This window comes from Suncus etruscus, chromosome 4, assembly GCF_024139225.1.
Source record: "Suncus etruscus isolate mSunEtr1 chromosome 4, mSunEtr1.pri.cur, whole genome shotgun sequence".
Lineage (NCBI taxonomy): Eukaryota > Metazoa > Chordata > Mammalia > Eulipotyphla > Soricidae > Suncus > Suncus etruscus.
In genome coordinates, this window is record NC_064851.1 from 76,134,699 (window position 1) to 76,256,594 (window position 121,896).

The 121,896-nt window shown below is 40.4% G+C and overlaps 1 protein-coding gene and 2 non-coding genes across 3 annotated transcripts; 1 reads left to right on the top strand and 2 right to left on the bottom strand.

Moving 5' to 3' along the window:
• Nucleotides 1-64,966: 64,966 nt before the first annotated feature.
• Nucleotides 64,967-121,305, top strand: CRYBG1 (crystallin beta-gamma domain containing 1). The gene is made up of 20 exons (XM_049771230.1): nt 64,967-65,835; nt 72,598-74,806; nt 79,936-79,983; nt 80,075-80,193; nt 83,005-83,170; nt 84,703-84,842; nt 94,522-94,648; nt 97,240-97,275; nt 98,251-98,405; nt 99,572-99,698; nt 99,975-100,120; nt 106,265-106,391; nt 106,773-106,805; nt 108,287-108,399; nt 110,281-110,410; nt 114,257-114,396; nt 116,405-116,528; nt 117,129-117,287; nt 119,255-119,417; nt 121,084-121,305. The coding sequence occupies exons 1-20, from the start codon at nt 65,120-65,122 to the stop codon at nt 121,170-121,172; spliced, it is 5,067 nt and encodes a 1,688-aa protein (XP_049627187.1). The 5' UTR covers nt 64,967-65,119; the 3' UTR covers nt 121,173-121,305.
• On the bottom strand, nt 76,285-76,391 carry LOC126008425 (U6 spliceosomal RNA). Its single transcript, XR_007495757.1, has one exon. It is a non-coding gene; the product is annotated as a U6 spliceosomal RNA (small nuclear RNA).
• Nucleotides 91,282-91,388, bottom strand: LOC126008380 (U6 spliceosomal RNA). Its single transcript, XR_007495716.1, has one exon. It is a non-coding gene; the product is annotated as a U6 spliceosomal RNA (small nuclear RNA).
• Nucleotides 121,306-121,896: the final 591 nt, after the last annotated feature.

A 121,896-nucleotide genomic window follows, 5' to 3' on the forward strand; every position in this document is an offset into this window, starting at 1 on the left:
GGTGGGTTAGCACACCCAACAGTATTTTTGATGAACCCCAGCTCTGGATTTACTCCTAGGGAGTTCTGGAGATTGAACTCAGGTTTGCTGCATGCAAGGTAAGCACCTTACCTCCTATCTCTCCAGTTTCCGTACTTAGTACTTTATTTATAAAAACACAGAGAAAATACTTTTCACCTAAAATTGTTTCCCATTGTAAAGGAGCTTGTAGGCAAGAACTATAATTACAGAGAAAAAACTAGAACCAAAAGAATGGCAGATAGAAATCAGTGTTATGAGTAATACTTTTAAAGAGACATTTCAGCAAGCTTAGGCTGTCAGTGAGTCCTCCAAGCCAGGCCTTGCCTTGTGAATCAGAACAGGATTGGCTCAGGCAAATGGGGTGATGTCCTAAGAGGGAAGGAAGGGCCTTGTGGGCCAAGTTACAGACACAGGTAAGCATTATATGTGCTTGAGCAAGCAGAGCCACATGGTTTGTGTCCATATACAAAGGCAGGGGGACTTGAAAGATATGAAGCTCTTGCACTTTATAAATAAATAAAAATATAAAGCTTGCATTGAAGACACGGATTCATCAGTACAGGCTTCTACAATGAAGATAAGGATAAAATCTGGGATTTGGAATGAACAAACAAACAAACAAGGGCCATATTCAGAGCAACTGGCAGGTGGAGACAAAAGATAAGCAGACTAGCAAGGTCCTGAGCACATAGGCCAAAGATGATCTCATGGGTATGACAACTTGCAGAGACATGCTTTCTCTCATAAAGTACCTAAAATATGTACTAATGGTATTTAGATCTGTCACCTATAATAAACAGGGAATAAATGATTGGTGATAAAAAATTTTTATAAATAGAATAAAAAGTAATGTATGGAATGTAGATGGTACAGGTATTAAGTCACTTGCCTTGCACATATCTGGTCACAATTTGATTCTCAGCACTATACATGATACCCTGAGCATGGCCAGGCATGATACCTGAATACAAAACTAGAAGTAAGCCTTAAGTACAGCCAGGCCTATCCTCATACCCCTACTTAGAAATAAAGATAGTGGGGCTGGAGAAATAGCACAGCAGTAGGGCATTTGCCTTGCAAGCAGCTGATCCAGGACGGACAGTGGTTCGAATCCCAGCACTCCATATGGTCCCCGAGCCTGCCAGGAGTGATTACTGAGCACAGAGCCAGGAGTAACCCCTGAACACTGCTGGGTGTGACCCAAAAATCAAAAACCAAAATATAGAGAAAGAAGTAAAGATAGTGTACATTTTCTACTTACTATATCCATATACCATGTACTCATAGTATTTATTATGTGATGTTTATCCAACTGCCTCTCTAATGAAGTGCGAGTAAGCACCATCTCACTCCTACTTGAAGTTGATCAGGTCTATTCCGAAGTTCAGTTGAATGCATGCTTTTTCATATGCATCAGACCCTGAGCATAGAACCAGGGGTAGTCCCTTATACCATAAGGGATACACTTCTCCTAAGGAAAACTTTTATTTGGTGGAATATTATTATATTTACCTGTTCTATACAGAACAAAGGAAAATGTCACTAATGCCAGATAATGAAAATATATTATGTTTTTCTATAAAAATTTCACATGGAAGGGCTGGAGTGATAGCAGAGTGGTAGGATGCTTTGCACAGGCCAACACAAGACAGACCCAGGTTTGAATCCCAGAATCCCATATGGTCCCCTGAGCCTGCCAGGAGCAACTTGAGTGCAGAGCCAGGAGTAACCTCTGAGTACTGCCTGGTGTGACCCCCTCCCCCCAAAAATTGTCACATAGAAGGCAGGGAGATGGTTCACAGGAGTGCACATATTGTTTACAGGAGGCTCAGACTTAACCCCAGTACCTGGATGATCCCTGGAACACCAGGTAGTTCCTGCCTTTAGCCCTGTGATTCAAGAACAAACAAAAAAGTCCTATGGAGGCTGGGGAGATGGGAAAGGGCCAATATTCAGAATTTAAATGTGAGAGTCCCAGGTTCAATCTCCAGCATCTCAAAATCAAACATGGCTGGATATGCCCCAGTGCCCAAAGAAAGGTTCCATGTTGGGACATGGAATGAAGTAAAGCAGAAAAAGACCTTAACACCTGAACAATCTGTTCCTTGTTCTTCTGTGTCTACCACTGAATGCCCTGGAGCCTGATGCAACTCACCCTCTTGGACAGCTTCACTTATAGAGTAAATCCTATAAATTCAAAGGCTTGTTTCAGCTCTAAGGTTGTATAATTAAGTAACTTTGATCTGACACCAAAAGAACATTTTACAAAATGGATTTCTAAATCACTTTGAGTCAGTTGCTAGTTGAAATTCCTCATGGCTGCTTCCAAAGAATGACTCAACTGTGGACTTATCTGTGATTAATTCATAGGAAACTGGAAGTAGACATTTTTTAAGTGCTGATTGTATATCAAGGTTACCATGTTATTCACTGGGTGGAATTGTATCCCCCTCCTACTCATACTTAAAAATGGTTTTGCTTGCCAATGTAATTTGATGAAAGCAGCTTCTTGGGTGAATGTTTTTAGTGACTGCCCTTAGGGACATGGAGGGAGGCCATTTCCCTCTGTAGAACTAACAAGCACCTTTGCAGAAGCTGTGTAATGAACTGAATAAAAAAACATGCACTTTTTTAATGTCAACTCAATTTCAGTTCCAGGCTCTGCCTGTCACCTGATAACTGACTGGCTTTGGGCAAGTCCCTAAATTTTTCTGTCCTTCAGTTTACATACCTGTCTCATCAGGGTTTTGTGAAATGAAGTGAACGTATTACACATGAAGTACTTGAATTACTGTATACCACAAGCATTTGATAAAGTATTCTTTTATCTCTATTATTTATATTAGACAAGGCAAGAGAGGGAAAGATTTCAGAAGACATTTTGGCCCGTAAAACTGTAGACATAATGAAATTGAGCAATTAACTTCTTTAACATCAATTTGGCTTTGTTGGTGATATTTTTGCTAAAGGTCTATGGCAATTCTAAAGTCACAAAAATGACATTATTCTGATCCATATATAGTGGGGGAATGCATATTTACTTTCAGTGAGGAATGCTTTCTATAATTATCTGAAACCTAGAAAAAGACAAGCAGAAGAGAAGGAAGGAATTGGATTTTTGTTTTATTTCTTTATGGTTTTGTTTGTTTGTTTGTTTGTTTTTGGGCCACACCCAGTGTTACTCAGGGGTTACTCTTGGTTCTGTGCTCAGAAATAGCTCCCGGGCAGGCTCAGGGGACCATATGGGATGCCGGGATTTGAACCAACATCAGTCCTGGGTCGGCCGCTTGCAAGGCAAATGCCCGCTATGCTGTCTCTCCGGCCTTCGTCTTGTGATTCAGTGGCTACCAAGTATTCATTTTACTAGAAAGAAATTTTGCTATAATCTGAGGAGCTAAAATTTCAAGTTGATCTGAAACTGAGTTTTAAGAACAAGTTCATCTTCAATAAACATTGAGAATGGTCTTTTTTTTTTTTTTTTTTTTGCTTTTTGGGCCACACCCTGTGATGCTCTCAGGGTTACTCTTGGCTATGTGCTCAGAAATCACTCCTGACTCAGGGGATTCCGGGGATCAAACCAAGGTTTGTCCTGGATCTGCCGTGTGCAAGGCAAACACCCTACCTCTGTGCTATCCTTAGGCCCTGAGATTGGTCTTTAAGTACACAGTTAATGAATAACATAAGATGATTTAAATTAAGCTTTATTTGTTTGAATTTTAGAAAATTCCCAACAAAGCATCTTGCTCTGAGTCATCCATCCCCAGTAGCTTGAGCTGAGACCAAATGACCACAAAGAGAGCATAAAGGGAGAGGCAGAGGCACAGGGTCTTTTAGAGGCCACACCCTTTCTTGAGACTCTCACCCAGTTGTTGAACTATTTTCTGTCAACATTCCCTTAAAGAGTCTTTCTGTTTTTCAGCTGAGGAGCCATTTTTGAAACAAGTCATATCACAAGTGTCTGTTAATGTTTCCTTCCTGTCTGAAGGATCTCAGGCCATGAAAAGGTCTTTTTATTCTTGAGCCAGTTGATCCAAAGCAGAGCCTGGGCCCTTTAGAAGGGGTGTGTCATGGCACCAGTTCCTTCCCCTCAGGGCAGGCACAGCTTTGCACAAGTTCCTGTTGTCCCTCCACACAGAAGGCTGGGCTGCTTTTCTCAGCAGCTGACAGAAGTCAAGAGCACTGTCCACTGAGTGTGGCAAACAGTAGAGGGAAGATGATGTTTTCTACTCTTACTCCTTTGTATGTTGCTCTTTGATCTGTATACTTTAGAAAAGCTTCAAACAAGAGTACAGAAAAATAAAAAGAAAGGAATGACAGTGGACATGTTTTCTTTTATGCTAAGAAAATTAGATCTGTTGGTGGCTGGAGAGATAATACAGGGACCAAAGTACTTGCCTTGCTAGTTTCATCCCTGGCACTACATATGGTCTCCAGAGCATTGCTGGGAGTGATCCCTGAGCAGAGATAGGAATAAACCCTGAGCACAGCAGGGTAAGGCTCCAAAATAAACAAAAAATAAACAATAAAAAAAGAAAATCATACCTGTTTTCTCTCGTTCTTAACCTTAATTTCAATTATGTTAGTCACTAAATAAAAGCTGGATAAAGTTGTGGTTTGCAGAGGCAGAATGATAGCACTGGACTTTAGGTGCCCCTGCAAGTGGCTACTCTGGCACTACAAAGTCACGTGAGCACCACTAGAAAAAAAATCTCCCTAGGCACTAATTCAGAATAGTTCCAGAACCCTGAGAATATGGTCCCTAACATCTCCAACTAAAAATAATAATTATAAACTGTGGCTTGATCTGTAATCAATGACAGTCTGGAAACTAAGGCAAACACATTGAATGAGATTATCTTGGGCTGACAGGAATCCTGTTGGAACAATGCCTGTAGGTGTGAGTTGGGTTTTGGAGCATCTCTAAACGTAAGACCATATTTGACAGAGTAGACATCCATGAAAAGTGGGCTCAAATCAAGTATATCTCTGGTGCTACCATACTACTCATAGAACACTGTATGCTCCACACAGTTCTACATTGTGTGGACTGACACCCTACTCAATGGCTCTCTGGAACTGAAACCATCCTTCCCCTATTTTTAAGGGAGGCTTGTTGTAATCAGCATGTACTTTTAATCACACCATAAACAGGATAAACTTCCCTAGTTAATAGCGGGTACTCTGCAAATTTTGGGAAATGTGCTTTTCTTTTCATCTTTATTATTTATGTTTTATCAATTTGTTTTTTCTTTTTTTGTTTGTTTGTTTGTTTTTGGGCCACACGCAGCGGTGCTCAGGGGTTACTCCTGGCTGTCTGCTCAGAAGTAGCTCCTGGCAGGCACGGGGGACCATATGGGACACCGGGATTCGAACCAACCACCTTTGGTCCTGGATCAGCTGCTTGCAAGGCAAACACCACTGTGCTATCTCTCCAGGTCCACCAATTTGTTTTTTCCTTTGTTGATGTTATTCATTAATGACCAATGTTGTAATAGGCCTAGCTACTACTCAGTGAATAGGCACATTCTAACATTGGGCCTCTGTCCTGTCTGTTGTATGACCATCAGCTTTGGGTCAGAGAAACCCCAGCCTTCTCCCCCCTTTTTTTTGTTTCTTTGTTTGTTTTTGAGTTTTGGCTTTTTGGGCTATACCCAGTGGCACTCAGGGATTACTTCTGGCTCTGCACTCAGAAATATCTCCTGGTAGACTCAGGGGGTCATATGGGAAGCCAGGTATCAAACCCGAGTTTGCCATATGCAAGACAAATATCCTATTTGCTGTGCTATCGCTTCAGCCTCAGCCCTCTCCTTTTTGGTGGACAAGGATTCTTGGTAAACTGTGCCTGGTTGTGGTTCTTTCAGGGCAACCACTTCAGTTTGCACACTTGACAGTCTGCTCCCCATAGTGTGCACTTCTCTCTCTGTCTCTGTCTCTGTCTCTGTCTCTGTCTCTCTCTCTCTCTCTCTCTCTCTCTCTCTCTCTCTCTCTCTCTCTCTCTCTCTCTCATCCTCTCCTCACTCTCCCCTCCTTTTCCCCCCTTCCACTTTCCCCACCTCCTCCTCTCTTTCTCCCTCCTCTCTCATGCCAGAAAATGCTCAGGAATTACTCCTAGTCTGCACTCAGGAAATACTCCTGGCTGTGCTTGGGGGTGCTGGGGATTGAACCGAGGACAGGGTCATGCAGGCAAATGTCCATCCCACTGAATTATTGCTCCAGCTCCTCACTCTTTTATAGTGTCCTTGTACGATATGGTTGTGGTATTCCTGGGGAGGTGGGGCAGGAGGATTCTGTGATGATTGGCAAAGGTTGTACTTCCTGGTCATGGCTGGCACTCACAATTCCTTTAGTTAAAGTAATCATAGGAACACCCTTATAGGGGTACTCAAACATATTGGACTGTGGGTACAGTCAGAAATTGCTTGTGTTGATGGGAATCCGAGAGAGCATAGTTGTTTAGCTCAAAGAGCAGAGCTAACTGGATCATTCTCCACACATGTGGAACACTAGGGATTTTAACTCCTGACCATATGCTTACAAGGAAATCTTTAAGCCACAATGATATTTCTCTAATCCTCAGTGAATGTTTGAATGAATATAATTATTGTGGGCTTTAACATCAAGCTCATATAATTTATGGAAAATCATTTCCATCAGTTAAAATATATGCCCTTTATGGAGTTTTACACATACTCTATGATTGTATATCTACTATTTTCTCTATTTTTAAAAATAAAAAAGTATGAGGATTGCATATCAGGAATTTGAACATGTACAGACTTTTGGTCCTCTAGGGATCTCATAACTTTTCTCCTGAGAATTTATTTTATTTGTAGATTTCTCATGTCCCTGTCACCTTTTCAAGCTGGAAGGCTTGCGAATTCAGGCAACTTTCTGTATTTTAAGGATCTTTATTTATGAAAGCAAAAATCAGTTTTTTTCTTTTTTAACCTTATCCCTTCAAACACATTCTACGACCCATTTCTTTTCTGATAACTTTATTTAATCATGCATTGTAGGAACTCAGGATAGCTCTTAAACAGCAGAGTGGATTAGGGGTATTGATTCCTTCCAATATTGAAAACCTGAGTTTAAACTTTGGTCAGATGCTATTCCTCCCAAACTTAACTGCCACTGTCCCTTAATATTCATTTCCAAAGACTGGTTTGAGTACACACTCCTGAACCTCCACCATCTATAGCAAAAGCTACCACTGTTTTAGTTTTTTTTTTTTTTTTTGTCTCCCCCGCTCCCCAGCACTCCAGCCCTCAGTGTCTTCTGGTTTTGTGCCCTCAGATTCAACCAACCACCATCCTTGCTTGGTTGAATGCATGAATGCCAAACTTAGATAGAAAAATACATACTTTTAAATGAATGCTTGGGAGCATTCCCTTCCTCAGAACTCTCTAGTAACAATAACATACCACTTCAGTGATAGGAGCATCTCCAATCTTGCTTTTGGTAGCTTTGACTCATGTCTGTTCACGGACCAACATCTGTAGTTCACCAAGATTAACAGACAGAAACTCTGATTTCTCTGTAAGTCATAGTGCTTCAGACTGGCTTTCCTAAAGTTCTCTAGGTGACATGTGTCAGATGTTACTTTGTAGTGATGCCTGCTGCTAGCATGGCCTAAACCTGGGTGCTTCCATGTGGCTGATGTGACTGTGTTCTTGTAGTATTTAGCTCTCCAGGAATTCTTTAGTTTGGATAACTGTTGACTGGCAAAAATAAAGTACAGAGGCCTCTGCTGAGAGGTTGCTTTGGGGTTTTGTTTGCTTGTTTGTTTGTTTCCTGGATAAAGTAGGGTTCACCATTCTATGGGTTTTTGCTAGAAATAATTTGTCTTCCTAGTGGCATATTGTTGAGACTGAAGGGGAACTAGAAAGCTTCTAAGGCCTTGAAGCAAGAGATGGCACATAAGCCTGGTTTGTATGAGTCTCTGGATTCTCTCTGGCCTCCTCAACCCCACTCTAGCACCACTCTGTGTAGCCCATGTGGCCCCAAAACACTGCTGGGAGTAACCCAATTCTCTCCTGTCTCCAAACACTTCGCAGCTTTGATATATGATTCTGTGCCATTTTCTGGTCACAGGGACATCAGCAACATTCTAAAGACTCAGACAATTTTGGGGGCTTGTTTTTGGTAGTACTCAAGGTTTACTTCTAGCTCTGAACTCAGGAAAAACTCCTAGAGGAATTCAGGGGACCATATAGGGTCTTAGGGATCAAACCTGGGTCAGCCATATACAAGACAAGTACCCAACCCATTGTACTCTTCTCAGGCCCTCAAGACACATACATATTAAAAAGTATTTAGTTTTCTTCATTTTCCAAACTGTTTACTTTAGTTTAGGGTCACAGGTGGACCAGAAACTATCCTAGCTTCATCAGGAAGAACCCAAGGAGAACAACTTTCTACTGCATCTGTAGATGTGTACACACACACACACACACACACACACACACACACACACACACACACAGGCAGACCATTTAGATACACTAGTGATCCTTGTCTGATTCTGGCCTGCATATCTTTGAATGTGGGAGAAACCAGAATATGGAGGAACCCCCCCCCCAGATGCAGATGGGAGAGAAAATGTAAATGCTCCACAGACTGTGGCCCTAAGTGGGTATTGATCTTTTATACTTATCAATGATCTAAGAAGAATAATGTTGGAAGGAATGATATTATTCGAGGTCTTGCAGTCCTTTCTTTCTCGCATGATCTGCCAGACACATCCCAAGGTTCCAGCCAGTCATTAATGTGCTGAACAGACAGTACTTCAAGTGTTTTCCTTTAGAAAATATTGGGTAGATGCACTTTTATTTCTCAAAATATGTTGGTTGTCCTGTAATGAGACAGCATTTTAGATAGCGGGAATTTGGGGTGAGTGAGATGGGTCAAATCTTTGCACTTAAGCATGTTTAAAGGAGAGAGAGAAAGAAAGAGAGAGAAGAGAAGAGAAAGAAAAGAGAAGAAGAGAAGAGAAGAGAGAGAGAAGAGAGAGAACGAATATTAGGTAGCAGAAAGCCTCTTCAAATAGACTTGAAATAAGTGGTGAGTCTCCTGTGTTTATCTGAGAAGTGGATATTCCAGAAGAGGAGAGAAGAGGAGAGGAGAGAGGAGAGGAGAGGAGAGAGGAGAGGAGAGGAGAGGAGAGGAGATGAGAGGAGAGGAGAGGGGAGGGGAGGGGAGGGGAGGGGAGGGAAGAGAGGAGAGGAGAGGAGAGGAGAGGAGAGAAGAGAAGAGAAGAGAAAGAGAAGAGAAGAGAAGAGAAGAGAAGAGAAGAAAGAGAAAGAAGAGAAGAGAAGAGAAGAGAAGAGAAGAGAGAGAAGAGAAGAGAAAGAGAAGAGAAGAGAAGAGAAGAGAAGAGAAGAGAAGAGAAGAGAAGAGAAGAGAGAGAAGAGAAGAGAAGAGAAGAGAAGAGAAGAGAAGAGAAGAGAAGAGAAGAGAAGAGAAGAGAAGAGAAGAAGATGTAGAGTCAAATAATGATGGTGCTGGATGGAGATGGATGGAGGCCTTTCTCTGCCATCCCAGGCCACGTGACTCCGCAATCCCCATTCAGCTGGCGGGTCCCAGGTTTAGGTGAACGGCGGAATCAGATTGTGCTGGATGGAGAAGGATGGAGGCCTTTATTCTTAGGCCATGGCCACGTGGCTTCATCCCCCATCAACCAGCGGGTCTGCGGTCCAGGAAAGTGACGGGTATTGAACTCACTCACAGACAGGCTTCAGGAAACATCAACTTTATTCATGCCCTATCCACCACATGTGTGGCCTATATCATAACCTTTTAAGCATTCAGCCATTCTTAGCTAGCCCTGCATCTTAACTCCTTTCAGCCATCTTCCCTTTGACCTCCATGCTGGCAAAAGACCAAAAGACCCTAATCCCCTCTGGTCAAAGCCTTATCTACCTTTTCCAAGACCCCTCCCAGGAAATGGGCGGGGTCTTGCAGGTAAGGTCAAGTTACCTAGGAAGAATGGGGGGGGGGGGAGAATGAGGCTTCATGTCCCTGTTTGGGCACCATTTGTAAATTATCTGTGCTGTCAAATCCTTTGTTGGGTATTTGTGAATCCAAGAACAGTCCCCAGAATGATAAATTACTTCCCATCCCATTGTCCCCTTTCGGGGGGAGACTTTGGTAATATTTATCCGCAGCAAATAATAATCCACGCAGACAAGAAGGATAGGGTGTAAAAGATTGGGCAAAGAGAGTGAGAGAATCCTCTTGCAGCCTGCAAACAGCTTTCACAAAAGGACCCCTCTCCCCTGTCCATCAAGCTATTTATTGCCAACTCCACAGCGCCCCCACCTGGAAGGGCTAGGTGGGGCAATAGCCACAGAACAATCCTAAGAAAACATTTTTATATACAACAATTCCAAGAATAATCTTATGGAAACTTTTTCATATACTACAAGAAGAGAACAGAAGAGAACAGAAGAGAAGAGAAGAATGGAGAGAGAGAAGAGAGAGAATGAATATTTGGTAGCAGAAAGCCTCTTCAAATAGACTTGAAATAAGTGGTGAGTCTCCTGTGTTTATCTGAGAAGTGGATATTTCAGAAGAGCCCATTGAGGCCCTTGGTTTGGGAGTGACACAGATGAGGCTGGGGGCTGGAGAGAGGCAGGTAAAAACAGTTTTTTGCTTATTAATGAAAGAAATATCCAGATTTCTCAATATGAAGAAATGTGAGCACATATCTCACATTAATTTATGTCTACATAAAATAGAGCCTTAATACTGACATATTGATATTTTTTTCTGCTTAGCCTTTTCTGTTATGTAAACAATTGTAAATTTATTTGCCATTTTAAAACTTCAGTATCAAGTTTACATAATTTTACTAAATTTACTAAATTTACACATCTTCTCAGAGCAATTTACAGTATTAAAATTAACTAGCTAAAGAACAGATTCAACAGAAAACTATGTCCAAAGAGGGATAGGAAAATAAAAAAAATAATAATGGTAAGAAAAATGCAAACTAAGGTAATAGATGATGATTGGGAATGGGTAATCACAAATGGTCACAGAACATAGGTCAGTTAGTAAGTTCTGCAAAAACTTACACACTTCAGTCAAGCACATCAGTAAGTAGAATGAATTGGGAGCATAATTTCTTTGGTCACTTGTGATTTTCTCTGAGTGAAAAGAAATCTGTAGACTAACAAGGTGATCTACTTCAGCCCAGCTGATTCATATGCACACTGTTCATATGAGGTGCCCAGGTTCCAGTCCACACTTTGTTTTCAGACTATAATTGAGGCTAAGAAGTTTAGACCATGGAAAGCAAAATTGTGGATAAGTAAAGGGGACACTGTTCATTTGAGGACCATTATTTTCTGTGACACTTGAAACCATCTTAATCAGGGAATTTTAGGAAGGATCCACAGTATGGGGGACATTAAATAAGGGTCCTCCAGCACCATCAGGGATAGGTTAGGTTAGTAATGGAAGTGATGTTAGAGGGAGTTAGAGGGAGTGATGGAACAATAGTACAGTGGGAATGATGTTCGCCTTCCTTGTCAGAGATTTAATCCCTGGTATCCCATGTGGTTCCCTGAGCATTGCTCAGAATGATTTCTACATGTAGAGCAAGGAGTAACCCCTGAGCATCACTGAATGTGGCACCAAAAAAAAAAAAAAAGAAGAAGAAGAAGAAGAAGAAGAAGAAGAAGAAGAAGAAGAAGAAGAAGAAGAAGAAGAAGAAGAAGAAAAAGGAGGAGGAGGCAGAAGAAGAGGGACAGGTGGAGGAGGAAGAGGAAGAAGAGGAAAAAGAAGAAGGAAGAGGAGGAAGAAGAAGAGGAGGAAGAGTAAGAGAAGAAAGAGATTGAAGGAGGAGAAGAAGAAATTAGGAGACAGAAGGTAGAGGAGGAGGAAGAAGAAGAAGAAAAAGATACAGGCTGAGGTTAGATCATGCAGGGATATGGGGGAAATGTAAAAATTTTGGTTTTCTCTCTCAAGGAATTGAAATCCATGGAAGATTTACAGTTGGGGAGGGACAATCTTAATTCATCGTGTTTTTTAAAGCTTTGTCATTCAGTGTGATCATCAGACAGGAAGGGTTTCTGGATAGCCCTGCTCTCTTCTGTTCTTGTGGCACCAGACTCCTAAAACATTCCAGGAAGCTGAGCTCCCCATCGGGGCTATGAACGGGATGTGTTTTATAAAATGGGGGGCTCTGCACCAGGAGAGGGGGTAGTTGGTTGTCCCTGCCCAGGGTAGAAGATGCACTGGGGGAGAAAGTGGAAACATAAAAGGAAATTAATCTCCAAAGGAGAATCACAACTTTCTAGTTGTGACAGAAACAGACCAGCTGTCCAGAAAAGCAAAGTATTTCTTGGCAGAGCAGTGAGGTTAGAGCAGAATTTAGGTAGCAGCAGCCAGAGAAAGAGGAGTTGCTGGAATAAGTGATAAGGAGTCAGAGAGCCTGGGGCTTGCTTCTGGGCACTGATGATTGGCTCTCACACCCTTGGGCAAGAATTCCACCATCCCTGAACTTTTTTTCTCCTTTGAAAAGGGAGGAACGAGCAAGTGTCTCTAGATTAATGAGATCATGTATATAAAGTGCTCAGCAAAAGAGATGAGACATAATTAACAAAGGGTTGAAGGTCATAAAAATACAATGCAAATATCTGACAACACCCAGTGTCTCCAAGATTCCAGCCATCAAAGAGCACCCGTTTTTTAATGTCCTTTTAAAACTTTTCCCCTTTTTGTATGAGGTTTGTTTTTGTTTGGGGGCCATACTGGCTATGCAAAGGGATCACTTCCAGCAGACTTCCAATACCTCATGTTGTGCTGGTGATGGAATCAGGTTGATTACATGCAAGGCAAGCACTCTGGACCCTACCATCATTCTTTTTGCCCCTTTATGCCCCTTTTAGAGGGAAGCCCAGTTCACATGCACAGCAAAACTGATCATCAGAGCCACCTCATCATCTCTGACCTGTTTCTTCTCGAAGTGGCATTTACTTCCTCTTTCCAGGCTATACAGAACCCAGTCTTCTTCTTGGTTTCCCTAAATGACATCTGTCTTACTGAGGACTTGGCACAACTTGTCAAACAATTGGAGCATATTGATTGCTTGTTGGTAAAACTTCCAGAACTATTAAGTGTTTTGGAAAAGTCTGACTAGTATTTTTTTCTTAAAGTTTCAAAACTTTTCATTGTCTCAAGGGGATCTTTTTTTTTTTTTTTTTTTGGTGGTGGGGAGCACACCCAGCAGCACTCAGGGGCTACTCCTGGCTCTACGCTTAGAAATTGTCCCCGTCAGGCTCAGGGTACCATATGGGATGCTGGGATTCGAACCACTGTCCGTCTGCATGCAAGGCAAACACATTACCTCCATGCTATCTCTCTGGCCCCAAGGGAATCTTTTCAATTCCCTAAATCTCAGAGGTTATTTTGTTTCTGATATAAATATCTATATAGAGAGAAACTCTCTATTAAGACAATATATCTTTCTTTGGATCATGTCTTTAAAATATAAACAATTTTGTTTATCTGTTTTGGGTGGTAATTAAGGCTTACTCTTGGCTCTGAACTCAGAAGTTACTCCTGCAGTATTGGGGATCCTTGAAGTCCTCAAGATTGAACTGGGGTTGGGTTTATGCAAAGACATGGGTATCTTTTTTTTTTCTTTTTTTTTATGTTTTTATTTAAGACTTTATTTCTTTTTTTAATTTTTTTTAAATTTTGAATTATGAGAACAAAAGATGCAAAGAAAGAGGACAAGGTAAAGTTACAGTGAAAGGACAATCAGCCATAACATAATTCTCAGAAGAAGTCCCCTTGCTGATATCTTAACTTTGAACTTTCAGCCAAAGAACATTAAGATAAATAAAACAGAATCCATGTACAATTACTGTGTCCCTCAAGTCCCAAAATTGTAGCACATTATAATATTTCTTAATAGCACACAAGGCAATATAAAGCCATAAAACTTATGTAACTCCTTAAACATTAGAGGCATAGTATTTTTTACATTTCCATGTACATGCATATTAGCTTAAGTTAACCTCAAATTTTAAGTGGGTGCATTTAACCTCAAATTTTAAGTTGGTGCCTTTTAAGGATTAGAGTCAAAGGAGCACAGTAAAAACAGTGTTAGAGTGGCAATTGTTGTTTGCATAGGCCCACCAAAATATGAGAGGCATGGAAAGGAATAACCTTGGTCTAAATACAAAGAGATCCTACCCCTGAAGTTTCCTGGCATAAGACCAACTCTAGGCTTCAGGCAAGTTATCATCCGATCCAAGACATTGTCTGTAGTACCAACACACTTTTCACACAGTCTCTGTTGTTGGTATCTTGTTTCTGTATTAAAGATTCTGGAATCTGCATATCCTAAATTGAAGTCATGATGTGGAGTGTCTTCTCGTTTCTCCTCACCATGAAAGGGCAATACAGGAAGCCCTGTCCTGTAAGCAGGTCTGTTGTTAAGTCTTCTCATTGTTAAGGGAAGTCTCTTTTGAGCAGGTCGATGTCTGAGCAGTGGTAGGGTCTTCTGTGGTAGAGGATTGCTTCCAGGTGATGTTAAAGACAAACCTCACAATTAAGGGGCAATACAGCAAGCCCTGTCCAGGAAGCAGGTCATTGTTTTTGTTAAGTCTTCTTAGTGTTAAGGGAAGTCTTTTTTGAGTAGATCGATGTCAGAGGAGCTGTAGGGTCTTCCCTGGTAGAGGAATGCCTCCAGGTGATGTTATATACAACCTTGGATGTTTTGTAGATGTCTTTTCTAGATCAGGGGTGAATGGAGAATGCCCATTCTTCTGAGGCCTGTACCAGGTCTTTATGTCAATGTTCAGGGTGTAAGGTCTCATTGCACTACAAGATTTGTGTGTTCCCATCTCTATTAGATAAGAACTTATTGGTATGTATAGTATTTTCCCATTTTAGCGTGCCTAAGCAAACAAGAAATAAAGCCACGTGGTGCTATCAGATATATGGGGGCGTAAGAACATTTCCAACAATACCCATGACTTGGTTCAAACATAAGCATTAAACTGAGGGATTCTTTCACATCAAATTTCATATTGAGCAGTTCACAAAGAGAAGATAAAAAAATATGGGGGGGATCATCACTGTATAAGAAAATATTCAGCAAAAGTTATAGCAATCAAAGAAAACACCCATAAAATGATGAAGAAACATAAGTGTCCTTTTTATGCCTTTAAAATAGTTGGGTGGGTGTTAACTCCAGGGCACCACTTTGATCTGTGACTTAGGACTCCACAGTACTTAAGTTAGAAAGGGTAAATGAGGAGTAATGATGGTAGGAGATAAGGAAGTTAAAGAGAAATATGATCTTATGAAGGGGTATGCAAAAGGGCAGAGTACATACTGGACATTCTGCATATATAAAAACATAATTCAATGATAGTGAGTACTATTAATGTTTCTTGTGGGCGCGGGGCTATAGCCCCTGCGCGATTTTGAAAATATAGACTGCACAGAGATTACAAGTGACTTCAAGAAGCTGGGAGGCCAGAAGTTCAGGGCCCCACCCAAACCCTCCCTAAGGAGCTGAATGGATAATGGGGGAAGCCTAGGGTACCTTTAAGCTCCACCAAGGGGCCCAACTCACCGGCTTGCCCAGGCATGTGGCCCGGGGAAGCCCTGGAGATCTGGAGCAAGGTGGTAGAGGGGTGCTGGGGTTACCCAAGTCCCGGACCCCCACTAGGCCTGGTTAGGGAGGCCTCTGGCATGGCGGGAGCCTGCCAAACCCCCTCCTGCTAGACTCCCGGCTCCCAAGAAGGAGGGATCCTTCAAGAAGCTGGGAGGCCAGAAGTTCAGGGCCCCTCCCAAACCCTCCCTAAGGAGCTGAATGGATAATGGGGGAAGCCTAGGGTACCTTCAAGCTCCACCAAGGGGCCCAACTCACCGGCTTGCCCAGGCATGTGGCCCGGGGAAGCCCTGGAGATCTGGAGCAAGGTGGTAGAGGGGTGCTGGGGTTACCCAAGTCCCGCACCCCCACTAGGCCTGGTTAGGGAGGCCTAGACATGGGTATCTTACCTGCTATACTATCATTCTGGATCAAAATATAAATAATTTTAAATATAAATAATTTTTAAAATTCCCTGCAAAATCAAAGATTATCATATTTTAGATCTCTAACCTCTGACATTTACATTAAGTTTTGGCATTATATTCCTTTTGGCATAACTTAATTATTATTGAAGACTGGTTACCAATATATCTCTTAAATGGCAGAGTGTTATGGATATAACAATTTGCTTTGTTTTATTTTGGGAAAACATGCCCACAATGCTCAGGGACTACTCCCATATCTATATCCAGGGTCACTCCTGTTGGTATTCAGGAACCCATGTGATACCAAGGATCAACCTCAGGGACTACTCCCATATCTATATCCAGGGTCACTCCTGTTGGTATTCAGGAACCCATGTGATACCAAGGATCAACCTTAGCATCCTGCAGGCAAAGCAGAATATACACAGCCTTTTGAGTCAGATTATTCTGCTGAGTGCAGCCCTTTCACTCCCTACAGAAATAATTTGTATCAAAGAACAGAAATTTCCTGTCTGTTAATAAACAAGATTCTTGGGACATTGTACTGGGGTGGGAGGGAACCCAAATATTTACTGAAAGCATAAAAAGAGAAGCAGGGGCCCAATGCATAGTACAGTGGATAGGGTGCTTGCCTTGCAAACAGTTTACCAAGTTCAGTTTCCTGTACCCCATATAGTCCCCTGAGCACTTCCAGGAATAATTCCTGTGTGGCAGAGTCAGGAGTAACCCCTGAGCACTGCTGAGTGTGGCACTAAAACAAACAAAAGAAAAGGGGAGCAGAGGGGCTTGAGAGAAAGTGGGAAAGGCTCTTGTCTTGAGCACTGGAGACCTGAGATTACTTCTATTATTCCATATGGTCCTCTGAGCCCTTTCAAGAGAGATCCCTGCACACAGAGTCAAGAATAATATAAAATATAAAAAATAATGCCCTTCTTTTTTTTTTTTTACCAGTGTAACATTCCCACCACCCCATCTCCTTCCTCCCCTTATCTCCCTTCTTCTATTCCCTCCTCCCCCATCCCTGACAGTATTCAAGACAGGCATTCTATTTCTCTCATGCACTTCCATTATCATGATAGTTGTTAGTGTAGTTATTGCTTTAACTGAACTCACCACTCTTCGTGGCAAGCTTCATATCTTGGACTGGACCTTCCAGCCTTCATCTCTATTGTCTCTTGTATTACTACAATAATGTTTTTTACTTTTCTTAAAACCCAGAGATGAGAGAGACTATTCTGTATCTATGTCTCTCTTTCTGACATAATAGATTTCTCAACATAATAGATTCCATGTACATCCATGTATAGGAAAATTTCATGACTTCATCTCTTCTGATGGCTGCATAGTATTCCATTGTGTAGATGTACCATAATTTCTTTAGCCACTCATCTGTTGTCAGGCATCTTGGTTGTTTCCAGATTTTGGCTATTGTAAATGTGCTGCAATGAATATAGGTGTGAGGAAGGGATTTTTATATTGCATTTTTGTGTTCCTAGGGTATATTCCTAGGAGTTGGTATAGCTGGATCATATGGGAGCTCAATTTTCAGTTTTTTGAGGAATCTCTATTTTGTTTTTCCATAAAGACTGGACTAGAAGGCACTCCCACCAGCAGTGAATGAGAGTTCCTTTCTCCCCACATCTCCACCAACTCTGTTTTTGTTCTTTGTGGCGTGAGATGGTACCTCATTGTTATTTTCATTTGCATCTCCCTAATGATTAGTGCTGTGGGCCAATTTTTCATGTACCTTTTGACCATTTGTGGTTCTTCTTTGAGGAATTGTCTGTTCATCTCTCCATTTTTTGATGGGGTTAGATTTTTTTTCTTGTTAAGTTGTGTTTCTCAGATAGTTATTGTTTGTTTTGTCCTTCTAAGTTGCCTCTATTATAGTTCCCAGTAAATTTTCTTTTAAAATATATTTTTGGGTCACACCCAGCAGCATTCAAGGATTACTCTTGGCTCTGCTCTCAGAAATTGCTCCCGGCAGGCCTGGGGTACCATATGGAATGCTAGTTATTGAACTTTGGTCTGTCCTGTGTTGGCCGTGTGCAAGGCAAACAACCTACTGTTGTGCTATAGCTCCAGCCCCAGTTCCCAGTAAATTTAAGTTCTTCAAATATGTGAATAAATCCATACACTTAAAAATCCATTGCAATGTATATGACAGCACTTAGTGCTTGAAAAATGGCCTATAAATACATATTGACTATTGAAATAGTTTTCTGTAACTTCATACTAAACGACCATACATTTAACTGATGAGAACAAGCCAATTCTTATTTCAGTTTTCCTGCGCTCAGAGTTCTTTGTCCAGTCTTTAGCTTCTCATCAGATTGTGGGCTGGGTTGCAGTCTCCCCTCTGCTTAGTTCCCCTGGTTATTTGCAGAATTAACCTTCTTATAACTGTAAAATTTATAACCATATTTTTATTGGGGGAAGGGCATTAGTGCAACACTCCATGAAGCTCAGAGACTGTTCCTAGCTCTGTGTTGAGGGGTCATTTCTAGCAGTGCTCAGGGGACCCTCTATGGTGCTGGAAATCAAACTTGGGATTGGCTGCATGCAAAGCAAGCACCTTACCCCTATACTGTTTCTCCAGCCCCATCGCTTGCTTCATTAACACCTTTGGAGAGATGGTTTTGATGCTTTCAACTTTTTGACCTCTAGATGCCTCTTTCAAAGAACTCACATGATTGGATCGGTCAACCAATAAGAATTTCCTTTTTTAATTAACTCCAAGTCAACTCATTAGGAAACTTTATTACATCAGCAGAATCCCTTCACATTTGCCTCATAAAGTGCCTCATCATGAGAGAAACACCAGTAATATCCACAAGTTCTGCCCGCTCTCAGAAGTAGGGAAGAGTGGTTCATACAGGTCATGTACATCTGGAAGTATTCCTACCTCAAGTATATTTTGAGAACCTTGGTTTTAATAGAACATTTTAATTGATTTTGTAATAGTTTCAAATATGCTTCAAAATAGTAGAAAAATATGAAATTAATTATTGTTTTAATGCATGTCTTTAAATAATTTCTAGCAAAGAATAGAAAATTTCCCATTGCTTTGGGTGGTGACATATATTAAAGATTTGATTTAGTGAAAATCACTCATTTTGGTTTAGTATAACATGATGTTGAGGCATGGATATTAACTTTACTCCACCTAGAAATAAGAATACAAAATAAATTGGGTAGGAACAAATCATACCCAGTGATGCTCAGGGCTTACTCCTGGCTCTATACTCAGGAATAACTCTTGGTGGTGCTTGGGGAACCATAAGAGATACAAGGAATCAATCCCAGGTAGGCTGCATGCAAGACAAGGTGTATTATTGCTTTGGCCCCACAAAACTATCTTATGTATGAGATAGACTATATTTTCTGTCTAAAACAAACATACACTGAGGAATCTGAGGATCTTTAGAAAGATTTAATTTTCTGCAGGGAAACCAATGTCTCCATTAGATAGGAAAAGCCAATTCTTAGCCTTTTCCTTTGTATCCTCTATTCTTTGTATTCACATTACAGTTGTTGTTGTTGTTGTTTTTCAGAAGTCTGTCTAATTTTTTTTTTTCAGAACTTCTTTCTTTTCTTTTTCTTTATTAGTGCTGAGGGTGATACCCTCAGTTGTGCTTCACAGGCCATGCAGAGCTGAAGATCAAGCTCAGTTTCATATATATAAGTCATCTATTTGAATTACATTCCTGCCTTCTCTCGGGTTATTTAGAATCCGTGTGTGTTTTTGAAGGACATGGGGGTTAAGTCACACCTGGTAATGCTCAGGGCTCACTCCTGGCTCACCACTCAGGAATTTTTCCTGGCTGTGCTTGGAGGACCATCTGGGGTGCTAGAGATTGAACCCTGGATGTCTCTATACAAGGCAGTCCCTACCTAATGTATTATCTATCTCTCCATCCCTGATTGGTTTTTTATTTAAACCATTTTCAAAGTTGGTAGGATTTCAGTTTATGAATGCAATTGGGAAAACTCTTGTTTACTTTGATGTAAATGGAGGCTGTTCTTCTATAAAGGTGAGAGCCTGGAGAGTGGGGGTGGGGGAGGGAGGGGCAACAACCATTTTTAAAGCAGAGTTATGCTTGGCATTAGGTTTGCTAATGAAGTAATAGAACAGAAAAAAATCCTGTAGAAGTTTAGGAGGACTATATGACCAGGGGGATTATAAAATAGAAACTAACTGAAACAATATAAAGATTTTTTGTGAGCCAGAGATGTAATTTAGGGCTTGGGGAACTTGCATGCAAAAGACCCCAAATTGATCTGTGGCACCAAGAATGATTCCCTGAACACAGAGTCATGAGTAAGTCCTGAGTAAGAGTAAATCCTGTTGCCAGTCTGATTCAAAAGTGCCCCCCCCAAACTATATTTATTCTTTGGGACCTTTTATTTTGGCTGGGGATTGCTCCCAAGCACTGCCATGTGATGCTGGGGGTGGAAGTGGGGTCGGCCACATAAAAGACAAGCACTTTAATCCATATTTATGGACTGTTATTTATACAGTCATTTTTTTTTTTTGCAGAAAAATGTTCAAGTTAAAATACTGCATTTTTGCACTGGGAGGATGTGTTGGGCCCTGTGAACACGTGCTCTCCCATTTATTCCTGCGCACATGGCCTGTGACTAGTAGCTGAAATATGTTTATGTATAATTCTCCCCATGTAATATGGAAGGGCAGGGCCAATGGCTGTGGGAGGAAAGAGTCGAGAACATCTTGGCTTTCCTTTGTATCTAGCCCCACCTCTGCTGCAGAGACACCAAGTCCTGGAGACTAGGCAGACATTGCTCTGGCATTTCTGCTGCAAAGCATAGATGTGTAGAGTGAGGGGAAGATAGGGTATGAGTGGGAAGGCCCGATGTGGAAGTTATGGGTGGGGTAGGATTACTAGAGAGGGGTATGTAGAAGAAGAAGGTAAGCTAGGTTCTTATTTATTTCCCACACCCTGAAAATAACTCTGTTCCTAGTGGTTAGGATATGACACTATTTCCATCTATATTTACAAAAGTCCATTGAGCTGAGAGATAGAATAACTGGCTAGAACCCTAGTTCAGTACCTGGCACCACATTGTACAGTAAGCACCACTGTGTGTGGCCCCTAAATTATAAATAAACAAATAAGTGAAAACTCTGTACTGGGAAGGAAGGGAAGATAGCTCAATTGGTAGATGGCATATACCTACACTGTGCAAGATCCTGAGTAAAATTTTCAGCACTTCATGGTCCCCCCATGCCTGGTACACCAACATCATTAACTGTGGTCCTGGTGGCTTCTGAATACCTGGGTAATCACTAATGAAGAAGTTCAAAACCTGGGTGAGATAGCAAGTAGAGAAAACTTGAAGTTGTTTATCTCATCTCTGTACAGTGCTTATGGAATGAAATCTCTTATGAGGATTTCAGTCGTCTAATTTGCTTACATTGGCCTTGCAATTTGTGCTTATTAAACCACATTAAAATGTGAGCTATTGATTGTATGTAGTGGCATTAACATAGTAAAACCAAAATTACAGGGCTAGAGAGACATCTTAGTGCCCTTAGTACATAGACATTGTGTGCAGGAGACTTGGTGCCACAGATCAAATTGGGGTCAGTTGCAGGGAGCCAGGAGCAGTTATTGAGCACTGGATGGAGCACAAACAGCAAACATAAAACTCAAAACACAGAACTATAGGCTTCCTTCTTTTATTTCACTCATTAGGAAACACTCATCATAAAGCAAAAACTTTTTTTCAAACACTATTTAAACAAAATGATGAAATAAGCCACAGGTCATGTTAGAGTAGTTATTACTTATGCTGATTAATGAACTTCGTACTACAAAGGTGGTTCGCATGAACTTGTGGAACGGCTACAAGCCAAAGAACTCCTCATCAAAAACTGGAAAATGCTGATGGAGCTGGAGACAGATAAATGGGGCTTTTCATGAGGAACCTGTGCATCTGCTGCCCTTGATAGAGCCAAGGAGCTTGGAGGGAAATGGTCCCATTCTCTTCCCTATCCAATCATGGTGGGATGTGTGACAATCTAGAATTCAGAGCAAGAGTAGATGTACAGCTGTGATTGAAATCTCATGATTTGAGTTCCAAGTTATAGGAGCTGTGGCCTTGCCAGTTTGAAACAGAAGTGATTTGGAAAAGGCAGCTCTCAGTGATTCAAATTGAACCCTGAGTGGGAAATAGTGCAGGGGTAAAGATACTTGCTTTGTACCCCTGATTATATATCCCTGTACTATATATGTCGCCGTAAGCACTACCAGAAGTTATTCTGAAAACAGAGAAAGGCATAAACCTTGAGTACTTCTGGACAAACAAGTGCTGGACAAATCAAAACAAACCAGGCTATACCCTTGAGCTTCTACGGCACTCCCCAGTGTTCTTCCAGCCTCTGGTTTACCTGGTTAACAGTTCTGTGTCACCACTCTCAGCCTGAATTCTTTCTGCAGGTCTTTCTTTCCTTCTCCCATTCCTTGTATTCCAATCCCTTAAGATTGTGCAGATCCCTGTCCACCTGAGCCCACTGAGCTTGTCCTGCCACTGTTTTGGAGCACATCACTTTTCTGCCCAGAAATCCAGAGACTTTTCCATGGCAACTCTCCTCTGCTCCTTGCTACACCCTGCTGTTTGTTTGTTTGTTTGTTTTTTCAAATTAGACTCATCTTATTTATGCAATATTTACTTCATCCCAGATCTTTGCCACATCTAGTCACTCTAGGAGCCCCACACCGCATGATGCCTTCCATGATTTTCTTTCTAGTCTTCCTGTTGAAATTCATTCCTTGACCTTTGCCTGCTGAGGTCTCCCCTTCAAGACCAAATGAGCATCCTTCCTGCTTTCTTCTGTCACACCCTTTGAGTTCTTTCTTTTTGAACACCTTAAGCATTACCAATGTCTCTTCTACTTACTTTAGCTCTTAATTATATGCCTTCATGCACACAGGTGACTGTTTTATGAACAAGTCTACAAAATAAATCTTACAGCCCTCACATAGTAAGAATATGGTGAATACTGTATTGAACTGAAGATATTAGATGTCTCATATTCTTCTGTCCAAGGGTCATTTTGAATTATGTTATCAAGTCTGAGTATAGGGCTAGAGAGATAGTATAGAAGATAAGTCACTTGTTTTGTGCATGGCCAACCTGATTTGATGTCAGCACCACATGTGTTTCCTTGAACACAACCAGGAATGACCCCCAAGCTTTAAACACCACCACCACACAAGGTCCCAAAACCAAAAAGAAAAAATGGTCTAAATATAGTTATAGTATTACATAATTGGGAAAGGAGAGAACATCTGGCTGTATTCCGGATTTACTTCTGAATTTGTGCTCAGGGATTTTTCCTGGCAGTGCTCAGGAGAGCATATATGATACCTTACCTGCTGTATTCTCTCTCCTGCCTCCAAATTTTTTAGTAAAATGAACATTACTATACTGATTTAGAGTAAGTTATAAGGATATTGGTAAATATAAGGACCAGTTCCAATACATTTTAGACAGGAATGAAGAAAAAGCCCAGGGCTAGGATATCTAGATTTTAATTATTAATTAAAATTTTATCTCTTCAGTAAAGCACTTGTTTTTCTACACAGAATATTTATGAATCATTTTTATGGTCATATGTCCTACATGCCATCTCTTTCTCTTTAAACTAAGTTCCAGTATTTTCACACATCTCTCCTCATTTCTTACCTTTCACCCCTCTATTTTTTCCTTCATGGCAGATCTCTTAGTCTATGAATTTGCAGAAAATGACAGAGAACTGAGAACCAATAAGTGCACATTGAATAAATAATAAATCTGTTTTGATGAACCCTTATGTGGTCTCGAGTGTAAAGTTTTATAAATACAGTTATGGTTGCCCAATTGACTATTGAGTATTTTTAGAAATAAATATTTTAAGTCTTTTTTTGGTTTGGGGCCACACCCGGTGACACTCAGGGGTTACTCCTGGATATGAGCTCAGAACCATATGGGACGCTGAGGATAGAATCGTGGTTTGTTCTGGATCAGCCACGTGCAAGGCAAAAGCCCTACCGCAGCGCTTATCGCTCCAGCCCTGTTTTAAGCCATTTTAAAACAAGTTTGTTTCACTTTTAGGATAATTTAATTTTTAGTTTTATTCAAATTTTATCTTTTGTGGTCTAGATTATTACAGATGTAATTACATTTGGGTTTAAAACAGGAGAAAGTTCATTGTTTCTTGTCTAGCATGACAAATTTATAATATACTCTAAAATTTATAATATACTTTATAGATGTATTATATACTTCTTAAGAGCTTTTCTTAAAAGTAATACCTTACTCAAAAACTATAAGATAAAATTATTTAATAATTTTTTTTCTGGTTTTTGGGCCACACCCGGCAGTGCTCAGGGGTTACTCCTGGCTATCTGCTCAGAAATAGTTCCTGGCAGGCACGGGGGGCCATATGGGATGCCGGGATTCGAACCAACAACTTTAGGTCCTGGGTCGGCTGCTTGCAAGGCCAATGCCACTGTACTATCTCTCCGGCCCCCCAAAATTATTTAATGTTTTTAATGAGCAAAGGGCTTAAATAAATATTTCTTTAAAGAAGATATATAGATAGCCAAAGCACATGTATAGAATACTCTACATCACAAGTTATTATAGAAATTCAAGTCAAAACTAGATGAATTAATATGGGCTGGAGAGATAGCACAACAGTGGGATGTTTACCTTGCATGCAGCCTACCAAGGATGGACGTGGGTTAGATTCCCGGCATTCCATTTGGGTAGCCCAGCCTGCCAGGAGCAATTTTCTGAGTGCAGAGCCAGGAGTATCCTTGAGCACAGCTAGGTGTGACCTAAAAACTAATAAATAAATAAATAAATAAAATGAATTAATACCACCTTGTACTCTTTAGGATGTTCACTAGAAAAAATAATAATAACAAATGTTAGGGAAGATGTGAAAAAAAAATTGAAACTCTTGTACATTGTTTATGTGAATGCAACATAATGAAGCTACAATGGAAGGCAGTGTAATATTGTCTCAAATAATTAAAATTAAAATGGCTGGAGAGACAGTATAGTGAATAGGGCACTTGCCTGGCATGTTACCAACCCTGGTCATGTCTTCAGCATACCAGATTACACCCCCAACACCATCAGGTAGAGTGGAGAGCAAAGAGTAAGCCTTGAGCATGGCTAGGTGTGACTCCTTGAACCAAGAAAAATCTGAATTAACAATAAAAATACCATAATATCCCACAAGTCCATTTCTGGGTATATCTATATATCTATATATCTATATATCTATATCTATATATATATATAATGGAAGGCAGGAGCTTGAAGAGATATTTTTATACCCATGTTCTTGCAGAATTACTCAAAATAGAAACAACTGAAGTTTTCATTAACAGGTAAAAAGAGGAAAAATATGCCATGAGTATAGAGAAATAAATTATTTCATATGCTACAACAGAGATAAGAGATAGTATGTCTTTTTATAACCAGTGTCTTTCACATACACATACTGTATGTCTGTAGTTAAATAAATTACCTAAACTAGTCCAGCTCATAGAAACAAAGAGGAGAAAGGTGATTTCCAGGACTCTGGGAAGGAAGAAATGCTTTTTTTTCTTTTCCTATAGGACATAGGTTCTAGAGAACTGTAGGTCTACAGCATGAATTCAGTTCACGCTACTGAACTATACACCTAAAGATGCCAAGAAAACAGATTTTGTTATATGTTTTGTACCATAATTTAAAATAGGTATTTTAGGGAAAACACAGTGGGTAAGAATATACCTTGCATAAGGCTAACCCCATAAACCCAGTTAAATCTATGAACTGCATCTACTCCTTTGAGCCAAGTCAGTATTGCTCTCTGATCATAGAGCCATGAATAAACCCCAAGAAGCCCCATTTGTGGACCACAACCTCAAATTAAATCAAAATTTAAAGTAGAAATCAGTCCTGAGAAATCAGGTAGGACACTTGCTTTCCATGTGCTGGATCCAGGTTTCTTCCCTGGCACCACATCTGGTTCTCCAATTTGTCCCACCAGGAGTGATCGATCCCTGAGCACAATCAGGTATGGCCTTAAACCAAAATATAACAGATAGCACATTGCACCCATATTCACCATCACAAGCATTGCTTATACAGTTGAGTCAATATATATTACTGATGCTGGTGATCAAGATAAAAATTGAGTTTTTCTCTGCATTATACAATATAATAATAAAGATAAGTAAATAAGAGCTTTAGTAGTGCCACTCTTTAATTGAAAATGGAACTTGAAGGGCTGGAGAGAGAGAGAGTACAGTGGGCAGAGTACTTACCTTAGTCATATTAGACCCAGGTTCAATTCCTGACATCACATGATTCCCTGAGCACTTCCAGGAGTGATCCTGAACACAAAGCCAGGAATAAGCCCTACCAAGTATGTCAAACACACATGCACGCACGCACACACATACACACACACACATACACACACACAAAAACAACCCCCAAATCCAAAACAAACAAAAACTCAAAAAACAAAAACAAAAACAAAGACCAAACAAAAAGAGAAAGTACCAAGTACCAAAATGTTCTTTCGAAAACACATCCTTATTTAGATTATACTGGTTTACAACATGAGTTCCAAATGTTCAGCATATAATCTGCCATCTGTAGTAATTCACCACTTATGCTCACCACTAAAAGTTTTCTTTCCAACTCTCTCACTCTCTCAGTACTTTTGGCCTCTTTATTCATTTCACCCACCCCAACTGCCTTCCTCTCAATACCAATGTGCTGTCAGTATCAGTATTACTGCTTTGTCTTGTTCACTGACTTAGATCTTCAGGTTCCCATTCCTGTAATGTCATACAGATTTTGTCTTTCTGTTCTCCTCCTCTCCACATTTTTATCAATAGCGTAATTTCAACTTGTTTATTTTTAACAGTTGACTAGTATTCCATTATGTGTACATACACCACGATTTCTGTATCTAGTCATCCACTTCTGATGTATTTCTAATGATTTCTAAATAGTATTTCTAATCTGAATACTTATGATATGACTTAAGACAAACTAGAGGCTAGAGATGTGGTGCAGCAATAGAGCAAACCTCATTTTATATTTGTGAGATCCTGAATTTATTCTCCGATACAGAGGAAAAAAGACACACAGACAAGATGTGCAGTGAAGAAGGCTTTGCAGGCAGCAAACCCAGGTTTTAATCACTGGCATCCCATGTGGTCTCTCAAGCACTATCAGGAGTAATTCCTGGGTATAGTACTAGGAATAAGCCCTGAGCATCATTGGCTGGAGGGCTGAAGAAATAGTACAGAGCCTTTTTGTAAGTAGCCAACTGTGATTTGATCTGCAGTACTGCACATGGTGAACCAGACACTATCAAAAGTGACCTGTTAGCCCAGAGCCAGAAATTAGCCCTAAACACAGTCAGGTGTGGCACAAGCCCCAATAAAGAAAAAAAAGCCTCATTATTAAAGAAAATTGACCTTATTTTCCAAAGATATAAAATCAAAGATAAGCAATTTTTCTTCCTTCCTTCCTTCCTTCCTTCCTTCCTTCCTTCCTTCCTTCCTTCCTTCCTTCCTTCCTTCCTTCCTTCCTTTCTTCCTTCCTCCCTTCCTTCTTTCCTTCCTCCCTTCCTTTCTTCCTTCCTCCCTTCCTCCCTCCCTACTTCCCTCCTCCCTCCCCCTCTTTTCTTTCTTTCTTTCTTTCTTTCTTTCTTTCTTTCTTTCTTCTTTCTTTCTTTCTTTCTTTCTTTCTTTCTTTCTTTCTTTCTTTCTTTCTTCTTTCTTTCTTTCTTTCTTCTTTCTTTCTTTCTTTCTTTCTTTCTTTCTTTCTTTCTTTCTTCTTTTTCTCTCTCTCTTTCTTTCTACCATCCATCCATCCATCCATCTATCTTTCTATCTATTTACATATCTCTATTTACCTACATATATATCTACCTTCCTACCTACCTACATACTTACCTACCTATTATCTATCTATCTATCTATCTATCTATCTATCATCTATATCTATCTATCTATCTATCTCAGGTAATCAGATTTCTCATATAACTTAAAGCAAGTATGCATGGAAACTTTCCCCAAACCACCTACTATTTCCATGGTTGTCCCTTCAGCAATTTTGGTTCAGTGTCACACCCAAAAAAAGGCACTCCTCCTTAACCCTTTCAACTCTTGACTCAAACACACACCCTTTTAGATGTGCATTTTGCATAAACAGTCAGTGTCTGTCATTCAGCTCTGGCTCTGGAGAAAGCCACTCAGCAGGTGAGCTGGTGAGAGTTTCAGAGGGCAGGCTGAAAGGAAGACTAGACAGGGCTATTTTGAGAAGAAGCTCAATATTGGTAATGCCTGCACAGATACATTCTACTTCTCTTCTCTGGGTGTTCCTATAGGAAGCAAAACCAGAGAAGCAACATCATGGTAAGAATCTGTCTTTTATTATCATTTCTTTCATTATGACTATATTGAGCTTTTTATCTTCCATAGTATTTGTTACTAATGATACCAATTAGTTTCACTATGTGTTCATTTCTTGAGCTGGAAAATTCTGGGATGTTAGAATTCTATGAATAGAAGGAATAATTGAGTACCGAGGGCCCTCAGGGGTTTTGGTTTGAAGTTTGATCTGCTGGCTCTTCACTTTTCTAGCTACTTTAAAAGTTACCAGGTGGTCATTAACAAGTAACTTGCTAAAGATATTTGAGTTGGTTCCATCTGAAGTGTCCATCTGAATGTCAGTTTCATAGACCTGTAACTCAGTGTTTTGCAAAGGACTTAATTCTTTATAATCTGCCTCCCATTGTCCCAGTTGATAAATCTTTTCACCCCATCCCTTTCTCATTTTAAATTTTCAAAGGCAATCTCAACCATTAGAGGAATCTGGTTGACAAACTGTGCAGTCAGGCTTGATTTCTTTTTTTCTTCATGAGACAAGGTAGACCTCAATTATACCTTCTTTTACAATGTAGGTTATCTTTCAAAAGTGTACTCCAGTGGGTGTTGGCTGTTGCTCTCATCAGCCCTTCCCCATAACAACTTATTATGTATTGCACATACTTTCCCCAAACTGGATTTCATTGGAGCATAGACATTTATGGGGAGAAATTTGGCTTCATGCAACCCTATCATTCAAAAAGTGCTATGGCTTAAAATGTTATGAAAAAAATAAAAGTAATCTTGTAAACTTTAAAACAAATAAGTTTATGTAAGGTCTATTAAACTTTGCTTTATTGCTGTGATCAGAGAGGACAAGAATAAAAAGCCTGAGTGTTGGGCATTATTATTATTTTCTTTGTTACTACTTAACACTTACACTTACTCCCCTCATCCTTCGATATTATGCACACAATATCTTAATGCCTATACTTGCAAATAACCCTTACCTAGGACATGAGGATAATATTTCCTTACATTTTTTTTGTGTTTCTTTTTAATTACTGCCACGCATTGAACTGTATCTAACACAATTCCTAACTACATACTCATACCCGGACGCCCCCCCCCTTTCCACATTTAGTAGGAAATTGAGAGCACATTGTCTAGTGGCATACCCTTGGTTCTGTGCTCAGGGATCATTCCTAAAGGTGCAGAGGGACCATATGATGTCATATGATGCCAGGGATTGAAACAGGGTCAGTTATGTGCAAGGAAAGTGTTTTAACATCAGTGTTATATTTCTGGCCCTTCCCTAGGAATCTTAATAGAATCAAATATTCATAGGAAATGCCCTTTAAAATGATTCTATTCATTAAAAAATTAGCATGTTTAAGATATCATGATTAAAACCTTCCCAAAAATCAATTTTATAGTTCAAAGGGCAGATAGTTCAAAGTTCTGAGTGCATATTTAGTTTGTGGGAGGCCCAGGTTTGATTCCAGGAGCCACCCCTGAGCACCAGAAATAGCCATCCAGCACTACCAGTTGTTACCCCCAAACTAAAAACACATACCATCATAAATAAAATTTATTTTCATCATAAATAAAATTTTTGATATTTTGCTCAACCATCTTACTAAGGCCTCATTGATAATATCTCAGGCTATGGTCTGCATATGACTTTAACCGTTCCCAGCCTACATTGTTAATTTGGGGTGTGGTGAGTGAGAACTGCTGGAGGAGATATGTTGGTGTATTGGCCCATCTGGGGATTGTAAGGTGAAGTTTCCTGAGATTTTCTCTGTTGTCTGAGAAAAAGGGGCAGGAAAAGCATCGAAGTGCTCAAAGCACAGTTGACTACAAGGCAACATATTCCTTTTCATTCACACTGTGCTTAGAACAGAACCCTGCTACCTGTGTCTCTGTTCTTAATCAGGACTCAGGCAGGGCTCCACCTGGGTGCACAGGCTTGTCTGCCTCAAGCCTGTACAGGAGCAGTGTTGGCAAAACTCACCCCAAATATACAAGCTGAGGCAGAGAAACAGCCTCCAAGGCCTATGCTCCTGCCAGGAACAGAGTGATGAAAAGTGATGCAAGTTTTACTTTTCAAAACTGAAGGAGCAGCAGCATTTCCTACCATCTTCCCATCCAGACCAGGAACTCAGACCTTAGAGAGAAGTTCTGGGGGATAAGTGATTAATATGATTGTGTGAAGGGACATGTTCTTGAGGGTAGAACAGAAGGAAAAGGCAGGAAAAGCTGAGTGTGTGCCCAGAATGGGATAGACCCCACTGGGTGTGCATTTCCCCTGTTTGGCCACTCTCTGGGCCTCTGAGCTGACACTCCCTGCTTGTTCTCCATAGTTCATTTCTGCCTCTGACCTGCTTTCCTCCCACCATCCTTAACATGATACTTTGTCAATTCTTTCTGTCTGAATGATCTGTCTGGATTGAATTTAAGTCTATGTACAGATGTATTTATGTATGTGACTGTGTGTGCGCAGTGTGTGTGTGTGAGTCAGGGGTAGTCAAAGGAACGGAACAGGAAATGTGAGAAAACAATGGCGCAAACATTACCTGGCAGTTTTCAGGTTCCACCAGTTATGCGTAACCTTGGGCAAATCGCTTTTCTCACAATGTTAAAAAAACCTTCTCATAGGAATCTGAGAAAGGCAATTTACAGGACTGTTAGGAAGTGTCAGACATGGGGTAGGTAGGCTCTTCAAAAAAATGTTAGTTGAAGTATATCACAAAGGAAGAAGAGTAAAAGCCAATTAAGTATATAAAGCATATTTAGTGCTATTCGAAAGTAAGGAACCAACCTTATTCTTGTAAAAGAACATGTATAGGTTGGACACATAGTGAGTGGGATGTTTGCTTCGCACATGGATAGTCGGGTTCAATCCCTGTTACACATATGATCACCCAAGTCCACAGAGTGATCTTTGACTGCAGAACCAGCACTGAGCACTGCCAGGTATGGCACAAAAACCAAATCAAATAACAAGCAAATAATAAAAAAAACCAGAATGCATATCAGAAAGTATCTAAAATATGACATAGAACATAATGAATGAATATAAATCAAAGCATCTATAGTATGAGGGCTAAGTCAAGAAATAGATTATTTATAAATAGTATTTCCTCCCTCTGAAATCTTCTGGTTTTTTTTTTTTTTTTGGACCAATCATACCTCCCTCATCACCAGAGCCAGTACTAGAAAGAGCAAGTAGGGCATTCATCTCAATTTCTTTCTTTCTTTTCTTTTCTTTTCTTTCTTTTTTTTTTTTTAGTTTTTGGGCCACACCCAGTGACACTCAGGGGTTACTCCTGGCTATGCACTAAGAAATCACTCCTGGCTTGGGGGACCATATGGGGATTGAACCCAGGTCTGTCCTGGGCAGCCACGTGCAAGGCAAACGCCCTACTACAGTGCAATTGCTCTGGCCCTATCACCTCAATTTCAATGCAATTTGTTGTTGCAACTTCTTTAAAACAAAATTTAAAACACACAAAATTCATAATGAGCAAAGTTTAAATAAAGATAAAATCTGTACCAAAAAAGGTGAAACCTCTCTTAGCTGGTAAGATCATCTTTGCATTGATTAATAGTTTTCTCACCCAGCCTATGACAATGCGAATTGAGTTTTCTATTCTGAAATTTCATACACATGGAATTGTATTGTTATTTTATTTCTGTATAGATTCTTTATGTTTATAAAATTCTGCTTTAGTTCACCCCTAGAGGGTATTTTACTTTATGGACACATAACAACGATTTATTGCCTGAAAGGTGATGGGGTGTGGGCCTGCTTTGTTTTGGGGGCTCAAGCATTGCTGCTATGATCATGTGTGTACTCAAGTTCTGGAACTTTCATGTATGAGGTTCCTGCCAGAAGCAGTCATAAAAGCGAATATGGGAAACTTTGTGTATTCCTGAGATCATTCAGAGGAGGATTTAATGTAAAACCTGATAATACACGTGCCTGCACTCAGGGGTTAGTCCTGGCTCTGCACTCAGAAATCACTCCTGGCAGGCTCAGGGGACCATGTGGCAGGTTCGGAGGACCATGATCAGTTCATACTGATGCTAAATAGATATTTATTATATTATATATTACCATATAATATATATTTACTGTATATTATTATATATTAAATAATAAATATATAATGACTACATTTTATATATATGGAGACTGGGACCACATGGGCTTATGCTTGGGACCTACTCCAACTAGTTTAATGCTCAAGGTTTCATGTGGTGCAGAATAAGGGGCTTGAACCTGGCATTTGCAAAGCTACAAGCCAGTTAACACTTTGAAACAGCTCTCAGGCCCATGCATTTCTTATTTTTTTTAGAAAGTTTTTCTTTTCTACCTCTTATCTCTTCTCTACAGAATGCACAGGAAGTTTTATAAACATGTTATTTGATCCCCAAAACAATCCAGAGTATAGGTATTAAAGAAACTAGATTTTGGGAGAATCATTTATGAAGGAGATGAAGGCTAGAGACAGGCTTTTGTTCCTCTCTAAGAATTGTTCCTTCAGGGTTTCAGGATGAATTCACTGGTCCCAAATCACTGACCATTCCATTATTGTCTGGCTCTCACTTATTGACATGTGGGTAGGAAGGAAAGTAAGAGATTTCTGGAAATTATGATCTATATGCTTATTTGAGGAAAACCTAATCAAGTGCCTATTGGAACCAAGCATTAAAAAGGGGCATTTAGGGGCCGGTGTGGTGGTGCAAGAGGTAAGGTGTCTGCCTTGCCCACGCTAGCTAGCCTAGGATGAACTACAGTTCGATCCCCTGGTGTCCCATATGGTCCCCCAAGCCAGGAGCAATTTCTGAGAGCATAGCCAGGAGTAACCCCTGAGTGTCACTGGGTGTAGCCCAAGAACCAAAAAAGGGGGGGCAGTTAGGGCTGGAGTGAGTAGGGTGTTTGCCTTGAACTCGGCCAACCCAGGACAGACCCTGGTTCGATTCTCAGCAACCCGTATGGTCCCCCGAGCCTGCCAGAAGTGATTTCTGAGCACAGAGCCAGAAGTTACCCCTGAGTGCCGCCAGATGTGAGCCAAAAACCAAAAGGGGGCCATTTATAGTGATAAAACTATATTGTTTTCATGAAGTTTACTTTCTGTAAGGAAAGACAAGGTTAACCAATAGCTAGAAGGTAAAGTGCTATAAAGTAAAAGAAAGCTGTATGGGTTTAGAAAGTGAAGTACTATTTTACTTCATGATTTAAATGTCTTGTTATCTAGTTGCATATCTGCCAGACAGTCTGATCCAGAAAAAAAAAACTTTTTTTTAAATGGGTAAATATAAAATAAAAAGGGTAGATTGTCTTTTTTTTTTGAGTTATAATACACTGGAAATGAGATAAGCAATAACACATACACCAAAGTTTACAGCCACATGAACTTTTTAATATTTTTTCAATAAAGACAATTTATTTAAGCTCTGTGGTTACAGACATGTTTAAAGTTGTATATCAGTCATAGAATATACACCATCCTTCACCAGTACAATTTTCTCACTATCAGCGTTCCTCATTTCCCTCCTCTACCTATCCCCCTGCCTGTCTCTGGGAGAAGCATTCTTCCTCTCTCTTTCTTCCACTTTCAATTGTCCTAGAAGTTTTCAGTATGGTTAGTGCTCATACTGCACTCACCACTCTTTGTGGCAAGCTTCATATTATGAGCTGGTCCTTATGGCCCTCATCTCTATTGTATCTGGGTATTTTTTTAGCACACTGTCTTTATATATATATATCCCACAGGTGAGTGAGAATATTTTATGTCTATCCTTCCCTCTGACTCATTTCACTCAGCATAATAGTTTCTATATCCATCATGAATAGGTAAATTTCATGACTTCATTTTTCCTAACTGCTGCACAGTATTTCATTGTATAGGTATAGCACAGTTTTTTTTAGCCTATCATCTGCTGTCAGGCACCTGGGTTGTTTCCAGAGTCTGGCTATTGTAAATAGTGCTGCAATGAATATAGGTGTGAGGAAGGTATTTTTGAATTGTATTTTTGTGATCATAGAGTATATCTCTAAAAGCGGTATTGCTGGATCATATGGGAGTGCAATTTGAGTTTTTTGAGGAATCTCCATATTGTTTTCCATAAAGGCTGCACTAGATGGCATTCTCACCAGCAGTGAATGAGAGCTCCTTTTTGTCCACATCCCCGCCAGTACTGATTGTTCTTGTTCATTGTGATGTGTGCTAGTCCCTGTGGTGTGAGATGGTACTTCATTGTTGTTTTAGTGATGTGATGTGGATGTGATGATTAGTGATGTGGAGCATTTTTTCACATACCTTTTGGCCATTTGTGGTTCTTCTTTGAGGAATTGTTTGTTCATCTCCCCATTTTCTGATGGAGTTAGATGTTTTTTTCTTGTTGTGTTCTGTGAGTACCTTTTATATCTTAGATATTAGCCCCTTATCAGGCTATTGAGTAGTTTCTCCCATTCCTTGAGTAGCCTTTGTATCCTAGTCACTGTTTCCTTTGAAATTCAGAAGCTTCTCAGTTCCATATGTTTATCTCTGCTTCTACTTGCTTGGCCAGTGGTGTTTCCTTTAAAGATGCCTTTGAAGATGCCTTTAATCTCAATGTAATAGAGTGTTTTGCCTACATTTTCTTCTATATACCTTATAGTTTTAGATATAGTATCAAAGTCTTTAATCCATTTTGATTTTACTTTGTGCATGGTGTTAAAGAGAGGTCTGGTTGGTTTTTTTTTTTTTTTTTTGCATATGGCTGATCAGCACCACTTGTTGAAGAGTCTTTCTTTGTTCCACTTTGTGCTTCTTTATCAATGATTAATTGATTGTATGTCTGAGGGCCCATCTCTGGAAACTCAAGTCTATTCCATTGATTGAGGGTCTGTCTTTATTCCAATACCATGCTATTTTAATTACTATTGCTTTGTAGGATGATTTAAAGTTGGGGAAAATGATGTGTCCCATCTTCTTTTTCATGAGGATTGTTTTAGTTATTTGTGGGTGTTTATTGTTCCAAATGCATTTCAGAAGTGTTTGATCCATTTCTTTGAGAAATGTCATAGATAACCTTAGAGGGATTTCATTAAATCTGTACAATGCTTTGGCAGTATTGTCATTTTAATGATGTTAGTCCTCCTGATCCATGAGCAGTGTGTATGTCTCCATTTCCTTGTGTTCTCTTTCATTTCTTGAAACAATGTTTTGTACTTTTCTTTGTTTATTTATTTATTTATTTGGTTTTTGGGCCACACCCAGTGGTGCTCAGGGGTTACTCCCGGCTATCTGCTCAGAAATAGCTCCTGGCAGGCATGGGGGACCATATGGGACACCGGGATTCGAACCTACCACCTTAGGTCCTGGATCAGCTGCTTGCAACGCTAACACCGCTGTGCTATCTCTCTGGCCCCTTGTACTTTTTACTTTTTACTTTGTACAGGTCTTTCACCTCTTTAGTTAAGTTGACTTCAAGATATTTTGAGTTTCTGTGGCACTATTGTGAATGGGATTGTTTTCATTGTCTTCTCTATCATTATATATAAGAAATCCATGGGTATTTTTTGCATATTAATTTTGTAGTCTGCAATTTGGCTATACAAATCTATTGTTTTTAGAAGATTTTTGGTAGAGTACTTAGGATTTTCTAAATATAGTATCATGTCATCTGCAAACAGTAAGAGTTTGACTTTTTCCTTTCCTATCTGCATGCCCTTGATATTTTTTTCTTGCCTAATTGTTATGGCAAGTAATTCCAGTACTATTGAATAGGAGTGGTGAGAGGAAGCAACCTTGTCAATGTATCAAATGGAAAGGAAAGACTTTCAGAGGAAAGATTTTAAGTTTTTCTCCACTGAATATAATATTTTCCCTGGGCTTGTGGTAAATGAACTTGATTATATTGAGGAAAGTTCCTTTCATTCTGTTCCTGTTGAGAGTTTTTTACCATTAATAGGTGTTGGACCTTGTCAAATGCTTTCTCTACATCTATTTATATGATTGTTTGATTTTTGTTGTTGTTATTGACATGTATTACATTGATTGACTTGCATATGTTAAACCATCCTTGCATCTCTGAAATGAATTCTACTTGGTCATGGTATATGAACTTCTTGATGAAACATTGGAAACTATTTGCTACAATTTGATTGAGGATCTTTGAATCTGTGCTCATCAAAGATATTGGTTTGTAGTTCTCTATTTTGTGTGTGGCATCTCTGTCTGCTTTTGTATCAGGGTGATGTTAACTTCATAAATACTATTTGGGAGTGTTTCTGTTTCTTTAATTTCCTGGAAGAGACTGAAAAGGATTGGCAATAGGTCCCCTTTATTTATTTATTTATTTATTTATTTTTTGGTTTTTGGGTCACACCCGGCGGTGCTCAGAAATAGCTCCTGGCAGGCACGGGGGATCATATGGGACACCGGGATTCAAACCAACCACCTTTGGTCCTGGATCGGCTACTTGCAAGGCAAACGCCGCTGTGCTCTCTCTCCAGGCCCAATAGGTCCCCTTTAAAGGTTTGAAAGAATTCAGTAGTGAATCCATCTGGGCCTGGGCTTTTGTTTTATGGAAGACTTTTGGTTACTATTTTAATTTCCTTAATAGTGATAGGTCTATTCAGGTATTCCAGATCATCTTTGTTCAAAGTTGGGAGGTTATAGGAGTCCACATATTTATCTATTTCTTTCAGATTCCCTTTTTTGTAGCATAGAATTTCTCAGAGTGGTCACCCTTTGAATTTCTTTGTGTCTCTAATAACCTCCCCTTTTCCTTTCTAATTTGGTTTATTACATTTTTTTCTTTATTAAATTTATTACGTTTCAATCTCTTTCTTTATGAGTTTTGCTAATGGCTTGTTAATCTTGTTTATTTTTTCAAAGAACAAACACTTGCTTTCATTGAGCTCTTGGATTTGGGGGAGGGGGATTTCCAATTCATTAATTTCTGCTCTGAGCTTTATTGTATCCTTCCATTACTATTTTTTGGTTCTTTCTGTTGATATTTTTCCAATCCTTTAAGCTGTACCATTAAATTATTTATGTAGGCCACTTAATCCTTCCTGATGAGTGCTTACAAAGCTATGTTGTTGTTGTTGTTGTATCCCACAAATTCTGATAATTCATGTCTTCATTCTTATTTATTTCCAGGAATCTTTTTGATTTCCTCTTTGATTTTGTCACTGACCCACTAGTTATTCAGTATTAAGCTGTTTAATTTTTAGGTGTTAAAGTTTCTTCTCTGTGTCTGTTTGTGATTTGCTTATAATTTCAGTGCAGCATAGTATGACAAGGTAGTTCTTAAAATTTCTATTTCTTGATTTTATGGAGGTATGTTTTATGACTCAATATGTGGTCTATCTTGGAGAATGCCCCATGTGCATTGGAGAAGAATGTATATTCAGCTTTTAGGGGATGGAGAGCCATCCCATACACACACACACACACACACACACACACACACACACACATATACACACATATCACGGTACCCTTTACCATTTCTTCCTTCAGTGCTAGCATATCATTGTTGTTGGGTTTTAGCCCAGTTGATCTATTGAGGGGTGACAGAGTGGTGTTGAAGTCTTCCACTACTAGTGTGTTGCTATTGGATGTCTTTCTTCAAATCTGTCAGCAATTGTTTTAAGTATTTTTTGACCCTCATTGGGTGAATAGATGTTTAGGAGTGTTATTTCTTCCTGTTGCATATATCCCTTGATTAGTAAGAAGTACCCATCTCTATCAATTATAGCCTTTTAAGTCTAAAGTCTGTATCATCTGATATAAGTTTGGTCACCCCAGCCTTTTTAAGCTTGAATGATTGTTCTCCAACCTTTAATTTTGAGTCTATGTTTTCTCTGACTATACATGTGTTTTTGTAGACAGGAAAACGTTGGATCTAACATTTTGATCCATTTTGCTACTCTTTGTCTCTTAACTGGTTTATTTATTCCATTGTAATTGAGAGAGTGAGTGTCATGGAATTTAGTCAGACACATGAACTGTGTGTGTGTGTGTGTGTGTGTGTGTGTGTGTGTGTGTGTGTGTGTGTGTGGTTTTTGGGTGACACCGGCAGTGCTCAGGAGTTACTCCTGGCTCCATGCTCAGAAATTGCTCCTGGCAGGCACGGGGGACCTTATGGGACACCGGGATTCAAACCGATGACCTTCTGCATGAAAGGCAAATGCCTTACCTCCATGCTATCTCTCCGGCCCCAGACACATGAACTCTTAAAAACTGCTTCTAACATAGCTACTTTCATGTCATTCTCACTGAGAATCATAAATCTTCTATTTAGCATCTACAATGTAAACTTGGGCAAATAACATCAGCAAAAATTACACTGCTAATTATGCAAACAATAACAGTCTTAGGGTATTTTTTTTTTTTTTGGTTTTTGGGCCACACCCTGTGATGCTCAGGGGCCACTCTTGGCTCTGTGCTCAGAAATTGCTCCTGGCTTGGGGGGACGGACCATATGGAACACCGAGGGATCAAACCTCGGTCCTAGGTCAGTCGTTTGTAAGGCAAACGCCCCACTGCTGTGCCACCATTCTGCCCCCCCCCTTTTTTGGTTTCAGTTTTAGGGTATTTTTTGCTTTTCAAAATATACTAACATGTATTATTCATGTGGATTTTTTAGTATTCTGTAACCAAGTCTTTCCCAAAGTGGATAGGTATTCCCTAGAGATGTTAGAATGATCCAGGGGAGCAGTTTTAGGTATAATTAATAGGTGTTTTCTGTTTGTTCACTTAACACAGGTACATTTGGGAGGTCACACTGATTTAGTTTGTCCTGAAAAGGGAGTGTAGTCTGAAAAGGAGGTAGTATCTCTAATAATCTTATTAGACGACCTCTAATAACCTGAAAGTAAGTTATCTCAGATCACTAGACTAGAAGGGCAGCAGGTAGCTTGTTGTATTGGAGAAGTGTCATTCTTGTTTATTCCTTTCCCTTCTATTTCTTTGTCTTTATTGGGGGATGTGAAGGGGCTCAGCGGATAGTACTCAGGATGTCTGGAAACCCCTCTTGATGATTCTGTCAACTATGCAGACAGTTCAGTGCAAGTACCAAAGGATGCAAAGCTTCAAGGAGTCTGTGTGCTGAAGGTGCCTTGGGCCATCTGAAGTACTCATGGGCCTCTAGGGCTTCATCTGGTGATGCTCTGTGAACCATTTAAGTGGGGATGCAACAGGCAATCCATGGTTTTCTTTCCTTTTTTATTCTTCCTTCAGTCCTACCTTTCCTCTCACTCTTTTTCCTTCCCTCTTTCCCTTTTTCGTTTTCCTTCCTTTGTCTTTCTTGCCTTTTCCTTCCTTTCTTTCCCTGTGTCTCTCTCCTTCCTTTTTTCTTTCCCTTTTTTCCTTCAGTCCTTCTTTTTCTTTCTTTACCTCTTTTTCTTCCTTTTTTATTAATATTCTTTGGTACAATACTGCTAGTGTTTTCTTGTGCATATAATTTAATAGCATGTTTTTTATTGGCTTTGTTTTGATGACCATGTGACTCACATTTAGTTCCAGTGCTTCTCAGGGCTGCTCACTTGGTTGTTCTGGGGAATCCCAAATAGCGAGGATCATATTTAGCATGAGGGGTGACATCACATTAACTTGAGGCCGCTCAAGCTTCATGCTTGCAAGGCAGGCCCTTTTGGCACTGACCTCTCGTGGGCCTCTGAAGCTTCCTTTTGTACAGTACTTCTTCCTCCTTATTAGTTTTCTCCTGGTCTTAGTTCCATTCCTGTGCACTTGACTACTGTTTTTGGGTGGTGGGATGTCAAGCATGTGGGCACCCTTCCTATTCTAAGCTGCCATTACCTCTTCTCTATAATAAATTCCCTTTCTTCCTCATGGCATTATTTATACATGAGTGACTCAATTGGAGATTAGTCATTGGCACTGAATACTTGGATTCTGAGTCTCAACATGCCTTTTCAGTGTTTTAAAATACATATTCTTGGGAAGGGTGGTGATGCTCTGTGGCTACTTATAGTGGTGCTCTGGGGACCATATGTAGTGCCAGATATTAAACTAGGGTTGGCTTTAATGGCCTAAATTCTTGTGACATTTCTCTGGCCCCAAGGTACATCATCTTCTCATCTTCCTTCTCCTCCTCTTCATCCTCCTCCTCTTTCTTCTCTTTGGGTTCAGCACATGAGTGAGTGCCCTATCCTGTATTATTCCTCCAGCCCCCAAAGTACATATTCTTGATCTTTACCATAAGTTATTGTGCTAGCCCCCCAGCCTTTTTTTTTTTTTAATGCTAGGGCTTCACACATGCAAGGCATGTGCTCTACTACCGGGCCACATCCCTGGCTGCAAATCATTCTTTTTGTTTGCTTATGTTTTCTTCTTTTTTTTTTTTCTGGGAGCACAACCAATATATTCTCAGAGCTTATTCTTGGCTTTGCGCTGAGAGATACTCCTGGTGGTGTTCAGAGACCTATGTGATACCAATGATTAAACTCGGAATGGTCATGTGCAAGGCAAATATCTGCTGTACTTTCTCTCTAACACCCGCAAGACATTATATTTAAATTGCATAAAGAAAATCCTTTTTAGGGTCAGATTCTATTTTTTAAGGTAATTATATTGATGGTTATTTAATATTCCATTTTCTAGTCTGGCTAAGTTTCTTCACTCACTTAGAAACCAACTAGTTAGTGATTTGATATAATAACCAAAGTGTAGATCCAGTCCTAGAGGTAGAAAGAAATAATTTATTATACATTTCAAATCCATGTATTTATCCTCTCATTAATTCATTATACCTAAGAGGAAAAAAAAACTTGCCAAATAAGGATTATAGCAAATAAATTTATCCTGGCAATTACTTTGTGGGGAAAATTTTTTCAAGGAACTTTGTTCAGTTTAAGTATGGAGAAACAATTGTGCACATTAAATACCGGTCAGAATCCCAACATATGGATTAGTGCACTCAATGTGGGCAATTGAAGAAAATAATGAGGGGCTATTTCTTAAGTGTGGGTAAGGTTTTAACTAAACCAGGAGAAGTGAAAGGTCACATGTCAAGTTTCTTGGCTCAGTAGGCCCTTTCCAAAGCCCTGTTGCTAATTATAATCCAGAAATGTGTGCTCTGTATATTACTAAAGCATTGCACCACCCCACAAAACCTAGTTCTGAAACAAAAGGCTGTAATGCTCTCATGACCATCATTTTTAGAATCTTTGGACCCCTGAGAGAAATAAACTTCCTACAGGTTGCCAGTTACATACTTAGTCATCCCCAGCCTAGAACCTGAGAAGTGTGGTAAGGTAGATAGCCCGCCTTGCTGCAGGCCCTCTTCATCATTTCATTCACGGCCTCATTCGCCTGAATCATCCATAACTAAAGGCAAAGGAGTCTGTTTCCAATTTCTATCATGGTCCGGGGACTGAGGTACAGAGACTGTCAGGAAGAATGAGTAAAGATATATTCAGTGGGGCCAGAGAGATAGCATGGAGGTAAGGCATTTGCCTTTCATGCAGAAGGTCGGTGGTTCAAATCCTGGCATCTCATATGGTCCCCTGAGCCTGCTGGGGGCGATTTCTGAGCATAGAGCCAGGAGGAACCCATGAGCACTGCCAGGTGTGACCCAAAAACAAAAAACAAAACAAAAATCAAAAGATATTCAGTGAATTTTGTTTATAGAAATACCTAATTCTAAAGTCAGCACCTCAAAAGTGAGACTTCATTTCTTGTTTAGTCTATTATGTGTTTTCATAATGAAGGTCTAGAATAAACCATGCCATACAGGTACAATACATTCTGTGCAGTTGGCACATTCAAAGAAGTATAATTGAAATCATATTCTAATAATATCTTATAATTTCAAATGGAAAATAACTTTCAGAAATTGTGTGAAATGTTACAAAGCCTGACTTTTTTAGGGAAATGGTTGAAAATTCTAGCAGAAAACAGGTTCTCAATAATATTAATGAAATTAATCAGTAAGTAGTGCTATTCCAATATTCTGTGGTCTTATCTTCCTTTCTGATCAAGTTATGAGTGTCTTTTATCGAGGGAACACACCCAGCAGTACTCAGGATTTACTCCTGACTCTCATGAATTACTCCTGGCATGGCTATGGGGATCATACAGGATGCTGAGAAATTGAATCTGGGTCATCCACATGCTAGGCAAGCACTTTACCTCCTGTACCAAGGCTCCAGCCTCCTGGCTTTAAACTAAGACATAAACCCAATTTTATTATTAAATGTAACTATAAATAACCTAAATAGTTTTTCCTTGAAACTGGTAATCTATTTTTTATTCTATTTTGTTTTGAAGTCACATTGGTGATGTTCAGGCCTTATTTTCTGGCTCTGTATTTAGGGTCACTCCCGAAGTTGGTTGGAGGACCATTATAGGGGATCAAAGAAGGGTTGACTGCACATAAAGCAACCCTGTACTATTTTGCTTGCCCTTGAGTGTGCTTTTCAGAAGCAACTGTTTCTGAGCCTGGAGAGATATTATGGTGTACTTGCCTTGCATGCAGTCAACCTGGGTTCAATATTTAGCACTCCCTTAGTCCCCAGAACCACCAGAAGTGATCCTTGAGTGATCTCAGTGCCCCCCAAACAAAAAAGCAAGCAAGAAAATTCATTACTCCTTCATTAAACCCTCTAGAAGAGCAGAAGATACTTTTAGAATGATGAAAATTTAGTTCTTCCATAAATTATGGCTTTTATATTCAATTCTTACTCTTCTGAAAGTAAAATCTAAAAGTAAAAAATATCTTTATGATAATAAAACATTTCTATACTGTTCTTTCACCCTAGACTATGCCTATGGTTTTATGTAACAGGATGCAATTGTCATGTCACTTACAATAGTTTTAGAAAAAAAGCAAATATATTAAGAAATGATAGAAAAGTATGCCACTTATCATCAGGGAGATGCAAATCAAAACAACTATAAGGTACCACCTCACACCCCAGAGATTGGCACACATCACAAAGAATGAGAACAAGCAGTGTTGGCGGGGATGTGGAGAGAAAGGAACTCTTATCCACTGCTGGTGGGAATGCTGTCTAGTTCAACCTTTATGGAAAGCAATATGGAGATTCCTCCAAAATCGATGGAAATTGAGCTCCCATACGACCCAGCTATACCACTCCTAGGAATATACCCTAGGAACACAAAAATACAATGCAAAAATCCCTTCCTTACATCTATATTCATTGCAGCACTATTTACCATAGCAAGACTCTGGAAACAGCCAAGATACCCTTCAACAGATGAATGGATAAAGAAACTGTGGTACATATACACAATGGAATATTATGCAGCTGTCAGGAGAGATGAAGTCATGAAATTTTCCTATACATGGATGTACATGGAATCTATTATGCTGAGTGAAATAAGTCAGAAAGAGAGAGAGAAAGATGCAGAATGGTCTCACTCATCTATGGGTTTTAAAAAAAATGAAAGACATTCTTGCAATAATAACTTTCAGGCACAAAAGAGAAAAGAGCTGGAAGTTCCAGCTCACCTCATGAAGCTCACCACAAACAGGGATGAGTTTAGTTAGAGAAATAACTAAGTTTTGAACTATCCTAATAATGAGAATGTACGAGGGAAATAGAAAGCATGTCTAGAGTACAGGAGGGGGTTGGGTTGGGAGGAGGGAGATTTGGGACATTGGTGATGGGAATGTTGCACTGGTGATGGGTGGTGTTCTTTACATGACTGAAACCCAAACACAATCATGTATTTAATAAATTTGTTTAAATAAAAAAAGAAATTAAAAGGAATTAAAAAAAAAGAGATAGGGCCCAAGAGATAGTACAATAGGTAGGGCACTTGCCTTGTGACTGATCCATGTTCAATCCCTGGCATCCCATGTGGTGCCCTAAACCCTTTGGGAGTAATTCCTGAGAGTCAGGAGTAACCCTGAGCACCACTAGGTGTGGCTTCAAAAAAAAAAAAAAAAAACAACCCAAAAAAGGTAAATGGTATCAACAGAGATGGAGTAGGCATTGGGAATGGTGACCAAGTTTGGAAAAAGCATGGTGACAGGTCAGTGTTTGAGACAGGGTCACGGTGACAAGGGAAAGGCTCTAACACAAAGGCTACCAGAATTACTTGGTTATTATTTGCTTTTCAGAAAAAAGAAAAAACCAACCACCCAGTACCCCCTAGAAATCTGCTTTCCTTAATTAAGCCAACAAAGAGAAATGTTCACTCACATCCTGGCAGCTAATACCCCAGATAACTACTACCACCCCAACCCTCTACCATTCCCACTCTCTCTTCCAGTAAATAGTTCCATTGCTTCCAAGGGGTAAGTATCACCTACACTAGAAAACTCAGGCTAATTTAAAAGTGTGTACCACATACAATTTTGGAAAATAGACGAATGTAGTTATTTCCTAAGAGGCCTGATAACTCCTTTGTGGTGTTAGACCTGGAGCCTTATACTCATTTAAGTCTTCACTCCAGTAACAGCCCTGGGAGAAATCAGAACAGAGATGGAGAGAGGTTCCCTGGTCCAGTTGTAGACATCACAAAGCAGATCAATGATATTTAGTATATACCTCAACATTTATAAGATAGGAAGAAGAGATGTAATTAAATATATATATATTATATATATATATTATATATATATATAGGTTTTTATGTGACACTTGATGGTGTTCAGAATTTATTTCTGGCTCTGCATTGAGTTTATTCCTGGTGGGGCTCAGTGATTTATGGTTCCAGAGCTTTAACACAGATGGACTATGTTCCTGACCTGCTGTATTATATCACTCTGGCTCCAAGGGAAAGATTTTAAAGTATTAGTTTTTCAGGTCAAGCTTTATTTAGGCATTTTATTTTTATTTTTAATTAATCTATTTAAAGAAAATGCATTACATAGTTGACATAACTGATAATAATACATTTTTAGGGAGACCAAAAGCAACATGTTTTTAAAATAAACTAGAAAATTGAAAGAAAAACTAAAGATATGGAAGAGAAAGCAAAGAATATTTTTGAAAATTATTAACTCACAATGAATTCATTGAAGCACCAGCAGAAGGTTTAGTAAACTCTTATTTAAAAAAAAAAAAGGATGAGTTAAAAAATACAGTAATAATGGTGTGAGAGTGGCAATTGTTGTTGTTTGCATTGGCCCAGCAAAATAATGTTAAATGAAAAAAAAAAAGCCTTAGCCTAAATACAAAGAGACCTTATCCTTGAAGTTTCTTGCATAAGACTGACTCTGGGTTCCAGGCATACTAGGTTGTCCAACTGCTAAGTCATTCTCTGTGGTCACGGCAACATTTTTTTTTTTTTTTTACATATTAGCTGTTGTTGGTGTACGGTTTCTGCAGTTAAAGATTCTGGTTTATGTACCAGAAATATTCTGGTTTCTGTGTGGTTTCTGTGTTTCATCAAAGTCAGGATGTGGAGCGTCCTCTAATGTCACCTCACCATTAGATGTGGGGTGTCCTGTCCTGCAAGCAAGTTGTTGCTGTTGCTGAGTCATCTGGTGTTAAGAGAACACTCCTTGGAGTAAAGTCAATGCCAGGGTAGCAGTGGGGTCTTTCCTGGTAGAGGTTTGCTTCCTGGTGATGTTGTAGACAACTGTGGTTGTTTCTGTAAATAGTCAATGGTTCAGGGGTATATGAGCAAGGCCCATTCTTCGGAGGCCTGAGCCAAATCATTATGCCAGTGTTCAGGGTATAAGGCCTAACTGTATTACAAAATTTGTGTTCCTATCTCTATTAGATAATAACTTGTTTGCTTATGTAGTATTTTCCCATTTTGATGCACCTATGCAAAAGAGGAACAATGCAACATTGTATTATTGGTGCCTCTGGGGAGCAGAGGGAATAAGTTCAACAATTCCCTTAACTTGGTTCTAACATGAATTCTAAAGTGAAAGACTCTTCTACCAGAATTCCTTGTTGAACTGATCACAAAGAAAGAAAAACAAATAAACTAACAAATAACAGTGGGCACAATTGTCACTGTATTAGGGAATATTCAATAAGAGTTATAGCGCTTGGGGCCGGGCGGTGGCGCTGGAGGTAAGGTGCCTGCCTTACCTGCGCTAGCCTAGGAGACGGACCGCGGTTCGATCCCCCGGCGTCCCATATGGTCCCCCAAGCCAGGAGCGACTTCTGAGCGCAAAGCCAGGAGTAACCCCTGAGCGTCATCGGGTGTGGCCCAAAAACAAAAAACAAAACAAAACAAAAAAAAGAGTTATAGCGCTTAAGGGAATACATCTAGGATATTCAAAGGAGATATGCATGAATCCTGGAGGCCACTTTGGTCTGTGATTTATCCTTCTGGAGAATGCAAAATGACTCCCAGCAGTTCCATATCTGGAAATGCCTTTGAGTGGGAACTAATCAGAAACCTAGTATGGTAGCAACCACAATTACATACTGAAGGAAGGTGGAGGACAGGAGGCCGCTGAGAGTAGGTAAGTAGGAACAGAGTACTGGTTTCTTCTCAGCCTGAGAGTCTAATGTTTTCACTTTGGTAGCTAGTTGGCAGCTACCTTGTGTAGGGATAATAATGTGCTTTGTAGAGAGACAAGAAGTGAGGGTAAAAATGTGGGGTAATAGGTGGTGGGAGTGAGGGAGTAAAGGACTAAAAATGAGCTTCTGGGTGGTGAGTCAAGGGGAGAAGGAAAGTATACAACATAGACATTCTGTATATGACCAAAAGATTAAACTCAATGATATCCAATTAACTGTCAACACATTATCGCCCTGGCATGTTTCAGAATGGCAGGGGTAGGGAGGAAAGTTGCCTGCAATTCCCTGAAGCCAGCACCTCTTGTGCTCTTGTGATGCAGTTCTCCATGCTGGCAAAAGCTCCCAGCTCCCAGAAAGAAAAGAGATCCTTCAAGAGCTGGAAGCCCAGTAGTTCATCACCCCAACCCAAACCCTCCCTCTGGAGCTGAGTGGGAAGTGGGGAACCCACCTCACTGGCTCCCTGGGCATGTGGCCCAGGGTTAGCCCTGGAGTTCTGAAAGAAGGAGGTGGAAGGGTGCTGGGGTGACCCAAGCCACACCCTTCCTAGGCATGTTTAAAAAGGTCTTTGGCATGTCAGAAGCCTGCCATTACCCTTGCTGGCAAAAGTTCCCTGCTCCCAGGAAGGAAAGAGACCCTTCAAGAGCTGGAAGCCCAGAAGATCACTACTCCCACCCAAACCTTCCCTCCAGAACTGGGTGGCAAATGGGGAAAGCCTAGGGTCCCCTTTAAACTCCTCACCTGGACCCACCTCGTTGGCTCAGGGGTAGCCCTGAAGTTCCGGAAGGAGATGGGAGGTTGCTGGGGTGACCCAAGCCCCCACACCCCTCCTAGTAGGCATTTTACTTTTTATTTAAAAGAATTGTTGGGGCTGGAGAAATAGCACAATGGTAGGGCATTTGCCTTGCATGCAGCCGATCTAGGATGGACAGTGGTTCGAATTCTGGCATCCCATATAGTCCCTCATGCCTGTCAGGAGCGATTTCTGAGAGCAGAGCCAGGAGTAATCCCTGAGTATCACTGGGTGTGACCCCAAAACAAAAAACAAAACAAAATTATGTTGCTTTAGGGATATAGCCAGTGGTGTTTAGAGCTTACTCCTGGCTGTGTTCAGGCAGACCATATGTAGTGCTGGGGATTGAACCTGGGTCAACTGAGTGTAAGTGTAAGGCAAATGCTTTAATCACAGTGCTCTCTCACTGGCCCTTTTTTTTTTTTTTATGTCTGCAGAATCAGGGAGCCATATCCAGATCCTCTAAATTTATTTCCTCTGTCTGGAAATTCTGATGTGATTTTCTGCTTTACACATATCCTAAGGAAAATTAATATTAATTTTAATTCTACAAGTATAAGGAGGTTTAGAAACTAATGAAAATCTCATTACTCATAGAAATCTTTCTTTCATTTATACTTCTTTATGTCATGTTTTCTATGTAGCTTTCAATCTTTTTTTTTTCTTCTCTCTCTCCCCCATCTTATTTTGTCATGGTCACAAGATCCAAAATTATTTCTTGTTTTTATTTTTTATGATTAATTTACTTTATTTAAAGAGCAGGTATCACATAGCTGGCATAGTTGATTGTAACACATGTTTACAGATAACTGGGAACAAAATTACCATATTTTTTGTACACACACAAACCCTTTCCCAAAAGTGTGTCTTATGGAGCAAATGGCACCTGGAGCTGAAGTTTGAGTGCAGGGGAGGAGAGCATCTAAAAACGATTTGCATCTTATGGTCAGGTGTGTCTTATAGAGTGAAAAATGTGGTATTTAAAAAAAGAGAAAATGAAGTACAACTTCAAGCAAATCTGTGAAAATTATTGTATCTCCAATGCTGTCATTATCAGAAGGTTTAGTAAGCTATTTTGTTACTTCATTTGTTTTTGAACATTAGGTGACTTCAGCTACACATAAATTGGTGCATTCCTAAGAAAATGACAGTTATTAAACAGAAATAGCGTTGTTACATTTGCAGCCATGAGGTCCAGGAATTCCAAGCACTATTGCCGATACTGTGGCTTCTGTGGGGTGTGTTTTCAGCTGCCAGGTCTTCTGGAAATACAAGAAGGCAGAGGGTGGGTGGGTGGAGGAATGTACCAGCACTCATTTGAAAAAAAGCCCTGGTAATATCAGCCCAAATACTCAGCATACCTGGAGTGTTGGTCAGATTGGAGACTGGTGTCTCTGCAGAGTCATAGAGGAGTGGTGAAGTGGTGCTCACGGGCAAAGCAGCCACTGTGGTGATGGGTGCAGCATGCATGGCTTCAGCAGGTTGAGGACTTGGCCCAATCTCTCCACATGAGATTACTAGTTTTCAGCTGCATGACTGGTGTATGTACCCATAATGTTTCATTGCTGAGTTTACACCTCTTTACAGAGTGATTCTATGGAGCTGGCTGGGTGCAGACAGGGCAACTACCAATATTTCTTCATTTTTATGGAACAGAATTTTTCAATCCTTGCTTTCACTTTTAAAGACTGAATGTCAATAATTATTTAAATATCTTCATTTTCAATGCTATACACCTCCTATTTCTAAGATCTATGCAGTAATGATGCTCATCAATGTAAACACATATACATGCACTATGAATCTGAAGTATTATGAGTATCATGGGCAGACACATTGTTCACAGCCTTCTTCCTTCTGAGGGCTGAGTTCAAATTAAGAACCTCGTCCCGGGGCCAGAGCAGTGGTGCAGCAGTAGGGCATTTGCTTTGCATGTGGCTGACCTAAGACAGACAGTGGTTTGATCCCCTGATGTCCCATATGGCCCCCCAAACCAGGAGTGATTTCTGAGCCAGAAGTAACCCCCGAGTGTCAACGGGTGTGGCACCTAAACCAAAAAATAAATAAAATAAAATAAAAAATAAAAAAGAATCTCGGGGCCGAGAGAGACCATGGAGGTAAGGCATTTGCCTTGCATGCAGAAGGATAGTGGTTCAAATCCCGGCATCCTATATGGTCCCCCATGCCTGCCAGGGGTGATTTCTGAGTGTAGAGCCAAGAGGAACCCCTGAGCGCTGCTGGGTGTGATCCAAAAACAAAAAAGAATTTCATCCAGCTATTCCAAGTAAGCCACTAAGAAAGCACAAGTGTTTCCCCCAAAAGAGTGGCTTTATTTTGGAGGGGAATATCAGTGAGCATCTGTTTGAGGTTGCACAGGTGACTACATGTAAAAAGATGATCTGTATCCTTGAGTCAGAGCAGGCTGACAGCTAGCAGTTGACTTGAAGAAATCCATGTCTGGGTGCCAGCAGCTGCTGCTTCCAGCAGAATTCTGGGGCAGAATTGAGCTGCAGATTCTTAACCACACTAAACCTTTTGTAGAGAAGATTTCCATTCAGTTTTGTTTTATTTAGATCTAATGTTTCAAGTTATCTCCAAGAATGTTGGTAACTTCCTTCTTCAAGGTAGGAATTAGGTGACTAATTCTTTAGTACCAGCGAACACTGCTAGTTATAACCACCAGTAGTTGGAAGTCCCCACATGAGGTATTAGGAGTGTAGCCAGGACATTTGCACTGCTCTTAGGGGCTTATTGAAAACAACAGAGAAACACAGGAAGGAACATTTTAAAATGGGGTCATTTTCCCCTCCCCCTCTCCCTCCCTTCTTTCTTCCTTTCTTCTTTTTTCCTTCTCTCCCTCCTTCCTTCCTTTCTTGTTCCCTCCCTCCTTCCATCCTTCCTTCCCCTGGAAATGTGCAGGGCTTACTCCTGGTTCTGAGCTCAGGAGTGTTCACTTCTGGTAAAGCTTGGACTTTCAGACAGGAGGGTACAGGGGTCAAACCTGGGTTAGCCACATGGAAAGAAAGAGAACAGAACCTCATCGTTTATATTTTATATATTTATTTGTTTATTTGTTTTGGGGGGGCTACACCTAGCAGTACTCAGGAACTACCCCTGGTTATGCACTCAGAGGACATTCCTTACGGTGCTCAGGGAACCTTATGGGAAGCCGGAGATCAAACTCAGGTTAACCACATGCAAGGCAAATTTCCTACCCACTGTGCTATATCATTCAGGCTCCTAACTTATAGTTTCAAATAATATGTTCAACTGTTTACTTAAATCTCAAAATATGGTTTTAGGTAAAGTACTTTTAATTTTAAAGCAATGGAGTCAATGACTCCAGTAGATAACCATAAACAAACAAGCAAAAACCAACAAATCAACCAATCAATTTTTTTTTTAATTTTTTTTTTATTTAAACACCTTGATTACATACATGATTGTGTTTGGGTTTCAGTCATAAAAGGAACACCACCCATCACCAGTGCAACATTCCCATCACCCAAGTCCCAAATCACCCTCCTCCCCACCCAACCCCCGCCTGTACCCTAAACAGGCTCTACATTTCCCTCATACATTCTCAATATTAGGACAGTTCAAAATGTAGTTATTTCTCTAACTAAACTCATCACTCTTTGTGGTGAGCTTCCTGAGGTGAGCTGGAACTTCCAGCTCTTTTCTCTTTTGTGTCTGAAAATTATTATTACAAGGGTGTCTTTCATTTTTCTTAAAACCCATAGATGAGTGAGACCATTCTGCGTTTTTCTCTCTCTCTCTGACTTATTTCACTCAGCATAATAGATTCCATGTACATCCATGTATAGGAAAATTTCATGACTTCATCTCTCCTGACAGCTGCATAATATTCCATTGTGTATATGTACCACAGTTTCTTTAGCCATTCATCTGTTGAAGGGCATCTTGGTTGTTTCCAGAGTCTTGCTATGGTAAATAGAGCTGCAATGAATATAGGTGTAAGGAAGGGGTTTTTGTATTGTATTTTTGTGTTCCTAGGGTATATTCCTAGGAGTGGTATAGCTGGATCGTATGGGAGCTCGATTTCCAGTTTTTGGAGGAATCTCCATATCGCTTTCCATAAAGGTTGAACTAGACAGCATTCCCACCAGCAGTGGATAAGAGTTCCTTTCTCTCCACATCCCCGCCAACACTGTTTATTCTCATTCTTTGTGATGTGTGCCATTCTCTGGGGTGTGAGGTGGTATCTCATCGTTGTTTTGATTTGCATCTCCCTGATGATTAGTGATGTGGAACATTTTTTCATGTGTCTTTTGGCCATGCGTATTTCTTCTTTGTCAAAGTGTCTGTTCATTTCTTCTCCCCATTTTTTGATGGGGTTAGATGTTTTTTTCTTGTAAAGTTCTGTCAGTGCCTTGTATATTTTGGAGATTAGCCCCTTATCTGATGGGTATTGGGTGAATAGTTTCTCCCACTCAGTGGGTGGCTCTTGTATCCTGGGCACTATTTCCTTTGAGGTGCAGAAGCTTCTCAGTTTAATATATTCCCATCTGTTAATCTCTGCTTTCACTTGCTTGGAGAGTGCAGTTTCCTCCTTGAAGATGCCTGTAATGTCCTGTAGTGTTTTGCCTATGTGCTGTTCTATATATCTTATGGTTTTGGGGCTGATATCGAGGTCTTTAATCCATTTGGATTTTACCTTTGTACATGATGTTAGCTGGGGGTCTAAGTTTAATTTTTTGCAAGTGGCTATCCAATTGTGCCAACACCACTTGTTGAAGAGGCTTTCCCTGCTCCATTTAGGATTTCCTGCTCCTTTATCAAAAATTAGATGGTTGTACGTCTGGGGAACATTTTCTGAGTATTCAAGCCTATTCCACTGATCTGAGGACCTATCCTTGTTCCAATACCATGCTGTTTTGATAACTGTTGCTTTGTAGTACAGTTTAAAGTTGGGAAAAGTAATTCCTCCCATATTCTTTTTCCCAATGATTGCTTTAGCTATTCGAGGGTGTTTATTGTTCCAAATGAATTTCAAAAGTGTCTGATCCACTTCTTTGAAGAATGTCATGGGTATCTTTAGAGGGATGGCATTAAATCTGTATAATGCCTTGGGGAGTATTGACATTTTGATGATGTTAATCCTGCCAATCCATGAGCAGGGTATGTGTTTCCATTTCCGTGTGTCCTCTCTTATTTCTTGGAGCAGAGTTTTATAGTTTTCTTTGTATAGGTCCTTCACATATTTAGTCAAGTTGATTCCAAGATATTTGAGTTTGTGTGGTACTATTGTGAATGGGGTTGTTTTCTTAATGTCCATTTCTTCTTTATTACTGTTGGTGTATAGAAAGGCCATTGATTTTTGTGTGTTAATTTTGTAGCCTGCCACCTTGCTATATGAGTCTATTGTTTCTAGAAGCTTTTTGATAGAGTCTTTAGGGTTTTCTAAGTAGAGTATCATGTCATCTGCAAACAGTGAGAGCTTGACTTCTTCCTTTCCTATCTGGATTCCCTTGATATCCTTTTCTTGCCTAATCGCTATAGCAAGTACTTCCAGTGCTATGTTGAATAGGAGTGGTGAGAGAGGACAGCCTTGTCTTGTGCCAGAATTTAGAGGGAAGGCTTTCAGTTTTTCTCCATTGAGGATAATATTTGCCACTGGCTTGTGGTAGATGGCCTTCACTATATTGAGAAAGGTTCCCTCCATTCCCATCTTGCTGAGAGTTTTGATCAAGAATGGGTGTTGGACCTTATCAAATGCTTTCTCTGCATCTATTGATATGATCATGTGGTTTTTATTTTTCTTGTTATTGATGTTGTGTATTATGTTGATAGATTTACGGATGTTAAACCAGCCTTGCATTCCTGGGATGAAACCTACTTGATCGTAGTGGATGATCTTCTTAACGAGGCATTGAATCCTATTTGCCAGGATTTTGTTGAGGATCTTTGCATCTGCATTCATCAGTGATATTGGTCTGTAATTTTCTTTTTTGGTAGCGTCTCTGTCTGGTTTAGGTATCAAGGTGATGTTGGCTTCATAAAAGCTATTTGGAAGTGTTTCTGTTTGTTCAATTTCATGAAAGAGTCTTGCCAAGATTGGCAGTAGTTCCTCTTGGAAAGTTTGATAGAATTCATTAGTGAATCCATCTGGACCTGGGCTTTTGTTTTTCGGCAGACATTTGATTACTGTTTTAATTTCATCAATGGTGATGGGGGTGTTTAGATATGCTACATCCTCTTCCTTCAACCGTGGAAGATTATAAGAGTCCAAGAATTTATCCATTTCTTCCAGGTTCTCATTTTTAGTGGCGTAGAGTTTTTCAAAGTAGTTTCTGATTACCCTTTGAATCTCTGTCATATCAGTAGTGATCTCTCCTTTTTCATTCCTGATACGAGTTATCAAGTTTCTCTCTCTCTCTTTCTTTGTTAGGTTTGCCAGTGGTCTATCAATCTTGTTTATTTTTTCAAAGAACCAACTTCTGCTTTCGTTGATCTTTCGGATTGTTTTTTGAGTTTCCACTTCGTTGATTTCTGCTCTCAGCTTTGTTATTTCCTTCTGTCTTCCTGTTCTTGGGTCCTTTTGTTGAGCATTTTCTAGTTCTATTAGCTGTGTCATTAAGCTACTCAGGTAAGCTCCTTCTTCCTTCCTGATGTGTGCTTGCAAAGCTATAAATTTTCCTCTCAGTACTGCTTTTGCTGTGTCCCATAAGTTCTGAGAGTTTGTGTCTTTATTGTCATTTGTTTCCAGGAACCTTTTTATTTCCTCCTTGATTTCATCTCGGACCCACTGGTTATTGAGCATGAGGCTGTTTAACTTCCAGGTGTTAAAGTGTTTCTTCTGAGTCCCTTTGGAGTTCACAAATAATTTCAGAGCCTTGTGGTCAGCGAAGGTAGTCTGCAAAATTTCTATCCTCTTGATCTTATGGAGGTATGTTTTATGTGCCAGCATGTAGTCTATCCTGGAGAATGTCCCATGTACATTGGAGAAGAATGTGTATCCAGGTTTCTGGGGATGGAGTGTCCTATATATATCCACTAGGCCTCTTTCTTCCATTTCTCTCCTCAGGTCTAGTATATTCTTGTTGGGTTTCAGTCTGGTTGACCTGTCCAGTGTTGACAAAGCCGTGTTTAGGTCCCCCACAATTATTGTGTTGTTGTTGATATTATTTTTCAGATTTGTCAGGAGTTGTATTAAATATTTTGCTGGCCCCTCGTTCGGTGCATATATGTTTAGGAGAGTGAATTCTTCCTGCTCTACGTACCCCTTGATTAATATAAAATGTCCGTCTTTGTCCCTTACAACCTTCCTGAGTATAAAGTTTGCATTATCTGATATTAGTATGGCCACTCCAGCTTTTTTATGGGTGTTGTTTGCTTGGATAACTTTTCTCCAGCCTTTTATTTTGAGTCTATGTTTGTTCTGACTATTCAGGTGCGTTTCTTGTAGGCAGCAGAAGGTTGGATTGAGTTTTTTGATCCATTTAGCCACTCTGTGTCTCTTAACTGGTGCATTTAGTCCATTGACGTTGAGAGAAAGAATTGTCCTGGGATTTAACGCCATCTTTATTTCAAAATTTGGTGTGTCTTTTGGGTAGTCTTGTCTTAGATTAGGTCTTTCAGTTTTTCTCTTAAGACTGGTTTTGTGTCTGTGAAGTTTCTGAGCTGTTTTTTGTCTGTGAAACCATGTATTCTTCCATCAAACCGGAAAGTGAGTTTTGCTGGGTATAGTATTCTGGGTGAAGCATTCATTTCATTCAGTCTTGTCACAATATCCCACCACTGCTTTCTGGCATTGAGCGTTTCTGGTGACAGGTCTGCTGTAAATCTCAGGGAAGCTTGCTTGAACATGATTTCCCCTTTTGATCTTGCTGTTTTCAGAATTCTGTCTCTATCTGTGGGATTTGTCATTGTGACTAGGATGTGTCTTGGGGTGGTTTTTCTGGGGTCTCTTTTGGTTGGTACTCTTCGGGCATGCAGGATTTGATCACATATATTCTTTAGCTCTGGAAGTTTCTCTTTAATGATGTTCTTGACCATTGATTCTTCCTGGAAATTTTCTTCCTGGGTCTCTGGGACTCCAATGATTCTTAAGTTGTTTCTGTTGATCTTATCATAGACTTCTATTTTCGTCTGTTCCCATTCTTTGACTAATTTTTCCATTGTCTGCTCATTTGCTTTAAGTTTTTTGTCCAATCTCTCCTGCTGTATGGAATTGTTATGTATCTCATCTTCCACAGCACCAAGTCTATTCTCAGCTTCTGATACCCTGTCCCAGAGCTTATCCATTTTGTCATTCACTTCGTTTACTGAGTTTTTCAGGCCTGTTAGTTGACATGTTATTTCAGTTTGGAGTTTTGTCATTTCTGCCTTCATATTTTCTTGGTTCTTATTAGTGTTCTGTTCAACTCGATCCATGGTTTCTTGGAGTCTGTTGAGCACCTTCCATATTGCTAGTCTGAAGTCCTTATCTGAGAGGTTGATTAGTTGTTCAGTCATTATCTGGTCCTCAGAATTGTCATCTTCATTCTCTATGTCTGATGCTGGCCTGCGCTGTTTCCCCATTGTCACATTTGTATTGTGGGTTTTTCTACGTGTTGTAGTGGTATTCATTGTCTATATGATGTAGGCAGCACACTCCTCTGGCTCCTCCCTTTCTGGATGGGCTGACTTGCCTCTAAGGGAGGGGAGTCCTCCGTGGATGAAGCCTCACACTGGGTCAAATCTTAGGCCCGAGCATGTAACAGAGAAGACAGTCCAGAGAGAAATGTTTGCTTCTGTGATATAGCGCCGTTCTTAGTGTGATTTTTCCTTCTTGTTGCAATGGAGTTCTTTCCTTAGAAAGAGTGCACGGCCGCGTAGCGAAGCGGAGCGGCCGTGCTCCTCTGAGCCTCTTTTTGCCCCACTCGCAAGAGTTTCACGCAAGAGGACAGTAGACAGACATAGACAGGTCACACTCACAGTCTTTCACAGCTGAGCCCCACTGGGCCGGTGTACTTTCGCGGATTTTCCCCGCCTGGTGTCACACACAGGGAGCCAGCTTTTGCAAAGGATAGCCGGTTTTTATGCTCTGAAGTCCCTCCCTGAAAATGGCGTCTGGGCGAGCGAGGTTTCTGGAGGCTCTTTTTGCCCCACTCGCAAGAGTTTCACGCAAGAGGACAGTAGACAGACATAGACAGGTCACACTCACAGTCTTTCACAGCTGAGCCCCACTGGGCCGGTGTACTTTCGCGGATTTTCCCCGCCTGGTGTCACACACAGGGAGCCAGCTTTTGCAAAGGATAGCCGGTTTTTATGCTCTGAAGTCCCTCCCTGAAAATGGCGTCTGGGCGAGCGAGGTTTCTGGAGGCTCTTTTTGCCCCACTCGCAAGAGTTTCACGCAAGAGGACAGTAGACAGACATAGACAGGTCACACTCACAGTCTTTCACAGCTGAGCCCCACTGGGCCGGTGTACTTTCGCGGATTTTCCCCGCCTGGTGTCACACACAGGGAGCCAGCTTTTGCAAAGGATAGCCGGTTTTTATGCTCTGAAGTCCCTCCCTGAAAATGGCGTCTGGGCGAGCGAGGTTTCTGGAGGCTCTTTTTGCCCCACTCGCAAGAGTTTCACGCAAGAGGACAGTAGACAGACATAGACAGGTCACACTCACAGTCTTTCACAGCTGAGCCCCACTGGGCCGGTGTACTTTCGCGGATTTTCCCCGCCTGGTGTCACACACAGGGAGCCAGCTTTTGCAAAGGATAGCCGGTTTTTATGCTCTGAAGTCCCTCCCTGAAAATGGCGTCTGGGCCTCAACCAATCAATTTTAACCAGCACATCATTTTGCCTTTATATGTAGGATTTCAAGTTCTGGTTCTGCAGTAAGGCATGCAGAAAGTGTCTGGTGTCTGGTATAGCGCTAACTATTAAGGAGGAAGCTATGATTGCATGAGTGTGATGTGAGAACGCCACCAAACTGGCACCCCGAGAACTCTAACCAAATCCTGGGTATTGGAGAGTGTAGCCTCGGGGAAGAAGTAGAAGACTGACAGCAGCCCTCTGACTCTTTGCAAAAACATACCTTTCCACATAGTTGTCCTTAAGGTTGAGGGCCTGTGGTGTGCCCATCCTATGTTAACCATTAAAGGTGCAAAGGCCTAAGTTAAGAAGGTACCTCTGTACGTCCTGGATAATTCTCAGACTGCATAGCTTTTCATTCTCCATCTGCCACTGTCTACTTTCCTGCAGAGATGAAATAATTTTACTGAAGTGAGTTGGAATGGGTAAAGTCTCATTCTGAATGGTGGAGATACAGGGAATATGGCTGTGCGCGTGTGTATGTATATATGTATTTATGTGAAATTGCACTTTATAAAAGAGGTCTTATCTATAGAATGACTATCATTTATGGGATATTTTTAAAAAAGACAATATTGCAATAATACCAAAGACAATAGAAACAAGGACCAGGAGCAGTGGCCCATGGTATGATGCTTGCTACAAAGAGCAGGGGAGTTCAGTTAGGGCAGAGAAGGGCAGAGAATGATAGTTAGAAATGATCACTCTGGATAAGAACTGAGTGCTGAAGGAAGGTAGAGTAATATTCATGATACCCCTTCAGTAACAATATTGCAAACAAGTATCTAAAAGTAAAGAAAGGGAGGGGGAGGGTAGAAAAAGAGAGAGAGAGAGAGAGAGAGAGAGAGAGAATGTCTGTCATAGAGAGGAGTATGGGGAAGGGTGGGAGGGAAACTAGGGACATTAGAGGTGAGAAATGTGCACTGGTGAAGGGAATGGGTTTTGACCTTTGTATGACTTAAATTCAATTATGAACAACTTTTTAACTGTATCTCACAGTGATTCAATAAAAATTTTTGTTTAAAAAAAGAAGACATCTTTAAAATGGCTCCCATTGATTCAGAACTCTGAAATATATACTCAAGCCAGATGGTATTTCTGTTTATGCCTTTCTCTGCTTCCCCACCTAGAAAAAAGCTTTATTTTAAAATAAACCTTATTAAGAAGACAATTTATGAAATTGTACCCATTTTAACTTTATAGTGTTGCTGAATCTTAGAAACTATATGTAATTTATAATAAAAAAATAGAATGTTGCTATTATTTGGGACCAGAACAATAGCACAGCACATAGGGCTTTTGCTTTGCATGCAGCCAATCTGGGTTCGATTCCTGGCATCACGTATGATCACCTGCGTCTGCAAGGAGTCATTTCTGAGTGCAGAAACAGGAGTAATCCCTGAGCACCACCAGATGTGGTCCAAAATCAAAACAAACAAACAAAAAAGAATATTGCTATTAACCCCAAAGATCCTAGTTGCCTCCTATTACTTGCAGCTATTACCAGTCACCTCCCTGTACACAAGCAACCACTGATATACTTCCTATGATCATAGTTCGAGTTGTGTGATCTAGAATGTCATAAAGGGAACTCTTCAGAATAGAACCTTTTGGATCTGACTTTTTTCCCCTCAGCATAATGCCTTTAAGATTCATCCATCTTACATTATAAAAATATACGGTTACGAGGCCGGGAAGGTGGCGCTAGAGGTAAGGTGTCTGCCTTGCAAGCGCTAGCGTAGGGTGGACCGCGGTTCGATCCCTTGGCGTCCCATATGGTCCCCCCAAGCCAGGAGCGACTTCTGAGCGTATAGCCAGGAGTAACCCCTGAGCATTAAACGGGTGTGGCCCAAAAACCAAAAAAAAAAAAAAAATATATATATATATATATATACATATATATATATATATATATACGGTTACTTAAACTTTTTTATTTTTGTCACAGTAGCTCTCACAAAAGGTTATTCTTGCTTGGTGCTAAGGGGATCATGCATACTCGGGACCTTCTGCATGCCTGTGCTACAGAGGAAATGTGGTTATTTTTACTGCTGTTACTTATAACTTATGTGAATAAGGGAGAGAAATGGTGGCAGACTATTGCTTTTCTCTTCGTCACCCAGAAAAGTGCCTGAGAAAGTTTGGAACTCACGAAAGTTTGCCACATGCAGCTGTGTGGTATACAGTCCTTAAATTTCACCCTAGCTTAACGTGGAAATCATCAAACTCTACCTGAACCACATTTGTGTGATTTGGCATGATATATTATTCCAGCCACTTGATTTCTCAGGGACCCATGGAACTAAGCAACTCAGGCTAGATTGGGAAAAATATTCTTTGCAGGAATCATTTCTACCCAGATTTTTTGTTATTGTTATCTTTAAAGGGGGTCATACCTGGCAATGCTTAAGAGTCACTCCTGGAGGTAGTTGGGAGACCATATGGGATGCTGGAGATTGAGCCTGGGTCAAGCGCCTGACCCACCGAACTATCACTCTAGTCCTTTTACCCAGAAGTTTAAAAGAATAACCCTTGTGAGAACTCCTGAGTCTCCCACTTTCCTCCTCAGTAAAGATTTTCAGGAGAAAGAGTGAAATAAGTTTATTTGGACTGGAGCGATAGCACAGTGGGAGGACATTTGCCTTGCATGTGTACAACCCCAGACGAACCCCGGTTTGATTCCCAGCATCCCATATGGTCCCCGAGCCTGCCAGGAGTGATTTATGAGCACAGCCAGGAGTAACCCCTGAGTGCCACCAGGTGAGAAAAAGTGGTGAGAAAAAGAATGTTGTACTCAAGGAAAAGTGAGTGGAAAGAAACCAGTGCATGTCCTAGGTAGAGAGAGTTGCAAGTGAATTCCCCAAATGGAGAAAGTGCACCATAAAAAAGGTCACACCTTAGGCAGATAATAACATATACCTTTATTTCTGCCAAGTTAATTTATGAAGTTTTCCCAAATTGCCACCCTCCCCCAAAATCTGTTGCTAGAGTGTGTGCAGAGGGGAAAGCTTGGAGCTCTGATGGTCTTCTTTAACTTTTTTTTTTTTTTTTTGGTGGGTGTTTTTGTCAGGGATCACTCCTGATGGGGCTCAGGACCATATAAGGTACTGAGGATCCAACCAGGGTGGACTTTGTGCAAGGCAAGTATCCTATAGGCTGTACTATATTTCTGTGCCCACTGTGTGTTTGTGGAAAACATTCTTAGCATGGTCTTTGTTCAGCGATGGAGATTCTCCTCCCAGGGGTGCTTAGAATTCTACATATTAAAGGTTTTCTGTCTTCCTCAAATGGGTCCTATATTTCAAAGTCCTTCATGTCTTTGTGCTAGTTTGAGTTCCATATAGTGTCTTCCCAAAACACATTAGTAGGCTACCCTATCCCACATCTCTCAGCCTACAACACTGCCAGGTAGTGTTCTGGTTTTATGGATATACCATATTTTTTGATTCATTCACCAGTAGATAAGCATTTCAATTGTGCATAGCTTTTGACTTGTATGAAAGAAGCTATCATCAATAGTCATGACAAATAAGATTCTGGAATTCTTGAAAATCCACAGAGAGCAGCTAGGATGTCCCTCTGGCAGGAGGAGGCGGCTAATGAGGAGCAGCTAATGAGGCCAGCAGGGAGTAACCTGTTCTGTACATGCAGCTGTTGCCAAAAAATGAACAAATTTTCTGTACTGAACAAAGTGGACTGCTGAGCAGGCATCTTAAAAGGCATGGGAAAAATGGATTGCAACATTAATGACAGGACAGAAGAATACATACACATAGCTGTTTTCTTTGGACAAGTAATGGAATTAAGCAAATGGACTCCAACCTATTTTTCTGGGCTAGTTCTCCAAGCTATGTCTGAAGGCCTGTCCAGGTAGAGACGCCCAATGGCACAATTCAGATGTTACTGGCTGAACAGAACTGGAGAGTAGATCCACAGAGCTGAGTTGGGAGGGGAGTTTGACTGGGGGGGGGGTGGTCTTTGGGATCTTGGTAGAGGGAAGAAGGTACTCTGGTGTAAGTGTGGAGTTGGAATAATGTATGCATGAAGCCATCATTAGAAGCATTGTAAATCACAGTAGCTCAAAAAAGATAATAACAAATTTAAAAAAGGCTTTATTAGCTGTAGGCAGGGAGAAGTCAACTTGATGGAAAAGACCTTATGGGCAGTTAGGAGGATTGGATAAAAATCTATGTAAATCAGTCAGCAAGTGTATGGCATTTTGTGGGGCTCAGTAAATATTAACTCATATTGAAAAATCATATAATACCCTTGACTTGCAGAAGAATCCAAATATACTCCCTGAAATGAATCATTTAATGGTTTGGATTGGGGGTGGGGGAGAAAGGGTCATGCACAGAAGTGCTTATGTCTTACTCCTGGCTCTGTGCTCAGGGAGTCACTCCTGGCAGGACTCAGGAGACCAAACGGGGTGCTAGGGATTGAAACCAGGGCAGACGCACACCATGCCAGCTCCTTACTCTGTATACTATGTATGGCTCTAGACCTAGAGTACTTTAAAATATTATACCCTGACATATCTATTAGCCTATATGATGGATATAATTATCAAAGAATTATTCATCAAGATTTGGCTAGATTTTAGGCACATAAAATTAGTTACCTGAGCATCAGGTAGTTGCTTTTCGAGTCCATCTTAGGCATTCACTGTGTAGTCGCAAAATTCCCAGGTTCTTAAATCGGAAGAATCCTTCAGGTGTTAGTAAATGTGGTTCAGGAACACTCCCAGGCCAATGGGAATCAGAGCCGGACCAGGGGGTGGGGGAGTGGGGGGCGTGGCCTGGAATTTATCCCAGGGGGCTGACAGTCTCAGGAATGCCCATTGCAGGTTCTCCAGCCCTACCCTATGTGGTCTAAGGAGATGGGTTTGAATTGTATCTTGGTTATTCCTACCCCAACAAGTGTTGCGTTTCTTCCTAAACTGCTACGAGGTAACCATATGATATTAATAAACTATTGTGTCAGTGTCTACACTCTCCCGATAAATACACTGGAACCCTGATGCCATGCATTCTCTTTTGGGGAGGGTGTTCAAACTCAGTCTAGGCTGTTCCTATATAAAATTTAACCTTATTATTATTACATAGCTCTGGTTCCGCAATGCGGGGAAAACACCCAGGCTACAGCAGCGCTCCACTCTGTGGAGCCTTGCAGTGCAAGGTATGCGCCCCTGACCCCGGAGCTATCTCCCTGCCCTTGTGATAAAGTCTGTTCTTTTTACAACCGTCTCCAAAGTTTGATCGCTTGTAACTCAAGTGAAACGCACTGTTTTGGGAAGCCACTCCCTATGAACAGTCAATATCGTGTAATAAAAAATCAAAACAAAACAAAACAAAAAAACAAAACCACACTCCTTCCTGGAAAGATAAGGGCTCTTTTTAGCCTCCCTAGGGCTCAGGCTGGTTCTCCAGGGTTTTTCAGTGCAAGGGTAATTCTAAATGACCGTACCTTGGTTAGGGGCTTTGATTCAGCAGTGTGGTCACTCCTTTCAGCTACGAGTCTAGGTAGGACTCGCAGCTATCCCCTCGTCGACGCAGGTCGGCCTCTTCCTCTTCCTGCAGTCCCCGCAGCCCCTTACCTACCTGCTCCCCGCCCGCCGCGCTCCTGGGCAGGCTGGCTTTTATTGATTTGTGCCTCCAAGCTCCTCCCTGGTTTCTGGCGCAGGCACCAGATGCGAGCCGTTTTGCTCGGGGCGAAGAAAGAGGAGCAGTTGGTTTTCCACCCTTTCCCGGAACGTCCGAGGAGGAGCGCAGCATCAGATCTTGGCCCCTAATCCCCAAAGTGTAAATACACCAGGAGTTCCCGCTGGTACATGGGGGAGCCCTGCGAGGCGTTCCCTGGCTAGACAATCTTGGGGCCGAGCTTAGCGCGCCCCGCACCTCCCCATTCCTAGTCCAAGTGGATGCAGGGGAAGTTGCTCTCCACCTTCGCCCCACTTCCTCCGGGTTCTCCAGGTGTTTACATTCCTGAGAACTCCTGGCGGGAAGTGGCGGGGCGGGGGGGGGGGGGGGGGGGCTAACTTGGGAAAGAACTCGGAAGTTGTCGGGATCGGTTGGGTGGAGTTGGAGTGGTGGTATTTGAATGCCCGCGTGCGTCTCCCATTGGGCGTTGCAACCTTATGGCTTGGGTACGGGCGGGGCGCAGGTGAGCAGGACTTGGTTTTCTTTAGGTTTGTTTGCACTTCTTTGAAGCTAGCTGGATTATTACCGTTCTAGTGGGGGCTGTTTTAAACTTCTTCCCCACTTCTCACTTACCAAGAAAAGAAAGGGAGGTATTAAAGATCAATTCCGCCTTAAAAAACCTTTCTATTTACTCTGCCATGTTTGACTTGCATGGAGGTTTATAATTGCACCAAGGTAAAAAAGGCGAAAAATTAGATCAAGGAATTAGGTACTTAGGAATTTTTCCTTTATACGTTCTTACTATAAAGGAAAATTAGTTCTAAGACGTGCCAGCACACTGGCACAGTTTAAAAATTCAGAATCATTGTTTTATTTTTGCAGGAATGATTGTAATGCCAAAAATTGGTCTGTTATCATTTCGGTTCGTGGTATCCTAATGTGCTTACTACTGAAGGGTGAGAAAAGGAAAACAAAACCCAGCAAAAAAACGGATTCTTACATATTATCTTCCCCGTCCCCTTTTTATTTTTCAGTCCAGAGCACTGCCGCCAGAAGAGACCAAAAAGAAGCCGGTGTTGGGGAAACTTGGCAACCTGTTCACTGCAGGAAGGAGAAGGAACACGAGAAACGGGTTAGAGGGTGCCGCCAGTGCAAATGCCAAGTCAGCGTCTCCCAAAGATGTAACCTCCTCCAAGCCAGTGGAAAGAGAGTGCGAGAAGGGCAAATCCCAGAGCAGCCAACCCCAGCCAACGAACGCGTGCGAGCCAGGTACCCCCCAAAAGTGCCAGGAGTCAGAGCCCCAGCCCTCGGAGAGCTGCTTCCAAGAACCTCTGTGTTGCACGGAGCTGTCACCTGGCTCGTGCAGCCCCGCAGCGGCGGCTGGACCGCAGTGCCCCGAAAGTGATTCACCCCAATTAGAACCTGGAGAGGCACAAGGAGAGACTTTCCCAGATGCCACCACCGCTGCCAAGCAGCTGCATGCCTCTCTAGAGAATTCCTCCGGGCGAGAGAAGGCAGAGGCGCCGCCCCGCAATCCGGGGGAGGACGCTTTACCGGGCTCCGGCCACGAGCAGGAGGACAGCGCCCGGGGGTCGAGGGGTGTGCCGGGGTCCCCCACTCGGGAGCGGCCGGAGGAAGGAGCGGGTGAAGCAGTAGAAGGCGTCTCCGGAGTGGGTACCGCAGGAGGCTCTCTAGAGCACCCAGACTCGCGCGGCCAGCCCCCCGAGGCCGAGTCGGGACCCCCAGGAGACCCTCCCGCAGAGGCGCGCGGCGTAGTTGGGGCCCGCGGGGGCGAGTGCGCGCCCGGGGAGCGCAGCCACTCCTCCAAGGTCTTCAAGTTGGACATCTACTTGCGGAAGACCGAGGGCACATCGGGGGACCAGCCGGGGGACGCGACTGCCGAGCCGGGCGAGGGCAGCGATCCCGAGGACATGGAGAAGAGATCGAGCGGTCGCCGGTCCGGCAGGCGCCGGAAATCCCAGAAATCCAGCGACTCCTCCGGAGCGGACGCGGACGTAGCTCCGCCCGACTGCGCGGCCCGGGACGACCCGGGGGTGTTCGACGACCCAGGGACACCGCCGATCGCGGCCCCCGAACCGGTGCTTTTGGCGGAAAAGAAGGGGAAATCTGCGCGCGCGGAAACCGTCTCGGCGGCGAGCCCCGAACCCTGCAAGCCGGGCCCCCACCCCAAAGCGCAGCAGCCGCTCCGAGGGGAGGCGGACCGGAGCAGAACGACGCCGCAGTCGCCCGCCACGTTCCCCACCAAGCGGAAGGGCCGGAGCCGCGTGCCCGAGGCGGTGCCCCCTTCTCCCGTCGGTGGCCCGCGGGCGCCCGCCAAGGAATCCACACCCAAGAAGGCGCCCGCCGCCTTGGAGCCCGGCCCGGCCCTCGCCAAGGGGGCCGCGGCGGACAGCGGGGACGAGAGCGCACGGGTCATCCCGCGCGAGCTCACGGTCAAGAGCAGCTCGCTGCTGCCCGAGTTCAAACCCGAGCACCGGCGGGGCTCGCTGCCCCACCATCTCGACGGGAGTCGAAGCAAAGACCTGGGCAGGTCGTCCGGGGGAGCCGAGGCCTCCGACTCCTCCTCCTTGAAGCACAGGAACCATTTCGGCGCCGGCAGGTCCACGGTGACCACCAAAGTGACCCTGTAAGTAACTGCGGGAGGGAGCCGGGCGCCGGCGGGGTCCCCATTGGAGACTCTGGGCACCCAGATGCTGGGCGGCTTATATTTGTAGCAAGGCCCTCTTCGTTTCTGCTGAAATGAATATGGTGTAGGGAAGCTAGTGTGCAGGTACAAAGAAATAACTACACCAACAACTAGCATGACGATGGTAGTGAGAGAATTTGAATGGAGGATTTTGATGGAGGAGGAGTGAGATGAGGGCATTGGTGGTGGGAATATTACACTAGTCAAGGGGGGTGTTCTTTCTTTTTATACAGACATGCTTGCAGTCATGGTGCTTAAATATATATATATATACATATATACACACACATATACATACATATATATTTTTTTTTAAAGAACAATGGGAAGGTTTAAGATGTCATTTGGGAGCCTCATAGCCTGCTAGTTTCCGTTTTAATATATGATTTAAATCAATGGAAGCAAAGAACTATTTCTCAGAGTCAGTGTTTTCATAAATAACAAAGCTAATTCCATTCTTTATTCAACAGATACACTACAGACATTTCTAGATGTTTTTAAAGACACATGCAGTTCATTTGAAAACATGGAGCTAACACTTGTATGACCTAGGATCTTTTGCATGTGTGAGTTCAAGAGAATTCACAGAACTTTATGGAGTTTTAAGTGCTTTATTGGGGCCAGAGAGATAGTACAGTGGGTAAGGCACTTGCCTAGTATGTGGCCCGGCCCACTTTCATCTCAGAGATGGTCTATGGAGAAAGCTGAGCTTAGAGGCTGGGAATTAAGCCCTGAGCATGTTCAGAAGTCACACCAAATCAGACACAAAATAACTGCTTTATTAAAACAAATGCTTTTTTTGTTTGTTTGTTTTTTAAATATCTCTGATACAACTAAGTCTCTTGATTGTTTCTGATCCTTTTATGTTGTTTAGGGGATCTGGTGAAAGTTTTGTTCCATGTTGAAAAAATGGAAAGAAAACAGATCTGTGTCTTACTGACACAGCCCATTTGCTAACTTGAAGGGCACACTAGAAGGATCAAACTCAAGCACAGTATAAATACTCTCCTATTGATTTTGTACATATTTGTTGAGTGCCTTCTTCGCTAGATGGGAAATGAGTCAAAGATGACTCAATATGTTGCCCTTGAAAGTTTATGGCCTAGTCTGTTACATAGATGGAAGCAGATAAGCCAGTTAACAGCATGAAGTGACAATCTGGTTATATTAAGTAGATGTAATTTACCTACCATCTGTAACATCTGAGGAAGAACATTGGAGGAAATCACTTTTGGCTTTTTGGTGGAGATTGGATTTAGCTGGATAGGACTTAACTGATAGAGGAGTGCAGGTATATAACTTATAGGATCCAGACCCTTCCCACACCCTCCCATTCTTTAGATTCTCAGACCCCCCCTTTTGTACCTCCCTCCAAGTATAGGTTAAAGTGAATAAACTGCTTAAGATTTTTCTGCCTGCGTATACACATATTTATTGAGCTGGGCCTTTCCTCAAAAGTGATTTTTTTTTAAATTCTATTTGAATTCTTAGAGGAGTCATCAGAGTGGGAGGTCTGTTTGGTGAACACTAAAAAAAAATCTGCTTAATGAATAATTTGAACTACCTCACCAGCTGCCAACCTGGAGACCTTTGATATAATCAGCTATTTATTTTGTAAGAGCAGCTTCAGGGAAATAATCTGAGTGAATGATGCCTATTATTTGTAGAAAGCCCATGTGACGGAACAGTTGGAATCTCCTAGGGTGAGCCTTAAAAATAAAGTTGGAGTGTATCATTCAAGATCCCTTACCTGTCTTCCGGTTGGAATACACCAGTAGAAAAACCAGAAATGTAATATTACACTGTGAGGGACAGGGTAAACAAATCTGAGGAAGAGAATTTTACAATGAAACTCTTCATGGGCTGTTTCCTGTAACAATAAAAACAAATGTCTTTTTCTCAGTGCTGATTATTTTCTATCTAAAATCTAAAATCTTTGCCAAGTCCTCAGTTTATTTTTTCATGGACCTTGCCCTTGGTGAAATGGCAAAATATTGAAATGGAAAAATAACTCTGTCTAGGCCTTTGATGCATTTATGTTTGATGGAGTTTTTCAGACCATTTAACGTTTTGTTGTTGTTGTTGTTTTTTTTTTTTTTTTTTTTTTGGCATTTTAAGAAAAGATGTTACTTAGATTATTTTGAAAAAGCTATTAGGATCTGAAGTTTTGGAATTCACAGTATTTTAGGTTTTTAAAAATAATGATTATAAAACACCATTTTTCTTGATGCTATTAAAAATTCTTTAAAAGTTTTTATTTTGCTAAAAAAAACATGATTTACAAAGTTACTGATAGTTGAGTTTTAGGCATATAATATTCAATTCCAGTCCCCCCACCGGTGTCAAAACCTATCATCAGAGCTCGCATACTGCATTATTCCCCTACCTCTTCATCTTCTAGCTCATGTCTGCCACCTTGACAAAGTTCAGTGGGTGCAGTTTAAATCTTGCATCTTTAGTGTTGTTAAAACTGTGCTTTGGATTTATAGCTATGCTACTCTCCCACATCACCAAGATAACTTAAGCCCCAACACTTAAAAACAAATTCATTCTTTAGTTTTCTATCATATATGGAATCTTGAGATTCTTGTAGTGTGTTTAGAAAAGAGTATTTTCCTCTTATAATCATGACGTTTAAGACTCCATACTATTTTTTTCCACCACATGTTATAATGAAAGCATTACAACATGAGTTATAGTAACCATCCTTTTAATCAGCTCGAAGTAGGTTAATTGTAGTGACTCTTGGTAGCAGGACTTAATAGCACAGAAAGTTTGGTTGTAAAATATATTTTGATCTTATTGTAAATCTTTAATGTGCAGATGTGTGTTTCCTGTCCTGAAGAAAGCTTGTTGGTCAGCCTGTTAGTGTTTTTCATTAACATTACATGATGCACTTTGATGTCTCAGTGTTCGTTCCTTCTGATTAGTGAGAATTTTTGTAAATGCATATTCCTTAGCATGTGAAAAATTTTCATTAACCCACTAGCATAGCTTTCTAATCATCTCAGTGGTTTTAGTGGTCTTTAAAGAAGTGCTTACAACAGAGTTTGTTTTAAAGTCTTAATCTAAGATATGGGCCCACAATAAGGGCGCTTAGATATCTTATAGAGAAATTGGGAAGCATGGGAGAAATTAATGAGAATATATCAAATTTGGGTGTTGTTGTTGTTGTTGTTGTTGTTGTTTTGGGGCAGTACTCAGGTTATTCTTGGCTCTGTACTCAAGAATTAGTCCCGGTGGTCACGAGAAACTATATGGGATACCTTAGTATAGAACCCAGGTCAGCTGCATTCAAGTCAAACACTATAGCTGCTGTGCTATCAAATCAGCCCCTCAAATTTAGTTTTTAAATAGAATTTTTTAAATTAAGGAGAAGTCTAGTTGTTGGTTTATTTTTGTTTGTGTGTTTTTTTGTTTATTTGTCTCTGGGCCAGCCTTGGAGAACCCTATGTGGAGCCAAGGATTGAACCTGGTTTGGCTGTAATAAGTTACAAGCCTTACCTAGTGTGCTGTTTTTCTGGCTAGAAAGTCTACGTTCATAACATTGCTTTTGGGATAGGACTTTTCATGTCTTCCCAGTTTTCTAATTTTACCCAGGATAAGGTGTTTTGCCCAAAGCCTTATAATTTGTGTAATATATTTCTCAGGGAGGGAAGATGTAGAACAAGTAGCAGAACATATGCTTTACATATGTGAGGTTCCGGGTTTACTCCCCAGCACTACATACTTATCTCTCTCCCATCCCTGCCTGGAGTAGCCTCCTCAACTACGAACAAGCAGTTCTCCAGGCCCAAACATTTTGTAGACCACTGAGTCTAAAACTCACATGAGAATTCAGTGTTTCCCCCACATAATCTGTGTGCAATATTTGTCCTATAGATCTCTCTCTTTTTTTTTTTTTTGTTTTGTTTTGTTTTGTTTTGTTTTGTTTTGTTTTTGGATCACACCCGGCAGTGCTCAGGGGTTACTCATGGCTCCATGCTCAGAAATTGCTCCTGGCAGACTTGGGAGACCATATGGGATGCTGGGATTTGAACCAATGACTTTCTGCATGAAAGGCAAATGCCTTACCTTCATGCTATCTCTCCTGCCCCTATAGATCTCTTTTTTTTTTTTTTTTTTTTTGGTTTTTGGGCCACACCCGTTTGACGCTCAGGGGTTACTCCTGGCTATGTGCTCAGAAATCGCCCCTGGCTTGGGGGGATCATATGGGACGCTGGGGGATCGAACCGCGGTCCTTCCTTGGCTAGCGCTTGCAAGGCAGACACCTTACCTCCAGCGCCACCTACCCGGCCCCCCCTATAGATCTCTTAATAATTAATTTACACAGTAAATAAAAATGCTGAAAGGAACCAGAGCTCTTTGAGCTAGAATACACTGTGCCTCTCTGGAGAAGCAGAATAGTGATAGAAGGGAACCTCACTCCTGAAACCACACCACGCTTCAGATCTGGATCCCAGGTCTGTCACCTACCTACCTGTGTGACCTCAGGCAAATTACTTATCTTCTCTAACCTCAAGTGCCTCAGCTTCCTCATCTTTAAAGGAATGTAAGAGTTGTAAGTTAGGCAAGTAGTAGAAAGTCTTTCTCAAGTACTCAGCAATCAGTGATTGCTAATGCTTATTACTTAGCTTTCACATTTTATAAACCACTAGACCCGTGATTTAGACAGTGTTGTTTTTGTTTAAGGCTTTGGAATTTGCTCTTCTAGGAAAGTTTAGAGATGAAAATGATATGTGAAACAGATCATTAGAGAGATTCCCATTTAAAGGAAGGGAGCTGGCCAATGCCCCCACCCTGCTGTCTCTAACTTGGCCTTTGAAGAACTTGAATTCAAAGATGCCTTCAGTATAACTCATGGAGAAGAGGAAAAATAGTATTTTCTAAATATTATTTTTTTAAAAAATATATAAAAAATAATATATATATATACATAAAATAAAGAGCTCTGAGTAGTACAGTAGCTTCACCAAATTCACAGAGATCATTATTAGAAGTAGAAACAAAGAGAACACTTTGCTTCTCAGAAAGAAACAGACATTCAAAGACATATAGACGTATGATTTCTCTTAGAAGCTAATTACACCCTTGAACACACCTGAGGCAAAGGCAACTTTCTGTTCTAGAAATGGTGGCCAAACCATCCATAGAACAATTGATAAGTAAATATAGTAAATTCATGTGGACTTTTATGCAGACATTAAAGAAAACTTTCAATTAAAAAAATTTGGGCAACATGGTTTGCAGTACTAATAGGTAGTGTTTTATACATGACAAAATCCAGCCCAGACTTTCAGTTTTAGCAACTTAAAAACTGTTAAATATTAGATTTACTAATACTTTTTAAGAGGCAAGCTACAAAACTATGAATTGAATAATCCAAAAGTCTGTTAAAATTATTTATGAAAATACAGATGTACGTAAAATATTAATTAAAATATATGAGTAGAATGATGAATGATTTTTATTTTTGTGTTTTCCAAATGTTCTGTAGTGGATGATAAAAATTTATGGGGGAATGAAGAAGGGAACAAATACATAAAAGAAGTCAATTATAGGTATTTTAACATCTTAACCTAGTGTACTCCTGTAAAGTTTTGTGATAAAATAAATAAGCATACTTGATGTTTTGGGAAATACTTTATTTAAAACATAGGAGTGCATTAAGTATTTAATGTATTCTACTATTCTGAGATGTCTTTTAACTCCAGTACCAAGCAGTGTGCAGGAATTCTAGATACTTGATAAATCTGTTAACTTCTCAAACTGCTAACAATTCTAAGTTACATATTGTTTTTATGCCTTATGTACAAGCAAAACTAATCTTAAAACAGTTGCAAGTCATATGTAAGATTGCTTTAAAATAGTACCTTTTGACACCCCATTGATTAAAGGTGTCAGACATATTTCTACACCATGGCCTATGACTCTGCTATTTAAAAGAAAAAGGTTTAACACCATGGATGGACAAAAAGGCGGGATATTTTGTGAAAGAACTCAGATGCAGAAAACTAAATACTGCATAATTTCACATATGTGACATACAGTGAAGACAAGAAGTGGATGAACTAATTAAAACAAAAATGTACTTTTTAGACTCATAATATCAATAGTGGAGGGTCTTGGAAATTTTGAGGTAACTATGTGCAATGAAACCATAAAAGAAAACACTGTTGTAAGCATGTTACCCAACTTTTTTTTGAAAAAGTAGTTTGCTGAAGAGGCATGATGGAAAGTGGGGAACCTTGAGTCTTTGGTGGAGGGATGCTGAGACTAGTGGTAGATTTGGAATTGAAACATTGGATGCCTCAAACTCATGTTATTAAAAGCATTGTAAACCATAGTACCTAAATAAAATAGTTAATATTCATAGTTGCCAGAATGGAAGGGCGTGGATATATCAGATAAAAAGGGACAATTACATGGTGAAGACAGAATCAGATTTCCGGTGGTGAAGTTAATATAAAGTTCGTACATGTACTGATTTTTCAGTGATAGACACCTGAAACTTATAGACCGTCATGACAGAGTACTACTTCGATAAAAAAAGAAAAGCACAAAAATCTGTATGAGAAAGATTTCAAGAAAACAACCAACTCAAAGTGTAACAGATCAGAAAGATGCTGACTTGTCATTGTTTTGTGTGCTTGATTTTTAATACTAGATCAATACGTTTATCTTTCTGCTTTATTCTTGCAGTCCTGCCAAGCCAAAAAATGTGGAACTCAATCTGAAAACACCTAAGAATCTTGACAATCTGGGCAGTGAGCACAATCCATTTAGCCAGCCAGTTCATAAAGGAAATACTGCCACTAAAATTTCCTTATTTGAAAACAAACGTGTCAACGGGAGCCCCAAGCACACTGAGACCCGGGCTCTGCGCAATGTGCCCCCTTCCAGTAAAACATTTGTCGGGAGAGCCAAACTGAATTTAGCCAAAAAAGCCAAGGAAATGGAGCAATCTGAAAAGAAAGTCACACCAAACAGCCACCAAAATGGGGTTCCGGGTAAGGAAGCTGCTGCCGAGGCCAAAGCCATGCTTTCCAAACAGACATCTGTAGCTGTGACCACGGACCAGCCTGGGGGTGGCCTACTGCACCCACCTAAAGAAGAGACACCCTCAGACTCCAGCTGCCCTCCTGAGCCAGGGACAATTGCTCAAGTAAAGGTCCAGGACCAGGTATTTGCAGGAGAGGTTGCTTCAGAAGCTGCTGACTGTAACACACATGTAGAAGACCTCACTGGGATGGCCCACAATGGCCCCGTGGAGCTCAGTGCCCATATCACAGCACCAGTAGCCATACTGAAGCCACAGGATCTGGGCTCTGACTCAGTTCCATCTCCTGAGTCATCTGTAGGGCCTTCTCTGTCTCTGTCTGCACCACATCATGTGGATGGCCCCCAGGACACTTGTGTTCCAGTACCTGGCAGCAATGTTCCAGACTCAATTCTAAAAGCATCAGAGTGTTCTGGGGAGGAGACCCCCAACAGACTACCTGGAGAAGAGACCAGCGAGTCCAAGATGCTAGTCCAGGTCCGGTCTTTTGTGCTGCCGGTGGAGAGCCCCCAGGAGGTGAACACTCACATCATCACTGACAGCTCTGAAGTTAGGGAAGGACAGCTACCCAGTTGTCACAATAATGAACTGGAGGTGGTTTCCGTTGCCAGTTGTGTGCCCCAGAAAGAGGAAGTGGGTAATCAGAACTCCCTCCCAGAAGGCATCTCCTGCAGAGAGGAGACTAGGGCAAGATCTGGCCCACAAGTCATGCAGGAGAAGGCATCAGAGAAAACCCTGCCTCCCCAGGCTCAAAGTCAGGGCCATTCAGTAACCCCAACAGCCAAATCTGTCTCCTGCGGAAGCAATAATTTGGAAACGCCTCTAAAATCAGCTCAAAATGGGGTGAATGGCCAGGACACCTCTGCCAGTGTTTTGAACATTTCTGCTGGGAGTGATGACAGTGTATTGGATTCTTCTTCAGACATGGAAAAGTTCACGGAAATTATCAAAAAGATGGACAGTGCAGCCTGTGTGCCCCAGAAAAAAAAGAAGACCAGGGTGCCCAACTCCCCAATTCCCCCCTTTGCCATGCCTCCTATTCATGAGGACAACTTAGAGAAAGTATTTGATCCCAGTGTGTTCACCTTTGGCTTGGGGAAGAAGAAGGAAAGCCAACCAGAAATGTCACCGACTTTCCAGCTGATGCAGAACCTGGACACAAATTCCAAACTGAGGCCCAAACGTATGTCTACTGAACAGAATGCCCTCTTCAAGTCCTTGCACACTCATAGCAATGGGAAAGATGAGCCCCTGAGCCCTCCAGACATCAATGACAAAGAAAACAGGGATGTCCTTAATGGTGGTGTGAAGAGATCGAGGCTAGAAAAGAGTGCCCTTTTCTCAAGCTTGTTATCATCTTTACCTCAAGACAGAATCTTTTCTCCCTCAGTGACGTCAGTCAATACGATGACTACAACTTTCTGCACTTCTCAGAACACTTCTCTTTCTCGGTCTTCTGTGTCACAGCCTGTGGCTGAGGGCACTCCACCCTGCGGCTCAGACAAACAGCCGAATCTTCCACCCTGCAGCAGCTCCCTGAAGGTCTTTAATTTTGACTCTTCAAATGCTTCTCATTCAGGCCTGAAAAATCCAATCTACATGGAAAAATACCTGCAGAAAGAAGAAACCAAGAAAGAGCTGGATGCAAGAAACAACCTACACTTGCCAGAGACGAAGTTTTTGAAACTGAAGAACAGCGATGAGACAGATAAAACAAATCAGGTTGAAGGGGTTTTGAAGTCTAACTTGCCAAACTATGCAAATAGTGACACAGACTTCGTTGGCCTTTATAAATCCAGCCGGTTTGAGCCAAGTCTTTCTTTTTCTGCGATGTCACTCTCAGATCCCACAGTAAGTGACAACATGTCATCATGTATTTGGGGTATTTATAAAGTGAGAGGAGAAAGGGGTAAAATGATAAATAATTCATGTATTCTTTTAAAAATGGTTATTCATCCATCATATGCTTAGAAACCTATTGTGTAAAAGGACTTCTGAACTCCAAGAGAAATGGTACTAAGATTCTATTCTTTTGGCTATGGGTGGGAGGTGTTTGGACCACACCCAGAGGGACTTAAGGGCTACTCTTGACTCTCCTTGAGGGACCATGCAAGGACCCAGAGTTGATGACAAGCAACACAAGTGTTTTAGCTAGTACTGTCTCTCCAGGCCCAAGATTTTTATAAGCTACACATATTTGAATGCATTTGTGAATTTATTATTGTTTAATGAAAGTATTGATATGGTCCCTTAAATGGTCAGGGTCAGATTGGATGCATTATTATACCTAGTACTGTACAAAATGTATAATACTATGCTTAGACTTTTGAAGACTTGTGAAGCAGCTTCTTTTATTTGCAAAAGGCCCCACCAGGAAATCTTAATCTGAACCAATTCTTATGTGCTTTGAGATTCACATACCATGTGTAGTGATAATTATTTAATCCATGCAGTTTAAAAAGTGTGACCTCCCTATTTGAAATTAATTTTCTTTCAGGAAATATTTTATTTTTTTAAAAAGCGGTTGGCCTGCCCAGAGTGATAGTACAATAGGTAAGGCTTTTGCCTTGCTCATGCCCAACTTGGGTTCAATCTCCTGCATCCATCCACAAGCACCACCAGCAAGAAATCCTGACTGCCGAGCTAGAAGTAACCCATGACTATCACCAGGGTTTGGATGTGGCCTCAAAACTAAAAAGCAAAAACAAAAAGTTGTTGGGGAGGAAAGAATTTTGCTCCATGTTAGATATTTCCTTATTTTTTAAAAATAATATCTTTACTTAAGTACCATGATTAAAAACATGTTTGAGATCTTTCCTTTAATAGCAGAGTGTCACAGAATAAGATTTGAACAATTATGATTTATCCATTTTTTATCTGACTGATATAAATTTGTTTGGTTTTTTTTTTTTTTTTTTTTTTTTTGGTTTTTGGGCCACACCCGGCAGTGCTCAGGGGTTACTCCTGGCTGTCTGCTCAGAAATAGCTCCTGGCAGGCACAGGGGACCATATGGGACACCGGGATTCGAACCAACCACCTTTGGTCCTGGATCGGCTGCTTGCAAGGCAAACACCACTGTGCTATCTCTCCGGGCCCTGGTTTTATTTTTAATATAAATTTATAAATTAATCATTTTTTCTAAATGTGTAATTTGTGCCAAACTTCATAGGTAAGCTGAGGGAGGACAGAAAGAGCAGGGCAGAGCCTGGCACTTTCACATCCAGCTTTGCTTATCTGAATAGGAGAGGACTTCTTTCTCCCTTCTCTGATGACCTAGGCCCTATACTCCCTCTCTCCCTCTCCCTTCCTCCTTCCCTCCCCCCCCCCTTTAAATATGGAACGCTTCACGAATTTGTGTGTCATTCTTGCGCAGGGGCCATGCTAATCTTCTCTATATCGTTCCAATTTTAGCATATGTGCTGCCAAAGCGAGCACACTATACTCTCTTAATCCAGACAAGAGAGGCCCAACAACTTTTCATTTGTCTTAGAACAGCATGCTGCAATCGGTTGTAGTGGCTTGGTTTACAGACCTTTCACAGAATGCAATTTTGCAATTCTTGCAAAATGAGTAGATTTATGGCAGAGATTTCCTTTTATTTTTCCCCAAATTTTTTGGTTTCAGGGCCCTTTTATATTGAAAATTATTGAGACCTCAATGCTTTGGGTACATAGAAGTTATTTCTATCACAATTAAATTTTCAGGGGGGAAAGTTTGGGCTACACCCAGCAATGTTCAAAGCTCAGTCTAGGGTTTGATCCAGAGTATAATACATACCCAGACAAGTTTCTTAACTACTGTATTATTTCTCTGGCCTAAGATAATGGAGATTAGCTAGCCTTTTCTCTTTTGGGGGGAGTGGGAAGGCAGTTTTGGACCTCACCTGGCTGTGCTAAGGAATTATTCCTGGCTCCATTTTCAAGATTTACTCCTGACAATTTTTTGGGAAACAGTATTTAGTGCCTGGGATCAGACCAGGTTCAACCTTATGCAATCAAGTGCCTTATTTGTCATACTATCTCTCTGGCCCCTATTACAATTGACTTCATTATAAATTAACATTGACTTCACATGTCATAGACTCTAGAAAATTTCACAATTCTAGTCGGAAGAAAAAAGTGAGAAATAGCAATTTTAATTGAGAAAGCCCTGTTGTCCTATGGACTCTAGGATGAATTTGAAGACCCTACAGACACCCTGTAACATGGTCTAAGAATATCTACATAAAGACAATCCTATCATCACAGAGATCAGACAATATAGGTTTTTAAGCCTTTCAAGCATGAAATTGCAGCATCACACCTTTGTTCTCTCTTTTTAACCATTTTTACATGATATTCAATTGTTGCTCATGATGTTTTGACCAGTGATGAATAATTATGGTCTTATGAGGCTATATCTTGTAGCTCAGATGAGGACAGGATGATCAGCTTTCTAGGCTGTATATCACTCAGGGAAGCTGACACTGCCATGGGATATCCTCATGACACATTGTCCAGAATGTTTCTCCATTGCTAAATGATGTATGACTGTGGTTGTCCTATTTGACCATAGTATAATATGTCTGAAAATAACATACATAAGTTTTCTATGAATTCCTTGTATTTTCCTTGAATTCCTTGAAATGAATTTTCACTCCAAATGGAGTAAAAGAGAAGCAGCAAAGGGCTTCATCCTTCCTCTAGAATTTTTGTTGCTTCTGTGGTGTCAGAGAACAATGGCTTTACACACAAGGTACCGTATTTTCTGGCAAAAAAGACTTTTGAAACAATAAAAGTGTCAACCGAAAATCGGGGGTCATCTTATACGCCGACTATATCCCGAAAAATGTTTCAGTATGCCGCTAAATGAAAATTGTCTGAATATTGCCACAAAACGAATTTTCCAACTCGATCCTGCACCAATCACTGCAAGGCTGCTCTGACCACCTCTCTAACTCAGCCAATCCAAGCAGGTTTTTTATGCATGCAAATTAGACAGTGTTTTGGACCTGAATCTACACTGTAAAAAGCCTGCTCAGATGGCCAGAGTTAGAGAGGAAGTCTGTTACAGTATAACCTCTGAACCTTTGCTTGTTGTGATTGGCTTACTATGGTACATACAGTTGCAGCACAGGAACGTTCTATCTGATACAGTGAATATAGGCCTAAACCTATGTTTTAACTGCAAAATTAGGGGTCGTCTTACACACCGGAAAATACGGTATGTCTCTATTGCTGAACTTCCCCCAATCTATCTCCCCACTTCTATACTCTTGTCTGGGCTTTTTTTTTTTTTTTTTTTTTTTTAATGATAAAAAGGTTGTTTTTGCTTGTTTTCTTTTGGTTCTGGATTTTTTTGGCTAGATACCTATTCTGTCTTTAATGTATTTTCTGCATTTTGTTTTGAATTTCTAGTTTTTTCTTCAACTTACCTACTAATGTATAGATACAGTAGGTAGGTATATGCCATCAGAATTCCTAATGATGCTCTTCTGAGGTCTTCACTGATCTTTTGGGCACATTCCATTCTGCTATAATGCAGAAGTGAGCAGATCAAAGGTAGACCTCAGACTAGACATCCTGGTTTACACTGAAAGTAGTTAATGTTCTATAATATTTTTACATGTATAATTATGATTTTTATTATCTTACAGTTTCTAGTTTTACTTGTTTTGTCAGATGGTCTTGAAAATTATTGGTTTTGGAATCACATAAAATGGTTTTGTTCATCAAAAAGGAGAACTAAATGAATCAAGCCATTTACATTATGAAATACAACTAACTTATATTTGTTTTGTTTTGTTTTTGGGTCATAACTGTAGCATGAAATAATTAACGATGGGGCTGGATGGCGATGGATGGAGGCCTTTGTGCTTAGGCCCCAGCCACGTGGCTTCATCCCCATCCAGCTGGCGGATTCCAGGCCCAGGTGATCGGCGTAATCAAGACTCACTCACAGGCAGGCTTCAGGAAGCATTAACTTTATTCATACCCTATTCACCACATGTGTGTGGCCTATCTCATAACCTTTTAAGCACTAGTTATTCTTGGCCCTGCATCTAAACTCCTTTCAGCCATCTTCCTCAGAGCGCCCAGCAGCGCAAAAAGGGCAAAGAGCCAAAAGGGGCCAAAAAGCCAAAAGGCCCGAATTCCCTTGGTCCAAGCCTTATCTACCTTTTCCCAGACCCCTCCCAGGAATGGGAGGGGCTCGCAGGTAAAGTTACACCTATTATCCGGTTCCCAAGACCCCTCCCAGAAAAGGGTGGGTCTAGGGTCTTAAATAGGTACACCCACAATAACCATCAGTGCTCAGGGGTTACTCCTAGTTCTGCATTCAGGGGTCATCTTGGTGGTGCTTGAGGGACCATATGAGATGCAAGGGACCAAACCTGAATCTGCTGTGTGCAAGGCAAACATCCTCTTCTTAATTTTTTTTTTTTTTGGTTTTTCGGGCCACACCCGTTTGATGCTCAGGGGTTACTCCTGGCTAAGTGCTCAGAAATTGCCCCTGGCTTGGGGGGATCATATGGGACGCCGGGGGATTGAACCATGGTCGTGATCTTTCCTTGGCTAGCACTTGCAAGGCAGATACCTTACCTATAGCGCCACCTCCCCAGCCCCACATCCTCTTTATTTGAGGATAATTTCCTCTTTATTTGAGATTATACTGAGACTATTTGAGTTATAATCTCTTAGGGGAATTTTCATTAGGTGAATTGAGATAAATAGATCTCTTGGTACCCTGGATTTTCTAGATTGATGGAAACATAATCAGGCCTTTTTAAATAAGAAGAAACGGAAATGATTTCAGTTAGAAAGAAAAAAGTTCTTTACAGTATAACCACAAGGAGAATTTTAAAATGACTTTGACACAGATCAAAGTGGAATGTTTCACAACATTCAAAGTTATGAGGCAATTTTACTTAAAGGTTCACAGGAAAAGATGACTGTTAATACACACTTAATGAATTATTGTGTTTTTGTTCATCTAATTACAGACACTTAGAGGAAATGGCCAAAATAAAATCAATCCTCGGCCTGGAAAGGTAAGATTGTTTTCTATTCCTGGTCTGGATTTTATTTACACCTGCCTAGTCAAGTACAACAACCTGTGTTTCCATTCTGGTTTCCCTATAGATAGTGATATTTCAGGAACCTGACGTCTCTGAAGAGTGTATTGAAGTTTTTGGTGATATTCAGGATTGCAGCTCTTGGAACCTTTCTCCCGTGATCCTCATAAAGGTTGTTAGAGGATGGTAAGATTAACCTGAGTTCGTGACTTCATAGGGCTTTTTTTTTTTTATCTCTTAATCATCCTTCAGTACTAACTTAAAATTATTCCTTAAACAGTTGAAAGGGAAGAAAATACTAGTCAAAGTGCTAAAAATAATTCATAGAGAAAACTGCTTTTAATGATGTTTCTAATTGTTGAAAAGATGCAAAAACGTGCAACAGTATGTTTCTTTTACATATGTCCCCATTTAACATTTATTGAACAAATGATCACTTACATATGTTTTGTATATTTGAACTGAAGAAAGAAAAATATAGTTTTGTTTATGAAATTCACTAAGGTTGGTAAGAATGTACGAATCATGTTGATGAAGTTGTTGCTGATAGAATTTTTTTTAATTCCAAAAGAGAAGACTTTACTTGTTTTTGGTGGTGCTGGGGATTGAACAAAGGTGCCTTGCACATCTCTGGTACCATATTTTCAATGCAGTTCAGTGAAGGTTAGTCTAAAAATTGTTTTCCTTACAGTTTTGGCACAGTTAATTATAATTGAGTAAAGAAACTGTTGGAAAATTATTTAACAGCTTAAAAGATACATAAAAACGCCGGAGAGATGGCATGGAGATAAGGCGTTTGCCTTGTATACAGAAGGACGTGGTTTGAACCCTAGCATTCCATATGGTCCCCCGAGCCTGCCAGGAGCGATTTCTGAGCATAGAGCCAGGAGTAACCCCTGAGCATTGCCGGGTGTGACCCCAAAACAAACAAACAAAAAGATACATAAAAGGTTGAATAAAGAAAAAAAATTGGGGGGCCGGAATGATAGCACAGTGGTAGGGCATTTGCCTTACATGCAGATGACTCGGGATGGATCTAGGTTCCTTCTGTGGCATCCCACATTGTCCCCTGTATCTGCCAGGAGCAATTTCTGAGTGAAGAGCCAGGAGTATCCTTTGAGCACCTTCAGGTATGGCCCAAAATAAAACCAAAAAAAAAAAAAAAAGTTTTAAAAGTTCCTTATCTGGCATAAATACTTAACTTTGGTACCTGTTTGTAATCTTCCTTGAAATAGAGTAGATATCTAAACATTCATGGTTTAAAGAGGTAGTAAGGTATATTTTATGGCTCTGTTAGTAAATATACAATATCTTTTTTATTATGTATTATACATTTTAAAATATTTTGTATATAAGCTATTTTCACTTTTGTTCTTAAATTTGAACACTAGCAATTGTCCAAAGTCAAATTTTATACTACAGGTTTTTTTGGTTGTGTTTTGTTTTGTTTTGTCTTTGTGCCACACCCAGTGATTTTCAGGGGTTACTCCTGAATATGTGCTCAAAAATAGCTCCTGGCTTGGGGGACCATATGGGACACCATTGGGGATCAAACTGCAGTTCATCCTAGGTTAGCGTGTGTAAGGCAAATGCTCTACCGCTTGTGCCACTACTCTAGCCCTGACTACTATAGGTTGTTTTTATTTTATTTTTTTAATGAGAAAATTTTTTCTTTCTTTACTTTGAACTGTTTTGGGCCTTTTTTTTTTTTACTGCAGCATTAGCATAAGTTAATATGAGGTTTTTCTTTTTCTTCCCCCCCCCCTCCGAGGTTTTTCTTAATTGCTTTTTTAATGAGGTTTTCTTAATTGTTTGAACGTTATTGGGAGATACAATTTAAAAATAATGCTTTCCAGGGCCGGAGAGATGGCATTGAGGTAAGGCGTTGGCCTTTCATGCAGAACGTCATTGGTTTGAATCCCGGCATCCCATATGGTCCCCTGAGCCTGCCAGGAGTAATTTCTGAGCATGGAGCCAGGAGTGACTCCTGAGCACTCCTGAGTGTGACCCAAAAATCAAAAAAAAAAAAAATAATGCTTTCCAGTATCATGGATATAGTCCCTGTATCAGCATATCCATTGATACTGTCCTAATAATTTCAAACCTCTCCAAGATTTTTTTATATAAGAATAAAATCATGTCAGTATGTGTCCATTTGTCTGAAAAATTTAACGTTCAGAAGTCTCCAGGAACTGGAAATTCCACAGGACATTAGTAACTCTAGATTATATTGATATTCAAATATCTCTTAGATCCTTATGTAATTACTGAATGATCAGAGATTCAATTTTGCTCAGTAAAGTTTTAGTTTGGGGGAAGAGATTTTTACTATTTTGATTGCTAGAAAGTGGAGTGCCACCATAAAGTATTTATAATAAGGCATACATAGGATATTTGAACAGTCAAACCTTTCTCAACAAGACTGGCTGATAGGCCTTTTTCATTCCTATTTCTCTACTGTCGACCTACTCAGGCTGCATCTTCATCTTTGAATATCTGCTCCTATCTCCTCTACCTATGAACCCTGCTAACCCTTGAATATTTTTCTTTGGGGGAAAAACCTTTCCAAACTTTCCAAAGGCTGGAGCTAGAGTGTGGTTGGTGGCTTTCTTCCAAGTAGGTGCACTAAATAGTTGCTAACTTAATATATGCAACTTTTTGAACTAATTGTACCCTCCTCAAATGACTGCACAATGCTAATTTGTTCATGCAGCTCAAGGGAAACTAAGAAATATCTTTTAGGTGGCTGCTGCTTCTTAGAAAGTTGAGATAGTAAAATAAACATAAGTATATGACAAGCTTTGAATGCCTAACAGTTTTCCTCTCTTGTTTATATAATTTATCTTCATTTTAAAATAAAACATAAAGTCACTATATGTAAAAAATGTAATGTAATCCAGATCTATCATCACTTTGTTTAGTTTGTGTGTAAATAAAATTAGTTGACAGAAAAAAAATAAAAAAGACTGGCTGATAGTTTTACTGTTTTATTCTCAGTTGGATTTTGTACGAGAAACCAAATTTTGAAGGACACTCCATCCCTTTAGAAGAAGGAGAATTGGAGCTTTCTGGTCTCTGGGGTATAGAAGATATTTTGGAAAAAAATGAAGAGACAGAGTCTGCAAAGCCTGTGGTGATTGGCTCAATCAGACACGTGGTCCAGGTAGGTATGGAAAAGCTGTGCTTTATCCATTCAGCAAATATTCATTCATTGAACTCCAACGATGATTTTTATTTAAAAGGACTCATTTTTTTTAATAAATGATAAAATACAATACTCATTGGTACTTTATGCTTGTATTTTCTGTTAAGTATTTGTACAATTTAAGTGATTAGAAAAATAAATTCTCTAACGTCATATTACCTCACCATTTCTAAAAGTAAGCCGTATTATCCCTTACCATCTCTGTTCTCATATTCAAATGTTTTTTACTTAATAGCCTTGTTTTAGTAAATTCTATGAGAGAGATTTTAGTTTGTTTGTTTTGGGCCACACCCCAAACAACAAATCTCGGGGCTTCCTCTTGGCTCAGTACTCAGGGATCACTACGTGGAGGTGCTGAAGTAAGATATGAGGGACTAAAGACAGAACTTGGGTTGACCACATGCCAGATGAGTACCCTATTCATTGTACTATTTTTCTGACCCATGTGACATTTTTTCAGAACTGTCTTTTGTGGTTATCATAATAGTGAGTACTTAATAAATTGAGTGTTCTTATAGACTTAAGGTATATCTTCATATATAAGTATTAACTTATATACTTATGCATTTATAGACTTAATAAATTGAGTACTTAATAGATTGAGTGGTTTCTACTGCTCTTTTGGAAAATAAATAATACAAAAAACCAATTCAATTGACAGTTCAAATCTGGGGTTTCATTCAATTTAAAAAAAATAAAAGAAACAGTTTTTTAAAGCCCTTAATGGATTTAAATTTCTTGCTTCCTTTATTTATTGATAAAAAAAAGTTGTATCAGAATCTTAGTGACTCTTGAAGTTTGGTTATTTGAGTTTCTTTTGCAATATAATGCAAACTTTATTCCAGTGGAAAATTAAAAGCTTATCTGTGTAACTGAGATGGACAACTGGGTCCAGTGGGGTGAAAAAGAATGCTCTAAATGAACAATGAGTAACAGTTTTTGGCAAAGGAACATGCCACCTGCTTCCTGTACCATCGTTCCTGAGTGACTAAAAGGACAACTGATTTTTTTAAAATTAGTTGTTTTATAACTTTTCTCTGTGGCCCCCTCTGACCTTGTTTCCTTCCTGTGGCCTCCCTATTCTACTGTCTGGCCCCCTTGCCTTATCCGTAGCCTCTTATTTACATGACTTTCTACTATATCCCTCTTGGAATATATGGTCCCACTTGATTAAGGCTGTTCTAAATGACTATCTTTAATGCATACACATACTGATTAGTCAGTCATGAAGATCTCCTTTTAGGACTACTGTAGTGTATAAAATAATCTATCTGCAGATTGTATTTATTGCTTATATAATATTGTTAGTAAAGCAAGAAAGGGGTAAGATTTCAGGTACTTTATGAAATACATGTGTACTGAACCAAATTTTATTTAATTACTTAAAAAGGATTTGGCTCTCCCTGTAGAGTGAAATGCATGGTATAGTTATTAATAGTATATATATATATATATATATATATAATATGAATGTCTGTATTTTTCCTTAGGATTACAGAGTTAGTCAAATTGATTTATTTACTGAACCAGAAGGGCTGGGAATCCTTAATTCCTACTTTGATGATGCTGAAGAAATTCAGGGATTTGGTGTAATGCAGAAGACTTGTTCCATTAAAGTACATTGGGGCACGTAAGTTATTTCTCTCAAATGCAATTTCAATGAGACTAATTTTGTAAGTGCTGTTTTGGAAAGAGGACTAAGAAGTTTCTCTGGTTTGTTGTTAAATTATTATTGTTCAATAAGGTATATCTTTGGTATACCTGTGGCATCAGATTCAGCACTCATACACAAACACAAATCACCGAGGGAACTTCATTAGAAAGAAACTACATTTATTTATTGTCTGAATTTCTTTTTTTTATTGAGGAGCCTGATTCTTTTAAAGCCAAATAAAAGATTCTATCTTTTTGGCAATTCAAAGGAGGTAAACATGTGCCTGTGTTTTGGGGGGTGGGGATGGGGTGGGATGGGATGAAAGCCAGCATATATGGGGCTTCCTGTGGTAACACAATGCTGTTCAGACTCCTAGAATGTAGGTTTTATAAGCTACAGGAAACTGCAAGAGTATTTTGAAGAAAGTGGGATATCTTAAGTGGAGAAATCACAAAATACAGACTTCAGTACCCATGACCCTGGTCTCAAAGGCAGAACACAGAGCCCAGTGCCAGCAGAACATAACCACTGAGATGTAGGAAATGGTACTAATGTTTCTTTGCATTTTAATACAGATGTCCTTCTTTTAATATTTTCTTTTTGAGGTTGCTGGAGTGATAGCACAGCAGGTAGGGCATCCCACATGTCCCCCCACTGTCAGGAGTGATTTCTGAGCACACCCCTGAGTGTTGCCGGTTGTGGCACAAACCCTAGCCCCACACACACTTATTTTTTCTTTTTGTGACAGTGCACACTAAGTCGGTGGTAACATATGTGTGTACATATGTGTATATTCATGCATTCAAGAATGCTCAAAAGGTTTTTATTGATGGAATATTGATAAAAGCATTTATATAGTCTATCAGGTAGTAGATGCCACAAGGAGTGTATGTTAGGGAGAGCGTTTGTGGTTATACTCTGTTAGTGGTCAGAAAGGGTCTACATTACAATAGAGTCCTGAAGGAAGAGAGTAGCCCTGGAGATATGTAGGGAGGAGATTCAGGGGAAGTAATGTAGACAAATTTGGCTGGGCGTGCATGTGCCATGCTCAGGGGCTGAGGAGTCAGAAATCAAGAGTGAGAAATTGGGTGATGAAAGAAAGGCCTCCTGTCAGTCAGGTTTTTTAAGCCTGGGGAGTAACTCTTAATACTTTTTTTTTTTTTTTTTTTTGGTTTTTGGGCCACACTGGCGGTGCTCAGGGGTTACTTCTGGCTATCTGCTCAGAAATAGCCCCTGGCAGGCATGGGGGAACCATATGGGATGCCGGGATTCGAACCAACCACCTTCGGTTCTGGGTCGGCTGCTGTGCTATCTCTCCGGCCCCCTCTTTATACTCTTTTAAATGACATGATAGTCATTGGAGAATTTTGATTTAACTAGTATTTTACAAGCATTCAAGCATCTATGCAGAAAATAGATTATAAAAATACAAAAGGTTGGAAGCAAAGGCACCAGTTATAATCAATTGATGATATAGATAAGAAAAGAGGCTTTGTGGCCTCACATGATAGTAGTGGTAGAACATGGTCAGATGCCAGATACCTTCTCATGGAAGAAAACATTTGCTAATGGATTCTGTTTGGGATATATTGGCTGATACATGATCTTAACAGTTATTACAGAGAAATGTTGAAAAGCTGGTTAGGTTGGGAATAAATTCTATTTGGAAGAGGCTGTGCTGGAATTGGTTGTTTTCCCTTCAAAGTAAAAGGCCAGGAAGTAAATCAAATGTAGTGGGGAGGCTAGAGCAGAAATTTAGAAGTCATCAATCTCAAATGGAGCCAATGGAAAAAAAAGAAATTTTCTAAGCCTTGGGTAAATTTTTACTTGTTGGTTGTGTTTGTTTTGGTGTCCCACCAAATTGTGCTTATGGCTTACTACACTGCACTCAGGTATCACTCCTGGAAGGCACAGGGTAACATGTGAAATGCTGAGGATTGAACCCAGTGGGTTACATGCAAGGCAAGGGCAATCCTGTTGTACTATCACTCTGGCCCTACATTGGGAACTTTTTAAAAGATGTAGTGACTGAGAAGAGAACAAGGAATAGGAAGGAAAACAACTATCTTCTCTTAGCTGTTTTTAATTTTTTCATATGAAAATATCTATATGTCTTTTCCCTTTTTTAAGTATTAAAGTTAAGAAATACCACTATCCTTTGAAAAAAAAAAGTAATAGTCCTCTGGCATAATATTTAATGAGTCAGGCCTGAGCTATGTTAACACAAAATGAGCTATACTTAAGTGATGTTTCTAATCTAGGAAAGTTTAACTTTGTCTTTGAGGCTGTCAAAGTTTACCATTGATGATGAATTTACATGGTCACTCATATAGATAGACATCTGTATGCTAACTGTTTATTTGCTGCTTTTAGGGTTATAGAATACTACTTGGAGGTCAATTCAAATTGTTGGCTTGATTGATCAGCACTGTGATAAGGACAGTAGTACTTAATGGATCTCCAATGAGGGTTTTAATGGTGTGAGAGACTAAAGCTGATAAGTGCCTTAGTTCTTTTGTTTGTTTGTGTGTTTGTTTTTTGGATTACACCCAGTAGTGCCCATGGGTTACTCCTGGCTCTGTGCTCAGAAGTCACTCCTGGCTGGTTTAGGGGACCACATGGGATATGCTGGGATTTGAAAGGAGTCCATCCTGTGTTGGCTACGTGCAAGACAAACGCCTTACCACTGTGCTATCACTCTGGCCCCTGCCTTAGTTCATTTTGCTTCTGTTGGTGGACTGGTTTCATGGACTATAAAAACTATGTGGGGAACTTTTTAGATTCCATGAGGTTTTTTTGATTTTGGTTTTGGTTTTGGGCCATAACCGGTGACTTTCAGGAGTTTCTCCTGGCTATGTGCTCAAAAATTCCTCCGGGCTTGGGGGACCATATGAGACGTGGGGAGAATCAAGCCACAGTCCATCCTAGGCTAGCTCATGCAAGGCAGACAGTCGCCTTATTGCTTGTGCTACCGCTCTGGCCCCAGATTCCATGAGTTTTATCCCAGATTTTCAGACTGCTCACTTAGTTAAGCTCTTTTACACATGCATAGTATAAGAATTTTACTTGGAAAAATTTTGGAGGGGCTACTAAGGAGGTCTGGGGCCAACCTCAAATTATCAGCTAACCAAGCCAACTGTTCAATGAGAGAACCTAAAGAGTGGTGTTTTTCTGACTTTGCTTGAGTACATGGGCCACCCCAGAAATGTAGAGGTCTCTAACACCCCCCACAGTATTGAGGGGCTGCCAGAGCTGCCACCAGCTATAACCAAGGAACCATGTGGTGCCAGGAACTGAACCCAAGTCAGAAGCATGATAGACCTGTAACCTAAATACTCAACTCTCAGGTCCCTCTGAAAATGTCTTATGTAAAAAATTTAGTAATTTCTAACTAACATGCCTTTTTCTTGATTTTGAACCTTGGTTATAAACAGCTAACTATACCAGAACCCATATTCCTAGGGGCAGAGGTTTACCTCTTTTAAAATATGTTTCTACTAAATAAAAACACAGAATTTTAGCACTTCAAAAGGATCATAAAGCACATCTATGCTGCTCTATCATGTAAGCAAGATTAGGATTATTTGTGAGCAGAACAGATACAAATTTTATGAAAGAAAGAAAAGGATTTATTTTACTAACCAAATATTTTTGATCAAATTTATTATAAATATTTTATGTGTAATATGTTGTATTTGTTAATTATGAAGGCTAATAATAAGATAAACCCTTACGTATGCATTCCTAACTCAGGACCTTCACTGATGATTGTCCCAGGCCTGTTGTGTCTTACAATGATTCTATCCTAACAATTCCTCCCTACACAGACCCCATGTCCAGAATTTTGTTTTCTTCATTTCTTTATTTTACAGTGTAGCATCTGTCCTTGCAATATTGCAATTATGCTTACTCTTAAAATTTTTGTTGTTGTTGTTTTTTGGGTCACACAGTGACCAGTGCTCAGGGGTTACTCTTGGCTCTACGCTCAGACATCGCTCCTGACAGGCTCAGGAAACCATATGGGATGCTGGGATTCGAATCATCATCCTTCTGCATGCAAGGCAAATGCCCTACCTTCATGCTATCTCTCTGGCCTCTACTCTTAAATTTTATAAAAATGATTGGCTGAGAGATAATTCAGGGGTTAAGGCACTTGCATTGAAAGTGGCTGAACCCTTCATATAGGCACTTGAGTACTGCCAGGTATGACAATAAAATAAAAAAGACAGACAAAAACATTAAACTTTGCTGAGATACTGATGAGACTATCAATGTTTTAGTATTTCATCATGCTATCTATTATTCACTGTATCTATTTCCTTGGGTCACAGATCATATCAAGCCAAATTTTTATGAGAGACTTCATATGTAGTCCTTCAAAAATAGAAAAACTAGTTTAGTGGAAACCCATATAACATCTGTTTTGATGCATGGATTGGTATTTTCCATATTTTTTTGGTATTGTCCACTAATTTTTTGTCTGCTCTTGAAAACAAATTAGGACCTTTCATATTTACAGACTCTGGTCTGAGTCTCTTTATAAATAGTCTCTAATATAACTGTGACACTTATGAAAATTAGTTATAACCACTGGGAAAATGAATCTGTAGTTCATAATCAGTTTCCCCAGTTCTTTCAGAAATGGCCTTGATGGATATTTTTCTCTAATGCTGGACCAATCCAAGTTCATGGGGATATGTTGGTTTATTTGTCTCTGTAGTATCTTTGATTTTCTTCCTTGCCACTTTTGGAAGAATTTAGGTCAGCTGTCTTGGAAAAGGACCACATACGGATTTAGCTCAGTCTTTCCTTGTAACGTAGAGTACCGTATTTTTGTACCATAAGACACACCCCAACCCCCAAAGTCTGTGCATTTTACAGAGTGAATGGCACCTGGAGTTGAAGCCTTAGTGCAGGGGAGGAAGCATAGACTAACTACTTGACATCCTCAATGTTACGGCCCCTTTATTGCGCAGACATACCATAAAGTATGAGCAATCAGGTTAATGCACTTCACCATCACATAGAGAGCTTTCATTTAAGACCATTTGACTGCTGCTGCAACTTTTTTTATATTAACAAAAAAGTATTTAAAAATGTTTTTTTATTTTCTGATGTAAAAAAAGTTAAATATGTTTAACCAGCTGAGGACTGGCGTATTTTAAATATACTTTGGCCTCGAAGTCTGTTTGTTCCCAGCCACCATCTGATGGCGTCTCATGTTACATCATTTGCTTTAGATTTTGGGGGGGTTTGGGGTCACACCTGAGAGTTCTCAGGGGTTCCTCCTGGCTCTATGTTCAGAAATCACTCCTGGCAGGCTCAGGGGACCATATGGGATGCCGGGATTTGAACCACCTTCCTTCTGAATGCAAGGTAAATGCCCTACCCCCAGGCTATCTCTCTGGCCCCTAGAATATTTTTTTTCTTGTTTTCCTCATCTAAAAACTATGTGCGTCTTATGGTCAGGTGAATCTTATTGAGCGAAAAATATGATATATAGTCCATAGTGACTCCTAGTTCCTATAGGTTTGAGTCTTAATATCAGACCAATGAAGGATGAAAGGTATTGTCAAGGATCTTTCCTTCATGAACTGAGTGACATATATTCTGATTGTGTTAGAGAAGGTGGCCTATGTGAATTTGTTTTCTAGTACTGACACCAAGTTTCGTTGCCAGACTAAATAAATGCTCCCCACAGTGCTTCCTTTAAGAGACCTGTTTTCCCCTTGAAGATTCAAAGCCCCTTCTTGTTTGAATAACCTCAGTCAAAGTCATTTTGATTATCCTGTTGGTTTCTATAAATAACACACTCATGTCAGAAGAATAAGACTGGAAATTCATCTGGAAATACTGATTTTGATTTTGTCGAACAAGATAAAACTACCCCCCCCCCGTCTTTAAGGGTATTTTTGTTTTATGTGTATTTTATTTTGTTTTATTTGGGATTTTTAATAACTCCTGGCTGTGCTCAGAGCTCACTATTTTCTCTGCTCAGGACTCACTCCTGGCAGAGCTTTGGATTCAAACTGGGGTTGGGTGTATGTAAGACAAATACTATATCCTGTATATTCCTTAACTCCTGTACAATATCTCTGGCCCTTGTTTTGTTTTTGTTTGGGATGCTTCCCAAGTGGTGTTCAAGAAACCCAAAGGCCCTATCAATCTTTCAATTGGCTTTTGTCCAATAAAAGATCCAAAGGATTTGATGTTGCTTGGGTCTTGTAGTGTTCTAGATACCTGGACCACAACAGTGCCACTGGGGCACGCCATGGCTATACCTAGCTGTTTGTAGAGGATTATGTGGTGCTGAAAATTGAGCCTGGATTGGGCACATGCTAGGCATAAACCTAACTGTTTAATATGTACTATGTACCAGTCACTTAAAGGATATTTTAAGAGAGTAATTATTTTTTTAAATATGGAACACTTCACGAATTTGTGTATCATCCTTGCGCAGGGGCCATGCTAATCTTCTCTGTATCGTTCCAATTTTAGTATATGCGCTGCTGAAGCAAGCACTGAGTAATTATATTTTTAATAAGCATAAATGACCATTATTATTTCAGCAGTGTTCATTTATATATTTTTTTCTTAAAGTCTTTTTAGGTGTAGAGACATAAAGTGAAAAGAATGCCAGGGATTATGAGAGGGTCTTTCCAAAGGAGAATTTCCTATATTTTAAATGTATTTTTAAGTGAAAGTTTATGCTTTATAGTTTTAGGGTAATTTCATACAGGGTGATAAGGTACAAAGGGACATACAAGACTATCTTTAGAAATTAAAATAACACTGCCTGAAGAAAGTTTCCCTCTTTCCTGATGACCTCATGAATCATTTATCTTGTTGGATTAGAGTTTAGGAACAATGTTCCATGTTTTGTATGAGTTTTCCAAGTTGTCCCAATATTCTTAAATGCTCAGGACAGAGCAGGCCCTGAGCATGTCTACCTGGAAGCAAGGTCTCAGTCTTCTCAAATTCGTCACCTTATGAGTTTTGTTTTGTTTTTAATCAAACTCCCCATGATGATACATAACCCTCTGGAAAGGTTATGTATAAACTACAGGTATCAAAGAAAATGAAATGTTTAATATTGGCTATACAAATTCCTACAACTCCCCAACCACAGAAGAAAAGACATCATGGAGAGATGGGTTAATCTAGAACCCCCTGTTATTTATGAATTGAGCACACAACCATTGTGGAATTTCACAATGGGGCCTGTGATTTGGACATCTAATAGCACTATCTGGGGCAATCTGCCTGTATAAATAAAGCATGAACTCAATCTATGATAGTTGTGTTTATTTAATTTTAATAAAGACATGTAATGCTGAGCTATAGGTATAGTATAGAGACAAGATATTTACTTGCCTTGCATGTGGTGACTCTGGTTATCTAGAACTGCCAGAAGTGATCCCCAAGCTAGAATTTTGCCCTGAGCACTTCCAGGTGTGACAGTTACAACCCCCAAACAAACAAAGAAACCTCAAAATACATAATTCTTGTTTTGTTTTGTTTTTTTGTTTGTTTGTTTTTGGGCCACACCCAGTGACGCTCAGGAGTTACTCCTGGCTATGCGCTCAGAAGTCGCCCCTGGCTTGGGGGGCCATATGGGATGCCGGGGAGGGGTGGGGGTCGAACCGCAGTCCATCCTAGGCTAGCGCAGGCAAGGCAGACACCTTACCTCTAGCGCCACCGCCCGGCCCCAAAATACATAATTCTTAACAGTCATGCTTTCAACATAAGGATATTTCAAGGATCTCCCTCTCAACTTCCATTTTGTTGTTGTTTTGGAGTTTAGTGACATTACACACATGTCCATAAGAAAATTCTTTTCTTCTTAGGCTATATTTTTTAAATTGAAGTATATATAACAGAGAGGTGCACAACAAATCATAGTATACAAGTTGAAATGTTTAGAGTGTAAGCATTCACCCCGATCAAGAAGAAGGATATAACCTGCCTCTTGGAAGCTTCTTTGACCAAGCCTTCCTCACCCCCAAGTAATGATTAGCCTGAATTCTAATATCTAGATTCATTTTGACCCATCACTTATCCACTAGCATATCCTCTCAGTGTTCCTGTGTATGTACAGATGGGTTTTCAGTAGGATTCTGATGGCATATCCAATGTAATTAGTGCATTTTAAAGAAGTTACTGATTAATCCAGGAGAAGCTTTCATAAAATGATCCCCCATAATATGCCTTTGGCCAACATTGGGAACAAGAGAAAAAACAACAAAAGAGAGCCATACCTATTTTACTGGGAAAGATTTCATTTCCAGTCTCCCTTCTCTGGACACAGGTAACCAGGTAGAGCTGCCAAGTAGGACATTGTGGGGAGACAAACAAAGAATGGGGTTATATAAATGATCATCAGCAATCTTGCATTAGTTTACAAAGAGGATACTGCAGCACCTTTTACATGAAACGGTCTTTCTTCCACAACATCACATGCCCAGATCCTCCTAGTAATGAACATTGACATGACTTTGCATAATCATTAGACACTATTCAAACAAGCATGATTTTCTGGTTTTCTGGCTTCTAGCACTTTAGATAGAATATTGCAGGGTGAGGTGGTTGGTTCCCTGATCTCAGCAGCATCGCCAAGAAGCTGGATTGGTGGGTGTGGCATCGAAAAGCCACAAAAATCGAGTCTAAGAACTCAGTAAAGTTTGGGGCCTGGGAACAAGCAGCCTGTCCACTCTCTAGTCCTCTAAGGACTCCAGTGAGCACTAAACCATGGGCATAGTGATGATGTTGACTCATTGTGAAAAGGGTAATTCTATGCAATGTAGCTACTAAAATGAGAAAAGTGGTCATCAAATGATTGGGAACCTGGCTGTGTGGCAGCTTGGGTCATTATAACCTGGTGGCCGGAGGCAGTGTCCTGAAACTCATCTTTGAAATGAGGACAATAGAGTGACTTCCTCATAGCATTCTTATGAATATCACAGAGGAGATTGTGGGTGGTTTCTTGTGAACATTTGGTGGACATTGCCTTTTATTATGTTTCAGTTCTGTGAAAATGAGTAGTTGGTACCTTCTGGTCTTTAGTGACAAATGAAGTTCATACAACAAAACTGCAGTTTTCCTAGCAAGGTCCTCTCTGGAGACAAGAGAACCACAATTATTTGAAACAAATAGACACTTTAATCCTTTAAAAATAAGTGGAGAAGGAATGAGAGAGAGAGAGTAAGAGAGAGAGAGTAAGAAAATGAGAGAGAGAGAGAGAGAGAGAGAGACAGAGAGAGAGAGACAGAGAGGAGAGTATATATTGGATATGGCATTTGCTCTGCCCATGGCTGACCCAAGTTCAATTTCTGTCTACCTTGAGATCTACTGAACACCTCCAAGAGTAATTCATGAGAGTAGAACCAGTAGTAATTCCTGAGTATCACCGGGTGTGGCACTCAAACCTAAATAAGTAAACAAATAAGCAGTGAAGGCTGACCAAGAAGGCAAATAACAGATCAAGAAGAAGCACAAATAAGGTCTTTTTTCCATGTAACATTCCTCCAGTGTTGCAAGAAATTGGCCTGAATGAGCTCCCTGTCCTCCTATTCTTTCTTCTCTCATGGTATATTCTACTGAAACCAAACCAGTTAGGAAGCAACTCTGCATTTCACCTTCTGTGCTGTTTCTTTAGGTGGTTGATTTATGAAGGACCTGGGTATCAAGGTGTCCCTTTTATTCTGGAACCTGGTGAATACCCTGACTTATCTTTCTGGGACACAGATGAAGCATACATCGGATCCATGCGACCTCTGAAAATGGTAAAAATGAACTAACCAAGGGAGTGCTTCTCTGGCAGATAAGCTCTCACTCTAAAACAAAAGCAGACACATAAACAGATATGGAGAAGACCAAGAGGTTGCTCAGCAGGAGCGCAGGAAGTTGCAGGCTCCCCCTAAGTCCCTGAATGAGCACACCTGGTTGTGATCCCAGAGCAGACCAAATCACACAATATCTATATAGGACCCAGTGCTTAAATAGAAACAGTAAGAGATACTTATATGTTATTGATGAGAAAAAGCAGCAAGCCTTTACTTTGCCTTCAGGTTGTTTTCGGCCTCAAAGAGCCACAGGTGTTTGTACCAGACTTCTGCAGGGGTGGTTTAAGAAGTGAAGAGAAATCACTGTGGAAATACTGCAGGACAGAGCCACCCTCCATGTGGGTGATATGCCAGAGGGGATAAGGAGGAGAACATCAGGAGGATTCGCAGTCTAAAAAGGACAGTTTGAGGGGAAGATGTAGGAATATGCATGCATGTAACATATGCAGCACATTCACCAGAGCACAACTGGGAAGGACTCGGCTTACTAAGAACCTTCCTCTTGACAATGGGAGACTCTGCTGGGTACAGCTTTGAAGATGCAGGGAGTGGAGGTTCCCAAAGAAGTTTGTCCTAGTATTTGCATGAGAAAGGGGCCTATATTTCCTCTACCCACCTTATTCCATACCTGTGTAAGACAGAAGATCCAGGACACATTTTCTTTGCCCAGCACTGACCATAGCATGGGCGTTAATATGGAAGGTGTCCACTCAGTCCTCATGACACCAAGACTCCTGAAACACTTGTTTTCTAGGGTACATGGACCCAAATTCCATCCCTGGCACTGAATGGTCTATCAAGCACAACCATGTGTAGCTATGGACTGTTCCAAGTACTACCAGGAGACTTGGATAATCCTGGGCTCCACCAAGCCTGAGAAGCACTGTATGCTGCTGTCCTCACAATTGAATTGCCGGCCCAGTTGGCCAATAATTTCTTGCAAGGGCCCCTGGGGCCACCTGAGCACCACCTAAACATGTCTTGACATTCCACTTTTTACTTTTCTCCTGAGCTAGAAATAGAAAGTATGTTGGAAAATAAAGAACCTAATATTTTTTTTATCTTAATTCTTGCCTTTCTGCCAAAGCATGTGTTTTCACTTTCATGGGCCTTGATGCAATTGATTTAGGGCTTTCCTCCGCCTTAAATTAAATCCACTGTCAGAGAACAGTGATTTTTATGAATGTAAGAGATTACTGTCCCCAGTTTTGAATGATTTTTCTTTTTGGTATTGGTTCCACACCTGGCTGTATTCAGATATCATTCTGGTGAGACTCAAGGGGTTCTATGGATTGCTAAAGGTGAACCCATGTTAGACACATGCAAGATTAAATTCTTTACCAGCCCCCAAATCAGGTTTTTGTTTTTTGTGGGTTTTTTTTTTTTTTGGTTTGTTTGTTTTTGGGCCACACTTAGTGGTGCTCAGGTGTTACTTCTGGCCTTGCACTCAGAGATCGCTCCTGGTGGGCTCAGGGGACATATGGGATGCCAGGGAACAAACCCGGGTTCATCCTGGATCTGCTGCATGCAAGACACATGCCCTACCGCTACCCTACAAATGCCCTATCACTTCAACCCCCCTCCATAGCAGTTTTTAATGACAATTTACAAAACTGAAAATTAGGACTTTTGGAAAGAATACTTTAGAAAAATGAATTTTGTGGTATAAGCCCTGGTTTGTTGATAAGATCAGCTACATTCTTTTGTAACTACAGTTCATGTGCTACATTTGAACGTTGCTGTCCTTTTTCTAAAAACATTAAACATACATTGGTGAAAAGGATACTTACGATTTTCTCACTATTGATTTTAGTTCTTAACCTGTTGAGTATTTCTATGTAACACCTTTTCAGTTGTTTGTTTTTAACTTATTTGGGTATGGGGAGGGGGGGCTCAAACCCAGCCAGGACTTAACATATGTATGACATGAGCTGTCATTGAAATCCATCCCGGGCCCTCAGTAGTTATCTTCTAGACTGGTTTTAAAAAAGTTTAAAAATTTTTTTCCTCATGAAAGTCTTAATGCTGCCTAAAGACCTAATTTCAAGATGTGTTTCACATTTTAACTAACAATTTAGTGATTTCAAAAGTCCTTCAGATCATACGGTGGACTTAAGTGAGCTTTGTTTTGTAAGCCATAGATTGCAGCAGGCAATGGAGATCACGGGTCAGTATAGCCCAGAGAAGGATTCTTAATGGCAGTGTTGAAGATTGCTGTCCAGGACATTTTAAGCCCTGAGATGTTATGTTTGAGGATATTTTTTAAGTACTATTGGAGGATATACATACTTTTAGAAGTGGTACACCAATATAAAAGAAAAACCCCTAATGCTTATTGGGTCAAAAATAAAACAAAGCACCCCAAACCAGCATATTCTACTTATAGATAGACCGCTTTGAGGTTCTGTTCTGGGCTCTTCCATGTCCACACAGACACATCTGTGTCTGCCTCATCGGTGGTTTTAGAACTGCCCTTCTATAAATCAAAATACCACTAGTTTTCTTATCACATCCTTTCTTTTTCTTTGCAGGGTGGACGTAAAGTTGAGTTTCCTACAGATCCAAAGGTAAATTATATGTTAATTTAAAGTATTTTTTCCTAATCGCTGTCCTTGAAGATAAATACTTGATGATTTCCTTTTGAGTCTTTATCAGATATAATCACGGCCAAAGGAAGTTGGCCTAACTTATACTTCCTTCATGCTGGAAGATAACATTGATGGATTGTAACCAACAGCTATCACCAATAGTCTGTGCAACCATGATGCCTCAAGATCATTGTTGTTTGATATTTATAATTTGTAATGGTATTTACTAATGGCTGGGCCTGTTACTGCTTGCCAGTCAAGGGAATCTCTTTTAAGACAAGTTCCTTCAGCTCCAAAATACTGTTTTTTGTTACAATCCACAACTACAATACAGAATAATCTAGAACTTGTTTTTTTGTTTTTTTCAAAAAAATTTTTTAATTTAGTTAGGCCATACCCAGTGATGCTAGATAGGGGATAGGGGGTATACAATTATAGGGAATGAGCTTGGGGTCAGGAAGAGAGCTCAAGTTAGACAATGTTCTAAGCCTGTGTTAGGCCCTGACTTAATTTCATTTCAAAAGTGACTTAAAACCTGTTGATTCCTCATTTTGTAATTTTATTTTATTTTTATTACTTTTGTTTTAATTTTTTTTTTTTTTTTTGGTATAGCTGGCTTGAAACCCAGAGCCTCACACCTGGAAGACAAGTGCTGTTTTACTGAGTTAAATCCCAGCCCCTTGTTTCCTTAATTTGGCCTAAGGGAATGCTAAATATCAGTTGTAAACATTGAAAAATTTTTTATTTTTAAGTAAGTTTTAAATTTTGTCTTTGACTTTTGCCATATTAGAAAATCTGATTAAAATTTTATTATAAGATACTTTACAATGAATGTGAAAACTCTGTGTCCTTGGATCTGGTGTTATTAAGTAAGTGGTAATAAGAGACTGATGTAATGTTTCTGAGATATTTAGTGTCTTACAAATTATGGGTGTCTTTTCCTTTCTGTTACAGGTCATTATTTATGAAAAGCCTTTTTTTGAAGGAAAATGTGTGGAACTAGAAACAGAAATGTGCAGTTTTAAAGATGGAGAAGAAACAGAAGGAGTGAATGAAGATGGTCATTTGCCTTTCACAGCAGTTGGCTCTATGAAAGTTTTGCGAGGCATGTAAGTAGCCAGGGTTACAAAAAGGGATTCTGCTTATGCCTTTTAATAAGGTAATAAATCTGTTTCACCTCTTTCCCACTGCTCAGAGGCAGCATCTCAGATGATCTAGGATAGTGAATTTCAGTGGCTGTACCTACTTGTGCTCAGCCTACTGTGACCTGGCACTTTGTTCTTTTGGACAGAGCAGCTGGTTTGGGGTCACTCAGCTGAGTCAGTTGGATAAGTTATCTCACCCAGAGTGGTCAAATCCAATCAAATCAATGGTCTTGTTTGATAATTGGGCCAGGGGATGGGGATGGAGAAGGCTACAATCAGAAATGCCCAGGAATCAGTATTGCAGGACTCAGAGAACAATATACAATGCTGGGGATTGAGCCTGGCTCAGTATAGTACAAGGCAAGCACCTTACCCCTATATTATTGCCCCTAATTTCCCATTTTTTTAAGATTTTATTTTACATTTATAGCTATATGTATTTCTCAAGAGATATTACAAGAATTAAGGCATTTGAACAAAGCTGATTGGATTCAATCCCTAGACCACACATGATCCACTGAGCTCTACCAGGAATGAGCCCTGCACATAGAGACGGGAGGATGGCCCAAATGCATATATAGTGAAAAATGCATGCTATTTTATTTTGGGTTTGGTTTTTGACCATATCTGGTGGTGCTCAGGAACTGCTCCTGGCTTAGTGCTTAGGTGACCATGTGTTGCCTAGAATTTAATCTGGCCTTCCACATGCAAAGGCTGGAACACCTATTCCAGCCCTTTGAACCATCTCTCTAATACATACTTTTTGAATTACTGCTTGACATTGACTCATTTTATTTGCTTAAGTTCTTTTGCGTCAGTCTAATTAAACACACAAAAGATGGGGACATAGCATTCTTTCTCTTTCTTTTTCTCTTGCTTTCTCCTTCTCTCTCTCTCTCCCCCTCTCTTCTTCCCCTGCCCATATTACCTCCTCTTTTTTCTCCCAAATATTGATATTTTACTTGGTTTATCTTCTTGAAATTGTTCTTTTGTCCCTACATTTCAGTAGCCATAATGACTCCATCCCAATAGATTTATAATCATTTGTTTTTGTGTGTGAGATTTAAATATGCATGGAGTGATTTGTCACCACAGAAAATGACTACTTGTCTATGCTCTTTCTTTTGTAGTTGGGTTGCTTATGAGAAGCCTGGATTTGCAGGTCATCAGTATTTGCTTGAAGAAGGAGAGTACAAGGACTGGAAGGACTGGGGAGGTTACAGTGAAGAACTTCAGTCCTTACGCCCTATATTAGGTGTAAGTTTCAAAAATATGGCTAGGGGCTGTGAGTTGGTGCTAGAGGTAAGGTGTCTGCCTTGCAAGCACTAGCCAAGGAAGGATCACGGTTCTATCCCCCGGCGTCCCATATGGTCCCCCCCAAGCCAGGGGCAATTTCTGAGCACTTAGCCAGGAGTAAACCCCTGAGCATCAAAAGGGTGTGGCCCAAAAAACCAAAAAAAATATATGGCTAATACTTAATCTCCTTGAATAAGAAATGTCTGGTCATTGAATTTTGAACTTTTTTCTCAATAGGATTTTTCGAATGCTCACATGATAATGTACAGTGAAAAAAACTTTGGATCCAAAGGTTCCAGTATCGATGTATTAGGAATCGTTGCTAATTTAAAGGAAACCGGATATGGTGTAAAAACACAGTCTATTAATGTCCTGAGTGGAGTGTAAGTAAAACAACTCAATCATGTTTCTAAGTTTGGATGGGGTGGGTGTCAGTTTGGCATGTGTTCATCTAATTGCCTCTGACAGAGAGCAGGTACTTAATAAGCAAATTTCTCATTAATGAACTCAGTAATTTATGATTTGTACTTATAAAGTCATACTCATGTACTTTCCACATATTACATGCATTCAAGTAGACTTTTAGGTTTTTGTTTTGTTTGGGGGGGCCACAGTAATGGTGCTGTGAACATACTCCTGGCTCAGTTGATAATAGGGTATATTATGAGGTGCCTGGGATTGACTGGGTCAGTTGCATGCAAGGCCAATAGCTCTAGCTGCTGTACCTATTGTTCTGGCCCTGGAGTGATTTAAATAGACAGTTGAGCTTATCCCCTCTTTTTTTGCATAGAATGCTCTCATGGGAACAAATGTTGACCTGAAATCAGAAACCTGAAGTGGGGGACAAAGTCCCATTAGATTTTCCTCTGATTCTAGAACTGCTACATTTAATTTTCTTACTGAGATTATTTTCCCCTTAATTTTTGGGTCACACCTGGCAGTGCTTAAAGACCACTCCCATCTCAGGGCTCACTCTTGGTGGTGCTGGGGTATCATGAATGCTAGGGATTAAGTATTTTCATTGAACTGTCTCTCCAGCCCTACCATACTTTTGACATAAAAAATGTTCACTTTAGGAGCTGGAGCGATAGCACAGCAGGTAGGGCATTTGCCTTGCATGTGTCTAATCCAGATTCGATTCCTGGCATCCCATGTGGTCCTCCAAGCCTGCCAGGAGTAATTTCTGAGTACAGATTCAAGAGTAACCCCTGAACACTGCCAAAACAACAACAACAAAAATACTCATTTTAGTTATTAGTAATTATTATTTTATATTATTATTTATTATTATATTAATAATATTAAATTATTATTTAGTTATTATTAGTAATTAATAGTAATAGGATGTTTTATTAATGCTGAAGTAAGTTTTTATTGAAAGATGATCAAGCAAGATTATTTGAGATGCAAGGGACCATAGACCAACTTAGAATGGCAAAAATCAGAAAATGAAAATTCATTGGCCTACATACCTAAAAAGTACTAGAGAAGATTTTACTTGAGTTGTGGGTGTATTGAGGTTTATACACTGTCGTTAGAGCTTATTTCAGTCTCTCCCTTGGATATTTTTTTTTTGTTTTTTTTTTTTTTGGGACATCTAGCCTAGCTCAAGACTTCTGGTTCTGCACAGGGATCACTCATGGCAGGGCTTGGAGGACTATATGCAGTTCCAAGGATCAAACCTAGGTTAATTACTTATAAGGCAACACTATATACAGTACTGTCTCTTCTTTTCTTTCTTGACCTTTTTCTATGTTGATTTCCTCAGGCTTTTATCCCATAGTCTGCCTATTGCATTCTTATCTGATTTTAGTTCTCTCTTTCCTTTCTCACAAAATTTCCACGTATGATTCCTATTCTATAAGTCTGGTCAGATCACATGCCTGTGTCAGTCACCAAATACAGGGCTATGATGTGAGGCCTGAGTGATGTACTCTCTCTAGAGCTTATCTGGAGGGTCAGGTCCATAGGAGTTATGTAGATCAGGAAGTAGATTTCCTAGAGACATGAAAAAGATTGAGAATTGATTTCTGATGCCTTTTTAGGGGAGTTAGACAATTACCTTTATGATCCAGATTGATGTGCATTACAGTTGTCCTAAGTGAAAGTATTCCTAAATTGTTATATAAAATGATTTCACATTGGTGCTATGGAAGTGTTTGATGTTAGTGCTTTTGTCTCATGAGTAACAGGATTTTTGAATTGTTCTAATCTCAACTTTTTTATAGTTTGTGGAAATCATTTCCATAGTAGCCCTGGATATTTGAGATGTTTAAGCAGTGTAACATGCTTCACATTTTTGCAATCCCCCACATCCTTTCCCCCTGTTTGCTGTTGATGCTGTAGTTAGGATGACAAGGGCTGCACCCTTGCCTGGCTCTGGCACTGACACATCTTGGCCGTGACACTTTCAGAGCATTGATAACAGAGCAGGTCATGATACAACCTCAGCCAGATGCTCACCAAGTGTTGTATGGCTTTAGTTGTGCTTACACATGTGCTTCCCTGGATCCCACTCTTTAATCTGTGGAGCTTACACATTCTGTTCATGGTCTTGAATACATACTTACCAGATGTCATACTTCCTGGATGTGGCACACACACACCTTTTATTTATTTTTTTGAGGGGTCATATCTGCTATGCTTAGGGCTTTCTCATTTCTGGCTATGCTCAGGGATCACTCCTGGTGCTGTTCAAGTGCTTGTATGTGGAGCTGAGGATCAAATCCAGGATAATTGCATGTAAGACAGATATCTACTTTCCTATCTCCAGTTCACACATCTTTTAGTTGTGGTGACTGAGGAATTACACCCCATTGTTGGTTGTGATGCTTACACACACCTGGCTCTGCTATCGACTTTGCTTGCAATGTCCATGTGAGCAGAACTACTAATCCTCAAGAGCAGAACTGTGAAGACCATGCCTAACTTTATATGATGGCACAGGGATTGAATTTATGACCATATGCTTACAAAGCAGATATTTAAATCTGCTAAGCTTGTTTTCAGGGCCACAGTAGAATATGCATTTACTGTTAGTCATGCTTATCAAATCCTTGTGTATGGTGGTTGCCTGTGGTACATACCATGTTGGCAAAATGATATCATTGACTGCTGGGCCTTTCTTTGTCACAAGAAATGCATATATTGGACCTAACATTTTAGAATTTCCTATATTATGAGTCTTATATGACAGAAGTCATCTCAAATGATGCCCTGGCTCAATAGTTTTTTTAGATCTTATTTTACTTTAGAGGAAAATCCAGTGTTTGTTTTGAGGAACAGTTGTTTGTTTTGAGCCTGACCACATATACAGTTCCATTATTCCAAGCCTCCTCATACACAGAAGTGGAGGACACAGAAGAAAGCTGGGCAGAATTTATTTGCTTTCCCTTATGACCTGCTGCAAATTATGCAGCTGAGGGAGGTAGGATGCTGCCCTCCCTGAGCCAATATTTCCTTTATACTTTGGTTACTTTGGGCATATTTCTATTTTGGGTTTTTATTTCCAGTTGCACCTCCTGACTTAAGGATTTTTACTGATTGTAACCATTGTTTTGGTATATGGGGAAAGTCACAGCAGGCCTTGCTCTCAGACATGCAGACACACATTTACCCTACTTTATAGTATTCACTTGTGGAGTGCCACTGCAGTTACCAGGACTAGCTGCTTCTTCATATTTATTCAGTTGGTCACTTGACATATATTTATTGAAGTCTCTTATGTATTAGACATCTATCTTTAGAGAAGTCATGATATTTATATAAAACAATTGCTGTTAAAAAAAAAAAGGTAGGAATTAAGTGCTTTTGGAATCAAACAGCAGCAGGAGAGAACCATACTGTGTGGATGGAGGAAGGCCTCTGGAGGTAGCCCCATGGCTTGGCAGTGGGCCCCCACCCTGGGAAAAGTAAGATGTGGCTAGCCCAGAGAGGCAGGCTTGCTCATCTGCTCATCTGGGCATGTTGCATTCTCAGCCAGGTCTGTCGGCAGAGACCAGAGAGTACACTCTGCCACAAATGAATAATATGCTATTTGGAAATTTTATGCAGCTTCTCCAGCACTTGAGGTTTTTTTATTGGTCCATTTTTTTTGTTTGTTTGTTTGGGGCCTACATCCAGCTGTGCTTAGATCTGACTCCGGGCTGTGTGCTCAGGAATCACTCCTGGCTGGGCTCAGGGACCTTCTGGGATGCCAGAGATTGGCTCAGATCAGCCACGCCCAAGGCAAATACTCTCCTACCCTCTGGAGTACTATCTCTCCAGTCCCTGCACTTGAGGTTTTAAATCAAGCCCTTTGGGCAATGCAGTTGCATTCTGTTTTAATATCAATGGAGGAAGGTTCAGTGAGGCTGAATGAAATAGTACATGGAAGGAAACGGGGCTGGATGAGTGACCAGGTCTCTGTAGAAAAACCATCACAGTTCATCTCAGACTCCATTCTTTTTTTTTTGTTTGTTTTTGTTTTTGGGTCACACCTAGCAGCGCTCAGGGGGTTACTCCTGGCTCTGTGCTCAGAAATCACTCCTGGCAGGCTCGGAGGACCATATGGGATGCCGGGATTCTAACCACCCTCCTTCTGCATGCAAGGCAAACACCTTACCTCCATGCTAGCTCTCCAGCCCCAGACCCCATTCTTTGAACCTGGTACTTTCCATTCAAAACAAATACCCACAAATGCTAACAGGAAAGGCTTCTCACCCATCATGAACTTTTGAGGGCAAGAACTTTTTTTATCATTTTCTTTGACACCCTCCCCCCTACTTTTCTTCCCTTTGAGGCTGCAACCCTGGTAGCATCTGGGAATGGCACAGGCTTGGTTGTAGTGTTTCCTGGGGGGGGTGTCACCCATTTTAGCTGTAGTGCTTGTACACTTGGTCTTTGAGGGGTGGCACTTAATGGTGCCCAGTCACATTGATGCTCATTGGGAGGTCACATACCACTGGATACCAGAGATTTTACAAGTATTCACAACCCTAGGGTTCCAGGACTGTAGGTTTCTGGGACTATGCTCAGCATATGTGGGAGGTGCTGGGAATCAATTTAAGGCCTCTCATTTTAGGGGTTTTGTTTTGTTTTTGATCATACCTAATGGTGCTCAGGACTCCTAGCTCTAAGCTCAGGAATCACTCCTGGGAAGGCACAGGGGACCATTTGTGATGCCAGGGAATTGAACCTAGGTTAGCTTTATGCAAGGCAAGTACCCTACCTGCTGTACTATTGCCCCAGACTCCAACCTTTCACTTTCAAGGCAAGTGCTGTAGCCACTAAGTTAACCCCCATGCCTCTGGATTTTATCTTTTTCATCTCTCTTTCTCTATGCCAGTATAGTTCCTGGCATGAGATACTATTGTAATGGTCAGTAGTGCTGATGAGTAAATGAATGAACTTTTCTATAACTTCAGGTTTTTGGAGGGTTCTAGTTTCCATAGGGGCACATAGGTATTATTCCTTTAAGCTGTGAGAGAATCAGTGACAGTGAATAAATTGAGGCTCAAATATTCACAGTATATCTTAAGTAATAACTTAGTTGAAAAACTTAAAGACTTCATTTAAGTCATTGATGGATTGGAAAGTCCATCAATATGTTTTTTTCTTCTTAATTTATATCACTAAATGATAACAAATAAAAATGTTCTATTTAAAATTTCTTTTATTTATTTAAACACAGTGGTTTATAAAGTTGCTCATAATACAGTTGTTTTTGGAGTTCCATATTCCAATACCAATCTCACCATCAGTATAACACTTCTACCACCATTGTTCCCATAACCCCTTGGCAGGCATAACGTAATGTGCTTTATGTTGCTTCTTACAACTAAGTAGTAAACAAATGAAAATATTCTTAAAAAAAAAAAAACTGGGCCCAGAGAGATAGCACAGCGGTGTTTGCCTTGCAAGCAGCTGATCCAGGACCAAAGGTGGTTGGTTCGAATCCCGGTGTCCCATATGGTCCCCTGTGCCTGCCAGGAGCTATTTCTGAGCACACAGCCAGGACTAACCCCTGAGCACTGCCGGGTGTGGCCCAAAAACCAAAACAAACAAACAAACAAACAAAAAAAAACCAAAAAACACCTTATCTTTTGTATATACGAGATTGTCCAGTTTCTGGAAAAATATTTAATGTCAAACACAAAAACATTTTTACTTATTATAATTCTTATAATTCTTGAATAACAAAGATCTTATTTTACACTTATTAAAATAACTCTTTTTAGAAATCCAAATTGTTTTTTGACAATAGAACTAGAAAGTAAACAGAAGTCTTCCCACTGGAGCTAGAAAGATAAAGTTGCAGGAACAGCAGGGAGTTTAGGCAAAGATACTCTCACTTGCCACTTGGATTTGCTATGAAGACAGGTGGGTTTATTTGTAAAAACCAAAACAAAAAAAAATGAAGACTAGAGATATGAAGCAAATACAAGTTTCTGTATAGTACACTTAACCAAATGTGTGTTATTGTTTTTTGTGTCAACTAGTACACTTGAACTGTGACCTATAACAAGTCAGCATTCTTCTGTTTTTAGGTGGGTGGCCTATGAGAATCCTGATTTCACAGGAGAACAGTATGTACTGGATAAAGGCTTTTATACCAGTTTTGAAGATTGGGGAGGCAAAAATTGCAAGATTTCTTCTGTTCAACCTATTTGTTTGGTAAGGAGTTGATATTTTATGTATTTTTAGTTGGTTCCACACCTGGTAGTTTGCACACTGTTTTGGGATGGCTCCCAGCAGTGCTGGGAGCAGAGGTGGGGAGACAGTGCTGGAGATTGAACCCCAGGTCTCCAAAAAGCAAAGAGCATGTTTCAACCTTCTGAACTCACTCCCAAGGTGAGGACTTACCTTTTTGTGTGAAACTTCCATTGAAGTCTGAATCTTCTGAATGTGTGCTTTTGGTTCATGGATACTTTTTGGCATCTCAGAAAGTACTGAGTTATTTTTAATGGTTAGTGATAATTGTTTGAAAAAAAAAAAACTTGTTTCAGATGTCTGTTCTCTACTCATTTCCTCTCTCTCTCTCTTTAAAATTCTTAGGATTCCTTCTCTGGCCCCAGGAGGCGAAATCAGGTAATTTAAAATATATTCATTATTTTAAAATTAGAGACCCTCTACAAAAAGTTGAACTTATTTCTAAAATGTCATACATTTAAAATATCTTGTTAGTATTGCTCAGTATTATGTCTGAAAGCAACAGCAATGCCTTTTAAAATTAGATTTATGTGTACGTTAATGTTTAGTTGATAATAGCATTGACTTATATCTAAATGTTTCTTATTAAGTACTCTTATTATTTATGCTATTCCACTGAGTCAGAGAATTTGTGGTAATGTACTAAGATTATTATTTCAAAATTAGCACACGGTTAATGTGATAAAAGGTAAAATGAAGTACATTTGCTGTGTCTGCATTAGACAAACATTTTATATAGTCTCTTTTTTATGGTCTCTCATTCCTACCTTTTGAATGCTGACTGATTACATCAACTTAAGTGTTACATTTGTTATTTAGGCTTTTTAATGGAAGAGTTCAAACAGACCTAATTATAGAGGCATAAATACCATTGTAGCTTCCTTTATTGGCACATACAAGATTCTAATAGGTCAGCAAGGAACTTCCACTGAGAGACAGGGAATCTACGTGTTTCCAGTATGTGACTTCTTATAAATGCAGAACTGATGAACAATTATTTTTGGCCACAATAAAGCGAGGACTTGCTTCCTACTTTGTTAGGATAGAGTGTTCATGTACAGCTGCTGCAGTGTTTGATTGTCTTTGATGCCTATAAATTAAACCATTTTAAATGGTGCTGCCAAAGTATTTCTAATTGATTATAGATGTAGAAATAGAAAATTATAGGATTTGGGGGGCCAGATAGCACAGTGGCTGACCCAGAATGGACCCAGCGGCATCCCATATGGATTCTGAGCCCACCAGGAGTGATTTCTGAGCTCAGAGTCAGGAGTAACCCCTGAGCACTGCGGGTGTGGCCCCCCCCCCCAAGAAAAAAGAAGAAAGAAAAAAGAGAGAGGGAAGAAAGAAAGAAAGAAAGGAAGGAAGGAAGGAAGGAAGGAAGGAAGGAAGGAAGGAAGGAAGGAAGGAAGGAAGGAAGGAAGGAAGGAAGGAAGGAAGGAAGGAAAGAGAAAGAAAGGGAGGGAGAGAAAAAGAAAGAAAGAGAGGGAGAAAGAAAGAAAGAAAGAAAGAAAGAAAGAAAGAAAGAAAGAAAGAAAGAAAGAAAGAAAGAAAGAAAGAAAGAAAGAAAGAAAGAAAGAAAGAAAGAAAGAAAGAAAGAAAGAGAGAAAGAGAGGGAGAGAGGGAGAGAGGGAGAGAGGGAGAGAAGAAAGAAAGGAAGGAAGGAAGGAAGGAAGGAAGGAAGGAAGGAAGGAAGGAAGGAAGGAAGGAAGGAGAAAGAAAAAGAAAATTATATGACACACATTTTCACACCCACTTACTAGAAAAGAATTTAGAAGCCATGGTTGGGTCATTGTTTCAAAGTTTGAATGAGTTGGTCTATAGAGAAAAAGTACTCTGTACTTCCTTTGCTTTTTCAGATACATTTGTTTTCAGAACCACAGTTCCAAGGCTCCAGTCAAAGTTTTGAAGAAACAACAAGTCAGATTGGTGATTCATTTTGTGCCAACTCTTGCAGAGTTTTAGGAGGAAGGTAAGCAAGACAGAGGACCAGCAGTGCCTGATTCTTGGGGAAAAGAGAATCAAAATGTTGGCAAGTATTGGGTGCTTGGTGCAGTTTAGAAAAGCACTACACGGGCCCGGAGAGATAGCACAGCGGCTTTTGCCTTGCAAGCAGCCAATCCAGGACCAAAGGTGGTTGGTTCGAATCCCGGTGTCCCATATGGTCCCCCGTGCCTGCCAGGAGCTATTTCTGAGCAGACAGCCAGGAGTAACCCCTGAGCAATGCCGGGTGTGGCCCAAAAACTAAAAAAGAAAAGCACTACACTTAGTATGTTAGTGCTAAGTTATGCTTCTCATAATTCAATAGTTGTATGTTGGGATGTAGGGATTTAGTGTTGGAAACATCCATGGTTCCCACCTCACTGTGCTGTATGATTTGCACCAGGTTCTAGGTTTTCCAGGCCCATTCTTTCATGTGTAAAGGGACTGTAGATCATATCAAAGGTCACCCTAATAGACTATTCTGCAGGAGATGTGAGTAGGAGGTATGCAGCATAGTAAAAGAATCGAGTATGTCTATCTCTTAATGATACAACTTTTGCTTTGTCCTCTATGTTATCCCCAGCAATGGAAATGTATCTGGCATAGTATTACTTAAGTATTTTCTGGATTAAAATGCAAAAACAGAGCCGGGAGGGATGGCATAAATGTTAGAGCACATGTGTTGCATGTAGGAACTCCTAGTTTATTTCCTGGCACCACATGGTCCCCTGAGCATCACCATAAGCCAGTCCCAAAGAGCTTGCTGGAGTAGCTTGTTGTGCTAATAACAGTGCTTGTCAGGTATGCTTATAAAGCAAAACAAACCATAAAAAGTGGGACAAAAACATAACCGAGGAGTCAACTATTAGCACAAATGCCCAGTATATGTGTCCCTAATACCATATGGTTTCTCAAGTAGTACTGAAGTGTCCTGGCCTCGCACGTGCACCCCGCACACACACACCGAGGTTGTATGAGGTTTCTATAACAAAAGGAAAACAAATAACTCTTCTAGAAAGGTATGGTGAATTTCCATGAACTTTTTTGAAGTCCAGAGAAGCTAGGTGATTTTTCTAAAGTCACTGATAGCTTGATATATGGCCCAGTAAGAAGGGGTTGGAAATGATTATAAAGAAATGAGAGAGGGGCCGGGCGGTGGCGCTAAAGGTAAGGTGTCTGCCTTGCCAGCGCTAGCCTAGGACGGACCGCGGTTCGATCCCCCGGTGTCCCATATGGTCCCCCAAGCCAGGAGCGACTTCTGAGCGCATAGCCAGGAGAGTAACCCCTGAGCGTCAAACGGGTGTGGCCCAAAAACCAAAAACCAAAAAAAAAAAAAAAAAAAAAAAAAGAAATGAGAGAAATTCTGAAAGAAGGTTAGTAGACCCAGGTCACTGACAGCATTGAGGTTAAAGGGTTTTGGGGGGAGGACTTCAGTATTAGACAGAATTAATTAGATTAGACAGGATTAGACAGTCTTGACTGAGTGAAGGTAAACTCTGTGAGAGGAACAAGAAATGCTGGAGGTAAGCCTGATATTTTTCTACACATAAATCTACAGATTTAACAACTGACATTTAAATATGAATTCATTACAAAATAAAATGCAATGAATATACCTAGATTATTTTGTGTGCTTTGGGGTTTTTGTTTGTTTGGGGGCATTGTGGTGTCAGGGTCAAGAGAAAGCTCAAAGGAATGAATGAATGCAGGGACCTTGGATTAGATCCTGTCACCTTGCTGGGAGTAGTAGATTCTGAACACTACCAGATATGATTAAAAAACCCAGACATAATCCTTTTAAAAATAAAATATTTTGGATTGGAATTCCTCAGATGACTTACTAGCTGTGTGTCGTTTTTCCTTCCTGTAGCTGGGTTGCATATGATGGCGAGAATTTCACTGGGAACCAGTATGTGCTGGAAGAAGGACACTACCCTTCTCTCTCTGCTATGGGATGCCTTTCAGGTGCAACTTTCAAGTCTCTCCGGTTCATAGATGCTGTAAGTACATCTGTATGAATAATACCGCAGAGATGCTTAGCCAACTGATGGTCAGAGCATGAAGCCAGCCCAAAGAGCTTATTCTGGACTTAACTTGGACAGGAAACGAGCTGCAGGAGAGCTTTGGGTCCTTTCCTCTGTTTTAGGAAGACAGTGCCATTCAGAGCCAGCAGCAGAATGCAGAAGCAGGTTCTGGGGAGACTTTGGAAGTTGCACTGGGCTTCCTGATTGTTCTTGGATTTCTCTCTCTCTCTCTCTCTCTCTCTCTCTCTCTCTCTCTCTCTTGTTCTTGGATTTCTCTCTCTCTCTCCTCTCTCTCTCTTCTCTCTCCTCTCTCTCTCATAAAGCCTTATCCTATCCAAGAAAGAAAAAATGTATGTTTGTTACACACCTATATGAGATTTTTGATTGAGATAAATTGTATTATGCTGGTGGATTTCAAAGGATTATGAGTAACTCAATACAAAAGTATTGATCAGCAAATTTTGAGAACTGTCTATTCTACTGCTTGCATATCTGATAACTTATGTGAACTGGTACGAGGTTTCCATATTTGATCCTCATAAGTTTATGACCTATGAGATAGATTAAAGCAAGTCACTTCTGGTTTTCCAGTGCATATTAAGTGGGTTCATGACATAACATCACTTAGGATCTCAGTAGTGTATGGGCTCCTATTTCCCACATCATAGCCATTGATATTAATTTATTTATTTATTTATTTATTTATTTATTTGGTTTTTGGGCCACACCCAGTAACACTCAGGGGTTACTCCTGGCTATGTGCTCAGAAGTTGCTCCTGGCTTGGGGGACCATATGGGACACCGGGGGATCGAACCGCGGTCCGTCCAAGGCTAGCGCAGGCAAGGCAGGCACCTTACCTTTACCGCCACCGCCCGGCCCCGATATTAATTTATTTTTGTTGTGGGGCCATGCCCAGCAGTGCCAGGGCTTACTCTTTCTGCTCAGAGATTACTTCTCGTGGGGCTCAGAGGGTCCTATGTGGTGTTGAAGATTGAACTGGGTCCATAAGCTCACAATGCAAATACCATATCTACTTAATATCTCTCTGCCTCCTCCCCTCCTTTATTCTCTTTATTCTTATTCTGAGACTTTCTACCAGCTGTCAATTTGAAGGAGTTAGAATGTAGTAGTATCTCACTGTTGTATTCAACTGTGTTTGACTATTAGTGAAGTTGGTCACATATACTTAACTAATTTGGGGCTTCCTATTCAATTAATTGCCTATTTTATAATTTTTGCTCATTTCTAGATTACTTTTCTGCTTATTTTGTTTGTTATTGATTTGCTAGAATACTTTATAGTTTTAAACTTTATTATCATGTAGATTTTGAGTTATACCTGATGATGCTCAGGGCTTACTCCAGACTTTCTGCTTAGAAGTCACTCCTTGCCAGGAGTTTGGGGAACCTGCCGGGTTTAAGGACCCTATGCAGTGTTAGAGATTGAACTAGGGTCTGTCTCATGCAAGGTAGATGCCTTCCCCACTATATTATTTCTATAGTCCTATTATATTTTAGAGATTTGCAATTAAATGTGTCCCACTTTATTATGTATGTGGTGATTTTGACCACAGTATTTCTTTTGCACAGCAATCATTATTTATTTTTATATGAATAAATATAAAAACAAAAAAATTCAGTATTTTTGAGTAAGTATTGGAGCCTGGTTCAGTCTTTGGTCACAAAAGCTTGGTTTCAGTCCTAAATGCTCTGTTTGAAATGATCTGCAGAAATCTTTTATTTTAATGTAGCTAAAGCAGTATTCATTATAAGAAAACTGCAAAATAATTTTCAGATGTTAAATCCTGGGTGTGCCTATAATTTTGGAAAGTCTTAGTTTTTGATAATTGATCTCCATAAAAAGTTTTGAATACGTGTAGTTGGTGGTTTTAGTTTTAAGAATAAAAAGAACATATGTGAGTTGCCTTGTCTTATTGCTTCCTGCCTGTTCCAAAAAATTAAAATGTGAACCTTTAATGAGCTTGAAAACAGCTGCTGAGAAATGGGGAAATTATGTGGGAATAAGTAATGAAACAGCTAAGGGTTCCATACTGAGTCTGCCTAGAATTCTAAAAACTGCTTACTAAGTATCTATTGAGAAAAATTAAAACAACACCCCCCCCTCCGAAGAGCCCAGAAACAGTTTTCAAATACTTTACTTTCTTCACTTAGAACTTTCAATATGTGCTCACATCACTTTCAACACATTGCTGCTCTTTTTAGTTTGATTGTGGTTAAATATTTTACTGGTATTAAGAATACGCATTTCATTCCCCTTTCAGAGGGTGGGGGTAGAAATCCATACCCAGCATGCTCCTGGTTCCATGTTCTGGAGGTGCTCAGGGGACCTCAGAGGCAAAGCAAAGGATTGAGCCTGGATCTCCAGCATGGAGATACCTCCCATGTTCTCTCTGGCTTCACGACTATACATCTCAACTCTGACTTAACACTTCAAATCTGTTTGATGTTTGACACTAAATCTTTTCAACATTTTGGACCTGCCCTCTTAAAGAAAAGTGCAAAGTAGTAACGCTGCATTTTTGTCATTTCCTTCTGTTTTATATAACCTAATTCTTAGACCATACAAATGACTTCTACACACTCATCTACACTATTTACTGGTTGGCAAAATCTTTCTGCATGCCAGAGCACACCCACTTAAGTGAGTCAGTATAATGACGAACACCTTCACATGTAGGCAGGGAAGTTTTGATGTTTTATTAGTTATGATCTTGTGAGCAGCAGAGGTTCCAAGAGGGTCCTGAACCTATTGTCCTACTGCCTTGTTTTCAGAAAACTAAATTACTCAGTACCCCATGGAAATCTACTTTTGGCAGGGGTATTGAGGGTGAGGAAGCACACCTCACTGAACCAACAGAAAAGTACCCAACACTCAAGTACATCTGAGGCTACTACATCCCAACTTTTCTGGGTAGGTGGGGAGCCAGTATCACCTGCTCTGGAAAACACTACTCTATAGTTTAAAAAATAAGAACAAGATTCCCACTTTGCATCATCCTAAAAGTTAGTGAACTTCATGCTCTTGTTCTCTTTATAATGCATCAAAAATGTGAATATGGGGCTCCGATCCTGTTTTTGTGTTTGTTTGTTTGCTTGTTTTTCTTTTAAATTTCCCTTTCTCTCCTCCCAACAATGTCTACAAAAGGGTTTGAGGGTTCAGAGCAATAGTATTTTAGCAGGTAAGACACTTGCCTTGCACAAGGCCAACGCAGGTTCAATTCCCAGCATCCCATTTGGTTCCCCAAGCACCCTAACCCTGTGCATCTTTGGGAGTGGCCCTTTCCACAAAAAGTGAATTTGGGGGCATGAGTATATAGAATCATTGTCTTGAAAAAACAAGGCACTTGCAAATACAAACATAAATAAGGGAAAGTGCAACTACACTCACTGCCTGCTCACCCTCTCTGATTATGTCCACAAGTTCCTGCTGATCCAGAAAATAAGAGATGGAAATCCAGCTCCTCAGGATTAGTGATCCAGGGACATAGCTAGCCTCCATGCCTGCAATACCTTCTGCTCTAACACTGTCAACTCTGTTCTATCTTTCTCTGGGCGGAGATAAAGCTTCCTGCCCACTCTATTAGTTTCAGCGCAGCATGTGGAAAGCCAGGATTTCTGGAAAAGGTGTCTGTGTAGACTGAGGCTGGGGATGGCTAGGAAAGACCAATGTCAGGAAAGAAGATTATAATGGCAGCCTACGGCTGGCTTGCTCTTGCTTTGTTCCTACAAGGAAGTGGTTTGCACCTCAGTTTGAATGATTCTCAAAGATGAATAACAGAACATTGTTTTTGCTTCATACAGGAATTCTCTGAACCGACAATTATTCTTTTTGAAAGAGAAAATTTTAAAGGAAAAAAGATTGAGCTTAATGCAGAAACAGTTAATCTTCAGTCCCTAGGATTTAACACACAGATCCGGTCTGTTCAGGTGATTGGAGGCATGTAAGTGTGTTATCAACTTGTTTATCCAGTTAAAGAGATCATTTAAAAAAATGATATGTGGGGGAACAAGAGATAGTACAGTAGGAAATATATTTGTCTTGTACCTGGCTGACCTGGGTTTGAGCCCCTGCATCCCACTCATTGCCAGGAGTGATCCTGAAGCATATAACCAGGAGTAAGCCCTAATGAGCACTACCAGGTATGGCAAAAAAAAAAAAAAAGAAGAAGAAGAAGAAGAAGGAGAAGAAGAAGAACAACAACAGAGCTTTGGTATTTCTCTCCTATATTTCCTTAAATGAATTGGCATTTACAAACCCTTATTTTCCGTGAGTCAATAAGCATATGCCTTGCCCAGATGCTTTTCCCATTGAGAAAAGCTGTATCTGAGACACCTTCATCCAGATTTTCAGGTTTTTTTCAGCTAAGGACTTTGTATCATTCCTTAAAAGTTTCTGGGGGAAAGCTTCACACACAAGGGTGCAATGAATTTATGAAGTACTCTTCCTTAGCAAGTCAGGAGAAGCTAGTCTGTTTTAGCCTTTTGAAAAGACCATGTTCTTTGACTCTGGGGCAAGGGTTGGGATTTTCCATTAGGAAAATTCCATCAGATGCTGTGCAAAATCTTTTAAGGTCAACATGGGAAGATTTTCCTCAACCATGAGTATTTAGGAAATCGAATAAGTTGTACAAATAAATGTATTTTTAAGAGGGGATTTTTCTTAGGCTAGGGAGATTGTTTAAAGTGCTAGAGTTTATGCTTGGCCTGGTAGAGCTCCCAGTTTAATCCCCAGCACTGAATGTTCCTCTACCTACCACCACAGATGAACCACAAATCTCTCCCCTTCAAAAAAAGGAAATTATTTTATTATTTTGCATTATCAAAAGAAATATAATCTTCTGTATTCTTCATCTGATATGTTGGAATTACAACTATTTAAAATGGCTACAGAATATGAGTGGTAGAATTATTGGTCTTTTTTTAAATTAGTAATTTTAAAATTACAGGTTTTAATTATTGTTTTATGATTCAGTGATTAAGATGATAATGGTGAGGGATCTAGTATGAGCAGTAGGGCACATTCCTCATTTTTTTTTTTTGGGTCACACCCAGCGGTGCTCAGAAATAGCTCCTGGCAGGCACGGGGGACCATATGGGACACCGGGATTCAAACCAACCACCTTTGGTCCTGGATCGGCTGCTTGCAAGGCAAACGCCGCTGGGGCACATTCCTCTTTGTTGGAATATTCAGAGGGAAGGTTGCTGGGGTGTTTGTGTACCAGACTTTGTAACCCACTCTTGCTCAGCTGTGGGCACTTGAACCTTTGAGGGGAGGAGACCTTGGGTACTTCAATAGTTTTCTAAATTGAGAATGATTATTCCTGTTTTAAGCATTTATTGAGTTATTTTTACTTAAGGCTTATGTAGCACTCAGCACGCTAAGAACTCTACATGTACTATTTAAATAAAAAAAAAAACCCTATTATTAAAAAGGAAACTATCTTGTGAAAAGCTATAGGAACTAACAGACTTTTCTGCTAAAAGATTTCTCTTTCCTTTTATTTATTTATTTATTTGGTTTTTGGGCCACACCTAGCAGTGCTCTGGGGTTCTTCCTGACTTTGCACTCAAAAATCACTCCTGGCAAGCTCCGGGGACCATATGGGACCCTAGGAATTGGACCTGGGTCTGTCCCGGGTTGGCCAAATGCAAGGCAAATGCCCTAACACTGTGCTTTCTCTCTGGCCCCTATTTCTGTTATTTTAGAGAGAAAAGAACTGACTTCTCTTCCATTGATCTCTGGGCATATATGCTCTTGTATCAAAAGTTTTGCTAATATCATAGAAAGGCTTCTTAAGTATGCTAGAAATCAAGGTGGTTTCATTGTCTTCCTCACTGTGTATTTACGGAATACACATAAAAATTGGAGGCTTCTACAAGTCATGGTAATTGGGGCCCACAGACAGGTGGAAACCTCCACTTACTGTGGTGATCTATTCTTTTTCACAGATGGGTCACTTATGAATATAGTAATTACCGAGGTCGACAGTTCTTGTTGTCACCAGCAGAAGTTCCTAACTGGTATGAATTCAGCGGATGCCGCCAAATAGGGTCTCTCCGCCCTTTTATTCAGGTACTATATATGTTTGGTGCTACTTTAAATAGACTCCATTGAATATTTTTGTTTGTTTGTTTGTTTTTGCTTTTGGGTCATACCCGGTGGTGCTCAGGATTTACTCCTGGCTCTGCACTCAGAAATCGTTCCTGGCAGGCTCGGGAAACCATATGGGCTGCCGGGGATCAAACCCGGGTCCATCCAGGGTTGGCCAAGTGCAAGGCAAACACCCTACTGCTGTGCTATCTCTCCGCTCCCCACTGAATATTTTTCTTGGTGTAAACGTGATTCAGCTTTTTAGATCAATTTTTAAGTTTGAAATTGGCCACTCTTCCCTGGTCTCCATGCCTGCCTGCTCTCAGAACTGCTGATTGCCACCATCACAACATGGCAGGTTGTAGACTCAGAAGTTGTAGGGCAGAAGTGTCTGCTCTGGAGGAATTCCTTACAATTTTTCAAATTCTTCTCTTTGTGAAACCTTCTCAATCTTTGTGATCTTTGTCCATATTTAATTATCCCTAAAGCTGTCTCACCTTAGATTCTGCCCTGATGTTTGTTTAATGTTTCTAACAACAAAAGGATACATGACTGATGATCATTGTGATTTTTATCTTCTAGAAGCGAATTTATTTCAGGCTTCGAAACAAAGCCACAGGGTTGTTCATGTCAACCAATGGAAACTTAGAGGATCTGAAGCTTCTCCGGATACAGGTCACGGAGGATGTAGGAGCTGATGATCAGATATGGATTTATCAAGAAGGATGCATCAAATGCAGGGTGAGTCTTTAGGAGTAGACAGAATCTATAATCACCTCTACAGGCAGGTGTTGTTTTATAATCAGCACCTTCAGGAATAACTTGGAAGACTTCTCATGGAAATCCTGGCTCTAATGGAAGCAGTTTGGGAATTTAACCTGGGTAGTCAATCAGGCACTGGGCCAAGACTGGCTGTCCCTCTTACCCCTTTTTGGAAGCTGCTTGTCAGTGAAATAAACTACAGCCTCAGCACTGTCAGCACTGTCCACTCTTGATGTGGTTCTGTTTTGGGGCACCACAGATGAGGATGGAAGGTGAAGGAACACCACCCTGTGTACAGATGACCCATCCATCACCTGCCAGTCACATGTACTACAGTGGATGATGGCCCCGCTTCCTCCTTTCCCAAGTGACAAGGAAAAGCTAAATGCTGTCAAGTTTTATAAGAGAAGTTCACGCTTCTATTAAGTTATTCTTCTTAAGCTCCCCGATTTTATGGGCTTGACTGGCTGCTCCCTTTTTTTCTTTGTTCACCTGGTACCTGTGAGTCAGCATAAGGTAGAGCACATGTTCCTGGGAATGTGGCCTCTGTAGGGAGGTGTATTGGGCTAGAGGGAATGTGGCCTTCAGTAGGCAGAGTCTCTGTTTAGAAAGATAGGTATAAACAGCTAAGATGTCAAAGGAACTATACCAGAAGCTAGAGAGGCCAGTGTCTGTCTCTGAATGATCTTAAATAAAAAAAAAATGTGCCTTTCAGCATTTTTTAATACACTTTAGTGGTGTTGTTAAGTAACTTGAAATAGGTCTGTGATAAAGGATCATAGATGATTACAATTCTTTCATCTCAATAGAAAATAGTGCTTTTCATTATTTTTTTAAACCTTCTGTAGTGGGAGCCACTCCTGGTGGTGCTCAGGCCATGAGAGTCTGGGAACGAACCCAGGGGCAAAGGTATGGGCACTCCAACCTGTGGAACACCCCTGTCCTTCACCAACATTTTCTGTAATAATGTGCTAACATCTCCTGAAAGTATGATTCAGATACATTTTTCACATATTCAGGGTTGATTTTAGGACCACTGAATTTGCATTAAAAATATACTACAGGGACTGGAGTGTTAGTATGGTGGGTAGGGTAAGTTTGCCTTGCATGCAGCCGAACTAACTTTGACAACCTAGCATCCCATATGGTCCCCTGATCACCAACAGAAGTAATTTCTGAATGCAGAGCCCTGATCACTGCCAGGTGTGACCCAAAACAAAACCAAACCACATTATACTGCATTTGTTTTCTTTCTCTGTATATGGACAGTGCACCTGTTTGGACATTTCTTAGGAAGCAAAAAGGAAAAATTGGGGCTCAAGTGATAGTACAGAGGTAGGGCATTTGCCTTGCATGTGGCCGACCTGGGACTGATCCATGATCAATCCCTGGCATTCCATATGGTCCCCCAATCCTGCCAGAAGCTATTACTGAGTGCAGTATCAGGAGTAACCCCTGAGCACTACCAGGTGTGGCCCCCACAAAAAAAAACCACAAAACAAAAAGGAAAAAATTGATGAGTAGAATGATTTTTAGCTACTTCAGTGTAAGAGCAGTGTTCAAGAATTAGAACTTTGATTCTATTATGGGAGAGTGGACAGAGCAGTGTGGTGGTGAGGGGGAATGCAGCTACACAACAGCCGCAGATTAATTAGGTTGTTACTGAGAAGGAAAAGAATCATGATGGGCACTTAAATGGTCTGGGGTTTTACCAGTGAGACAAGACTCTCCTATGTAAAAGTGACTTTCAAAGGACAGGAATTAAGAAGGATCCATCATGCATGTCCTCTGAAAGAAAAGGTTTTGGTTTTTTTGAGTATACATACCCTGCTTAAACATTAAAATCCCTCATGTGTGTTACATGAAGCCAGAAACAATCAGGGAATAGGTTCCAGTCATTCTTGACTGTGTCTCCAGTGCTGTCTCTTGTCTCATCCACCGAGCAGATAGCAGAAGACTGCTGCCTGACCATTGTGGGGAGCCTCGTCACTTCCGGCTCAAAACTGGGCCTGGCCCTTGATCAGAACGCTGACAGTCAATTTTGGAATATGAAGTCAGATGGCAGAATCTATAGCAAGATGAAACCCAATTTAGTTTTGGATATTAAAGGTAAGAGTCCTTTGGTCTATATTTTATATTTCCTTGGTTAACTATAACCTGAATCTTAACTTTTGCATGTCTTATTATGGTAGTGAGCCATCCCACATCCCAGGCTAGCCTCCATGCTATAAGTAACAACTTATGTCTTTCACAGCAACTTAAGGAACATTGAGTTCTTCCTTTCTCCCCTGAGCCATTTTACAGCCCCAAAGACTAAAGCCATTCCTTTGCCACACCCTGAAATGTTTACTTCAAACCATTTTAAGTGTTGGAATGAAAACCACTGTAAAAAGCCGGTATGATCGTATTTAGGATAAGAGGGGAGAGAGGGCTTGCAAGAAACTATTTTGGGCTTCATAGGACTATTATAAAAACTGATCAAATAGGGATTCTCTCTTATCAGTTGACCAGGCATAGATCAGACTTCTAGTTGATCTTTCTTCTACTATTGACTAGAACTGTGAGATTCTAGGACATTTTTCCTTAGGCTTCACTTCAGACAGACAGCCTGCCTTCCTATAATGCATTCCAAAGTAAGCAGTAATAATGGATATCTGGTTGAGCAGAACAGAAACACATCAGAATGTGGTAGAATGATGCCATCTTCTGGACGTGGAGAATAGGGCCATGCATCTGACATAATGTAGAAGGGAAATAGACTGATTAATTAATCATTAACTAATTAGTAGACTATGATTTTCCATTAAGCTACATTTGTTACATACACATTCTCTATTAGACTTACTAGATACTCTTCCTTCTCAGTATTCTTAGAGTTGTTTTGGTAGACATTCACACATTATTTCAGACTACATTCATGACAGCTGTGGAAACAGATTTATGCTCACTTTGAAAACATCAGCTATCTGTCATGGAGCCAGGGCACTCACTGGGCTTGTGTGCATGCTCTGCATGCGGGATGACTCGATTCCACCACCAGTAAACTCATGGTCTCCTTAAATACCTCTGCCAATGGCCAACAAATAACTGGGAAGAATTGACCAAGTTGTTCGAAAGTTTTTGGGGCTTCCCAGTCAGAACTATAACCCATAAGAAGTACATTAAGTTACTATGATAGTAAAAAAAAATCACAAAGAACTGTGGGTGTAAGCTAGGGCTTGCTAAAATCTCAGAGTGGTGAGGTCAACTGCTGCTGGTGCTGCCTCTTTCCATGACAAACTTATGCACAAAGGCCTCCTCTGACTGATCAGCTGTTTCTGTGCAAAACCTATTCCTGCATACAAACATTCCACACTCAGCAGGCCTACCTGCTTTCCTCCTGGGACTTCATATCCTCCATCCCACCACAGTCTGTCTCACAGATTTCCTCACTTCTTTCTCTTCTCTGAACTCTCCCCCCTGAGGTACAGTAGAGTATCATGTCTAGCAGGCAGAGTGTCATGTCTAGTATTGCACACCTTATAGGGGAAGGAGCCCTAGGACATTGCATGTATGTGGGAAAAGGGGGATGGATGGGGGAGCATCTATCTTAAGGGATTTTCACATGCTACTCCACTGTAGCTTGAGCTCAAGAGTGGATACTGGGCTCTCTCCCAGCTACTTCCTTGAGGCATGGAGCTCATTGCGGCCTTTGGTGTTCCTGGTATTGTAATTAGCTGAATTTACCTCCCACCTCCTGATTCACATGTTTCCTTTTATTTCTTCTTTTTTTTAGGGGGTACACAGTATGATCAGAGTCACATCATCCTCAACACAGTTAACCAAGAAAAGATAACTCAAGTGTGGGAAGCCATGGTTCTATAAACCTGAAAAAGGACTCAGTAGGAATATTTCTGGCAGTCCTTCCAGCCAGCTTATTTAACATGAAAAGGACTGCTGATGCAAGAATTCAGGGGATATGACTACCTGCTTCAACAGCTCTGGACTCCCTTGGGGATCACCCTGTGTCAGCTCTACATCCTACCAAAGACCCATCGCTGCACATCACTCATTTGTCCTTCTTTCATTTCTTACCTTTCATTTTCTTTCAGTGGTTGCATAAACAGGATGCCTCAGGAGCAATTTTGGAATGTTGTAAAAAATATATATACATATATGTCCTATCAAGACTTTATAAGACTGTGCATTTAGGAAATTATTTCTAGGGGCCGGAGTGATAGCACAGCAGTAGGGCGTTTGCCTTCCACGCGGCTGACCCAAGACGGACCTGGGTTCGATTCCTGGCATCCCATATGGTTCCCCCAAGCCTGCCAGGAGCTATTTCTGTGCACAGAGCCATGAGTAACCCCTAAGTGCTGCTGGGTGTGGCCCAAAAACCAAAAAAGAAAAGAAAAATTATTTTTAATGAAAGAAGAGAGAAAGAGGAACAAATCTACCAGCTTTATGGACCTGCAAAACTTGTTATGTGAATTAGAGAAGACCATTTTGCATTGAGAAGAAGTAATTTACTGGGTCTAATTTTGATCGTTGGCCTTATGTTTTCTGGAATTACACTGTGTAGTTAAGTGGGGGAAAGTCATATATAAAG

Bases quoted from the DNA above. Each gene is read 5' to 3' on its own strand.
- CRYBG1 (XM_049771230.1), top strand. From the start codon at position 65,120: ATGGAGAAGAGATCGAGCGGTCGCCGGTCCGGCAGGCGCCGGAAATCC. The intron at 74,807-79,935 runs GTAAGTGACAAC...ATCTAATTACAG, and splicing joins TGTCACTCTCAGATCCCACA to ACACTTAGAGGAAATGGCCA. The intron at 106,392-106,772 runs GTAAGGAGTTGA...TAAAATTCTTAG, and splicing joins CTGTTCAACCTATTTGTTTG to GATTCCTTCTCTGGCCCCAG.